The 144,179-nt window shown below is 38.3% G+C and overlaps 2 protein-coding genes and 1 non-coding gene across 5 annotated transcripts; 2 read left to right on the forward strand and 1 right to left on the reverse strand.

Annotated features, from left to right (window-relative positions):
* Positions 1-7,087: 7,087 nt before the first annotated feature.
* LOC136158157 (large ribosomal subunit protein P1-like) lies at positions 7,088-7,518 on the forward strand. 2 transcript variants are annotated; one of them, XM_065919923.1, is made up of 2 exons: positions 7,088-7,283; positions 7,359-7,518. In XM_065919923.1, exons 1-2 carry the CDS (start codon positions 7,213-7,215, stop codon positions 7,516-7,518), a joined length of 231 nt encoding a protein of 76 aa, XP_065775995.1. In that variant the 5' UTR covers positions 7,088-7,212. The 2 variants fall into 2 exon arrangements, with proteins under 2 accessions (XP_065775995.1, XP_065775994.1); XM_065919922.1 differs by having other exon boundaries at positions 7,136-7,518.
* A 30,107-nt stretch (positions 7,519-37,625) lies between these two features.
* WAPL (WAPL cohesin release factor) lies at positions 37,626-113,595 on the reverse strand. 2 transcript variants are annotated; one of them, XM_065922738.1, is made up of 19 exons: positions 113,123-113,595; positions 109,872-110,386; positions 85,809-86,849; positions 83,735-83,835; positions 59,572-59,667; positions 58,374-58,526; positions 57,967-58,103; positions 57,131-57,242; positions 55,092-55,319; positions 52,036-52,147; positions 51,590-51,687; positions 50,825-50,901; positions 48,104-48,279; positions 47,654-47,769; positions 47,251-47,415; positions 44,653-44,860; positions 43,791-43,879; positions 40,474-40,569; positions 37,626-39,959 (listed from the first exon to the last, which is right to left on the reverse strand). In XM_065922738.1, exons 2-19 carry the CDS (start codon positions 110,362-110,364, stop codon positions 39,894-39,896), a joined length of 3,564 nt encoding a protein of 1,187 aa, XP_065778810.1. In that variant the 5' UTR covers positions 110,365-110,386; positions 113,123-113,595; the 3' UTR covers positions 37,626-39,893. The 2 variants fall into 2 exon arrangements, with proteins under 2 accessions (XP_065778810.1, XP_065778809.1); XM_065922737.1 differs by having other exon boundaries at positions 83,735-83,853; positions 113,123-113,594.
* On the forward strand, positions 90,785-90,888 carry LOC136162135 (U6 spliceosomal RNA). The gene has a single exon (XR_010661977.1). It is a non-coding gene; the product is annotated as a U6 spliceosomal RNA (small nuclear RNA).
* Positions 113,596-144,179: the final 30,584 nt, after the last annotated feature.

Consider the following 144,179-nt stretch of genomic DNA (forward strand, 5'->3'; position numbering starts at 1 on the left):
AATGAGATATTTAAACCAAAATCTAGCAGCAGTATTCACAAGACTAGATGCTAGAGTATCCCCCTGGTTCCACAAAATACAAGTGGGGGCACAACAGCCATGAACCTCCCCAGCATCACCATGAGTGTGGGCAAAGTTGAAGGAAGCAGCAGTGTACCTGGACACCTGAGGCCCTGCGCATGCTCAGTACAGGAGGAGAGCGAGCCCGCACCACCCCTTTCCAGCAGAGTCCCACGCATGCGCGGGACAGGAGCCAAATGAGGACTTTCGGCAGAGCCTAGAACTTGTGCTGCGCAGGATCCTGGCCAGGACTTGCAGCTGAACCTGGAGGATTCTGCAAACTCCACCCTGAGTGAGGCAGAGTCTAAGGTAAGGCATGAAAATTTCCGAATTCTCACTGAGCCTTTAGGGCTTTATTGAGACTGAACCCCACAGTAGACATGAACTATAAGGAGTGGAATCAAAATTAAGTAGGATGGGAACAGTCAAGATTAAGGACCTGCAGAAGCTCCTACTCCGGGTTAGAACCTGGAGAGGCAGGAAGGGCATTGGCCTGCCGCACAAAATTTCATGGGCACCAAACCACTCCGTTATCAAGATAAATGAGATTTTAATGGAATAAGTTTTCAAAAAGCAAAATTAATGCCAAAAACCTTGATAAGCAAAATATCAAATTTTTAGATAAAGGTAGAGTTAATAACAGTTTGATGCTAAACCAACCTGGAGCCTTGAGGCAAAAGAAAAAAAAATAGTGATCCTATCTTTATTACTGTGTTTTGGTAGAGTGTTCCAGAACCCTCGAATCTACTAAAGAACCAGCTTCAGAAACCAAAGTAACTAAAGAGACATTGCAGTAAGGATTAGTGTGTGCAGTAAATGTATAGTTATTCATAGAACTAAGATTAAAAGAGGGTTAAAAAGAGATTATACTATGCAATTGATAGTGTTTTGGGTCCTTGAACTCATCAATCAACAGAAATTGGTAAAGCACCACAGAAGGAATTCAGGCAAGGCTTTATTGGGACTCGTGCTATAGGATGAAGGAGCAAAAACAAGTAACAGGTGCTCTTGTTTGCTCTTTGAGGAGGGCAGACTGATTCTCTAAATGGGGTAAGGGTGGGGTGCATCGGTGGGGCAGGCCAGAGGGCTGGCCCAGGGAGTCTGCCCACCACCTTGGCGTTGCTATGTGCAGGGACCATACACAGTTCCCAGCTTTTGCTCCTGATACCTCAGAAGTGGCAGTTGGCTTGCAACCTTTTTGTATTTTCCTGTTCATAATTGCACATGCATGCAGTTATTTTTCTCCCTTGGAGGTTTTTTGCGTTCTGTTGCTCCAGGAGATGTTTGTTACGGTGCAAGTGCTCAAGTAGTGGGACCCGGGTCCTAGCCTCTCCTGATGTCCTGAGAATGTAGATAATTGTGCAAACAAACAATTGGAAAGGGAGAAGAGAATTGAAATGCCACCCAGAAAAAGTTTTGCCTGTTTTCAGAAGTCACAGCTAGTTCTGATATCATATTTTTCCTAGGATATCATAGGGTTGTTGTTTTTTTTTAAGGTATAGTGACATATAACATTGTTAGTTTCAGATGTACAAACATAAGGATCCCATATTTGTATATATTGTGAAATAATCACCAAAATAAGTCTCGGTAATATTGTCACCATATATAGGTATGAAAACTTTTGTGATAACTTTTAAGGTCAGAAAATCAATTTTCACCCCAGAATAAATTAACATTGAATGTTATCCCGGCTAACATCTCAGAAAAAAGAAAAAACACTTGACATTATGTTCACCTCAATGAAAGTGCACTTCAATACCTAAAATTTCTAAGATACCTAAAATGCTAAAAATTTCTTCAAAATTTTTGATCCTGAGCCTGATGAAGCCTCTGAATAGAGTTGAAAATCTGCAGGAAGTGTAGAATCCTAATCTACAGAGTCTAAGGGTCACACTTGGGGGGCAGAAACAATGAAGAAACTCAAGGAGCATAAGGAGTGTAATAATCAGGACAGTGAGTCCTTTTGGAAGTAGAGAGGCAGGTGAGGTTTGGAAGAGGCACCAGGAGGGCATTCTGGTGTGGATGGAAAAGTACAATTTCTTGGCCTGGATGGTAGTTACAAGGGTAGTCTTTTTTTTTTTTTTAAGTATAGTTGATTTACAACTCATTTCTGGTATAAAATATAGTGATTTGAAATTTTATATGTAAAGCAATTATCCTCTAATTAAAAATAAATTATTTAAAATGTGATAGATTATGCTCCATTTAAAGTTATTTAAAATATTGTCTATATTCCCTGGCTTGTAAAATGTATCCTTGTAGTTTATTATTTCAATCTCAAAATATGTATACTGAGAGGAAGCAGCCAGATACAGAAATGTTATTCATATGAAATATACACACTGCTATATTGAAAATGGATAACCAACAAGGACCTACTTATAGCACATGGAAAAATGAATACAGTTTAACCTTAGGACAAAAAAAAAATTTTTTTTAATGCAGTGTTATTTTCAGTGGAAGAAAGCAGGTTAGTGGTTGCCTGGGAATGGGAGGGGAGGAGGGAAGCATGGATTACAAAGGGGCATGAGGAAATTTTGGGGGGTGATGAATATGTTTATCTTAATTAGGTTGATGCTTTTCTGGATATATACATATGTCAAACCTCATTGAATTGTACACTTTCAACATGTGCAGGGTTTTCTACCTCATTTGTATATCCATGAATCTGTGAATTAAGAAGCACAGAGTGAACAATTATAATCAGTATTTTCCAGTCTGATAGTAAGAAGCCCTGGGGTACTATGGAGTGTATATCCTCCTGGTCTCGCTGCTGAGTCCTCCATGAAGCACTAGGTAAGCTGTGCTCAGGAATGTAGGGAAACCGTGGTATGAAGTGAGTGGTAGCTGGCAAAGAGCCTTCCCTCCTCTTAACCAAACCATCATCAGATGAAGCCAAATGAAACTCCTATCAATAACAACCAGCGGAACACAACTCTGTGATATCCTGGTTTCATACAAGGACGTGATGGTTAAGTAATATATAACAAGGTTTTGTCATCAATCTCTCCTTAAAGAAGCTTTCTCAGCCCCCCAATATTTTATATCATTGGATTAATTGTGAGAAAGCTAGGCTGGTGAGTGAAATGACTCTCCATAGCATCCATATGATTCCATTTATCCAATCAAGATTCTGTCTCCTATTAAAGAAACACAAAGGATCTGTGCTTAGCATTTCATCTTGAAGAGTATTTGCTGGTTCCCCTTGTGAAACAGATATTTAATGCCAGGTAAAGCATGCTGGCATTTTTAGATATTTGTATAAAAGTAGTGGTGTGATTGGCACTCACTAAAATGCTCTTTTTGTTATGATTAGGTAATGTCAGGGATGCCTTTTGAGATTTGCTGAGCATTGCAATCCCTCAGATTGAGTTTTCTGTCATCCCTGAGTTGGGTTTTCTATTTTTCTTAATTTGTGGTATTCTTTGTATGTTAATGATTTTAACTCTTACTGTGTTATCTATGTCAAAAATATATTCTTCCACTTATCACTTACTATAACCTGGTTTATAGTGTCTTTTGGTGTCATTTCTGGTGTTTTTCCCTTTATGGTAGCTGTGCTTCCCATTTTAGAGTAAAAACTTGAACTTCTTTTCTTTATTTAGCAAGACTGAAACAGGACAAAGAATTGAAAGTAAAGTTTTAAACATTAGAAATGGAGGAGGAATTTAATATGGAAAACCTAAATAGCTAAATGGAAGGCAAATGCTGTGCTTAATAGATACAACTAATAGCTACTGTTTGGAAAGGGAAAGTATTATCTTTCTGTTTGGAAATACATGAAATCTGTCAAGCAATAAGAAATTAGTTCTTAAGTAAGATAAGAAATACCGTTCCAAAAACATATTATAAAAATAATGAACAGCTTCCTGCCCATATACTTAACATGTTAGGCTACATGAATAATATTCTGGCCAACAAAGGTAAACAAAATTCAATCTATCAATAGAACAGAAACTCCAAACAGACCACTTTCTTAAAAGAATTTTTAAAGTTGGTCACGCATTCACCTAGGGATGGCCTGAAATGCTGATTCCTTGGAGCTCTCAGAAGGTTTGCAATTGTTTGACAAAGGCAACCTTACCCTAGCCCCAGCATCCATAAAAATTCCCACAACAATACAAGGGCCTTAAGTCTAAAGCATACACGTGAAATTCCTAACACATACTAATTTTATACATAGTAGTTTGTGTCTCTTAATCCTTTACCCCACCCTGTCCCCTATATCCCTCTCCCCACTACAAACAACCAGTTTATTCTCTATATCTGTGAGTCTGTTTCTGTTTTGTCATATACTTTTGTTTATTTTTTAGATTCCACATACAAATGATAGCATACAGTATTTGTCTTTCTGTGAGTTCACTGAGCGTAACATCCTTCAGGTTCATCCATGTTGTTCCAAGTGGCAAAATTTAATTCTTTTTATGGCTGAATAGTATTCCCTTATGTGTATAAATATATCTATTTTATCGATTCATTGTTGCTGTACACTTAGGTTGCTGCCCTATTTTGGCTAGCGTAAATAATGCGGCTGTGAACATTGGGGTGCATGTATCTTTTTGAATTTGTGTTTTCTTTGAATATATACCCAGGAGTTTAGTTTATGGCGAATGACCAAACAGCTCCCCAGATTTCAGCAGCATGTTGCAATATACTCCCCACATGGTAGTGCTACCTGGGTGGTCCCACTGGGAAGGATCATGTGATCATGTGATCATTCTTCATGTGATCATTCAAGAACCCAGAGTCTCCCATCCTGGGTCTCTTCTATCCCTAGGACCTCATGCACATCTATGTCCATCAGCAGAAGGGGCAAGAGTGTGAAGAAATGCTTGTGGGAGGTGATAACGGGCCCAGTCTAGAAGGACACACATCAGCTCCTCTCCTGCTCCATTGGCAGCGACATGGCCCTACGGCCACAAAAGAGGCTGGGAAGTCTTTCAGCTATGCTCCAAGAAGGGGAACGGATTTTCATGGACAATTAACATTATCAGTGCTAAAGTATCATCTCCTAGGAAAAATAAAAATGAGAGAAATCCCCTAGGGAAAGTACATAAAAAATGGACCTGGTGTGACTAACAGAGAACAAAAACAAAGTGGAACCAAGCAGTGATGACAGACCTGGGGCTAAGTGATGTGCTCTGAGTTTTTAGAAAACCACAAACAAAAGCTCTGACTCTTGATTCTGCTAAGGGTCCCACCTGGAAAAGCCCCAGAGGTGAAGCTACAATGACAGCTAATCATCAAAAACTGCAGTCCAGCTGCAAGGACTTGTGGTCAGGCTGCAGGGGCCATGCAGCCCTCTTACAAGTCTCCCAACTGTGTATTCTGTGGATTTTGCTTTTTAAAATGCCTCACTCCCATCACCTTCTGGGAAACTACTTTCAGTTACAGGCAAAAGATGTGTACCCCCAGATTGCAAACCTGCCAACAATAAACCGGTCTTTTGCCTCAAGACAACCTTGATGTTTTCTGAGATTTATTTCTAATTTTAGGAGGAGATCAGCAATAGTGAGTAACTCATTTAGATCTCTTTGTGTTTTCAAATCTTTACAGACTATTTGCCATATACCACTCACTGTGTGGAGAAAAGACAGAACTGACTGAGCAGCATCTTGGTCTGGGAGAAACTCTGAGGGGGCTGTTCTCCAGTTGCAGTGCACAGGCTTCTCATTGCAGTGACGTCTCTTGTGGTGGAGCATGGGCTCTAGGCTCTCGGGCTTCAGTAGTTGCAGCTCCCGGGCTCTGGTTCAGTAGCTGAGGTGCACAGGCTTAGTTGCTCCTCAGTGTGTGGGATCTTCCCGGACCAGGGATGGAACCCATGTCTCCTGCATGAGCAGACAGTTTCTTTACCTCTGAGCCATCACGGAAGCCCCCAGTTATTATTGAATATTTACCATATGCAAAGTGCTGTGCTGAGAGTGGCCTGAGAATTGATTGCGCAGCATTTTGGTCCGGGAGAAGCTCTGAATCCACAGAAGGAGAGAAGACATAGAATGCAGTGCCTAGTCATCCTAGGAGAAAAGGATGATGAGAACCTTCTCTGCAAGTTCAGGGAATGAGTCGAGATTGGGCAGCTTCCTGAGGATGATAGGATTTGGACTCTATTTGCAGACATGAACAAGATACAGCTGTGGAGGAAGCTGGCCGCAGGCACTGTAGAAGCGGGTCCTTTAAGTACAGGAGATCATAAGGAAAATTATGGAGCCATTAAATTCATAAATTCTAAAACTTTAAATGGGATAATTACTCATATTAAGTGATTGTTAGCATGAAGTAATCCCATTTTTTAAACTCTATAAATTTGGGTGAATTTACACAGATATGTTGAGTTACCATTTTTTAATTTTCTAAAATCTCTTATTGTAAATATAATCAGAGAAGTGCCATCAACTTCTTTAGTTGGATAAACTAATTTCTCCTCACCAGACACACACCAGCTGGGATGCAGACAAGGGAACCCAGCACGTTCCTACCCTCCCACTGCAGGGCCCCTGAGACTGCAGCCTCCTGTCTGTCCTCTGCTGTGGACCCAGGGTCTGACTCAGGGCCTCAGTCAACATTCCCTGAAACAATGCACTTGGGAAGTGGCCTACTGTGTTACAGTAAAGACAATGAGTTTCACCGGAAGGCACCCCAAACATTGAATCTTGCAGAATTTGGTTTGCTCTAACAGCAGAACTGTGAAAATGTGTAAGTTTAAAAGTTGGTTTCTTTGGGGGACGATGCAACGGAGCCCTGAAGCGCTCATGCCATATCTCACATGGCCATCAGAGGGCAGTGTGTAGCTGCTTATGACCAACACACGGCTCTATTCCAAAAGGGATCCTTTTCAAGCTAGCCTTCCTCAGAACATGTTTTATAAACTGACAGGATTTCTTATATTTACTTGCTTTTCTTCTCCAGTCTCCTTTGGAAACTCGTGAAAATCCACTACAAGTAATAACTATAAGTAGAGCCACTGACTGGACGTTGTTCCTTATGATAACATTGTGGGCATTTAAAACTCTGTGTCCCGTCTTTCCTCCGCTGCCGCTAAGGTGCTCGGTTCTTCCGAGGAAGCTAAGGCCGTTTTGGGGTGAGGCCCTCACTTCATCCGGCGACTAGCACCGCGCCCGGCAGCCCCCCCACCTAGCACTCGCCCGCACCATGGCCTCCGTCTCGGAGCTCGCTTGCATCTACTCTGCCCTCATTCTGCACGACGATGAGGTGACGGTCACGGAGGATAAGATCAATGCCCTCATTAAAGCAGCCGGTGTAAATGTTGAGCCTTTCTGGCCAGGTTTGTTTGCAAAGGCTTTGGCCAATATCAACATCGGGAGCCTCATCTGCAATGTGGGGGCTGGTGGACCTGCCCCCGCAGGAGGTCCTGCCCCAGCTGAGAAGAAAGTAGAAGCAAAGAAAGAAGAATCTGAAGAGTCTGATGATGACATGAGCTTTGGTCTTTTTGACTAAACCTCTTTAAAAGTAACACATTCAAAAAAAAAGCTGAGCTGTTAAAAATAAATAAATAAAACGGTGCGTCCAAACCACACCCCCATCTATGTGTATAAAACATCTATTGACAAACTAAGTGATGTATTAGAGGTATTTTTCAATCACGTTGCTCCTTCTTTGTGATGTGAATCCTTGGGTGACAAGTGGTCTGCTCATAAGATAGTGGGAATGTCCCTGATGCCCTAGGAGACAAAATGGAGGCCCTTTTGTTAGTAGGTCTCAGTGGGAGTTGGTAAAGGGGAAGATCTCCTGCTCAGCACAGCCAAGGTCAGGTCCACACTGTCTCCTGTTCCCAAAACACTGAGTCTGCTCCCACCCCCAGGAACTTTGCTAAAATCCTATATATTATGAAGGAGCATCAGGGCCAGAATCATGAACAATGGTTATAATAATTTGGGGAGAGAGAGAAGGTTATATATTTTCAGTTCTTTGCGTTAACGTTTGTAAACAGTATTTGCAGAGGTCCAGCCTCATTCCTCTCAACGTGGATGTTATGTTCCCCCAGCACGTTTTGTGGACCATTCTGTCTTTCCCCCAATTATCTGCCACTCTTGTCTAAAATCATTGACCACCTACATGAAGTCTTGTTTCTGGGTTCTGAATTCTATTCCACTGAGCGATAATTCTGTCTTTATGCCAGTACCAAACTATTTTGATTATTGTAGCTGTGCAATGTTTTGAAACCAGGAAGTGTGCGTCCTCCCAACATGATTTTTCTTGCTTAAAATTATGTGACTATTTGGGGGTCTATTAGGCGTAAAGTATTTTAGGCTAGGCTTTTTGATTTAGGATGGAGTTTTGAAGGGATTGGATCGAATTGTAAATTACAATGGGTAGTATTGAGATCTTAGCAGTAAATTGTCTAAACCACGAAAATGAGATTGATCTCATATAATCTCTTAGCAAGTTTGGCAAGTTTGTTTTGTAGTCCTCACCTCCTTGGTTAAGTTAATTACTAAGTAGTTTATTCTTTCTGACATATTTGTAAATAAAATTGTCTTAATTTCCTTTTCAAGTTTATCATATTTGTATACAGAAATTCAAATGATATCCAGTGTTGACTTTCATATTATTTGCTGAATTATTATTTATGACATTATTTTTGTGGCATCCTTATGATTTCTAAATAGGAGATCATGTCATGTGTGAACAGAGATAATTATACTACTTTTAAAATTTGAATGTAAGTGATTTATTCATTGATTCTGTTATTGATGTGTTTCCTAACTGCAGTGGCTAAAACTACCACTTTTATGTTGCTTAAAAGTGGTAAAACACAGCATGCTTACATGTTTCCTGGTCTCAAAAGAAAAGTTTTCAGTCTTTCACCGCTGACTGTGAGGTTGACTGTGCATATTATATACATGGCATTAATTACATTGTGGTGATTACCTTCAAACCTAATGTGTTGAGTGTTCTTTTTTTAATCATGAAAGTATTCTTTAATTTCAATTGCTTTCTCAGCATTAATTGTGGCGATCCTGATTTTTTTTTCCTTCATTCCATTAATATGATGTATTACACCAATGCGTTTTCCTAGGTTGATGCATCCTCTCATTCCAGGAATAAATTTCACTTGTTCATTATTCTAATTCTTATTATATAAATAGATTCAAGTGATTAATGTCTAAATAAATATATGTGTACTCCCAGCCTCAGCTCAGGCTGTCTGAACCCTGGTGGCAGACAGTTGCCAGGATTCAACACTGAATCACAGGGGTTTATGTCTAATTCCTGATGGCTGTTTTACACAGTCAATGACTGTCTGACTTAGACCAGCATTCACCCATTTCATGCCTCTGTGTCTCTCACGCTCCATTCCTCCCTTCTGGGATTCATTCACTTCTTCCTTAAATACACCCTCCTCACTCTCAGTGAAAGCCTGAGAGATACAAACTCTCATAATCTTTTTTATCTGAAAAAGTTCGTATTATGCTTTTATTCTTGAATGAGAGTTTAGAATGAAATCTACACAGACATTTTTGTGATGTTTCCCTTAGCATCTGAAGATGTCATTCCTTGTGTCCTGCCCTGAATTGTGACTGCCAGCAGGTCTGCTATTTGCTTTTACTGTCGTCTGACTTCCTTCCTCTGTAATGAAGCCCTCAGTTGTCTTTAATTGATTTAATTGACTGTCTTCAATTAAATCAGGAAAGGAGTACGTCAAGGCTGTACATTGTCACTCTGCTTTTTTAATTTATATGCAGAGTACATCATGCAAAATGCCAGACTGGATGAACCACAAGCTGGAATCAAGATTGTCAGGAGAAATATCAATAACCTCAGATATGCAGATGACACCACCCTTATGGCAGAAAGTGAAGAAAAACTAAAGAGCCTCTTGATGAAAGTGAAAGAGGAGAGTGAAAAATTTGGCTTAAAGCTCAACATTCAGAAAACTAAGATTATGGCATCTGGTCCCATCACTTCAGGGCAAATAGATGGGGAAACAGTAGCAGACTTTATTTTTGGGGGCTCCAAAATCACTGCAGATGGTGACTGCAGCCATAAAATTAAAAGACGCTTACTCCTTGGAAAGAAAGCTATGACCAACCTAGGCAGCATATTAAAAAGCAGAGATATTACTTTGCCAACAAAGGTCCTTCTAGTCAAGGCTATGGTTTTTCCAGTGGTCATGTATGGATGTGAGAGTTGGACTATAAAGAAAGCTGAGTGCTGAAGAATTGATGCTTTGGAACTGTGGTATTGGAAAAGACTCTTGAGAGTCCCTTGGACTGCAAGGAGATCCAACCAGTCCATCCTAAAGGAGATCAGTTCTGGGTGTTGATTGGAAGGACTGATGCTGAAGCTGAAACTCCAATATTCTGGCCACCTGATGCCAAGAGCTGACTCATTTGAAAAGACCCTGATGCTGGGGAAGATTGAGGGCAGGAGGAGAAGGGTACGACAGAGGATGAGATGGTTGGATGGCATCACCAACTCGATGGACATGAGTTTGAGTAAACTCTGGGAGTTGGTGATGGACAGAGAAGCCCGACGCGCTGCAATCCACGGAGTAGCAAAGAGTCGGATACGACTGAGCAACTGAACTGAACTATCTTCTACAGTCCCTTACTGTAGGGCAAGGCTCGAATTTATTTTTATGTTTCCTGCACAAGACTGGGATCTGCAGACTCATGTTTCCAGAAATTCTAAAAATATAAAATCTGTTCCTTCACCAGTCCTCCCCTTTCTCATCCTTCAGTCCCGCTTGCATTAGACTCTCTTTCTCTGTGTATGTGTGTGTGTGTGTGTGTATATGTATGTGTGTGTGTATAAGTATGTGTGTGTGTATATGTGTGTATGTGTGTGTGTGTGTGTGTGTGTGTTTCATGTGTCTCATTGCCCTCGCCCTCTTTATTTTCTATCACTTTGTGTCTCTGCAGTATCCTAGGTCACTAATTCTGTCTTCAACCCTGGTAATCTGCTATCTGATCCATCCAACAGAGCTCTAAGTTCTCTGGCACTTTTTGTTTGTTTTAGAAGTTATTTTTATCTTGTTTTATTTTTCTAAATTTCCTTTTATTTTTTCATAGTGTCTTATTTAGTTATGGTACCAATATAATCTTTTAGGCCTTTAACCAATATACACGAGTTTTTTTTTTTTATAGTTTTATCAACTGTTCTATTTCATGAAGTTCTTGGGGTTCTAATCCCCCCATTTGTAGCATCTCCTGATTCTTGTTCATGGTGAGATCAGGGCACATTTTTTTGATAGTGGATCCTTGCTAGCTTTAGAATATGTGTGTGTGTGTGTGTGTGTGTGTGGGTGTGTGTGGTCATGTTCAGGACATTTCTACTTATCAGCATTTTTGTAAAGTATTATTTTGGGGTTTTATTGTTTTTGTGTATTTTTTGGTTTTTAATCAGGAAAGGATATTAAATTTTCTCCAATGTATTTTCAGACCCTATGGAGATGAACATACAGAATTCTTCTTAAATATCACTTCCTTCATTTTCCTCCCAACACAGAGACTTCACTTATCACCCCGGTTAAAACTGTCCACCTCAACCCCCTTCCTCTGTTTACTAATATCAATAGCACTTAGAATCAGGCACTGGCTGCCTGAATCACAGTCTGTCTTAATCTGTTTGGGCAGCAGTAACAAACCACACACTGGGTGGCATATAAACAACAGAAATTTATTTCTCACAGCTGTAGATGCTGGAAAGTCCAAGACAAGGTGCCTGGAGATCCCCGTCTGGTGAGGCCCACTTTCTGGTTCATGGGTTCAAACTTCTGGTGTGTCCTCCCCTGCCAGAAGGGACAAGAGGACCCTCTCAGGCCTCTTTTACAAGGACACTCATCCCTTCATGACGCCTCTGCCTTCCGACCCTATCACCTCCCAAAGGCTCACCTCCTAATACCATCACCTCAGGGGTTAAGATGTCAGCATAGGAATTTGGGGGACATAAATATTCAGTCCACAGCACAGGCCTAGTGACTATCCCCTCAGAGGCGTCTCTTTCCTCCTCACCCAGAACCTAGATAACAGTTTCCTCATCTACTCAACCTTCTGTTAGGGGCACAATCCACCAGTAGACTTGGCTTTATATGTGTATGTTAGGAGAAGGGGCGTCTCTCCCCTCCCCTTCCTGATCTTTGCCTCCTCTTTCATCAAAAAGCCGTGAAGCTCAGTCACTCACTTTGTTCCGTGGACCAGTGGCAGGACCTCACCCTGGCAGCTGGATCACAAACTTGCACCTGGTTTTCCCTTCCCCTCTTCACTCCCAGGGCCTTTTCCATCCTCTCCTCTGAGGTCGGCCAGGCCTTCACACATCTGGGTGTTTGTAGCATAAGGGTGTTTAGACTGCCTGGTCTACATCCTGCGGGGACCAGGAGCTGTCACCTCCCTAACAGTTACAATCTCCCTTGCTAGCAGACAGCATACCTAGACCTTGAGCCAACAGTACTCTTTTGTGGTTTTTAATGTATTTTTGAAATGCTTTCTGTACACACACACACACAAAAATTTTATGGTTTTCCATTGTTTTCTTTTAAAATATTCTTAAATTCTGGAAAGATGGCAGTGTTCATGGAAATATAGCTTTTGTCGCCCAGAATCTCCACATAAACACAGATGGATCAGTCAGATATTAAAACCAAAACCCATGGACAATATTCACAAGACTAGATGACAAGGTATTCCCCTGGGACCACAAAATACAAGTGGGTGGACAACAGCCATGACCCTGCCCAGCATCACCATGAGCGTGGGGCACGTGGAAGCAAGCAAGAGCGGACGCCTGAGAGGCCTGCGCATGCTCAGTACAGGAGTGGCGGGAGCCGGCACGGCGTTCTTCCTCGGACAGCCCGAGGCATGCGCCGTGCAGGAACTAAACGACCCACCGCACTGCCTGGAGCTTGTGCAGTGCGGGAGCCTGGCCAGGACCTGCTGCTGAGCAGGAGCGGGACTCGGCCAACTCCACACTGAGTGAAGCGGAGTCTAAGGTAAGGCATGAAAGTCTTTGAATTTTCACACGCATGCTAAGTCGCTTCAATCGTGTCCAACTCTTTGCGACCCCTTGGACCATAACCATCCAGGGTTCTCTGTCCTTAGGATTCTCCAGGCAAGAATACTGGAGTGGGTTGCCATGTGCTTCTCCAAGGGATCTTCCCAACACAGGGATCAAACCCGTGTCTCTTAGTCTCCTGCATTGGCAGGCGGGCTCTTTACCACTAGTACTATCTTGGAAACCAGGTGCCAGAAATCCACTGGGACTGGGTTCCCACAAGGGACATCAGCTATAAGAAGTGGAATCAATATGAGAAAAAAAAAAGAAGTGGAATCAAAATTAAGTAGGATAGGAGCAGTAAAGGTAAAGGACAGCATAACTCCTACTCAGGGCTAGAAGTGGGAGAGACAGGAAAGGCACTGGCAGCCTGCACAGGATTTTAGGAACACCAAACAACTCAGATATCAAGGTAAATGAGATTTTAATGTAACAACTTTAAAAAAAAAATTTAATGCTCAAAATCCTTGATAAGTCACATATCAAACTTTTAGATAAAGGCAGAATTAGTAACAGTCTGAGGCTGAACCACCCTGGAGTCTTGAGGCAAAAAGAGAAATCTGTAATACTGATCCCTGTCTTTATTACAAAAGAGTGTTCCAGAGCCCTCCTTGAGGAATCTAGGAAAGAACCAGCTTCAAAAACCAAAATAATTAAAGAGACATTGCAGTAAGGATTAGTGTATGTAGTAAACATATAGGTATTTGTAAATTAAGATTGAATGAGAGTCAAAAGAGATTATACTATATAACTGATAAGATAAGTCCTTGGATAAGATAACTGATAACTGATAAGTCCTTGGACTTGTTAATCAACAGAAATTGATAAGATGCCGGGTAGGAGAAATGCAGAGGAGGCTTTATAGGGATTTTAGTTTGCTGCAGCACAAGGGAGCAAATACAAGTAACACGTGCCCTTGCTCACTCTCACAGGAGGGTGGGCTGGTTCCTTAAATGGGACAAGGGTGGGGGCGGATTGTTGACTCAGGCCACAGGTCTGGCTCCGGGAGTCTGTCCACCGCCTTGGTGGTGCTGTGTGCCGGGATCATGTGCAGGTCCCTGCTTCTGCTCCTGACACTGCAGAAGTGGCAGTTGGTCTGGGGCCTTTTGTATCTTGTTCCTAATTGCATGTCAATGCAGCTATTTCAGTCCCTTGGAGGTTTTTTTGTGTTGTGTTGCTCCAGAAGATGTTTGTCCAGATGCAAGTGCTTAGGTTGAGGGTCCAGGTACCAGCATTTCATAATGGCTTCATGTTCAGAGAATGTAACCATAGCACAAAGGAATAATGAGGGAGAGGGAGGAAAGAATTGAAATAGCATGCAAAAAGTGTTCACTGTTTTCAGAAGCCACGACTAGTTCTGATAAATTTTTCTAGGATATCACAATGGGTTTTTTGAGGTAAGTTGACTTCTAACATGATTAGTTTTAGATGTACAACATAATATTTTGTTACTTGCATATATTGTGAAATAATCACCACAGTAAGTCTAGATAGATCTGTCACCATGCCTGGGTATGAAAACTTTTCTCTTGTGAGAACTTTTAAGGTCTCTTAGCAACTTTCAAATATGCAACATAGTATTATTGACTATAGTCACCATACTGTCTTACATCTCCATGATTTATTTATATTAAAACTATGTTAGTACCTTTTTGCCTTCACTCATTTTGGCATTTCACCTCCTGTCTCTGGCAACACCAATCTGTTCTCTGTATCTCTGAGCTTGGTTTTTGTTGTTGTTGGGGTTTTTTGTTTTTTTTTTTGGAGGGGGGAGGGATGTTGTTTTGTTTTTAAGATTTCACATATAAGTGAGATTATGCAGTATTTACCTTTCTCTGAGTTATTTCACTTAGCATAATGCCCTCAAGGTCCTTCCATGTTGTCACATGGTGTGATTTCATTCTTTCATTTGGCTGAGTAATATTTAATTGTATACCTATATCAAAATTTCTTTATCCATTCATCTCTCATTGGACACTTGGATTGGTTCCATAGCTTGGCTATTGCAAATAATGCTGCAGTGAGCATAGGTGTGCTTATATCTTTTCTAAGTTAATGTTTTCCTTTTCTTCAGATAAATACCAGAAGTGGAATTGCTATGTCTTGTGGTAGTTCTGTTTTTAATTTTCTGGGTAAACTCCATACTGTTTTCCATAGTGGCTGCACCAATTTACATTCCCATCAACAATGCACAAGGGTTCCTTTGTCTCAACATTCTTTCCAACAGTTGTTATTTGTTGTCCTTTTTGATAATAACCTTTCTGATAGGTGTGAATTGGTGTCTCATTATGGCTTTGATTAGCATTTCCCAGATGATTAGTGATGTTGAGCATGCTTTCATGTACCTTTTGACCATATGGATATCTTCTTCATAAAAATATTTATTCAGACCCTCTGCCCATTTTTTAATTGGAGTGTTCATTTGTTTGTATGCTATTGAGTTGTATGAGTTCTTTATATGTTTTGTCTATTAGCCACTTATCAGATACATGATTTGCAAATTTTTTCTCCCATTCCAAGGGGGCCTTTTTGTATTATTGATTGTTTCCTTTGCTATGCAGAAACTTTGTAGTTTGATATAGTCGCATTTGTTTATTTTTGCTTTTGTTTCCTTTCATTTTGGAGTAAGACCCAAAAAATCATCACCAAGACTGAGGTCAAGGGGCTTACTATCTGTTTTTTTTCTAGGAGTTTTATAGTTTTAGGTCTTACATTCAAGACTTTAATCCATTTTGAGTTAACTCTTGTGTATGGTGTAAGACAGTCGTCCAGCTTCATTCTTTTACATGTGGATGTCCAGTTTCCCCATTACCACTTCCTGAAGAGACTGTCCTTTCCCCATGCTGTATTCTTCACTGTTTGTCATAAATTAACTGACCATATATGCATGAATTTATTTATAGGCTCTCTGTTCCATTCACTGGTGTGTTTGTTTTTATGACAGTATCATACTGTTTTCATATTTATAGTTTTGTAATATAGTTTGAAATTAGGAAGTGCCTCCCTATTTATCCTTCTTGTTCAAGATTGCTTTGGTTATTGAGTGTCTTTTGTGTTTCCATGCCAATTTTAGGATTGTTTGTTCAATTTCTGTGAAAAATGCCATTGGAATTTTGACAAGGATTGCATTCAGTCTGTAAATTGCTTTGGGTAGCTTGGATATTTTACCTAATTCTTCCAATTTATGAGGATGGAATATATTCCCATTTAGTCCTGTCTTCAATTTCTTTCATCAGTGTTGACTTTTTTTTTCTTTTGGTTGCATAGTTTTACTTATTTATTTTTTAATTGAAGGATAATAGCTTTACAGAATTTTGTTGTTTTCTGTCAAACCTCAACATGAATCAGCTATAGGTATACATATATCCCCTCCCTTTTGAACCTCCCTCCCATCTTACCCCTCTAGTTTGATACAGAGACCCTGTTTGAGTTTCCTGAGACATACAGCAAATCATCAGTGTTTTTAATGGCATTATAGATGTTGTTAATCTGAACTTATGTGTGCATCAGTTGAGAGGAAAAAAATGACTGATTGGGTATTCTAATTCAGTTATTCCCTGTGTCCTTGAGAACACAGTGTGGAAGAAAGGAGATATAGATGTCACAAAAGAGATAAAGTAAAAATCTTACAGTTCTCAATTTGAATTGGATGTATCTTTATAAACTATTAGAGTGTTTTATCCTATGTGTAATATCTAGCTCTCCCCCTGAAAAGACCTAGAAACAATGGCCAAACTAGAGGCAAGGAGCACCCCTAACCTTTCAGTGTTCAGTATTTAATATTCAGTATTATTTTCCACTAAAAGTAACCAAGGCTTCTTGGCAAAATTACTGATTCTAGTCCTGGGCAGGAAATATACAAGATGAACTTAAAACATCTGGCTAAACCAGATATCAAAAAGCATTCAGACTATTAGGGTCAGTTCAGAATGACTTAAGAGTAACATGAAGAGGTTCCAACTGGTGAAAGATGGGACAGTTTGAATATCAATATATGTAATAACTGTAATGTATTAAAATCCATCATATATGTTTTAATCCTTGACTTTATCATTTTTAATTAATTTATCATCTTTGAAGGATGACAGGGTAGCAAGTCATTCTCTTGATAATGGATAAAGGAAAAGTAGGAAACATCTATCCTGCCCTTCCTCTGTAAGCTGTTCTACCAGGTGACCAAATAGTAGATAAAGAGAAGTATGTCTTTATAAAATTAATCCAGGTGATAAATGAAAAAAATGATGTAATTAGACTATCATTTTTCACCCCAAGTGGATTAATGAATGTAAGTATTGGACATCATCTCTGGCAGTATCTTAAAAAAAAAAAAAAAAAAAAGACACCTTGAAATATGTGCCCCTTGATAAAAGAGCACATCAATACCTAAAGTGTCATCAAAAACCTTGATTCTGAGCTTGATCAAGCCTCTGAATACACTTGAAAAGTTGCGGGAAACATAGAGAACAGAGGGATGTGTTGAACTGCATCTTAGAATACAGTCTGTAAAATCATACTGAAAAATTCCGTAGGGGGAAGGGCTCAGGTTTTTCCATGGATACAGTGTAAAGAAAGAGAAAGGGTTGGAGGAGGAACTTACAGACTAAAAGAGATTTAAAAGACATCAACAAAATGGGCAAGTCTAAGCTATTGGTCTAGAGAGCATGATTTGTTGATAAAAACTATAAACTCAAGGAAAATAATGAGTATAAAAATCAGGATAGAGAATATTTTTGAAAATAGGGAGGTAGTTGGTACAGGGAGGGTGTTCTGGGGTGGGTGGAAAAGTACGATTTCTTGGTCTGGGTGATAGTTACAAGGGTGTTCTTTTTTATTGAGATATGTGCTCAGGATTTCATCTTGAAGGTTTGCTGGTTTCTATTGTCAAAGAGATGCATTTAATGCCAGGTAAAGCATGCTACAAATTTTTAATATTTATACAAAAGTACTTGTGTGGTTGGAACTCACTAAAATGCTCCTTTTCTTACGAATTGGTAAGGTCAAGGATATCTTTTGAGATTTAGTGAGCTTTGCAGTTCCTCAGGTGTGAGTTTTTGTTATCCCTTTGTCAGTTTTTCTATTTTTTTCCCTTAATTTGTGGTATTCTTTGTATGTTATTGATTTTAGCTCTTTGTTTTATTTATGTTGAAAATATATTCTTCCACCTGTCTCTCACTATTGCCTTGTTTCTGGTGTCTTTTTTCTTTTAGGGCAGCTGTGCTTCATTTTTTTTTTTTTTTTTTTTAGTAAAAACTTGCACTTTTTCTTTATTTAGCAAGATTGAAATTACATAAAGCATGCATTCAACCTAGGAGTTGAAGACAAAAATTTAAACATTTAGGGAGGAGGAATTTAATATGGAAAACCTAAAACAACCTTTGCTCCTTGGAAGAAAAGTTATGGCCAACTTAAACAGCATATTAAAAAGCAGAGACATTTCTTTGTCAACAAAGGTCTGCCTAGTCAAAGCTATGGTTTTTCCAGAAGTCACGTATGGATGTGAGAGTTGGGCTATAAAGAAAACTGAACACCGAAGAATTGATACTTTTGAACTGTGATGTTGGAGAAGACTCTTGAGAGTCCCTTGGACAGCAAGGAGATCCAACCAGTCCATCCTAAAGGAAATCAGTCCTGAATATTCATTGGAAGGACTGATGCTGAAGCTGAAGTACGTTGGCCACCTGATGTGAAGAACTGACTTATTTGAAAAGACCCTGGTCCTGGGTAAGATTGAAGGCAGGAGGAGAAGGGGTCAACAGAGAATGAGATGATTGGATGGCATCACCAACTCAGAGGATGAGATGGTTGGATGGCATCACCGACTCAATGGACATGAGTTTGAATAAACTCCGGGAGTTGGCGATGGACGGGGAGGCCTGGCGTGCTGCAATCCATGGGGTCGCAAAGAGTTGGACACAACTGAGCGACTGAACTGAACTGAAAACAACCTTTCCAACTGAAAACAGTTGGAAAGCATACATTATGCTTGATGGATACAACTAAATCCTGGTTTTTGGAAAAGGAAAGTAATGTTTCTATTTGGAAATAGATGAACCCTGTCAAGTCAATTTAAAAAAAATAGTTTACTAGGAGTAAGACAAATACTGTACAAAAAAATAATCATAAATAAGATAATGAACAACTTGATACCTATGTCATTGACATGACACATTAGGCTTCATGAATGAAAGAGAAAGTCACTCTTTGCGACCCCATGGACTTATAGAGTCTGTGATTTTCTCCAGGGCAGAATACTAGACTGAGTAGTCTTTCCCTTCTGCAGGGGATCTTCCCAACCCAGGGATCAAACCCAGGCCTCTGGCATTGCAGACAGATTCTTTACCAGCTGAGTCACAAGGGAAGCCCAGGCTTCCTGAATAATTTTCTGGAAAACAAAAGTTACTAAAATTGAAAAAGAACCAAAACTTTGAACAGACCACTTTCTTAAAAGAATTTTAAAATGGCTCAGATAGTAAAGAATCTGTCTGCAATGCAGGAAACCTGGGTTCAATCCCTGAGTGGGAAAGAGCTCCTGGAGAAAGTATGGCTACCTATTCCAGTATTCTTGCCTAGAGAATCCCATGGACAGAGGAGCCTGGCAGGCTACTATCCACGAGGTCGCAAAAAGTCAGACATGACTGAGAAACTAACACACACACACACACGTATATATACATACATACATACACACATATGTAGTTTACATATATATTTTATTTATTTATCTGTTGCTGGACACTTAAATTGCCTCCATAGCTTGGCTATTGTAAATAATGCTGCTATGAACACTGGAGTGCATATATCTTTTCAAGTTGATATTTTTGTATTCTACAAGAGTTTCTTTTTCCCCATATCTTCAAGGACATTTGTTATTTGTTGTCTTTTTGATGATAATCATTCTTGCAGGTGGGAGGTAATATCTCATTGTGGTTTTGATTTGCGTTTCTTTGATATATTGTTGAGCATCTTTTCATGTGCCTGTTGGCCATCTGTGTGTCTCTTTGGGAAGATATCTATTCAGGTCTTATGCATATTTTTAATCAGGTTGTTTGGGTTCTTGATGTTGACTTGTATGAGCTGTTTATGTATTTTGGATATTAACCCCTTATCGATCATATTGTTTGCAAATATTTTCTCCAGTTCAGTAGTTTGTCTTTTTGTTTTGTAGGTGGTTTCCTTGGCTGTGCAAAAGCTTTTAAGTTTAAGTAGCTCCCATTTGTTTATTTTTTGTTGTACTTCCCTCCTCTTAGGAGAGAAATTATTTTAAAATTGCTACAATTTATGTCAAATTTATGTGTTCTGTTTGCTTTCTTCTAGAAGTTTTATGGTTTCTGGTCTAACAATTAGGTCTTTAATTCACATTGAGTTTATTTTTTTATATAGTGTGAGAAAATGTTCTAATCATTCTTTTACATGTAGCTGTCCAGTTTTTCCCAGCACATTTATGAAGAGCCCTCTCTTTTCCCCATTGTATATTCTTGCCTCTTTTGTTGTAGATTAACTGACCATTTATTTATGGGTTTTATTTCTGAGGACACTCTGTTCTTTTTCTATTGATCTGTTTGTCTGTTTTTGTGACAGCATCACACTGGTTTGATTACTGTAGTTTTGTTGTATAAAGTCCAGGAGCATGATACCTCCATATCTGTTCTTTTCTCTTAAGGTTGCTTTGGTTAGTTGGAGTCTTTGTTTCCATACAAATTTTAGAAATATTTGTTCTAGTTCTCTGAAAAATGCTGTTGGTGTTTTGACATGGATTGGATAGAACCTGTAGTTTGCCTTGGTAGAATGGTCATTGTAACAACATTAATCCTTCCAATCCATGAACACAGTATCTCTCTCCATCTTTTGATATGATCTTCAGTTTCTTTCATCAGTGTCTTGTTCTTTTTGATGTGATAGCAACTGTGATTGTTTTCTTAATTTCTCTTTCTGATAGTTCTTAGTGTATAGAAATGTCACAGATTTGTGTATGTTAATTTTGTATCTTGCAACTTTACTGAATTGATTGATAATCTGTAGTAGTTTTTTGATGATGGCTTTATGATTTTCTATGTATGGTATCATACCATCTGTGAACAGTAACAGATTTACTTCTTCCTTTCCGTTTTGGATTCCTTTTATTTTTTTGTTTTGTTTTGTTTTTTGTCTGACTGCTGTAGCTAGGATTTCCAACACTGTGTTGAATAATAGTGGCAAGAGTGAGCATCCTTGCCTTGTTCCTGATCTTAAAGGAAACGCTTTCAGTTTTTAACTGTTGAATACAATATTAGCTTGGGCTTATCATATGTGGCCTTTATTGTGTTTAGGTATGTTCCCTTTATACTTACTTTCTGGAGAATTTTTATCATAAATGTATTTTGAATTTTGCGAGAAGTTTTTTCTGCATCTACTGAGTTGAACATATGATTTTAATTCTTCAGTTTGTTAATGTGGTATATATCACATTGACTTGAAGATACTGAACCATACAAGGTTATTCTTTTTGTAATAATTCACTAAGCTTCACATTTGTTTTTGTGTCATTTTCTATATATTGGATATTTGATACAGACTAAGAACTTCTAACTCCATCACCCGAGGATACGCCCACAGAAGCCAAGTCTGTCAGGTAGAAGAAAAAAAAAGGCTCCAGGGACCTCTAGCCAAGGCAAGGTTGCGAAATGGCTACCGTGCTGGAAACTCACTGCAGGGGGTGCTGTAATCAAGGAAAAGACTGTATTTCTTGGACCTGACCCCTGCGGAGCCTAGAGGCCTCTCCAGTCCAGCCCAGAAGTGGAGAGGAGACATGGAGGAGGGCTTTGGAGATCTGAGCCCCACAGTTGGTTGGCAAGCCCCGGGGTCACACCAGCAGGCCTTGGCGCATGGCCCTGAGCAATTGGAGAACCGGCCCGGCCTGCAGCCCGACGCAAAAGGGTAGAGGCCTGCAGTCCCCTGAGCCGCAGGCAACAATCTGGACCTGGGAGGAGGCGGCGCATTCCGCGTGGCTTGTCCCGGGGGCTCCTAATGGCCAACTCCCGTGTCTCTCTGGGCGTCCCCTTGCAGTTGCCCACATTGCGGACTTGCCCAGTGCCCCCGCTCACGTGGACCCCAGCCTGACTTGGGCTCTGGAGCTGTTTGCACTGGTTTGGGGTTAGCCTCCCCACCCACCAAATCACTCCTTCCAGGCCCAGAAGGAGTTGATCCAGGGCAGTCAATCCAGAGACGATGGGCTTCCCTAGGGACTGCGGGGAATGAGTGAGGCAGATTGGCCCTCCATCCCTTCTCTGAAGGCTGGGAGTGGGCTTGAATCTGGGCACCAGCCGCCTCTTAAGGCGCGCCCAGGTGGTGGCCAGGGAAGGAGCACGCAGGAAGAGGTTTCCGGAGGCAGTGCCTATGCCAGGGCGTGTCACCCTGCACACCTACTTACCCCAGTGGTGACGCCCGCAAACCCTGGCCCCGCGCCCGCTGGGCTTGGCATGCTGGTGAGAGCCCAGGGAGAGGTCAGACAAGGACAGGCAGACGCAGGAGCCTAAGACAGCCCTTAGAACCCGCCTGTATCAGATTCCTCTCCAGGTGGTCCTTGGGCAGCGTACTCCTCCTGGGACCTCCAGTGCCCCTGCTGGGTGATGGGAGCTAAGTGGAGCGAACTTCCACCTGGTTGGGCTCAGGGATGAGGTTTCCTCCACCATCCGCTCAGAGGTGCAGGCAGGGACTGGAGCCCTGGATTTGGAGTCCGCCAAGGGCGATCTCCCACCCTCCTTACTGCTACTTGTCAGTTTAGAGCGGGCCTTGTGGGCAGAGGTTGAGTCAGCCTGCTCGGCAGCCCTCAGAAGTTCCAGTGCTGGGTCTGCGGATGAGAGGGGAGGACACACCAGTATCTGAAGTAAGAACAGAGGAAGCAAGGGCTGGAGCAGGGGATGAAATGCCGGGGGTCCTTGAATGCCGTGGGGAGGTGTTCAGACTCCACAGGGGATGGGCCACCATGGCCGGTTGGCGGGTGGGAGCGGGGGAAGTTTCAGAGCTAGGCTGCACACTGATGTGTCTGGAAGCTGGGGAAGATAGTTTACCTAAGGGTGAACCTAAAGACTGGTTTGGCACCAGCACAAGAGCCCTAGGGGGACATATATTTCTAAACAAAACCACATTAGGGTCCTGTGAGGAAAGTGACAGGCAGATTCTGAAATTTATCTGGAAAAGCAAAGGCCTAAGAAGAGTAAGTAGCCAAGACATAGGGAGGAGGAGGATGAAGGAGGAGGGTACTTTACCAGGATAAATAGTTAAGCTACTGTAATTAACAGGTGGCGCTAGTGGTAAAGAACCCACTTGCCAGTGCCCGAGATGTAAGGGATGGGGGTTTAATCCCTGGGTCACAACGATCCCCTGGAGGAGGGCACGGCAATCCACTTCAGTACTCTTGCCTGGAGAATCCCATGGATGGAGGAGCCTGCTAGGCTGCAGTCCACAGGGTCGGACATGACAGCTACTTCACTTTCACTTTCAGTGGAGCAGACTAGAGAGCCTAGAAAGCCTCAGAATAATATGAAACCTTGATATATGACAAAGGTGATGAGGAAAACTATATTAGTTCCCATTGGCTGCTGCAACAAATTAGCAAAGGCTATGTGGCTTAAAGCAACACAGATTGATTATCACATAGCTCCGGAGGTCAGAATTCTAAAGTGTGTCCACGGGGTTTTGTTCCTTTTAGAAGTTCTAGATAAGAATGTGCTGTTAGTCCTTTTCCACTTTCTGAAGACTGCCTACAGACCTCTGCATCTGTCCTAGTATTTCTCTGACTATATGTCTATTCCCCCCTCTTACGAAGATCCTTCTGATTGCATTGGATTCACCCACATAATCCAAGATAATCTCCCATTCTTAAGATCCTTAATCAGCACTTGCAAATTCCCTTATGCCATAAAAGATACCACATTCTCAGGTTCCAAGAATTAGGAAGTGGACGTCTTTGAGGAACCATTATTCAGCCTACTACAAAGACCCAATAGAGAAGGAAGACCTGTCAAGCTAGGACAATTGGTTATTCATATGGAAAAAAAATGAAGTTGACATTTGAAGCACAGAATCAAACACTTCCAAATCAAACACTTAAAATATGAAAGCAAAGTTTAATACTTTTAGAAGGTAATACAGATGAATGTTTTTATCAATTTGAGTAGAGAATTGTTTACTAAATAACATTTTAGAATTCTGGGAGCTCCCTGGCTGTCCAGTGGTTAGGACTCAGTGCTTTCAACGGCTGCAGCCCCTTGTTCTGTCCCCAGTTGGGAAACTAAGATCCTGCAAGCACGTGGTACAACCAAAAGGAAAAAACTCTAATCATGAAAAAGACTAATAAAGCAACTACTTTAAAATCAAGGACTTCTTTTTGTTAAAAGACAGTGAAGAAAGTGAAGAGTCAGTCTACAGGCTGCGGGAACATTTTCATAACATATCTAACAAACAAAGGAATACTATTGAGAATAAATAATTATAACAATAAATAAGGAAAAGATAACCCCAAAATGGACGAAAGACCAGTGGTCCATAAATATGCTCCAGCTCATTAGTAATGAAGAAAATGGAAGTTAAGATGACAATGAGATATCATTTTATACCCATTAAATTAGAAAAAAAATTTAATACTTCAGTGTTAGGGGAAGTATGGAGCAATGGGAGTACCTTTAATGCAGGTGGGAGTATAAATTGGTACAACCACTTTGGAAAACAATTTGACAGTGTTTTGCAAAACTGAATGTGACCACATCCTACGAGCTGTATATTCCACTCTTTTATATGTACCCTAGAGAAACCCTTGAACAGGTGCACAAGAAGATATTTGCAAGATGGATCCTAACAGCATTCTTTGAAATAAGTACTGAGAACAACCTGTATTTCCATGGGTGAGATAATGCATAAATAAATTGTGAAAAAAGATCACGTAGCAGAATGTTATCCAGCTGTGAAAAATGGATGACCTACAACTATATGCAGAAATAAAGATGAATCTTGGAAACATAAAGTGAGTAGGAGGAAAGAAAAAGAAAGCCTAAGAAGACACACAGTATGAGACTGTTTTTATAAATCTCAAAAGCAAGCAAGTGGAGCAACAGGTTGCTTAGAGATATATCCGTATTAGGTAACATTATTTTTAAAAGTATGAGAGTGATAAACACAAAATTCAAGGCAGGAATTACCTCTGAGGGAGAGGCAGGGAGGGAGTAGTTGACTTCAAGGGTAAGCTGCTCCAAAGTAGGAATCATGTTCTAGATCTGAAATTTGGGGTGGGTTTGCATGTATCCCTTTCATTATTATTGTAGTTTATGTATACATCATATTTTTAAAAAATAACTCTTGGATGATTAAAAATAAATATTAATGTCAAGCAAAAGATTTCATTAAGAGGCAAGCCAGAAACTAGGAAAATAAATTTGTAACACATCAATCTGACAAAAGAACACCTACATAAGAAAAAGTACAAACAACTCAATTAAAAAATGGGCAAAAAACTTGAACAGGCACTTCGTAGGGCTGCCCTGGTGGTCCAGTGGTTAAGAATCTGCCTTGCAATGCAGGGGATACCAGTTCTACCCTGGTTTGGGAGGACCCCCACATGCCTTGGGGCAACTAAGCCTGTGCTCTGGAGCCCGTGAGCCACAGCTACTGAAGCTTGCGTGCCCTAGAGCCTGTGCTTCACAACAAGAGAAGCCATTGCAATGAGAAGCCCATGCACCCCAACCAGAGAGTAGTGCCAGCTCACCGCAACTAGAGAAACCCTGAGCACAGCAACAAGGACCCAGTGCAGCCAAAAATAATTTAAAAAAAAAAAAAAAAAGGCCTTGAACAGGCACTTCATAAAGAGACTTCCAAATGGTAAATAAGCATTGAAAAAGTGCTTAACCTCATCACTCATGTGGGAAATGCAAATTAAAACCTCAGTGAGATACCAATTATGTACCAGACAAGACAGCTAAGACATAGAAGTCTGACCATATTAAGTGCTGAAAAGGATACAGAGCACCTTTCATTTTCAGAGTGAGAGTAGATCATCTTATTCTCTTCTGAAAACTGTTGGACTTTATCTACTAAAGCTAAATATATGCTCAACCCTATCATTCAGTAATTTCATTACTAGGTATTCACCCAAGAGAAATAAAAGCATATGTCTACAAAAGACATGGATGAAAATGTTCATGGCAACCTTATTTGTAATAGCCCCGAACTGGAAATGACCTACATGTTCATCAACAATGTATGTAAGTGTTAATATATTTGCATAATAAAAAGAACAAATTACTGATACAACATGGACAAATCTTTGACATTGTGTGGAGAAAAAGTCAAATACACACATGCTGCATATTTCCTTATGTATGAAATTCAAGAGCAGGTTAGTTAATCTATGATAAGTCAAGAGTAGTGGTTGCCTCGTGGTACCTAAGAAAATACACGAGGAAACCTTTGGAATGATAGAAATGTTCTGGATATTGATCTGAGTGGTGATTGTATGGTGTATACATGTGTATGTTATTACATACACATTTTATATTGTTGAACAATTAAGATATGTCTATTTACCATATGTAGGTGATACAATTTAAAAAAATTCTTCATGTCCCCTTTCAACCCAGTTTCTCCTCCCCAGAATGCCCTGTATAAGAATTCTGGAACCCTTGACATTTTGCCTGGGGAAAGCCACTTGAATCGCAGTGAGCAAACACAGCAAATAAATTGAGTATTATTAGGGACACATATGGCTCATAGATAAACAAGAAACCAGCTGAACATTCCTCTCAACCAGTTGAAAGGAATGTATTTTTCTGATGGAATAGAGATAAGTAGAACGGGAATGCTGACTGCCTCATGAATTCATTTGTTTATTCAACAAATACTTTTTGAACTTCTGCCATGTGCAGACGTGGTAGGAAGTTCTCCTCTAAGGATCAGGCCATCTTATTTATCCCTCAGCAACAGAACTAACTTCATCCTACCCTAGTTTGTTTCCCCCTGTACTTGCCTCATTCCTTCACCTTTTCACCCACTTCTCTGTGGATCTTTTGTGTCTCTTGACTTTAGGTTGCTTGGATTCAACCTTGGCCTATGACTATTTCCAACTTAGGCTCTTCCTAATAAAGTTCTGTCTCAGTCAGCTATAGCTGTGTAACAAAGTATACTAAAACTTAGTAGCTTAAAACAACAGTCCTTTGTCAGTTATAATTCTGTGGGCCAGAAATTTGAGCAGGGCTCAGTAGGCATGTCTTCTCCATGTTACCGGTATCATCTATGAGTGAAAATCAGTCATGTCCAACTCTTTGCGACCCCATGGACTATACAGTCCATGGAATTCTCCAGGCCAGAATACTGGAGTGGGTAGCCTTTCATTTCTCCAGGGGATCTTCCCAACCCAGGGATTGAACCCAGATCTCCTGCATTGCAGGTGGATTCTTTACCAACTGAGCTACAAGGGAAGACCAAGAATACTGGAGTGGGGAGCCTATCCCTTCTCCAGCTGATCTTCCCAACCCAGGAATAGAACTGGGGTGTCCTGCATTGAAGTCAGATTCTTTACCAACTGAGCTATGAGGGAAGCCCAATATCACCTGGGGCATCTCAAATAAGGGCTTCCTCTTCTTAACATGCCTGCAGGCATTACTTTAATACATCCTTTCCTTTCCCATTGAGCTCTTGTGAAAGTTGCAGATAATGGCTGCCACTGTCCCTAAAACAAACATAAAAACATGTTAAACCACAGCCTTGGGCTTTGCACCAGTATGAGGTGTCCTCTGTGTGTCTAAGAAAACTTGCTTAAGGAAATACACAGAGGTATCATCCATTCTATAATTGGGAGATTAAGATTTTTTATTTCTTTTACGAAAGAAAACTTTATTTGGGGGTAAACCCATATCTGGACAATTACGTCAGTCCTCTCTCTTGAAACTGTTCCCCACTACACCTAGCTTTCTCCTGGATATCTCATTCTGGCTACATCTTCAAAAAACCAAAGTATATAAAAAATGTAGATGGAGCAAAACAGAAATAAATTGTGAAAGGCTGCACATAAAATATGTCAATCAGTCTGCTAAACCAGTAGATAATTTCAGAAAACACCCATGGAGCTCAAGCAGGGCATAACTTCCCTTCAGAGCTTGCAGACTCAGGGAGCATCGCTGATACAGGACAGGCTTAGAGAATTGGGTTACAGTACTGACTTAGTCATTATCTGCTAACTGTGATCCTGGCCTTCTCCAGGCTGCAGTTCCTCCTAGTGTGATGATTAATGAGGCACTGCATAAAGCCCCTAGCACCATACAGAGCAACTTGTAGATACACAATAGATGATTGGCTTCTACTGGGACTGCTGGAGCATCTCAGTCCTGTAGTCGGCTGTGCCCAACCACTTTATCAACTGTCACGGAACCATTCCCTGGTAGGCTGTCCCCACTTGACACTGCCTCTTCCAAAAGAATTATTCATTTTTCTACTACATGAGGCTGTACACTCTTGTGGTCCAACACTGGTGGGTCATTTGACCACATAGAAGATTTGATGAAAACATCATCATATATTAACTTGATGTACAGGAGAGGGCTACATACTGTTAAATACATCATAAATAATTCATTAACTTCCAAGCAAGGCTGAAAGTAAGCCTCCAATAGCTTTTTACCTTCACACTGCCTAAAAATTTAGTTAAAAATTAGCTTGTTTACACTTTGTAAATTCTTCAAGGATAGATTTAGGACCCCAGAACTGAAACATCAGCTCTTGTGGAAGTATCTGAACATTGAACACTGTGCCAGACACATCCTAGATGCTCAGTAAAGGTTAGCAGTTTATATTAAAACATCACTCAAAATGTCATCCTAGGTTGGAGAGGCAAGATGAGGTAGTCAGTAGAAAATTAACAGGTGCTTTAAAAAGATGGTTTACTTTATTCCATTTTAGTTTCTCTTGTATGATTTTGCCCAGTCACTTACTCCTAAAACCCTAAAAGTAAATGTTGTATTTAATATTAGCCCACTTAAGCTATTTCTGGCTGGTCGCGGTAGGTTGTGCAGTCATTCATGCTTAGCGTTTCAGAAACTGTTCAGTGATCCAAAGGTTAAAGGCAGGAAGTGGTTTATTCAGGGTCTGGCACAGATACAGTGAGTGTTCAGTATAGGTGAGTTCTTTTTATGAAAATTGTGCTTACATTTTCATCTTGAATGACAGCAGCAAAAAACAGAAAAAGTTGGAGTAGCAGTATGTGCTTAAGTAATATTTGATTTGTGTTGTTTTATTTTCCATGATGTGCTGTATGGCGAGAGTACTAATAACCTCAGTACTGTAACCCCAAACACTTATTTTTGTTTCAGTTTAGTCACCAAAAATTATTTGATGCTCCACATGGCTAATCATGTAGGAATTCATGCTCAAGTACTTCAGAAACTGTTCCATGGTCTAAAGGTTCAACTCAGGATGTGGGTTACACCCTGAAGACAGTGCCAGCTACCACTCACTTTATAATTTAAGTTTTATCTCTATCAAAGTAATATATGTATGTACCTTGAAAGTCAGAAGTTTTATAATGGAAAAGTTTACAGTGAAATATATCAGTTCCTTTGGCTCTCCTCCAACGCACCCCAACCAGTTCCCTAGAAGCACCCACTTCCTGTTCTTTGAGCTGTTTCTTCTGCCCGTTACCTCCTTATTTCTAAACAATATTCTTGTACTGCTATTTCTGATTTTTTTTCATCAACTGGCCACCCTGGAAGACTGGGATTCCCTCTCCTATGGCCCCCACCCCACACTTAGCCTTCCAACCTACCGATATCACAAGTTTTGGTGAAATCAATATTCAGTATTCAATATTCCTAACTATTATGTAAATATTATTCCCAGATGAGTTGTATATAATATACCTTTATTTCAATTTTTGTAATCAAGTTCCTGCACAAGAACTTTGGTAACCAAGCTAATAATAATAATTTGCTTGGTTTTCTAAATACCTATCTCTAACTCATCCCAAATTGCCAACTGAAATGTAAATTGCTTCTCAGCGCATTCAAACTAATGAAGTATCCAGCAGCCTGATTTTTTTCTTAACTATATCCCTCCTAGAGTCCTACTGCTTCTAATTACTGTCTTCCTTAGAACTTTAAATGGTTTCTTCTTTGCTCTAAGAAATCAGAATTTATTTTAGAAATTGGTTGAGATATAAATAGTTATTTTAAGCTAGTTTCATCAGGACCTTGAGCATTCAAACTTAAGTAAGTCGTAGTTCATGCTCTCAATAAACTCAGTCTGAATGAGGAAACCCATGAAACAGAAAGATGGAGACACTTGCAGGGAATAAAAACAAGAAGTCATCCCAGGTAGAACTGGGTGGGTGCTTACCTTTGGGATCAGGCAGATGTGGGTTTGAATCCTGATTCTGCCCCTTGTGGGACCTCTGGTAACCAACTTAACCTCCCAGAGCCTCAATTTATTTCTCAATGAAATACAGATACCATTCACCTTTCCAGGATGTTGGAGAAATTATATCAGAGAAGAGACATGGGAAAGCACCTCTTACTACTTCGGACCATAGCAGTCACAGAAAAACTCTCCAAATAAAATACAAGGTTCACATACCTTAGGGTTTGTGCCAACATTAATTTCATATTGCAATCATTCTCCCCCAAACCACCATACAAACTTTGGGCTCTTACAGTTTTGTAGCTAGTAGAATGAAAAGCTCAGTTAAAAAAATTTTTTTTGGCCTGTGCCTCGAGGCATGTAGGATCTTAGTTCCCTGACTAAGTATTGAACCTGTACCACCTGCATTGGAAGCATGGAGTTTTAACCACTGAATTGCCAAGGAAGTCCCAAATGCTCAGTTTTACTGGATGATAAACCCTCTGTTGTAATTCATCCCCATTTCAGAGCTCAACTCAAGTCTTGCATGTCAGAAATTCCTTGCAGTGGTTATGAGAAAAATTGCCCCAGTAAAAATTCTGACCTTTCATATTCTAAAAGAATTCTTGCCTGGAGAATTCCATGGACAGAGGAGCCTGGCAGGCTACAGCCCATGGGGTTGCAAAGAGTCAAACATGACTGAGCAGCTAAAAAAATTATCAGGTTTCAAATCAGCCATCAGGTAGTATTTGTTGTTGTTCAGTCGCTCAGTCATGTCCAACTCTTTGTGACCCCATGGACTGTAGCACACTGGCCTTCCCTGTCCATCACTATCTCCTGGATTTTGCTCAGATTCATGTCCATTGAGTTGATGATATCATCCATATCACCATTAAGTCTCTTCGCATCCTCTGCAGACAGTGACTAGGTAGCAGTGGCAAAAATACCAACTTTGTGTCTGTTAATTTGATTTTTCTAGCCTTTCAAATCTATTTTTTAATTTATATGAAATGAATAAATGTTATTTTTTTAAAAACCCAAATGAATACCGATTAAACAAAATTCACCTTGACATATTCCTTCATCTCATCTTCCCATGGAAAAATCATTTTTATGTGTTTGATTAGTAGCCTTCTAGAGTTTTTCTGTCTATGCGTTCTTTTTTTTTTTTTCTTTTTTTTTTTTATTAGTTGGAGGCTAATTACTTCACAACATTTCAGTGGGTTTTGTCATACATTGACATGAATCAGCCATGGAGTTACACGTATTCCCCATCCTGATCCCCCCTCCCACCTCCCTCTCCACCCGATTCCTCTGGGTCTTTCCAGTGCACCAGACCCGAGCACTTGTCTCGTGCATCCCACCTGGGCTGGTGATCTGATTCACCATAGATAACATACATGCTGTTCTTTCGAAACATCCCACCCTCACCTTCTCCCACAGAGTCCAAAATTCTGTTCTGTACGTCTGTGTCTCTTTTTCTGTTTTGCATATAGGGTTATCATTACCATCTTTCTAAATTCCATATATATGTGTTAGTATGCTGTAATGTTCTTTATCTTTCTGGCTTACTTCACTCTGTATAATGGGCTCCAGTTTCATCCATCTCATTAGAACTGATTCAAATGAATTCCTTTTAACGGCTGAGTAATATTCCATGGTGTATATGTACCACAGCTTCCTTATCCATTCATCTGCTGATGGGCATCTAGGTTGCTTCCGTGTCCTGGCTATTATAAACAGTGCTGTGATGAACATTGGGGTGCACGTGTCTCTTTCAGATCTGGATTCCTCAGTGTGTATGCCCAGAAGTGGTATTGCTGGGTCATATGGTAGTTCTATTTCCAGTTTTTTAAGAAATCTCCACACTGTTTTCCATAGTGGCTGTACTAGTTTGCATTCCCACCAACAGTGTAAGAGGGTTCCCTTTTCTCCACACCCTCTCCAGCATTTATTGCTTGTAGACTTTTGGATAGCACCCATCCTGACTGGTGTGTAATGGTACCTCATTGTGGTTTTGATTTGCATTTCTCTGATAAAGAGTGATGTTGAGCATCTTTTCATGTGTTTGTTAGCCATCTGTATGTCTTCTTTGGAGAAATGTCTGTTTAGTTCTTTGGCCCATTTTTTGACTGGGTCATTTATTTTTCTGGAATTGAGCTTCAGGAGTTGCTTGTATATTTTTGAGATTAATCTTTTGTCTGTTTCTTCATTTGCTATTATTTTCTCCCAACCTGAGGGCTGTCTTTTCACCTTACTTATAGTTTCCTTTGTTGTGCAAAAGCTTTTAAGTTTCATTAGGCCCCATGTGTTTATTTTTGCTTTTATTTCCAATATTCTGGGAGGTGGGTCATACAGGATCTTGCTGTGATTTATGTCGGAGAGTGTTTTGCCTGTGTTCTCCTCTAGGAGTTTTATAGTTTCTGTTCTTACATTTAGGTCTTTAATCCATTTGAGTTTATTTTTGTGTATGGTGTTAGAAAGTGTTCTAGTTTCATTCTTTTACAAGTGGTTGACCAGTTTTCCCAGCACCACTTGTTAAAGAGGTTGTCTTTTTTCCATTGTATATCCTTGCCTCCTTTGTCAAAGATAAGGTGTCCATAGGTTCATGGATTTACCTCTGGGCTTTCTATTCTGTTCCATTGATCTATATTTCTGTCTTTGTGCCAGTACCATACTGTCTTGGTGACTGTGGCTTTGTAGTAGAATCTGAAGTCAGGCAGGTTGATTCCTCCAGTTCCATTCTTCTTTCTCAAGATTACTTTGGCTATTCGAGGTTTTTTGTATTTCCATACAAATTGTGAAAAATTATTTGTTCTGGTTCTGTGAAAAATACCGTTGGTAGCTTGATAGGGATTGCATTGAATCTATAGATTGCTTTGGGTAGAATAGCCATTTTGACAATATTGATTCTTCCAATCCATGAACATGGTATGTTTCTCCATCTGTTTGTGTCCTCTTTGATTTCTTTCATCAGTGTTTTATAGTTTTCTGTCTATGCGTTCTTAAGCATGATTGGGCTTCCCTGGTGGCTCAGATGGTAAAGACTCCACCTGAAATGCAGGAGCCCTGGGTTCAATATGTATATATTGATATATTATATATATATATATATTCCTGGATTCAATTTACTTACATGTTTTAAAGGAATTTAGTGTCAATAGTTTTCAGTGGGGTAATCCTGCAATTTTCCTTTTCCTTGTTGTCCTTATTTTGTTACCAATGTCATACGTACTTCATCAGGTGTTTATAGGGGTGTTCCCTTTTTCAGTGCTCCAGAAGAATTTGTGTAAAATTAGATTTCTTGAAAGCTTAGTGGAAATAACTTTCAATATATATGTTATGGAATTTTTAAATGTTTTTTTAGAAGTTATAAAGCTCTTTTGTTTTCCATTTCTTTTTTATTCACTTCATTTTTCTAATTTGATAACTTCATTTACATTATCAATTTCATTAACATATCTATTCAGAGTATTCAATTAATGTCTTTTAAATTTCTATATCTGTACTTTTTTAATAGTTAATTTTAAATATGTACTTTTTCCTTCTTGGTCAGTGTCCCCAAAGTTAATTTCCCTTTTCAAAGTCTATTTTAGGCCAATTAAAAGTTTTTTCTATTACCTTCTTTCTCCTTATCAAAGGTTTATTGTATTGCTCTTGTTCTATTTTTTAAATGGAGACTTGTCTTTTAGAATTTTCAGCCATTGTTTTTCATATACTAACATTTAAAGTCAAACATTTATCCTTAGTATGGTTTTGATACATCATAAGACTTTTGTTGTTAGTCCTAATTTTTAAACATTTTCCACCATAACTTCCCTAACCCTTATCAGATTAGCTTTTAATTTTCTAAACATAAAATAATTTTTCACTTAACTTTTTGTTATTGTCTTCTAAGTGAACAGTTGTGAATGTTTTCACCTTAGTTTTCTATAAATTTGTGTCAGTTGATTCATGCTATATGTAAGTTTATTTGGCTTCTTCTACTCAGCATTAAATATGAGATTTATCCACATTTCTGATTGAATCAGTAGGTCATCCCTTTATTGCTAAATTCTATTGCATAAATACATATAGTTTATCCACTGCCTGCTGATGGACAAACATTTGTGCTTCCAGTGTTTGGCTACTATTAATAAAATGGCTATGAACATTTTTTTTCACAAATTTGTTGTGAAAATTTTTTCACAACCATCTGTTGAATGCTTTAATTTTTCCTGCACAAAAAGCAAATGCTGAGTTGAAGGAGAAATGTATCTTTACGTTTACAAGCAACTCCCAAAACTTTGTTCCAAAGTGGTGTTTTGATTTTACATTCTCACCAGCAACATTGACAAAGTTCCAACTGCTCATTTTTGCAGCATTTAGTGTTATTGGTTAAATTTTGGCTGTTTTGCTGAATAGGTATTATCTTGTAATTTTTCTTTTTTTTTCAGTATCTTTTAATTTAAAAGTGCATTTCCATGATCACTAATGATGTAGAGTGTTTTTTAAATGTGTTTATTAGTTACTCATGTATCATCCTTTGCTAAGTACCTATTCAAGTCCATTTAAAAACTGAGCTGTTCTTTATTGAGTTGTAAGTTCTATGTTCTGGATAAAGTCCTTTGTCAAGCAAATTATTTGTGAACATTTTCTCCCAGTCAGAATGCTTTTTCACTTTCTTATGATGTATCTTTATGAACACGCATTTTTTATTTTGATAATCAGTTTTAGTTTCTGTAGCTTGTCAAAAAAATGGCCACTCCTCAAATGATGTTCTTTGATGCTTTTAAAAGTTTTATAGTTTCAGCCTTTACACCTAGATCTATGATTCATCTGGAATTTTTGTGTTTGATTAAGAGGTAGGGTCATTTTTTAAAAATGGGTATCTAGTTGTTTCAGAACATTTTGTTAAAAAAGTACTTCCACATTAAAAATCGCTCTGGTGCCTCTGCCAAGAATTATTTGGTGATGTATCATATGTGCATGTTTCTAGACTGCTGTACTCATCTGTTTGCCCTTATGCTATTATCCCATGGTTTTAACTACTGTAGTTTTGTAGCAGAACTTGAAGTTCAAAAGTGTATGTGAAAGTCGCTCAGTGACTCTTTGTGACCCCACGGATTCTAACTTGCTAGGCTCCTCTTGTCTGTAGCGTATACCCTTCTTCAAGATTGTCTTGCTCCTTCAGGTCCTTTGCGGTTCCATGTGACTTTTAGGTCATTTTTGCCAAGTTTCCTTAAAAATGTTTGCTATTGTAGGAAGTAAGGTATTGTGGACTTAGGCAGCACCTCAGATAGCTCTGAAAAACTGCTCCAAAGAGGTTGGGTGGGGAAAGGACAGTATATATGTGATTTTGGTAAATGGTGAGTACATGCAGTCAGGCACACATTTTTCCAGGTTTCTGCTAGTCTCATGAAGCTTTCTGCTAGTCAAGATGAACGGTTATCGGGTGGAGAGGGAGGGGGGAGGGGGAATCGGGATGGGGAATACATGTTAACTCCGTGGCTGATTCGTGTCAATGTATGACAAGACCCACTGCAGTGTTGTGAAGTGATTAGCCTCCAACTAGTGAAAATAAATGAAAAAAAAAAAAAAAGGAAAAAAAAATTTCAGGTTAAAAAAAAAAAGATGAACGGTTATCACTGTGAAGGATTTTAGTGCTTTTCTCCATATGAGGAGATACAATTAGGCTAATAAAATCAGCTACTTAAATATCTATCTGAAGACCTGTTCTGCTAATGCCCCCAGTACCCCCCACACCAGCACAGAGTGCCTCATTTCTGTTCACCCTGAATTCCTTTTAGTGGGTGTTGAAAATCAGCAGCTACAACAGCACATGACTTAATCCTTGTAGAGGTAGATTCAAGTGCCAATTTGTAGTTGACATTCTATTTACCCATACCCTCTGTTATACAACTCTGGCTAGCAGACAGGTCCCTTTAATCTAGGTGGTATACAGGTATGGTTTTCCATTTTTGTTCCTTAAGTCAGTGCATGACCTTTGTAGTATTCAAATTGCAGACATATAAGCAAAGGAAATAGAGGTTTGATCAAAACATTTAACAGTATTCAATTTTTTCTTCAGTTTAAAGACTTTCTATATCAAATTATTTATCTATGCATCCTGTATGAGATCATTAACTGACAGTGAACTGTGCGAACCTCTTCTGGTCCTTCTTTCTAGTGTATAAAAACTTGTTTGGAACATTTTAATGATCACTTATTTCATTTCCCCCTGCTTTGTTAGTTACTACCAAGACATTAATTAGAGATTTCCTGTTAAAGTAATTCAAACCCAATTCAAACCCAATGCCCTCAGTGATATGAAAAGCTATTATCTCAGGTGTTTAAGTAAAATTATCACACTATTCTCCTCTGTTCTTTACATTTTAATTTCCTGATGGAGTGAAAATTGTTTGATAAAAGCTACTATTTACCAAGACCTGTTTGAAACACTGCTAATACTTTATGTGTACCATCTTGATCTTCACAGCACTGAGGTTAAGTACTTACTGGGTTGGCAAAAAAAACCCCATAAAAACCAGAACAAATTTTTTGGCCAACCCAGTACCATCCCCTATTTCTGGTTGAATAAACAGAAAAAAAGTTCAGGAATTTGCTCAAAGTCCATAAACATCAGCAGTAATATTCAAAATTTACACATGTGATTTAAGATATTTCTACCTCTTTAGCCTGCAATCTTAAACATGGTTATATACTTGCCTCTATGTGTATAAGAGGGAAAAGCAGACAGAAGCTCCCAGGACAGATCATTTCATCTGGGTTTATAGTTAAAAGCATTCAGTAGAGGTTGAGGAACCCACTTGAAAAAGTACAGGAAACGTAAAGGCTGACAACTAACGAAAACCTGAAAAACTAAAAAGCAGCTCTCAAAACGCAAATGCAAAGGTCATATTCAGAGGTGCAAAAGAACTGAAGCAACTTAATAACATACCAAGGGCACAACCACTCAGCCAGAAAACCGCCATCCCTCATGTGTGAGTTGCTGAGTTGCCATTACATTCAGATGAGTGTTATTAAAAACACAGGGATATGCATAGTGTCTAACAAAAACTGGTTAAATTTTTATGTGCATTTTCAAAGTGTGAGATTCACTTAAGTGACACATCGTGTTTCCCATTAGTCAGCTGTATCAAGTTTGTGAGTCTTCTTCCTCCAAAATAGTTCAATAGATTTATGTTAAAGACAACATGTGTATTGAAAGTAGCAATTTTATTTGAGTTAAAATTATTTACAAAAACCCAAAGACATACTTCATGAAACTGGTACAAACTATTTTTTTTCCTGCCGTTGGCTTTTGCTCCAAAGATCACAGCTGAGAAATACTGTATAAAATAAAAATAGGATTGGATTCAGAAAAGTACTCTACCTTCTAGTTTCCAATTGGTAGTATTTACAGAAATATTTACAATGGAAAAAAAGGTTACTTTAAAACTTTAGTTAATTTGCAAGTCAGCCTCAAGTACCCTAAAATGCAGAGTTCTCTGAGGGTTAAAAACACACAAATGCACTGCGTTTGGTGAGGTGATTTCTCCCCCACCACTCCCCACCAAAATCTGCATCTCTATCAGTGCTTGACAATTAGTTATTATTTAAAAAACAAAACAAAACAAAAAACTGTTAAACACTGAGGTAAATCAATTCTCAAATGATTACCAGTGTAACAGAAAAATGTAGTTCGCCCTGATTGTTCTTATCCAAATGTTTTATAATATCCCTTACCATTCAACAAGTCAGTTTTACTAAGAATCTCCTCCTTTTCCTAAATCCAATGATTAATAAATATCAATGTATTTTAAAATAATTTAACTAATTCAATTTTATGGATATCATTTACCAATAAGCATTTAAAATTGTTTGCTAAGCTAGCTTGTATACTCAGGGCAAATACAACCTCAATCATTCCCAAGTTACACTGGCATACTATGCTCTTAAAAGGTGATGGGTGGGGGGCTGGGGTGGGTAGGAGAAGAAGAAAACAATTTGACTGGAATCAGTTACTTCCTTATAGATTTCCCAACAATCTGCATTATCAAAAATAGGAAGACAATAAAAGGCAGCCACTGCATTAAAAAACATTACAGCTGGCACTGATCCAAGAGCCCCGATTTGTCACTTTATACAAGGAAATAACAAAGTCTAAATGGGTAAAAATTAGACTTTTAGCTATTTTCCCCAATACACACCAAACTAATATTTTTATGGCTTCAAGTTTTACAAATCCAATGAAGAAACATGATATAACTACCTGAAAGGTATTTTAAAGTATTAAATGAAATCTCTGGAAAGCCTGTATTCAGGCCCAATCAGTAAAAAAGAAAAAATGTATAACCAGTGGTTTGAACAATAATACAATAAAAATTTGCAATGTTGTAAAATTAAATATATAAAATATGTTACTGTGTGCTCCAGACAACACAATGTTCTATGAACTAAAAGAATCTGGATGAAGAAAAAGGATCTTCTCTAAACCAACAATTTAAGGCTTTGCGTTTATGCATTTGATCCTGTCACTCTTATAGAAGAATATATATGTTATCTGGAAACATGAATTCCACATTGGTGTTTTAGCTTCCTTATATTTACTGTATTGAACATTAGAAAATATATCTAGAGAGTTCTCCCTCAAAACTTAATCATGTTTCAAGAGTCTTCCCTAACTTTAAGGGTAAACTACCCTGGGTTTGTCTATTTTGCTTCATCCTTTAACAGGGCACATCATCTTATATTCCCTCAAACTGTTATTTGTTTTCTTGTGTCTATAGCTATGAATTACTATGGTATGATAATGAATATGGTCATGGTCTCAAAGGTGAAAAATACTTCAACAACCCAAACCAAATCAAGAATAAAAAAATATACTAATCCCTTGTGTCTTTGGATTCCATCTAATTTTAAATATAGACAGTAGTTCAGGGAACAACAACAAAAAAAAATTCACAAAATTATTAAAAGCTTTATTTACGATTGGAATCATTCAACAAAAAAGCAAAAGCAAATGAGCCTGAAAAAGGAACTAAGCTGTTGTCCAGAATGTCCTCAGAACATTCAATACCTCAGTAGCTAAGCTGCCTCTGCACCTGGCTGGCATGACAACAGTGGCTCAACATACACAGCAGTTGCACTAACAGCAGCACAAGGTTCCCCTTAAAACTTGCCCAGAGTGAAGCAAGAGGACGAGGGGAGCGTATAAATTCTGCCAAGGTGTGTTTAAATACTGCGTGGAACTGTTAACAGCCTGAACCTTTTCCCTCATTTTTGATAGTTGCAGATTGATGTAGTAACTGTCATTTAGCAAATGCAGAATGCATGACGAAGAAGAAATCAGGTGGCCTTAAAAATCCAAATATGAATGATACTGATGAATGTTCTTGGTATATCTTCAAGGACTTCTCTCGTGACTTTTCTTTGTCTAAGTATAGCTCCAGCATTACCGAGCACCTGAAGCAAAGGTAAAGCAGCTAGCAGTGTTCCAAGTATTCAATCACTCTAGAGATAGACTTCTGGCCTGTGGTTCCAACAGCACACTGGAAAGGGAGGAGTGGAGGTGGGAGACGAGAGGGGGTGGGAGTGGAGAGGGAGTAACAGTTAATTTTCCAAAGCACTGAATCAGAGCTTAAACTATTTAGCCTTATTAAACCAAACATTATGAATCAAAACAAGGTGAGATTAAACTATGGCTTTCATAATACTATCAATATATTTGGCCCTAATAATTCAGTTACCTTAAAGAAACCACACAACTATTAAAACAAAATCATTTTTTTTGCTTCTATTCATGATGGTCATAGTACTTGTATTTCTACCGTCATTTCTTAAAAAGTATTTATTGAAATTTTCTTTTAATTACAGTATTGTTTATGTTTTGGTTTTTTGGTTGCAAATCATGTGGGATCTTAGTTCCCTGCCCAGGGATTGAACTTGCACGCCCTACACTGAAGGTGCCGTCTTAATCACTGGACTGCCAGAGAAGTCCTGTGCTTCTACTGTCATTAATGTGTCATATGTAAAACCACAGAAGCTGCAATGGAAGTTACTTACGGTAAGATTCATGAAGCTCAGGAATTTTTTGAGCATCTCTGTCATTATTGAAAAGTCCCCTTCTGGCAGATACTCCCGCACAGTGGTCACATTGATCTAAGGAAACAAATCAAAGGAACACTGGTCAGGTGGCAGAAAACATGAGTTTGAACCTTGCACTGTGTTGTTGGTTTTGGCACACATCCTATTTCAAACTTCTACAAGGTCCTTAAACTCCTTGGTTAATATGCAATTTCCCGTTCTACACTCTAACTTTTGTGACCCTGTGAATCCATTCCCTACCCCACCCTATCCCATCCTAAGAAAGGAAAAAGATAAAGCTGCCAAAGACTACAAAGAAACATTTATGTGCATATTTGCTTTTGTAAATGCACAGAAAAATGCCTGAAATAACAAAATGCATTGTTGGGGGGTGGGGCGGGGTGGGTGAGGATAAGAATAGCAAGGAAATGCAGACTGAGAATGTATCCAAAAAGCTGATTAGGAATATAAAGAAAAAATCAAGGAAATTCTTCATGTAGGCTAGGAATTAACTGTATCTTTCCAAAGGAAATCTTAGTATCATCTATAGAAAGAAAATGTAGGCAATGTCAGGACAGAAGATTAGGATGTTTCCCTCCATTATTAGCAAGAAGCAGCTAAACTGTATATAAACCAGTTTATTGTAAGAAAAATACATGGCCTGCTTAAAATGTTGTTCTATTTCAATATGTATTTAAAATGCTTTAAAGATTCATAAAGAATAAAAGGAAAACCTCTTCTTAGGAGGCTCACCTATAATAAAAAGCACATACCAAATTAAAAAAAAAAAAAACAGCACAGGAAGAGGGACGCTTTTGGTTTCATTTTTGTTACCCTCTTAGGAAATTTGCAACCAATCCCCTCTCTCCCACCTTTATGGCTACTCAGTAAAACCTTGCAGCTAAAATCCTGAGAGATTTTACAAACTTTAAATACTTGTATTTTAAAAATATACTGAGAAAATACTGAAGAATACATCGTGAGGGCAACAGCTATGGTAACTAACTGCAGAGGTAAAGGAATGCTGGATTTAAAAACATCTTTAACCAACTGCAAGGAAAAGGGCATTATAGCATAGTGGTGGGAAGAACAGTATGTTGTCTACATGTGTACTTCTCTCATTCAGAATAATTAGATCCTAGGTTTCAGGTGAAAGCTTCTCAACAACCCAAATCAAATCCTTTTCTATCAACACATTACAGAGAACAACAAAATAAGGAGCTGAGGCATGGGAAGGAGGGTCAGAGCATTTATTTTAAAACAGTGTGCAATAAATGGTAATGTACAGGAGGTAAGAAAAGGTGTGAAATGGCATGGCCTATTTCAGAAATTTAGAAAAGTAACCAAGGGGTATGACAGATTTTAATACTGGATCAACTATACTTCAATAAAATAAAATATTGGAGAAGCATTTAAGTTGGGAGTCGTACAGCAGTAAACAAAGCTATAATTTCCTAAATGACAGTGAGTCAAGAAAGATTGGCCAGAGTGAGATTGGAGAGTTAACATGACCAGATGTGCTCTCAAGGAAGTTAGCTATGGTGTGGTATGCAGGATTTCAGGAATGGAGAGTTAAGAGCAGCAAGAACAGAAAGACCAGAGAGAAGACTGACCATTAAAATGCACCAGATGTATCCTGGGTAATGGAAAATAACACGAGTCGCCTGGGCTTCCTAAACATGCTGCACTTTACCTTAAAATAGCCCTTACTGCATATCCACCTGCTTTCCTGTCCTTCCTCCACTTAAACACTGGGCAAACCAATTTCTTTTACATTCTGTGGAATCAGCTAGCTTTTTAGGGTTAATCATAATGATCCCTAAGGTAAGAAAGACATCCTGGGCTCTATAAATTCACAATATTTTCTACAACCTAACCTCTCTTTAGACACGAGAGAGAAATAATTCACATCTGAAAAAAACTCAATTTTAAGATTCATTATCTAAGAACATAACTGAAACCAGGGTGTATGCAAAATATGTAAAAATCTTTAAATAGCATACCCACTCTTTTTTTTGGGGGGGTGGGAGGGGCGTGCTTTCCTCCTCCTTTTTGCTTGGTGCTTCCCATTTGCCCTTAAAATCTCTCAATTTAAAGGAAATAAGGACAAGGGCTGAGCTTGAAGAGAGTCCAGGAAAGGAAATAAAGATTTGTAGGGCCTCCAGCGCCACAGTAAGAACTCTGGTCTCGATCCTGAAAGCAGTTGTGCCAGCAAGGGGCACAACGAAGTGGGCCAGTGTGCGGATCAGAGCCTGTCTACAATATGGAATACATGAACAAGAAAGATCCAGAAAAATACACAGGACTTAAGACAAATAAGGTACACAGGAAGAACAAAAATGACAATGCAGAAAACTCGATGGCAAAAATGAGGAAATGTGGGTGGGTTGATAGAAGCCCTTCATATCATGATTATGTTCTTTTCTTCTAGCCCTCTAGTCTTAAGAAAACAGAAACTAGCCATCCCACTATACAACAGATCTCCATTCTTTCTTGCATCCTGAACGCCCTTGCTTGTAGAGGGAAAAAATCCATCTCTCTTCTATTTTAAAAGTTGGCTCTTCTACTGGGCCTCTCTGTTAAAAATAAATAAATAAATAAATCCTATGTGTCCTCCATTTTAAAGCAGACTGTTCAAATAGCCAGAAATGTCCACTTCTGTGCTGATTCAGCCCAATTGTGTACACATTCACATCCTTTTCGTAGTTAAATCATGATCTAAATCTCACACAGTAATCCCATCTTCCCAGCCAATGAGTAGATCAAACAAAGGCATGTGAGCCAATGTTGGCCAAGGTGAAGGAAGTCTGCTTTTTGCGTTGGGTGTGGAGAAGTCCTAGGGAAAAGAAACCATTGCTGTTTCAGAGAAACAAAAAGGCCACATTCTTCTGCTGGGCATTATTTAACTAGGTGAGACACAGAGTCAGCATAGGTGCATGAAGAAAGCTAGCAAAAGACAACACAAAGAGGACAGCAGAGTTTAAAAGTAGAAATTATGAGTCCTTGGTATCACTGAGGCTAAACTTTTCCACCTTAAGCCAGGTGAGCACAGGTCTCATATGATGCTCTTTTACTTCAACCAAAGACATGTGAATTGATTCCTCTATCAATCTGGAACTTTCTCATCAAAACCAATATACTCTTACTTTGAAATGTACTTTCTAAAGTTCACCAAATATTTAAAAGTTTTTAACAGGAGGGAAAAATAAAGTAACAAGTTAATTAAGTAATGATGTGAAGTGGCTGCAATGAAATTCTTTCAGGATAACATAAAACACCACAGAACTCTTACTTACTGGACTCTCCTGGCAGAGACACCCAAGAAGCAGTGCTGTGTATGAGGCCACAATGCAATCCTCCATGTGTTTGCCAGCATGTTGAAGGGCTGAAAGTATTAAAACAGAAAACTAATAGTATGCATGTGCATATATATATAAACACCAAAAACTACAACAAACAAAAGCACCCAGGAAACCAGCAACTGTGTCATCTTTACTTCAAAACCACTAAACATGGATAATGGTGCTAGGAAGATGTAATATCCACACAAATTAACCAAATTAAAAAAAAAAAAAGACAACCCACAAATGGTAGAGGGACCTTAATATAAAAGCTAAAACCATAAAACCCTTAGAAGAAAACACAGGACTAAGTATTTGTGACCTTGGGTTAGGAAATGGTTTCTTAGATACAACACCAGGACCACAAAAGACAATATAAAAAATAGGTAAGCTAGACTTTATCAAATTTAAAGCTTCACCATCAAGAAGACAACTCATAGAATTTATCTGCAAACCAGGTACTTGATAATAAATCAAGGCTCTAAAAATTCTTACTCAATAACAACAAAAAAAGACAACCCAATTTAAAATATGCAAAATATCAAAACTGTAAAAACCCTTAGTGTCATATTATTTGGCTGCTTCTCTTTACAGATGAGTAAAGAAAGGCCCAGGGAGGAAAAGCAGATCTTTCCAACAATGCACATACACCATTCTCACTGGCAGGTGAAGCACTCCTACAAAATAGCAAAGCTTGTGTGCACTGAACTAGAGAGGCCACAAAATAGCAAGATTATGACAACACATGAATTAAAAATGTTTCACAGGGGGGAAAAACCCCACATCTTTAAAAATAAACCAGTCAAAATAAATATACCTTTATTGAGGTCAAGTTCTTCATCGTCCTCCTCCTTCTTATTTTTCTCTTCTGTACCATCAGTCCTCTCAGTTGATACCCACTGTATTTCTCCACTTGTTTCTTGCCACTCTCCACTCTTATCATGCTGAGTGGTGGGAGCATCTTTGATCAATTCATCTGTTTTACTTTCTGCCAACTGTGCTGCTCGTTCTCGCTCAAGGAATAGCTGATAAACATTTTTGAAGATCATTAAAAAGGGATCACCAACATTAAAGTACCCAAATATAAGACTCTATTTGCTTTTAAACATCAGTAACCCTAAGAAGCATACTATCTGGTAAAAAGGCTAAGTATCAGTAAAAGCTCTAGCTCTACATCCAACTGAAAGACAAAACAAAAATATAAATGCTGCTGGGATTCAATTAAGTATATTATCTACCAATGATGTATGCAGTCTATTTTTAAGAATGAAAATCCCAACATTTTCCTTTAATTTTGGATAATAACGAGCAGGAAGTTCAAGCAAAAAATACAAATTAAAGTTAAAATTAAAACAGTTAAAAATTCTTTAAATCCAAGCAGCCTGGATAAATTAACTGGAAGGAAGAAAGGACACTGAATAAAGTTTCATAATATTGGGGGAAAACAAATGGTTTCTTTAAAAGAAATTTAAAGAAATAAAAACCAAAGAAAGTAGAAAACAAGTTCTCAGAGAAAGACAGAACTAAATCTCAACTGCTATATTAACAATAAAAGTATAGTGCTCACTTCAGCAACACATATAATAGAGAATTATCAGCATGGTCCCTGCGCAAAGATGACACCAAATTCATGAAGTGTTCCGTATTTTTTTTTTTTCACAACCAGAGATTATCACACTAAATGAAGTCAGTCACAAAGAGAAAGACAAACGCCATATGATATTATTTTTATGTGAAATCTAAAACATGACACAAATGAACCGATCTACAAACTGGAAACAGACTCACAGATACAAGACTTGTTGCCTACAGGGAGGGGGATGGGAGAGGGAAGAACTAGGAGTTTGGGGTTAACAGATACAAATTATTACATACAGAATGGATGGACACAAGGTCCTACTCCATAGCACAGGGAACTATATTCACTGTGATGGGATAAGCCATAAGGGAAAAGAATATGAAAAAGAAAGCTATGTATAACTGAGTCACTTTGCTGTGCAGCAGACATTAACACTGTAAATCAACTATATTTCAATTAAAAAAAAAAAATTGCAAGTACAATTGTCAGTGGAAGTATACACCAAAAAGTCTAAAAAGGAAACAAACTCTTGCCTTCACTTACTTATTTCCCTGTGCTGGCACAATGTTGAATGTACACAAAACATTTCATATATTTGCTGATATGATCTGGAGAAACCCTAAATTACTGATGACAGCTACCAGAAAACTAAATGCCAAGTAGATCTCAAAAAACTTGCTGAAATATACAGAAGAATGGTATGTAAACTTTAATACCCTTAAGAAAGTAAAATGTAAGTTTTATATTAAGCAGTATTTCTTAAAATTAGCTTCAAGGGGAACCCAAGATTCTTTCAGGGAGTATGTGAAGTCAAAACTGCATTCATAAGAATATTAAAAGGTCAACTGACTTCTTTCATTCTCTCATTACTGTATGGTGGAGTTTTCCAGAATCTACACACTATGTAATTATGCTATTGTTTCAATGGCTAATAGAATGTGTGCCTGTATTTTATAATGTTCTCAGTTTTGACTTCTAATTTAGTAAATATCAACAGATAAAGCACACATTAATAAAGCTCTTTTGAGTCCCCAATAATTGTTAAGAGTATAAAGAAGTCTGAGATCAAAATGTTTGAAAAGAGAATGATGGGCATCTAGTTGCAGATTATTACCTGAAAACACAGTTCAAGCACTTCTAGATTCAAAAAGACCAAAAGGATTAAAGGTTAGCAAAGACTTTAGAAAAACATAAAAAGGATGGTTCATTATTACTGTCACTTAAGGAAATGACAAAAGTAGCTTGCAAAAGGATAAAAATTGTAATGCCAGCACTGTCAAGAAAAAAAAAAACCCCAAAACTCACATGTCGTTTTGGGAGGAAGTATAAACAAGAGGAAAGGGAGTGTTTGGGGTGGGGTGAGTTGGGGACATCAGTTTTAACATATTAGTACATATTCTGACAATTTCTAAGTTAGGAGATTACTCCAAAGATAAACAAACTTTGCAAAGTATATCCCAGTATTCAGGTGCACACAGTTCTGGGCACAGATCAGACCACTAAATGCTGAAGGAACTGAACCAGATGGGCTAAGTCCTCTACCCCACATGGGATAGAGGACTAGGGCTAGAAGTTAACTCCTAATTTGTTGTTAATAATCTATCTTTGATTCATAAACAAATGGGCCTTGTTTCTGCTTTTTGCTAACAGTGTCTAATGAGTGACTGTCATAGCTGAAAACAGCAGAGTAAATGAAGTAATGGTACACATTCTAACCTCTCACTGAACTGGTGTAAACAGAAAAAGAGAGAGGAGGTTGAAGGGAGACAGAAGATGCAAGTGATCAAGAATTTGGACAGATGCAACAAAGGGTTATGGTTTTAAGTTGTTGCTTACCTGCACTAAAGCCTGAACTGCATGAACTTCTCCAGCTATCCTTAAACTATCATCTCCTTCTCCACTATAGAAGGAAGAATCAAAAGAACATGATGTTTCCATATTGACAAGACAGTGCCGATTTCGAGCACTATATTCCACTAGATTTATCAGTAGACCTAAACCCTACAAAAATGAAAACATGCAAGTTACCACAGGTGAGGATTAAAAGCAAATGAATACAATATACATAACTCTTAATGGCAGCCAGAAAACTAGCCAGTGCTCTACCATCTACAAAATGGTTAAAAACCAGTATATAAAATAATGATCTTCCCAAACAAAGATGTTGTTTTCATCTAGATCAAAGATGTTATTTTACTATATCAAGCACGCATTTATGAAACAAGTCACTTAAACTCACCAGCACTCGAATATCAAATCTCTGCTCCTGAGGTAGGTACTTTGGAACCTGAAGCACACAGTTCATGGCTGTGCCAATCAAGCCATCCTGTTCTCCTGTTTTGGTGCTGCCCCATTCTGAAATGGGGAATGGGAAGAGTATGAAAATTGTAACTGACTGTTATTTATGACAAACTATTAACATGAATATTAAAAACATATAGCTTAAAAAAGAATAGTTATTTCTTTATTAAAAGATACTGTTGACTGTAATATTTCTAAGCCAAGCCACAAGGCAGGTTCTAAAAATATCAGCTCTTAAAAGCAGTTAAATCTATATATGAATAAGTGAGTTACATGACAGCTATTTAAAAATCACTACATTGAGAGAAGAAACAAGGAAATTAACTTATTTTTACATGTAATATTGTACAATCTATCAGTGAGAATATATGTAGGAAATATGACTTACCATTATCATTAGTTAAATTGAGCAACACCCCTATGATGGCCCTCATGCAGTCTTCCACTGCTTTGCCCACGTGATTAGTTACATTCTGGTGAGGCAGAGGCTTACTGTCAGGTAAGCATATACTGTTCTCAGCACGGTTATATTGCTTAATCAGCTCTTCACAATGTTGTAATGCTCTTAAGAGAAGACAAAATACAGACTATTATGCTCAACAAAAAGTTATATTAAGAACTTCTACTGACTTGGACCTTAATGCTTTAAATCTGTCATAAAGGCTGCCAAATTAATCTTTTTCTACTCCAGAAGTTATGTGAACTATCTAGTCATGTATCAAACATGTCTGATATCACACTAGGTGCTAAATTTTATTTTGGGAAACTTGATAATATAAATTTTCCTAAGCAAAGTGAAAATTATAAACTTGATGCAAAAGTTTAACTACCAACAGCTGTCCCCAATTTTCCCAATCTCTCCAACATAACAAACCTACTACCCCACCTCACCCAAGGTAAAACCATTAAAAACCAGCACTAGACACTTCTGAATTTCATTTAGAGGTCTGTCCTTTAGAATGTAAACTCTCAGCAGGTAGAGAATATTATTTATATTAATATTGCATAATAACCTTGTATAAACAGATACTAAATACTTCATAAACATTAGAACATTTTTAAAAACATGAGGTCATTTAATTGACATGTTTGTCTCCTGGCAGTCATGCAAGGGTATCTATCAGCTACATCTAAGGAGTCACAAGATACTACCCAAAGTAACAAGGAAATGTAATCTTTACATGGTTCTAGTATTTCTGAGACTCTAATTCACTGAGTCCATTAACTTAATATCTATGAGATAATGATGAAATCCGTGAACTGTGAGTTGATTCTTCATGTATTATATACTATGCAAAACCCTTAAAACTATGTCTAATTCCCCTCTAGCTGCTTTTTAAAAAACACTCTCTAGTTAGGAAGGTATTCGTGTCTAACCTAAAATAATGTGTTCACATGTTTGGGGATGTTTGCCAGGATTACCATGCTGTTACTGTTAACTGCCTAAGTAGCACTGAACTAAATCTGTTGGGAGGTGAGAAGAGAGTAAGGGTATATTGTTTAATCATTCAATATACTATCCTTGCATTTATCAGCATTCTACTGAAAGCTTCAGAAAGTCTGAGAAGTGGTCTTTCACAAACATCCAATTCTAATGTCTACTGACATTTCTAAGACATTTGACACAAGTTCCTAATCACAAAGGTTCCTAACGTTGTTTTAGAAGGCATCTGTCAGGAGTCACTAAGTATACAGGAGACATTTTAAAAATAAGATACAGATTTAACTTGCACAAATACTCTTTGGTGAGAGAGTAAAACATAGTAATAAAACAACTAGAACACATACCTTAAAGGTATTAAGTATGACACAGAACTCACAAATACAAGATGGAGGGAAAACCTACAGACTAAAAACAAGAATACTGGGAACTAGAGACTATTAGAAATTTGGGATCATGGGAGAACTGAATACTGATTGGACTTATATTAAGCAATTACCAATTTTTAAGGGTTGAAAATGCTATTGTGGTTCTATTTTTAAAAGAGTCCTCTTTTACAGATTATATACTCAAGTATTTATGGATGAAACTATATGACATCTGTAATCTGCTTCAAAATAATGTAGAGGGCAGAATGGATAAGGTTATATATACATGGTAACAAGACTGGCCAATGTTTGATGATCACATTCAAGCCGCATGAGGTGTACATTGGGGCTTATCATATTATTGTCTACTCTTATCTCTGTGTGAAATTCTCCAAAATAAGAAGTTAAAAAACAGATAAACTTCAGTCAGGCTATAGTGGGCCTTTGATACTAAGGACTTTGGGCATACATCCAAAGACAAGAAATCACATAGATTTGGAATTTGGGATTATTTTTACAAAACAAAAACCTGAGGAAGGTTAACCCACTGTGGTGTAACGCTGGACAGGCTACAGGCCAGAGTACCAGGGCAGAGATATCAACAACTAAACAGACATATTAGTAAGAAGCTACTGTTAATAAGCTAGAACCAAGACTGGAGACATACTTGGAAACTATACACACCGAGGTGATATCATTAGCCCAATGTCAAGAAAGCTGGGTAGAGAGTGTGAAATGAAGGAAGCTACATATAGATCTGGGAAAATAGGTGTAAATAAAAAGCAGAAAGCAGCTAGTAAAATTCACTTACAATAAAAATAAGGACTAATGCTTACTATATGCCAAGCATTGTTTTAGGCTTTACATATGTATATTAACTCCTTATATATATTGCACATAATCTATATTATATACAATATACAAATGATATTTTAAAATCTTTTTTAGAATTATTATTTAAAATACACATTTAAAATATGTATCACATATAACTTAAAATACATTAACATATATACTAATTCTTTTACTGCAACAACCTTGGGTAGGTATACACAATTATTACCCCCCTTCTGTAAGAACATGTAAGTTCAGAGCTATAGGGCTGATGTTCTGAAGTTAAGATCCAAACTCAAGTCATTCTGGCTTCAGAATCTGTACTCCTAACATTTGTACCTTACTGCACTGCTTCTTGTTCACAAAATTTGACAGACAGAAGTACTTTATGGAGAAAGGTGACAATGGCACTTCCTTTAGAGTCAATCCAAATGCTTTAACAGCATGACATTTCAGAAAAACTTACTTAGCTGATGAAACAATGAGTTGTGAATCTTTATAGGCAATCAGGTAGCTTTGATTCTCTGGATTATGCACTGTTACCTAAAAGGGAAAATTTTGAAATTTTGTGGCAATCCATAACATTCATTCATTCACACACAACACAAAGCCTCTAAAAGACATAAAGATGAGGAAGAATTAGCCCTTGTTGTCTAAAGGGAGTAACAACCGACATGTTCTAAATTTAAAATAACAGAGCTACTGCTTTATTACAAAATCAAAACATCACTGTTATAACTGCTTGCTCACCGTTAATATATTCTGTACTATACATTCATTGTAATGAACTACCAAGCACTTTAAATGTCAGAAAAGTGCTGTTACTAACTTAATAAACTAATATTTTAAAGTTCTTAAGTAGACTCATTTAGACTTAAAAACTTAGATGTTTAATGTACTTGACACTCCAGAAGAAAAAAGGAACAATGTGAATTTCATCTGTGCCAAGAACTTTTCATTCACACTAAATTGTTTTCCCATAGATGTCTCATAAAGTACTCAGCTAATCCAATCTGATCAACACAGTCTATGCATCCTGAAATTCACTGGCAGCATAAATTCTAATCTACATTGAACTAAGTCATTCATAAAAGTCAAAAAACAAACAGGCTGCACTACAATCTCAATTTGGATTAACCAAAGTGAAACTCTAGAGATATATAAATTATGACAGTCTCACATAGCACATTTAAGATTAAATCATTTTCTTCAAATAGCTGTCCATACTTACGCTTTCTAAAACTCGTAAACATCTCTCTGCTCCCCATAATGAGGCTACTAGTTTCTCTTCATCCTCATCTTTACTTAAATGATCCACACATTCTTTCACTAGGAGAAAGGAAATGGACACAGATTAATACGTCTCATCACTTTAATACTTACCTCCTTTACTAACATTAAAAGTCATCTGTATACATGCTATCAATGTGTTGGAACCTCTCTGAACATTGATTTTAAGTTTTATACAGTGAGATGCTGAAATGTATAAGACTCTAATTTATAATAATTAACTTTCCAATATCAAACTGTTAATGGCCTTTTCTATAAAAGCTAGGATTTTTAAGATGCTACTAAAAGGAAGAGATCTTTTCAAACTGATGCAATTATTCTTTGAAATATATAAACAGAATATTCAGGTTTTAAATTTAAAAATGTTGTATGTGTAATATGTCATACCTTTATCTACAATATGATCCAGACCACCCAAAAGCCGTAGTTCTTCTTTAAACCAATCTCCTGCTCGTTTAGAAGTAAGGGACAGTAAAGTCTCCATAGCTAAATGCCCAGTCTGAAAATCAAAAGCACCATTAACGAATATTGACTCTGAGTAGTAATTCTGAGGCAACACTTTTAGAGATTGCTTTTTAAAAAAAGGAAATTGCATGCTACCAGCCCACAGTATTTTTTTTAATACAGTAAATGCTTTTTAAAAGTAAAACTAGTTTAAAACTGGTATCAGAATAGTCTTAAGCTGAAGAAGTGTTTTTATCCATTGGCTTGTTTTCAGAGAAGATCCATTAATTAAAGTAGTCTATCAGTCTATCAGTTCTGCCAGTTCGATAAAATATATACTGGTACCATCATATAGGCAGGCTCAAGGGCGAATCAAAGGGTATATTTAACTGTAGATCAATACAATGGACTAATTTACCACAAAGGTTGTAGCAAGAAATACTCCAGAAACAAGGTGTGGGTGTGTCAAAATTTTTGTCCACTGGTAAAAACTGGTATCTTATTGCTTTGCTTTATGTTTTCTAACTATAGCAAATGAGCTTATTTTCACATATTTTATCAGTTACCTGTAAATTCTTTTACTGTAAGTCCCCTGTCAAATATTCTTCCCTTTATATTCATGTAAAGTAGCTTCTTTTTCTTACTGTTCTATATATTTTCTTATCTATTCTGAACAAAATTCCTTCTTTAGGGTTTCATATTCACCAATTTCAAACTTTATACTACAGGGTTATTAGCAGCTTGGATACTTTGGCCTCTATGGCAAAATGATATATAAACAATGATTTAGGACTACTACTGGAGGAAGCAAAGAACACTCAGAGCCATCTTTATAAACCACGTTAGGTTTATTCCATCCCTTCATTTGCCTTCAATTGTTAATTTTACTTTTTACTGCATTTCTTTTAAAAAGGGCAACTTGGTTCCTATGACAATAAAGGAACTTTAGTATAACAAAAGAAATGCTTTAATGTAACAAAGCTGAAAAGACCTGGTTATCTTCCCAAAGCTTACGCTTTGAAAGATGCAAGTTTACAGTAAGTCCTGCTGGGCTATTTTGAACTGAATATAAATTAGATTTAGAAATGCAAAAAACACATCAGCAAAAATCTTAATATTACTGATTTAGAAGAGATTTTATTTTATACCTTACAGATTTTACTCTGTACTTTAAAAAGAACAAGGTTGATGTCCAAGGTGACAAATACAGATCTAGAATTCAACACCACAATAAGTGATTTAATTTTGCTCAATTCTCATTCTGAGTCCTTGAAAGAGTAATAAGATCAGTTTGGGCAGGGTTAGCTCATGAGTCACAGCAGTGAAAATGAAGACTAATGAGGCTTTCTTTGCTTAGGAAGAAAGGGGCATAGTAATTTGATGTTAATACAACAAACATTCGTTAAGATCTGATGCAAAAAAGCAATTTTATTGTTTGTTTCTATAGGCATAAAAAGGACTGTTTGGTATTTTAGGGTACATTCAGTATATGTTAGTATTTTAAAATAGCTTACAATTCAAACACTTTATTTGAAACTGGAATAGTTCTCAAAGAGTTAAAACACAACCAAATCACTAATCAGAATACTATTCAGCAACTGTGAGCTCAGTTATCTGAATTATATTTTAATATTATAATATTAATATTTAAAAATATCTTTCCATGGTACATTAAGAATAGCAACATATTTCAAGGAACAGGTTGAATAATGAATAAAACAAATGATGTGCAGGAGACAGTCACTGTACAAAACAATGCCTACTGTTAAAATTTAAAACAAACACAATACCCAGGATTAGCTGAAGGGGGGGGGGCCCCACATCCTAATATTAGCAACTGTGTGTTCTGGTTTTAATCATGTGAGTTAACTACTTAACATAGCACAGTTATTATACTGGTATTTACCATCCTAGTAAATTCAATAAATGATGGGAAAAAATTCAACAAGCAAGTTTATCATCTTTATTTAAGAGCAAATGCCTGCAAAGAATCTAAATGTTCAACAATATGTGAGACAAAATGATGATGATGATAGTAACAATTTTTAAAAGCTGTATTTATTCAATTATGCAGCAAATAAAAATTATAGGCTCAAACTTATGCCTTTATAGCATTAAAAAAAACAGTATATGTTCTAAAAGTGTTAAAATTAGAAGTATGAATGAATTTTATTTTTTTATGAATGTATTTTAAAATTAGGATACAAATAGCTTGGTGAGGTAGAACAACTGTTTATTCACTTTGAGCATAATAGCTCTTTTCTAATCTTAATATTAGTGAAAGTACTAAATAGACATCAATTTTGTATCCTGTCTTTTAATGTTAACTTGCTTTCCCCCTCAACTCCCACTCTATCTGAATCTATTCCTTACTCTACCTTAACTAAGAAGATTAACAATCCTAATTCATTATATGGCTAGCACAAAGCATTCTGTAATTTTTGAAAGCAAATATTGCAGTCTTCAGTTTAGTGGAGAGTAGAAAAACCAATAATTATATAATGTTGCAACTGTCTGAAAGTCAGGTATATATAAATAAATAATCCTATTTTTTTCAAAATGACAAGGCCAGTTATCTTCCACTAGCCTACTAATCTTTGGGGATATTCTAGATTCTACAAGTTTTAAAAAAAAGCCAAAGGAAAGTGAAACTTAAAATCAACCAAAAGCAACATAATCATCTTAAATGACGAGTTGTACTGAGCATAAGCATAGCCATGGCCATGACCCTGAGTATGAAGGACACTGCTCTACGGAGCAGTTCATGCCTAGGAATCCTCTTTTTGAGTCTTGGTCCCTTGCAACAGTAAATCAGACATCCTGAGATACTCTGAAATAAATGAATGCTCATTGAATATGGCTCTTTCTGAAGATCCTTTAAATCTTTATTCCTAAAACCCATATAGTGTTAAGAATTCAAGTTCCTAATAGCCTAAATGTAATTCCTACATTTTAAAAAAACTGACATTTTCATTTTACAACCAAAGGAAGGAACTCACCGTTATATTTTCTAGATCAAGGTGCTTATTGTGTACAGTCTCACAAAGCCTTCGAATTTTTTCTTTGATTTTGTTCATGTCTTTCTCATTCAGCAGTTTAGCTGAAGAAGCATCTTGTTCCAGTTCTAGAAGTCGAATCATCAGATCTAGACTAGCTCTATCAAGATCCATGTTTAAACGATCTCTACTCAGTATGTACATGAGGGCAGCTGTACAAAGGGACAGATTCTTCAACAGACCCAAAAAGGGGAAAAAAAGTTAATGTAAGCAATTAGTGACAATTTCAGGCAACAAAAGACTATTGTGACATTTGTTTACATTTAGAAACCTTGAAAATGTTTTATTTAGTGAAAATCTCCCTCTTAAAATATTCTAGGGAAATGTGATTTCAATAAATACATAAAGCACCACTGCTTAAAATTTTCCTTTCTACAGACATTCCCTATACGAATGTCTCAGAGCTAGAAATGTTTAAGTGGGATTATATTTTTTCTGGCCATTCTGTGCTAAATGAAGATTTTACAAGACATTTTTCAGTTATCTAATTCTACTTTATAATATACTTCACTCTTTGTTCTTTATGATATAGTGAAGTCAAATTTCCATTTAAAATCAATAATGTAAATGTGTTTTAAAAAATAAACACAGCTGGGTTTGTGTTAATACATAAACTCAGGATGCTCAAAGAAACATATTAGACTCATTTCTTTAAAATAAACCTATCAGGTCTGGTTGAACCAAGTAGTTTTTTAAAAAAATCATTAATATCATGAGCTCTCAAAATCATTCAGATCAGGTAGTTAACACATTCAGCTTATAAAATCTACAAGTACCGAAGGTGATATAGATAAGCATTAATAGAACATAAAGGTCTATGTTAGAATAATTCCCAACATTTGGGATATTTTGTACTTAAAACATTTTTTCTATATATCTATTTTAATTGAAGTGTACTCGATCTTACATGAATTTCAATGCACAGAAACACAATTAACTATCTAAAGATTTAAACTTTAAATCCCCAAAATTCAAACTAGGTTTCTAATTAACTGCTTACAGAGCAAAATATGTTTGGAAATAAGGCTTTGGAGATCCACTGCCACTAAGAATATACATTAGTGCCTTGGTCCTCTCATAACTTCGTAAAAAAGCACATTAATTCTTATTTCTCTTCTCCCTCATTGTTTTGAACCTGCTACAACTTGGTAACTGACTTATCTTCACTTGGACTTAAGTGTATTGCTTTCAGTTTCAGAAGACTCAGTATTAGATTCTGTCACCTAATCTATACTTTGAATATAATTTTCCTGAACAAAAATATTATAAAGCCATTTCAAATTACCACCACTGATGATTAGTAATGATTTTTTTCTAACTTTGAAAATGTTAAACCTAACCTTTATATGTAAATATGCTCTATTTTTTAAGAGAAAGTGTCAAGTCATAATGAAACTGAGGATATGATTCCTTTTCACAATGGGATTCAACATCCAAGCAAAATATTTAAAATTTTAATATCCAAAGTTTTTATTCATGCTATTAGTATCACAAAGTACTAAAAGTTGCACGCCCCCCCAACAGTACTTTCTGATTTGAGGTAATCAATGCTTACAGAACTAAATATCCAGTACGGTAGGTATGTCATGTCATACAGTGGTTAACAGTATAAACTGACAAGGAGGAAAAAATGTTGAGCAAATAGTCTGAAATGATTCATCAAGCAAAAAATTCTGGCATTAAGTTTTTCTAAACATTTAGCAAATATGGGGCTTCACTGGTGGAGGTGAAGAATCTGCCTGCCAATTCAGGAGATGCAGGTTCAATCCCCAAGTGGGGAAGATCCCCTAGAGAAGGAAATGGCAACCCACTTCAGTTATTTTTGCCTGGAAAATCCTATCGAAAGGAGACTGACAGGCTACAGTCCTTGGGGTTGCAAAAAGAGGTGGGACACAACTTAGCTACTAAACAACAAAAACAAATTTAGTAAATATAAACTAGAATTCTGAAATAATGCTTCTCAACCCCAGAAACTTAAATACCTGATGATGCTGGGAATCATCCAAGGTTTTAAAGACCATTGCTACCATTCCGTGTGCTCTCAGGTGCATTCGAAAACTGGGCATGGCACATTTAGTAGCCAAACTAATAACACTAGAAGAAAACAGACTAGGTTAAGGGGACTGAAAATAGCTAGTGTGTTTTTTAAATCTGCATAATACCTAAATAAACAACAGAGTGCTCGGGGGTGGGGGGTTTATGTGTGTCAAAGCATTGCCCATGCAAATCACAATATAAAGACATGGGCAAACCAAATTTATTAAATACTTACTGATGCACAGTATGTGATTAGGTAGGCTATATTAAAAAAACACAAATAATACATGATTGTCCTCAGTGTACTCTTTATATTACTGCTACCATGAAAAGCAAAAAAATCTCAGGTGTCTTCCATGTCTCTGATCCATAAAAATTATAAATATATAATTGGACATACTCCAAATGACTGGATAATTCAATCAAACCAAGATATTCAAACCATTATATATGCAAAAGATGACCCAAACCAAAACATGCTTAAATCATTTATCACTTGCATGTATAAAATCTGGTGCTAAAAAAGAAAAGATTCTTTGGCATAACACTTTTAAGCATCTGGAAACTGAAGCCTATGCTATGCTAAAATGCTGTATCATCCAACTTTCTTTAGTCCCTGTAGGATCAAGTCCCTTAAAAGAAATCAATCACATTTTAACATCACTGGCTATAACCTACACCTATGATAAGACAAATTGCAAATGTTTGGCTCCACTGAGCTAAAAAATTTTAATGAGAAGGAGCATGTATACAATTTTCAAATACAAAAATAAGATCTTACCTAAGGCAACGTGTGTTTAGAGGCTGAGTGCTCTTTAAGCCACTTAACAAGTACTCAATGTCATCAGTGAACTCTTGGTTTTCACCAAATTCCACCACATCATTGAAGTGCTTCACGTGCTGAACAACAGTATACAACTGCCAAGAAAAAATAAGTCCACCTCTTTTGTAACTATGAAGTAGCATATTTAAATCTATGAACTTGCTCTGCTTTATTTAAAAGTGTATAAAGTAAGTTTATTAGATAGCAACCAACAAGTGTTTTAAAAACATTGGTAGCAGTAGGACAAGGTAAGTTCGTGGTTCAAAACTCAGTATCAGTTTACTGATATGTGCTCAAGACATCAAAAGGCTAAATTACATACAAAATTCTATCCACATGCAGTAAAACTGTATATGGATGCTTACTTCTTTGTCTTCTTTTCTGCATTTCAGTGCAGTAACTATATCTTGGTAGGGCTGAGTAGGTATTGTCACAGTTTTTATCACTTTGGGTGGTGGTGCAGGAGCCTTAAAAACTCCATCATCTTTTTGATTTTGCTCCTTTGAAGACAGCCTCACCTATTAATAAAGGTATTAAATTAGTTGCTCTAAATAAATATATAAAAATAGTAACATCTCATCTACTTGGTAAATTTAGTTTAAGAGTAATAAAACCCCAATTCTCCCCCTCAAAGGTAGGGGGAGACCTCTGAAAGGTCATAAGGGATACTTCAAAACTTTCATGCACTATAAGGTAAGACTTCTATGTGTTTTACTCACAAAGAACCACTCAGGAGCTTATTCTGGTCTTTTCAACCTAACATTTCATACAATTAGTTATCCATCTCCAGAATCATTAGAAGGAATACAGAACCAAAATGACATACATAAATAGCATTAACAAACAACAACAGATAGACAAAAGAACTTTTAAAGTATAGGAGTCCATAGTTCATGGTAGGAAAAGTCAGCCATAAGAGCATGCACAATAATACCTAATATGCACAATAATGGCTTAATACTAGTAAAAGGAGCTTAATTAATATATCAAGAAAACAGAGAACTGTACATTACATTTTAGAATGATCTCTATCCCTGTTTTTTATTGTCTATAAAGAACTCATTCTTTGACAGCTCCATATGACTGAGGTGTCACTATTACTCTGTAAGTATTAATGCATGATCCTACCAGTTATTCTGGAGCAAATAATTTGCTAAAAATCTTTTTCAAATGTGTTTTGAATTGAAAGGTATTACTATAATGCAAGAAAAAAGTTCTGCTCTGAAAAACAAATTAATCACTCAAAGCCACTTTAAGATCAGTGTAGGATATGCTGATATAGCTCTCAATCATTTAAAAATTCCATAAAATGTGGATCAAGAATTGTCCAGTATTTTTAAGGCTTTCATTCATAACCTAGTTAACACCAGAATTTCTGTTGTCCTGCCCACAATCCTTACTTTGCCAGTGAATTAAACTAAAATCACTAAATTTCAGTGAAGAAGTTGAAAATAAACTATTAAACAGAAAAGCTAGAGATTTTCAAATTATAAATGAAGATAGCAACTGCTTAATTTAATATTCTTCATACAAACATGAAATTAAAAAGCATATTTCACTTACTGTGACACTCTGAGGCTTTACTACTGGTGGCGCAGGTAGTTCTTCCGAGTCTGGATGATTCCAATGTCTAGCATTATATACAGCTTTTGTAGGAGACTAGAGGAAAGAGAAAAAGATCAACTATTTCCATCTTACTCTGCATCCTTATAAGATTATCACATTTTAAAACTAAAAATCACAAAGAATAATTTATATAAATTGGATTCTTTACCATTAGCACCAACTGGGAAACCAAGATACACAATATCTGATTTATATTACCACTATGCTCCTACCATGCCAATGGAAGATATGGAGCCACTGTCCTATTTTGATACAAAATCAACAATCAGTGTTCTGGGCAACTCTTACCAACCAAGAAAAGAAATTAAACCTCTTGTTTGGCTTATATTAACTTATTAATCCATACAGTTAATTCAACCTGTTCTTTATTCCTCATACTACTGATTCATGCCCTACATTCTTCCAACAATGAAAATCAGGCAGCTTACAACAAGGGATAAAAGTCCTTATTCATTTAGGTGAAACTGGTGAGTTTTCAGATGAGTGTCATTATTCAAGTTTTCAGGTTTTATATGAAGGTAAATACTGTATGTATACCAAATATTACATAACATAGTGGAATCTAATTCAGTACTACACACTAAAATATATGCAAAATGTATAAAAATGCATACGGGGTGGGATAAAGATGTAAATCACCCCACCCCAGTACAAGTTAGTTTACTGCCAAATCAATATACTATAAACTTTATGAAAAAGACCTTTCGGCTTTAACACTCTGAATTTAAAAACTGAGGATAAATGACTATGAGCTTGCATAATCAAATCCACAAAATTAAATCTGTATTAAAAGGAACAAATCTTCATTTTCAAAAGGAACTGATTAAACAGACTGATAACATTTTCTCCATCATTTACAAAAGTGATGTTAAATTATGTCCTTTAAACTTCAAATAATCTCATTAGAGATTTTTTGTTTGTAAGAGTATAATTAATAATCTTTGTATTTTCAGTATTACATATAAAAAACAGGAGTACAAGAAAAGAAACATACTTCAAGGCTGGTCAAAAATCCACATAAAAAATTAACCATCTTCCTTTACTAGCCTCAATGAAGTAACATTATTGGAATTAAGCATCATTCAAAGTTATCTTTTTATATAAATATCTTCTTCAAAATAACCATGCTGTGACAAAAACAACTGTTTAAGCTCCAGAAGAACTGGTTTTTCAAAAGACAGAGCTTAAACTAATTCACATACTAATTTTAGTAGAAAATCTTAATGTGAAAAGGAATCTACTGTGAAACTTACATAAAGCAGAAGGTCTCACTTGTACTGTGTATACAAAGACATTAGTATTCTTGTATATTAGCATAAAGTAATGCAGTATTAGTAAACTAAAGCAGTTTATGCAATGACTTGATCAGGCCTTGTGAGGCACAACCACATAGAGCAGACTCAACATAAATTTTTAAACCTCTATTCCTCACTATTTTTCTCTCAATATCTATATAATTTACATGCCTGCTAGTTGTTAGATCCCTCATTTCAGCAACCTCAAATACCCAAAGCACAGCCATAAGCCCAGGAAGATAACAGACTTTTTAAAAGAACAGGTGCCTCAAACCTGAAGCACTTATTTTTAAAAAGCACTGATTTCAAGTAAGAATATTTTGGATAATATAAAGGTTATCTGGTTCCACCAGTAACAAAATAGCAGAAGCCAACGTTCTAAATTAAACAGATTCTGGAGATAGGGACTACTACATATAAAACATACACACTACTACACATTAAACAAATAACTTAAAAAAAAAAAAAAAAACTAGTTAAGAGCTTACTGTGTAGCACTGGGAAGTCTACTCGATACTCTGTAATGGCCTATATGGGAAAAGAATCTAAAAAAGAGTGGATCTATGTATATGTATAACTGATTCACTTTGCTCTGCACCTGAAATTAACACAATGCTGTAAGTCAACTATACGCCAATAAAATGTTTTTAATTAATAGCAAAATATAGATATATATTAAACAGACCCCCTTCTAGTTAACTGCAAGTGGCAATACACCTAACAGTTACAAAGAAGAGACAGCAACCAGATGGTGTGGATTAAAATCCAGATAAACAGTAAGTTCTACTACTACTTGTTACTAAATATTTTTCTCATCTATAAAATAGTATTCATAACAGTATCTACTGCAAAAGGGTTGTTGTGAGGATTAAATGAATATATGTAATACACATATTAGAGTGCCTGAAACAGTATGTACTATACAAGTATTATCACTGATGGTACTAATTATAATAACTATTATGTGATGATGTGCAAGTCTGAGTTCAGCATCTATATAAGAAAACTGGAATGTGTATTTACATATATATGTGTATATATATACACAGACATCTACTCACATAACAGAGGACTGAAATAAAAGGGATAACTGCCATAAACATACTCTGTTAACAAACATTATTATAAAAAGCAGACTGGGATATACTGTTCTAATTCATCTCAAAATTCAACAATATCCCTGATAAATACAGAGGCAAAAATCCTCAACAAAACACTAGAAAACTAAATTCAACAGCACATTAAAAGGATTATACATCCTAACTATATATAGGATTTATTCCTGGGGTGCAAGGTTAGTTCAACACATGAAAACCAACCAATGTGATACACCACCTTTATGGTGAAGGACAAATATCACATAATCATCTCAATTGGTGCAGAAAAACCACTAAACAAAATCCAACTCTCTTTAATGAAAAATATTCAACAGAAACTGAAGGAAATTATCTCAACAGAGGTCATATTTTAAAAGGCCCACAGCTAACATCATACTCAACAGTGAAAAAAATGAAAAGCTTTTCCTCTGAGGTCAGTAACAAGGTAAGGATGTCCACTCTCACTGATTAAACACAATACTGAACATATAACAAAAGTAATCAGGCAAGAAAAAGAAATAAAAGGCATCCAAATAGAAAAAATTTTTCTCTGTTCACAAATGACATAATCTTGTATAAAGAAAACCATAAAGATTTCACACACACCCCAAAAAAAAACCACCGTTAAAACAAATAAAAATGTATTCAATAAAGTTGTATTTGAGCAAACTCTGGGAGATAGTGGAGGACAAAGAGAGGAGCCTGGCATGCTGCAGTCCATGCAGTCACAGAGTCAGACACGACTTAGCGACCGAACAACATGATACAGAACTTATTTGCATTTATACACACCAACAAAGAACATCAAAAGAGGAAGTGGAAGAAAATTAAATTCACAATAATATCAAAAAGAATAAAATGCTTAGGAATAAATTTAACCAAAGATGCAAAAGATCTGTTTGCACCGAGGACTACAAAACACTGAAATTAAAAGACACAAAGAAATGGAAAAACACCCTTTGTTCATGGATTAGATGACTTAGTAGTTAAAATGGCCATACTACTCAAAGTGATCTACAGCTTCAATGGAATTCCTGTTAAAATCCTAGTGGTAATTTCTATAGAAACAGACCAAACCTAACACTTATATGGAATCTCTAAAGACCCAGAATAGTCAAACAATCTTGAGAAGTAACAAAAAACCCATAGGCCCCACATTTCCTGATTTCAAAACATTACAAAGCTACAGTAATCAAAAGAGTAGGGTACTGATGCAAAGACAAATATATAGACCAAGTGTACAGAATATAACACCCAGGAATAAATCCACATATATATGGTCAAATTATCTTTACCAGTGGAGACAGTCTCTCCAACAAATGGTGCTTGAAAAACTAGATATCCACATGCAAAATAATGAAACTTGACCTTCATCTTATACCATACACAAAAATATTTTTAAAACTTAAAAGTAAGACCTGAAGCTAAAACTCCCAGAAAACATGGGGGTGGAGGGAATACTTAACAGTGGTTGTAGCAATGACTTCTTGAAGCACAAGGAACAAAAGCAAGCATAAACAGCTAGGACTACATCGTGAAAAGCTTCTGCACAGCAAAGAAAACAAGAGTGAAAAAGGCAACCTACAGAATAGAAGAAAAACCTTCAAACCATTTGTCTGATAAGAGATTACTATCCAAAATATACAGGGAACTCCTATAAGTCAATAGCAAAAAAAGAAAAAGAAAAACAGGCAACGGACTTGAACAGAACACTGAGCACCAAAGAATTGATCCTTTCAAATTGCGGTGAAGACTCTTGCGAGTCCCTTAGACAGCAAGGAGATCAAAACAGTCAAGCCCTAAAGGAAATCAACCCTGAATAGTCATTGAAAGGACTGATGCTGAAGCTGAAGTTCCAATATTTTGGCCACCTGATGCGCAGAGCTGACTCATTAGAAAGGACCCTGATTATGGGCAAGACTGAGGGCAAGAGGAGAAGGGGACAAGAGGATGAAACGGCTGGATGGCATCATCGACTCAATGGACATGAATTTGGCCAATCCCGGGGAGACGGTGAAAGACGGGAGGCCTGGCGCGCTGCAGTCCACGGGATCAGAGAGCTGGACACGACTGAGCAGCTGAACACCAAGTATGACCCTGCAATCCCACGCTGAAGTCCTCATTCAAAAGAATTACGAACAGGATCTCAAAGAAATACTTGTACATCCATGTTCAATGCAGTATTTTTCAAAATGGCCAAAAGGTAGAAATAACCTAACTATCCATCAACAGAGAATAAAGAAAATGTTATATATCCATACAACAGAATATTACTCAGCCATAAAAAAAAAAAAAGAAAAAAAGGAAATCCTATCACATGCTATAATATGAACCTTCAGGATGTTACCCTAAATGAAACAAGCCAGTCACAGAAGGACTTGATACTGCATGATTCCACTTATAAGAATTCTAGTCAAACTCATAAAAATAGAAATGGTGGTTGCCAGGGGCTGGAGAGAGGCCAAAATGGGGAGTTGCTATTCAATGGGTATAAAGTTTCAGTCAGGCAAGATGAAAAAATTCTAGAGAACCATGGTACAATATTGTGCTTACAGTTAACAATAATATACACTTAACAATTTCCTATGAGGTAGACCTCATGTTGTAGTTTTTATCACAATAAAAAAAAGAATTTTGAAAAGCATTTGAAGCTTAACAGTATACAGAATAAACACTCAAGTTATATTCAAAAGATACACATGAACACTTTGTTTACTCTGTTGAATAAGGTGACTTAGTAAACACTATTATTTTAAAAGTTTTGACAAGGTTTTGCCATTTTATTTTTTTTCCATTTATTTTTATTAGTTGGAGGCTAACTAATTACTTTACAATATTGTCATGGTTTTTGCCATACATTGACATGAATCAGCCACGGATTTACATGTGTTCCCCATCCCGATCTCCCCTCCCAGGTTTTGCCATTTTAATGCTAAAGACTAATCTAAAAGAGTGAATCCAATGAGAACTGTTGTTCCCTACTGTTAATTATTTCAAACTTTTACAAAGTTAATATAGGGTTTATTACAGGGCGCAGGATGATTTGAGGATACACCCTACTATTTAAAAATTAAAATAAAAAAACATATGCATGTGGTTAATACACACACACTGGGGCATGGGTCAGAGGTAAGATATGACCAACACTGGCTCTGAGCGCTTCACATCATTCCAAATGGTCTAACAATTTCACATGCACCTAAGTGCATGTCACACAGTGAAAGTGACTGTGCACAGTATCTACAAAAATACCTGACAGCAATCAACTTTTCATGGAAAACAAAAATCACTCTTATCATTTAGCAACCTAGCTAAATTTTAACTGGGTCATTTCTACCAAGCTTATCTTAAATCTTGTTCATTTTTTTTTCTGGTTTAAAAAGTAGATGTATCAAATTAACTAGATTCCTTAACTTTTCAGTGTTAAAGTTATTTGTTGATTCTATTTCTTCTGAAATCTACTCCAAAGAATACTTAAAAACAAAGCTCTTAAGACTATTTAACATCCCAAAGATTTGGAATCATTTTAGTATATGTCAATCCTAGTAATCTTAAACATACTAACATACCATACTATTCCTTTGTTTCAATTCTCCAGGTGCATGACAAATAAGAACTTCAAACGTAACACTGTGTTATATAGCTAAGGAAAAAATATGCCAGTGACAGACGCAGGGAGCGTTTATCTATGAGAGAGAATTCAATTTCTACAAAAACAACGGACAAAAATTGGTTTTTACAATTATAATGCAAGGCTATGGTTAACAGATTGGCTTGCTGAATCACAATTAGAAAAAAGAGGTAAGAAGAGTTCCTTCATGAAAAGCTAAGAAGAAATGACAATATTACTGTATTCTTTATTGAGCTGGCACTCAAAGGGGGAAAAAAATTGGAATAACTGCTTTTAAGCCATGTAAATTTTTTAGCAGTACCAAACTTATTTCTGAGTTTTAATGAGTACTGTGTACTAGATGAGGACAAATACAGTAAGCTGATTAGAATTCATCCAGCCCTACCCACACAAGGATATCATAGCACAATTGCATTCTCACCAGTAATTCTATCAGCATGCGCTACAACTAAATGATTTTGAAAAAGCCAAGTGCCACAATGCACAACTGTGCATGTGTAGCACTTTAGTGACAATTCAGAAAGGGAGAAAATTAATCTGGATTTTACTTTTTTTTCATTCTTAAGGTTTCTTTTTGTTTAAGATGGACAGTAGAGACAGAGAGTATTTGAGGAAGAAAAGTTCCACAAAGATTAGGGTACCTTTTAGCTCTTTAGAACTTTGTTTTAAACATAATGATATAATCTCAGATTGTCTTAAACTATGACCAAAACAGCCTTAGAGTAAAATTTCCTTATTTGTTTAAATATTCAGGACATAATTTGAGGAAAAACTGTACCTATCCCTAAACTAAAACCAAAAATGTCTCTACTGCTAAGAACTAGACATTAAGAAGTGTTAAGATGGAGCACTAAGCAAAGGTATAATCTACCCGTACATAGGATAAGTAGAGCTGAAAATTTTTCCTGATTCAATTAAGCCCTACAGATAAAACTTTCAAGATACAGTTACTTTTATGAATAAATTGTCAACTCCTATCCACAAGAACAATTTATCTGCTACTCAGTTGTTTTAACTTCAAAAGGATTTGTAACAATTTTATAAAACTTTATAACAGGTATTGCCACATCAAAATATCATCTTAAAATAGCATAATTTGAGCATAAGCTCTAAAAATTTTAGTAAAACTTTATAAAACAGGTACTTGCACATCAGAATATCACCCTCAAATAGCATAACCTAAGCATAAGCTCTAAAAAGTCCAAATAACAAAACATAAAATAAAATACTTGACACTCTGAAAACTACTACTGTTAAGCCTACAGCTCAACAATTATTAAAATAAAAGATACTAGGATGAGCCACGATTCAAAAAAAAAAAAAATCAGCTGAAATAACCACCAGTTTTACAACTAAAACTATCACTAAATATAGAATGAACCAGTTGTATTAGGGAGATGACTTATCCAATTTAGAAACACAAAAAGAGAAGCTGAAAATATCTTGAAATATGGCTAGATAATATTCAATCTCCCCTTCATTTTCCTTTTAAGAATATTTAGCTGGACACATGCTTGCCCTGATTTTCCAACATCTCTTGCTACCTGTGTGGGCATATGACCAGGTTCTAGTCAATGATACATGAACAGAAGTGCAGTACACCTTCTGGATCCTCGCCTTCTAGAGATGCTGAATGCCTCCCCTTCCCATTCTTACTATTCGTATTCTTCAATACTCTATAGAGATGGTAGAATACTACAACAGAGGAAGATGGGTCCCTGACAATATAGCAATTTGAAAACAGTCCAGAGATAAACAGCCAAGGACTGGTAAGCCAAAGAAAAATAAGCTAGCTACTGAAAACTAATTTGAGATTTCTTTTACATTAGCTGAGTCAAGTGCTATTGAAATTAGTTAGGACTAAATAATGATAGGAATCTAATACATACATAAAATTTTGCCAACACCAGACTTGTATATATGTATCCTACACACATATAGTCTTAAAAAGAAACAATCTGAAGGATATAAAGAACATCTGCTAGAATAGAACAAGGAAAAAACACAATCTAAAGTTGACTTTTCTTTAAAAAAAAACTGTTAATATATATACTCTAAGGAAGATCTCTATGAACTTACATGGTGTGATTTCTAAGAATTACTTCTAAACAAAAATTTTAAAAGAAAGCTAAGTGCAAAAGTACACATATAGATGCTACCTTTAACTATGTAAGAAAGGGGGGAAATAAGAAAATGCATGCTTTTTTTTTTTTCTTAATGCTTGTGTTTATACAAAGAAATAGAGAAAGGATAAAGCAGAGAACAATGAACAGTTTCTGACCAGGGGTGGGAGACAGGCTAGAACACTGCTCAACGAAGTGACTCTTCATTGAATTTACCTTTCTGTATTGACTTTTGGAAGCATGTTAATGTTGTGCATAATCAGTCAAATAAATTAAATAAATACAAATGAAAGGGAGAAAAAAACCTAAAAGTGAAAGCAAACCAGAACAAACAAACCTACTCACCATTCAAATGAACGGCAAATACAAGGAAGGGAACACAGAAAGCCCAAGAGACAGGCAAACAGAACTAATCTCAGTAATTTATGAGCACAGTATTCTTCTTTACACCTCGAGACGGGGAATGTAGGGTAGGACAACTGCAGGATTACAAATAAATTCTAAACACATTAGTAGAGTTATTTATTGTATTTATTTATTGTATTTATTGAACAAAGCAACTCTGTACCTGTTTTAGACCTATTACAGGTTTGAGTAAACGCGCTGATACTGCTGCGAGTCAAGACAGAAGGCAGGAGAGAACCCTGTCAGTCGGTCAGTTCAGTCGCTCAGTCATGTCCGACTTTTTGCGACCCCATGAATCGCAGCACGCCAGGCCTCCCTGTCCATCACCAACTCCTGGAGTTTACTCAAACTCATGTCCATCGAGTCGTAGGGACGGGCTATTGTTGAAGTTAGTGTGAACTCATGATTTCTAGAACAGATATGTGCAGGAAATCTATATGCATATGCATACATATGTAGGAATCTATATGCGTTTAGATGCGTATTTCCTATCTCCATCTCCAAAAAGGGCCAAGACGTGAAGACCATGTCTATTGTCCCAATCTTAGTCTCTACTCCTCACTAAAGCGAATAGAACTCCTCAGAGAATGGGCCTGATTCCAGGGCTGGAGCAGAGCACATATGAGATGAATCTCGAACACTGTGTTATGCCAAAAAGTAAGAAAGTGCTCCCAGAATGATGGGGGTATGTCACAGTGACAGAAGAGCCACACTAGCCACATCATGACAAATGTACTTATAAAATAATGAATTATGAACCATTTTTTTAAAAAAGGTAGTGATTCATGAGTCCATAATGATAGAAATAAAACAACCAACTGAATAAAAGTAAGTAAATAAAACAAATGGGGAAAGGGGTGGGTTGATGCTTACAGCAGTGTTGAGAACTGACTAAATGATTATTTTACAAGCAGCACAGTTAAACACTGAATCAGAAAGGCATGATCATGCATATTAAATCTAAGAGTATGAAGAACAAGGTAGCTGAACAGTCTCTTCAAAGACTGCATTTTAGTTACAAGAGGAAGAAAATAGTTACACAGCAATTATGTAAGGGCTGACCCCTTGAACTGGGTGATTATAATTAACCTCCATCCAGAGGTGGTACACTGAACAGAATGCATCATCGCTTACACAGTAGTTCAGCCCAGAGTGAATAACCTGAATCTAATCATGAGGAGACTTCAGATTAAACCAAAATGAGAAATTACTTTTTAAAGGGAGGATCAGGGAAATGTCAATGTCATAAAAAACAGACTATAGAAATGTTCCTAGTTAAAAGAGACTAAAGACACAGTTAAACAGCTAAATAAAATACCTCACGCAGACTGGATCCTGTACCACAGAGGGGGAAATGCTACAAAGCACATTACTGCGTCAACTGACAAAACTGAAGCACAGATTAGGTAAAAGTACTGGAACAATGTTAAATTTACTAAAGATGATTACTATGATGTGGACATTAACTAGAAAATAGACACTGTATTTAGGAGTAAAGGGCTAATGATACATAGGTACATACACAAACTCACCCTTAAATATTCAGGACAAATGAAAAAGCAAATATTAAGATAATCAGGGTAAGGAATGTTCATTGTACTATATTATTTTTGTGACTCTTCTGTAATTTTTAAATTATTTCCAAATATAAACTATTTTAAAAATTATTTCCAAATAAGAATATTAAAAAATTTTTAAAAACTTCCTCAGAAAACTTGTAAAATAGAAAAGGTATAAATCATCATTCTATCAGTTAATATTTCAATTTCTATGAAACAACTAAATCAAATTCAGACAAGAGTAAAAGAAAGAAATCAAAGAGTAATAAAAAGAATAATTCAACTTCAATATAGGCCATCGCTACAAAATGGGAAGGAATAGATATCCTTTATTTATGTTCTTAAATAAAATGTTAAACAGTTCATCATAACAAATGAAAGTTCAACAGCAATACTTCTCACGTGAAGCACAGAAAAAGATGAGAACATAACCTATACCTTGCCCAAAGTTGGTAAGAGTCTTCTATTTTTAATGGTTTTTCCCTAAAAAGCCAATGGGCCACTGACAGTCTTCTTTGCCCTGGCTTCTAAGAAGCTCATAGTTGTATTTGTGGTAGGTCCCTAGGAAATCCATCAAGACCAAAGGGCTTGAATTTTGGCTTCAACTCATCTAATCTTTGGGACTTCCCTGGTGGCTCAGACAGTAAAGAATCTGCCTGCAATACAGGAGACTTGATTCGATCCCTGGGTTGGGAAGATCCCTGGAGAAGGGACTGGCTACCCACTCCAGTATTCTTGCCTGGAACATCCCATGGACAGAGGAGCTTGGAGGGTGCAGTCCATGGGGTCACAGAGTCGGACACAACTGAGTGACTAACGCATCTATACTTTTTCTTAGCACATGTTCCCCCTGGTTATTTTTCAACCTGGTTCTACCAAATTCACCTCTTTCCACTATACAAACAGATCTAGAAACAACACAGATGACAGAATTAGGTGACAAAAGACACTGAAAATAACTGTGACCATATCCCACACAGGTACAAAGGTAAGGGAGACAACTATGTTAAGTAGACGAGGAAGATATACAAAGACCCAAACTAAACTTTCAGCAATGAAAATTACTAGTAAGTGGGATTAATAGCTAACTAGACAGTGGGTAGCTCAAACAGTAAAGAATCTGCCTGTGATGAGGGAGACCTGGGTTCAATCCCCGGGTTGTGAGCATCCCCTGGAGAAGAGCATGGCAACCCACTCCAGTATTCTTGCCTGGAGAATTCCATGGACAAAGAAACCTGGTGGAGCCTACAGTCCATGGATTCACAAAGAGTCAGACATGAGTTAGCGACTAACACACATAGACACTGTTGAAGAACCTGAAAATGGTCAACAGAAAACTATCTAAACTATCTAACCAAATGAAACCAAGACTGAAAAAATTAAAAAGATGGATAGAATGGCAGCACACACTGGGAAAAGTTTCATCAAGCCCAGTAAATAAATGAGAAGGTAAAAATTAACTCCCTTCACAGACAGCACCACTTTGCGCTGAACTTCTCAAATACTATTTAAATTTCACCTAAACTCCCCAGTTTCCCCAAAATTCTATGAAAATTTTTCTTTGGTAAGATCTCCTGTGAGTGCAGTATCCTTTACTGCAATAAGTCAATAAGCCTGATTCTGTTAAGACTACAGGCTATCTCTGCTGATTTTAGGCTGATTCAAAGTAAGACCAGTCCCCAGAGGGGGAAAAAGAGCCAAAAACTATTAGAAGAAAATTGGCTAAAATTTCCCCAAATTTGATGCTGACCAATTGTCAAATATAAAAAAGCAAATATTTAGTACTATACACATACTTTGGATTCCCTGATAGCTCAGTTGATTAAAAATCTCCCTACAATGCAGGTGACCCTGGTTCAATCCCTGGGTTGGGAAGAGCCCTTGAAGAAGGGAAAGGCTACCCACTCCAGCATTCTGGTCTGGAGAATTTGGACTGTATAGTCGATGGCGTTACAAAGAGTAGGACACGACTAAGCAACTTTCACTTCACTTCACTATACACATTCTTTGCAGAAAGATACTTCCAAAAATCTTAGAAATAAACATTTATGAACACTTTCTGTAGCTCAGACACTAGGAACTTAATGCTAGGGGAAAAAAAAAATATATGGTCACCATCCTCAAAAAACTCCCAGTGTTATACATCTGATGCTAATTTATGGTCATCATTATAAAGTCACAGGAGTATCAGTAAGTTCAGCAAAGAGTTTTCTAGATGTCAGAAGCACAATGAACTCTAAAGAAAATATATTACAAATTGGAAAAACAAATTCCAAACTATAAACACCCTAAAACACACACACACACACTCTCACTCTCTCTCTCTCTCTCTGTGTATGCTTAAGTGTCAAATGTATGACAGAATTCCCATGCTCCTGATTAACTCATGGCTACATTTTCTCAATTTGAACTTCATTTTCTGGGAAATAAGCTAGAGTGAAATATTTTGAATTTTCCAATCTTAAAGGAACTTGAACTAAAGAAAACAAAAAGATGCCTTATTAAAATCCTCCCAGAATAAAATATTAAAGGGAAAAAAACACCAGAATTAGATCACATAGAGAAAATAACTTACATTTTCCTACATCTTTATAGAATGCAGATCAATGATTTAAGTACATGGCTTAATGTTTAAGTACGTGGTTTAATGGTATGTAAATACTACCTATATAAAAGTAAGAGAGATATGCTTGCTTTGGAATAAATATGAAATACTAAGACTACTCAAAAGTTTCCATGGGGAAAAACATTCTATTAATACCTCACTTTCTAAGACATTTATCTTTCTCCTTTTAATACCCCCAATACCTAGCACTGTGAAATGCATGTAGTTATGTGCTGAATTAAAACAATGACAAAGAAAAGCAAACTAAAACTGACCCTCTTCCATACCCAGGTTCAACCAGAACACACTCAGCTTCAACAACTCTTTGACTCACCAACCTGGGAACAGTGGCTTTTTTATTTTTATGCTCTGGCCAACAATCCTCTCATCAGCAGACCAACGGCTAGAGTCTCTTTTTCAGACTTCACATTCATCTATATCTCAGATCTCTAGTCCATGAGAATATAGTAAATCTCATACTGTTTTGATGACTGAATCCCAGGATGGTCAATGAATCCCCAGACACAGAACAAAGGTAACCAACAATGTGAAGGAAAAATAAGCTGCTTCATCAGAGTTCTGTTAGAGAATAATACTATAAATGAACATCTGTTCTTCAGTAAGAGGTGTCCTTTGAAATCACTTCAACTTTTAAGATTCTGGTTTTAAGTTGATTGACAACCTATATGAACTCATTTTATAAAACAACAAAAAAAATGAGTTTACAAAATTATAAAAACTACACTTTAAAACCGCAGCTTTACACAATTTTAACTTTCAAATACAGTTAAGTTTATTAATAAGCTGATAATCAAGTTTTAATTTACTTACCCAAAAACCTACTATCCTGTGTCATATTGAAAAACAGAAGGGAATTTTTAAAAAAAAGTCCAAAATGTTCCTTTGAGAGTCAAACAAAAGACACTACCAGATGGGCCCAGCATAAAACCACAGGGAAATGATGAAAGTGAAGGTATAAATATTTGAGAATTGAAACTAAGACTGACATTATGGTTAGTTTCATCAATGACCCAGCAATAATCTTAACTGGCAAAATAAGATAGCCGAAGCCTAAGGTAAAATATAAGCACTGAAGGTTAGTTAGGATGATTATATGGATAATCCCTTAGAAAGAGACCAAACTGGCAACAGCTGAATGGAAAGGTATCAAAATCAAACAAAGAACAAATAAGGCAAAAGAAATGATCTAAGTTTCTCAGGACATATATGGCAACAACAAATAATGGAATTTAGGGAAACTGTAACCAGTGATCAGAAATAAGAGCACTGAAAAAAAAAAATTTGAATTACCAAATGATCAAATAAAACCATACAAAGAAAAAACAGGTACTTAAAACCAGATTTATTTTGACTTAATCCCTCAAACCGTGTCTTTACTTTTTCTGCCTTCCAAGCGACAACTTTTCTGAATAATCATTTTAAATATGTTCTTACCAGAAATTTTCTTTACGTTCCTCATCTTTCTGACACATTTTTCACCCAGCCAGCTCTCAATTCTGTTATAATCAACCTTTCTTTACATTCCTGGTGAAGTTGGGGAAAGTTCTCACTGCCAGCAAGCTTACAGAAAGTTAGTGTTTTCTAACATGGGAAGATAGGTAGAGGAAAGTGGGACCTCTCAGCTAGTGGCACTAAAGCTGAGGACATGGCCTGTGTGGTCAGGAAACTGGCCATATACAAAAGGACGGTATTAAGGATACTGGTAACCAGATTCCTCAATACCAGAAAAAAGAAGTAAAATTCGGAAAGTGGGAAGGCTAGAATAAAACATGGTGTTGCACTAGAATTGGAGGTATCTAGTGTGAACTCATGTTTCTAAAAATACACAGATATGAAATAAATATGTGTCTGTGTGTTGGGTGCTAGGGGTGAGAGAGAGGAAGAAAATGCATATATTCACATGTTTCCTTGCTCTGCTGACTTAAAGTAGGTCTAGAAGCAATGACACCCCAGAAGAAATGACCATACCTTGGGATCAGATTTTATTTTTACAGATCATTCTCCACTAAGAAAACAGGGGTCCCTAGAGAAATGGCTGCTTCCAGGTCTGGGAATGTATCACAAGCCCAGAACATTTAGTGTGTCATTAGTAAGGAAACGCAAAACGGTGGGTCACGTTAAAAGTCAGTCTGAAAAAACACCCACAGGCCAAATCTAAGAAAACCTGAGTACTGAAATAATGATAGCACTACTATTTAAATAAACAGCAGTAACAAGTGACTGAATAAAACAGAAATCCATGTTCATATTGACATAAAGAAATTAATATATAAATGAATATGTAATAATGAATACATAATGTATATATTATGTAAGAATATATAAATACATATATTCTTTATATACAAGAGGGGGAAAAAAAAAAATCTACCTTACAGTATAAGGCCAACTAATAACAACTATGGAAGAAACAATACAATTAAAAGAAAAAAACACTCAACAACAATCAGAGTAAAAATTGATTCATGAAAAACTCAATGCTAAAGCTAGTGGGCAGGGTTTCCCTAGTGGCTCAGTGGTAAAGAATCTGCCCGCCAATTCAGGAGACACTTGTTTGATCCCTGACCCAGGAAGATACCACATGCTGTAGAGCAACTAAGCCATGAGACACAACTACTGAGCCTGTGCTTTGAGCCCAGGAGCCTCAAGTACCGAGCCCACATGCTGCAACTATTGAAGCCCATGCACCCCTAGAGTCCATGCTCAGCAGTAAGAGAAACCACCGCAATGTGAAGCCTATGCACTGCAATGAAGAGCACCCCTGCTTACCCCAACTAGAGAAGAGTCCACACAGAAACGACCCAGCACAACCAAAAATAAATTAAATTAAAAAAAAAAAAAAAACTAGTGGGTAAAAGCTTGATAAAGAGTTGAAGAACCTGATGGACTTCAGGGGATAGTTAACATATATAGTTATGATACAGACTGATGTTGTGTGCTACCTGGTATGATGCAGTTAAAACAGAGCATCTCTTCTGAGGTATTTCCACCAAATACACATAACCTAAATGAAAGGTCAGGTATGTTGAGGCATGCCCCGGGAAAAGTGCCGCAGACAAGTTCCGGAGGCTGGCTAAACTTCCGGGGACCGACCCCCCCCCTTGCAGCCTGGTCCGTTCAGGAACCGACACAGAGCCCGTGGACACCCACCGCCGCTGTAGCCCGCGCTTTCTTCCTTATATAGAAAGACCTGGCCTGGGCGCTGGCCCTGTCTATAAAACCTCTCCCCACCTCTCCTTCCTCGCAGACTCCCTTTCTTTGTCTCCTCACTCACCCGCCCCTCCCCGGGAGATCTGCCTGAGAGCGCCCGCCCAATAAAGGCCTTTTACCACCGGTCCTTAGAGGTGGCTCTTTCTTCCCGCAGCGTTTTCTAACACTAAATCTAACCACAAGAAAACAAAAGATAAGCACAAATTGAGGGACACGCAACAAATAACTGATTTTAACTCTTCAAAAATGTCAAAGCCATGGGAAGGCTAGGAAAAACACAGATATTCCAGACTGAAGAAGGATGGAGATTTGTGACAACTAAATACAACATGCGATTCAGGACTGGATCATGGGAGATTGGGGAGGGGTGGGATTTGTTCTGCTATAAAGGCCATTAGTCAGACAATTGGGAAAACTGAACAGGATATGTGGATTGCACTGAATTACTGTATCAGTGTTATTAACTACATGGTTTTGATGGGTATACTATAGCTATACAGTAAAGCACTCTCATTTCTATAAACTAAGGTATTGTGTTGGCCAATGCAATACCTGATGCAGGGAAAAAATTGAAGGCAGGAGGAGAAGGGGACGACAGAGGATGAGATGGTTGGATGGCATCACCGACTCAATGGACATGAGTTTGAGCAAGCTCCGGGAGTTAGTGATGGACAGGGAAGCCTGGCATGCTGCAGTCCATGGGGTCGCAAAGAGTCAGACATGACTGAGCGACTGAACTGAACCCAGTATTTGGGAGTAATCAGCATTAAGTCTGCAACTTATTCTCAAGCCATACATGACAGGGGGGCCCATTTAGAACCCTACAGGACATTTAGTAGTGTCCAAGACAGTTTTGGTTGAAAACAGGGGCATGGGGGTAGGGGAGGAATGGGACCAGTCATCTGTTGGACAGAGGCCAGAAATGCTGCTAAATATTCTCCAATGTACAGGGCTACCCTCCATAACAAAGATTTACTCAATCCAGAACAGCCAAGAAAGCCTGATAGGTAAGGAGGAAATTTTGCCACTGCAAGACATGAGCCACCTTTGCACCACTCAGAAATGAGGTCATTAGTGCCTTTAATCAGATTAGAGAAGACCCAGATACTCTCATTGACCTATCAGTCATGCCAGTGAATACCAGGGGGTATTCCTCTTATAAGAGAGAAATGGAGCAACTGCTGAGGACACCTCCTACACCCACTACCTAGTGACCCCTCCTTTCCTTTTTCTCTGGAGATCTGGGGGGTAACCTACATAAAAACTCCTTGAAGAACTGAGCTTGGCTTTTTTACATCAAAAACATGAATCATAATTTCTTATATAGGAAACAAATCTATTCTTTCCACTCAATTTATAAATGCTTAAAACTTTGACCCCATTTATTTGCTCTATTCCTTTATGCTCATCGAAACTCAACAGGTTAGATTTCAGTTTTTTCTGTTTCTCAATGGTTCTCTCCTTTTAAACAATTCAAGTAGTTCTTTAGCTGTCTTGAACACAAATGGATGACCTATTTCTTATTAAGACCTAAGGATTTTATACTGCTTAGCTTCTTGTTGCTCTCTTGCTGACGTAGGCTTCTAAATTCTTTAGATATTTCATAAGGATACATAACTTCCATGGGATCTAAAGCATTGTTATTACTTTTCATTAATGTACTATAACACTCAGGATCAAAGTCTCATTTTTGAAGCTTACTGACCCACCTAAACAGTAGTAATGTCTAAGTGAAAAAATTCTGACACAATTCCACTTAAAAAGGGTTTGGGGCAAATCTTTCAATAGGAGGTTAAAATGAAATTAAAAGTTTACCTAAAAAAAAAAGTCTACTTAAGCCTCTGGGGATTAAATCAGCACTACTGTTTTAAGGCAGGGTTTTACCTATATTACATCTTTCAAATGAGTTCAAACTCATAGCTCTTTTGGTTTCATAAACTAATAACGATTGTTTTAATTTTCTTCTGACATTATCCATCAACAGTAAATAGGTCTTCTGCCTACTTGGTTCCATGACCTGATTTACTTTAGGCCGGAGAGATACCTTCATAATCGGGTCAAGTACATGTACACTGCTGCCTCCTAAGTCATGCTAGTAGCAAAGAAATGAATCCAATATAAAGTTTAAAACTAAGTTAAAGAAATGAAAGTAAGTACAAATGAACTCGAATACTTAATTAAAATATACAAGATAAAAATTACTTCAAAACTTTCGAACACTACAGCAGAAACACAACACTATAAAACAACTCCAGTAAAAATTAATTTTAAAAAAACACCTTTTGAACACATTACTATCACTTCATCCTTCAAGAAATAGTTTAAAGACAAAAGGAACTAGAAAGAAATCATAAACTTCTTTCAGTGTATTTGCTGTTCATAGTAATACTGGTATTATAATTTAAAAAGTAATGTGTGCTATAGAACAAACCAAGAAAGCTAAGTACAAAATTCTGAAATGTTAAATCTGAAATGAGACTATCAATATGAACTCAGTTTATTTTCAATATATTTCATAGCTCTATCCAATGAACGAGTCTAGAGGCAATGAATACACACAGCACTTAGTTCTGGGTTTCTAAGTACTAATCCCCACAGAAAGAACTGATCTTTAGATGAATGAATGATTCCATGACTGAAAGTAAACTATGGGTCATCATCTGTGCAGAAAGCAGAAAAAGTGCTCAAAGATGATGGGGCTATATTGAAAGGATACAAGAAATAGCTTGAAATGGTTGTGTTGGCCAAATCTAATGCAGAATAGAATATTCACATGGCACCAAAGTAACACCCAGAAGTTTACTAACTAAATTATAAAAGGAAAAATACACTTTTATTTTTGAGGATCCAGTGATCACAACTGCATAGTTGTGTAGGTAGTCATCTATCCAGTAGTTCAGTAGGTAGTCAATATTAAGTAGAATAACCAGGTGTTACACAGCTTCCAATGTGATACAACATACACAATATTACTTTTGAGGTATTCTTGACAGAACATGTTTAACCTCAGCCTAATCAAACATACAGACTTAATTCCAGTGTTCTATGATACTATACCATTTTAATACAGTGGGGTAATGATTTCTATCATCAGGAAACAATCATATAAATTCTGAATGTGAAAACACTCTACAAGACAGATATCCTGGGCTCTTTAAAAAAAAAAATCACTGTTATGGGGAATTTTAAGAAGATGAAGAGACTGCTCAATATTAAAGAGACATAACAAGTAAATCAGTTCAGTTTGGGGGAAAAACATATGTCTCATTTTAGAGACAGTTGAGAAAAAACTGAATATGGACTGAACATCAGGTTATATCAAAGAATTATTAATCATATAAACACAGTTAAGTAAGAAGACTGTCCTCTTTCTTGAGAAATGCATGTGATCTACAGCTTCACAATTTACTTTCAAATAGACAGGGTAAAATGTTATGTAATACACATATGCATATGCACGCACGCACACACACACATGAAAAGAGGGAACAGGAAGGTGACTGTGTGTAGTTATAACAACTGGAGGGGTCAATCTAGGTAGAGGAACATGGTATTCATCACACTGCTTCTTTCACATCTTGTGTAAATTTTAAGTTTTTCATAATAAAAAGTTGAGGGAGAGGGAAATAAGGTAGAATATTATAAATCAGAAGTTTTCAAACTGTGGTTCATGGACCTCTAGGGATCCAGGAAACTTTCAGAGTGTCTACAAAGAAAAATCCACTTTCAGAAAAATAGTATGTTGTCTGCCCTTTTCACTGTCTTGATATCTGTAGGGATGGTGCAAAAGCAATGCTGGGTAAAGCTGTTGATGTCTTAGCATGAATCAACGTAGGGGCTCTGAACTGTATATAAGTAGTTATATTCTTCAATGGTACATACTCCACAGTTATAAAATGCCAGTTTCAAACTAACATACATTATAAAGCAAGTACATCCCAAAGAAAAAAAAACAATCAAAATAAAATACCACTGTCACGTAAGAAAAAAGCCCTTGATGAATTAGGTAAAATTACTGATTAAACTGTAGCCCTTAAGTGCACTAATGATCTATGTGAGAAAAATCAGTGTACCTAAAACACTTCTGTTGCATACAAACTGTGGTTGTATCAAAGAAAAAACACTATTTACTGCTCAAGTTTCAAGCTGAACTAGCTATTTGTTTTCTGAACACCATTCTTTATTTGAAAGACTAACAAACTGCTTACGTAGACCTGGGTGTTAGGCAGACATTTTCTCAAAAATGAACAAAGTAGGCCTGTCACTGCCAGTTGTTTTCCCTGAAGTATTTTCTGCCAATGAAAAAAATTTCAACTTTTAAGCAAAAACTAAAATTTTGGAGAACTTTGATCTACTATTTTGAACTTGACAGCTTCAGTCTGGCAGTGATATTTTTGATACTGTATAATACAGTGTGTCATCATATGAAAGCTGGGATAAACCAGTGTAAACAGTATTTTCCAAAAGATCAGTGTATGATGTTATAAAGCACTTGTGTGTAAAAGATTCATTCAAAAGCAGGACAGACCAATAGATTTTGATCTAACAGTATGAAAAGTTCACTGGCATGGTTTTAGGTTCCAAGCTTCAATTAATCTTTAAGTAACTCCTGCTTGTTGCGTTTTGATGTAGCATCAAAGCAGAATGTCCACGATTACCTGAAAAGGCTACTTAAAATACTGCTAGGCTAGAATTTCTTCATACTTTTCAACTAAAACAATATAATAAAAAGTACTGAATGTAGAGGATATGAGAATCTAGCTGTTTCTTTAAAAATTTTTATGGATGTAAAGTTGATTTACAATGCTGTTATTTTCTGTTGTACAACAAAGTGACTCAGTTATACATATACATTCTTTTTCATATTCTTTTCCATTATCGTTTATCATGGGATACTGAATATAGTCTCCTGTGCTAAAGAGTAGAACCTTGCTGTTTATCCATCCTAAATAGATTAGTGTGCATCTGCTAATCCCAAAGAACCAGAGATCAAACTGCTAACATCTGTCAGATCTTAGAAAAAGCAAGGGAATTCCAGAAAAACATATACCTCTGCCTCACTGACTATGCTAAAGCCTTTGTGTGAATCACAACAAACTGTGGAAAATCCTTAAGAGAGATGGGAATATCACACCACCTACCACCTGTCTTCTGAGAAGCCTGTATGCATGTCAAGAAGCAACAGTTACAACTGGACATGGAACAATGGACTGGTTCCCATGAGAAAGGAGTACATCAAGGCTGTATACTGTCACCCTACTTATTTAACTTACAATACAGAGTACATCATGCAAAATACCAGGCTGGTTGAGTCAAAAACTGGCATCAAGATTTCTGGGAGCATTATCAACAACCTCAGATATACAGATGACACAACTCTAATCACAGAAAGCGAAGAGGAACTAAAGAGCCTCTTGGCGAAGGTGAAATAAATAGAAAGTGAAAAAGTTGGCTTAAAGCTCAACATTCAAAAACTGAAGATCATGGCATCCAATCCCATCACTTCATGGCAAATAGATGGGGAAACAATGGAAACAGACTTTATTTTCTTGGGGTCCAAAATTATTGCAGATAGTGGCTGTAGCCATGAAATTAAAAGACACTTGCTCCTTGAAAGAAAAGCTGTGACAAACCTAGACAGCCTATTAAAAAGCAGAGACATTACTTTGCCAACAAATATCTGAATAATCCAAGCTATGTTTTTTCCAGTGTCAATGTACGGATGTGAGAGCTGGACCATAAAGACGACTGAGTGGCAAAAATTGATGCTTCCGAATTTTAGTGCTGGAGAAGATTCTTTAGAGTCCCTTGGACAGCAAAGAGATCAAACCAGTCAATATTAATAGAAATCAACCCTGAATATTAATTGGAAGAACTGATGCTGAAGCTCCAATACTTTAGCCACCTGATACAAACAGCCGACTCATTAGACTGAGGGCAGGAATGAGAAGGGGGTGAAGGAAAATAGATGGTTGAATGGCATCACTGATTCAATGGACATGAGATGAGCAAACTTCAGGAGAGAGTGAACGACAGGGAATCCTGGCATGCTGCAGCATGGGGTCACAAAATGTCAGACACAACTTAGTGACTGAATAACAACAATCCTGAAGAATCTAGCTCTCTTTTATTAAGTCAAACTTTATAAAGAGATTTGCAAAAAAATGTAAAACACTGCTACTCATCTATCTCATTTCTTGTTTTAAGAAAATAATTCTCACTAAAATGCTATATTAATAATGGATTATTATTTTAAGCAAATTTTAAGTATCTTTGATATGCATTTTCATTTTCTATTTGGTAAATATAACATATATAATCAAAATCACTTTGGGATTCTCAGTAAAATTTTTAAAACTGTAAAGTAGTCCTGAGACCAAAAAATGTGGTAACTTTCACACTAGAAATCAACACATACCATACACAATTTTAGAAATCAAACTCTCACCTAAGAATTAAGGACCACAGTCCTTAATACCATAGCCCCTGGCTCCAGAACAAGTTAGCTCCATTGAAATTAGCATTAAGTACTTTTTTCCCCCTGCTGGGAGGTGGATACATGGGGGGTACAAAAGTATATTTTAACATAATCACTCTAAAAAGATTCCTAACTGGCTCTTCAGAGGTAAAAGAATTAAAAATAAAATGAGGCCAGATAATATAGACACACTCATTTTTTAGTTGCTTAAAAGTAGTTCAATCTACAATAACAAAACTACATAACATTATACAAGCTATTTAAGTAAAGGAATTTTTAAATACACAGGTAAAGTCAAGCAAATTATTCTCAATACCTATGCAGGACCATGTTTAAAAGACTTATAAAATGCATAAGAATGAACTTACCCTTAACACTATATACAAAAATTAACTCAAAATGAAATCAATGACCTAAATGTAAAACTTAAAACTATAAAACATAGAAGAAAACATACGTGAAAAGGTACATGACATCTAATTTCACAATGATTTTAAATATGACACCGAAAGTGCGGGTAACAAAAGATAAGTACATGAAAAGATGCTCAACATCATTAATTAGTAAAATATAAATCAAACCACAATGAGATACTATTTCCCACACATTAGGATCCCTATTATCAGAAAACTCAGACAATAACATGGTGAGGATGTGGAAAAATTGGAAACCTTATGCACTACTAGGAATATAAAAATGGTACAGTCAAGGTGGAAAAGTCTGGTAGTAAAACATAGACCTGGGCTTCCCTTGTGGCTCAGTGGTAAAGAATCTGCCTGCCAGTGCCAGGAGGCACAAATTCAATACCTGGTCTATGAAGATCCCACATGCTGCGGGACAACTACTTGTGGTCCAAGTGCCACAACTAAGCCCACATGACACAACTACTGAAGCCTGAGCATTTAAAACCATGTGCTCCACAAGAAAAGCTGCTTCAATGAGAAACGTGTACACTGCAACTAGGCAGTAGCCCCTGCTTGCCACAACTAAAGTTCACACAGCAATACAGGACCCAGCACAGCCCGATAAATAAATATTTAAAAAAAAAAAAGACACAGACCTACAATATGTCCTAAAAATTCCATTCCTAAATATCCAAATCAATTGAAAGCAGGGACTCAAAACAGCCAAAAAGTGAGAGCCACCCAAGTGTCCATCTATAGATGAGTAAATAAACAAAATGTGGTATACACATACAATGTAATATTATTCAGCCATAAGAAACAAACAACATCCTGATATATGATATATCCCTACAACAGGGATGGAACACCTTGACGACAAATGCTTAGTGAAATAAGCCAGACACAAATAGACAAACATTGTGTGACTCCACTTACATGAGCTACCTAGAAAAGGGGAACTTATAGAGACAGAAAGAAAAATAGTATTTACCAGGGGTTGGGCAGGTCAAGGTGGAGTTATCATTTAATAGAGCTATTTGTTAATGGTTAATGTCACTGAATTGTATACTTGCATATAATAAAGAGTATGTTATGTGTGTTTTATCACACTTAAAAACATGGTTACAATGCTTTTACAAAATGACTTCCAAATAGCCTTTGAAAGACAAAATTATATTGCCATGATGTTTGTTGGTAATTTTTAAATTAGAAAATTAAGAGTTAAGCCCTCCAACAACAAATAATACAAATCACTGATAGGGCTTTACTTACCCGTTTGGGGCCACTAAAAATCTTTCTGGTATTTTCCTTTGATTTATCTCCTTGTTTATTTGGAGGCTTCTTCACACTTTCAGGCACACCAGGCAAGTCCTCTGTAAAATCCAAGTTTTCTGAAATGGTAATCAAAACTAGCTAGCTTTGTATTATTTCAAATCATCTACCAGACAACTTATGAACATTATGGGGAGAAAAAAGCATACTGTGGGGAGGAAAAGATAAAAACAACACATAGCTGACGAAATACTCCAATGATGATATTCTCACTCTCTCATACTCACTCCCTGCTTGTACCCTACTCTAGAAGAAAATCAGAAACTTAGTTGCAGTGTATGTGCTCCAATTTTATCAGCAAAATCAATTCTTTTCCAGAATAATTTATTCTTCAATGTTCATATAACTGCTCATTTCCTATCAACATTAAAACCGGCAGTCTAGTTTAAAATACACACATGCGCACACCAACAGGTGGTATGTACCTGTAACATTTTTCTAGAATTAAAGTACACTGAATCATGTTGGCCTTCAAGGAATGCCTAACATCTACAGAAGCCACATTAAAAAAAAAAAAAAAAAGGATATAGCTATCCTTGGCAAAAGATACAGAACGACCTAGTACAATGTAGTTCAATGGTCTGTGGAGTTCTCACGAAAACCAACCAAAGGATTAGATTCCAAATGGTTGTATTTTTTCCCTACCCTAAACAAAAAAAAAAAGAGGGGGAAAAAAGATGGGACACTTTTCTCTATCCTAACTCTTAAAACTGTTTGCTGTTTCAAACACTGTATGAAGACTTAGATTCCAATTTTGAATGTATCAATCAAATGGTCTCTAATTTTTAAACGTTATTTGGTATCAACCTGACGTTTCTAAAAGGTAGTCTAATGATTTAGGATAACTTGCCATCAAGGTTAGCACAGAAGCTAACAGGTCAGGAGTACAGATTTCAGTATGCAGTTACTAATCATCCTCCTGAGAAAGCAAACGTAAAAGCTGTCTGCCCAGTCATAGCTCACGTGACTAGCAAAAATGCAGCAGACTTCATTTCTTCAGAAGCGATTCAAGACAACATGAGATGAATTCTGAAAATAGTCTTTATTTTTTCCAGTGGGGAGTAAGGCAGGCTGCTAGGGGGTACTCCTGTTTAATTCTAGTTTTGAAAATAAGAATGATTTTAATCTAGCAAAATTATTTTTAGGTCAACCGAAGCAAAATGGTAAGTAGTCTCAAGTATGACATACTCTATGAGAGAATCTATACATAGAAACACTATGATAGCTCTAACTCACCATGATTCTTGTTCCATGACCCTAAAAGGGCAAAAGCTTTAACAAGTAAACCAACATAAGAAAAATGTACTTGGTTAAATAAAAATAAATATAAGCCCCTGTATCGCAAAGGCTTTCACATACTCTTTCTTCCTCACTCAACAGTCAATTCACATCATAATGTTCTTGACAAGTAGTGACTTACTCATAGCAAGGCTAACCTATTTCTTTTGTCTTTCAGTGGATACTATCAACTCCTCAAGTCATTACGAATCCTACTATCCTAAGGGACAAATTAATTTCACTGATAAGAATGTAAAAACATTTAGCTAGCATCTTTCAATTTTATTAAGTCAACTTACGAGGGTGATCCTTAAGATTAAGATCTTAACTTTATAAATTTAAAGTATTTCCCTCATTTCAACCATCTAGTATCAATACAATTCTAAATGACCAAAGTCTATCCTTCTCTCTCCATTGGGTTTAGTTTTTCAAACCTAAAACATCAAGATGTTTGGTATCTCTGTGTACACACAAATATACACAATTTTTAAATTCTCAAGTGCTAATGGCAGAATTAAAACACAAATATGAAGACTCCTCAATTTACAAATTGGTTCCTTACAAGGTGGGACTTTATTTACATTTAAAATGCTGTACCTTTAGATAAGGTAATCTTTGGCACTGAATAGGTATTTCTGTTAAAATTAAATGTAGTAACAAGTTACAAGCTATCCAGGAGAAAACTAAGTAGCTATTATTTAAGCCTGAAAAATACATTTAATTTTTTAAGTCTTACCTGCATTATTAGTACTAGACTGACTGTCCTGGGAATTATCATTGCTTTCTGGAGGAGGCTGCAAGGAGGGTGATGGAGCTGTTTTAGTTCTTTTTTTGCTTGTCTTTCTTTCCACTTGACAGTCATCATCTTCATCATCTTCACTTTCACTGAGATCATCAAAGCCAAAATACTTAATTTTGTAGTTAGAACTCCCAGAACCTCCCTCATCACCTCCTGTCTCATCATGATCTTCAAAACCAAAAAATTCAAGTTTAACATCCTTTTTAGATTTAGTATTACTAGGTCGAAATCTAGTAGTGGTCTTAGATGTTGCAATATCTGCTTTTTTTCTTAGCCGGCCAGCTTCTCCCAAATCTGCAGGAGTTGAAGCAGTGAACTCATCCATGCTGCGTTCCATAGTATCCTGTATGGTAACATTACAAACTGACAAGCAAGATGGATGTAAAACAGTATAATCTCTAGTCCGTCCAACCGTCCCTCTAAAACTGGTCCCACAACTTACACTGCCTTTCTTTGCCTGATTCAGGCCATCTTTACTTGATTCACTGTTTGCTTTGGCTAAGGCCTGACTGGTGCCGTCCATTAGCTTATCAAAATTTGATGCTCCTTGTGAGGATTTTGCTTTATTGGCCCTACAGTACGTCCTACAGTTGCTTGGCCTAAGAACACTTTGCATCATGTCTTCCTCAATGGCTTCATTTAGATTTTCCAACCGATTTTTAAAATCCTCATCCTTCATCTCCAAAAGAGGATCACTATCCAGATTTAAAATACAATCTTCGGATCTGCTATCTTCAAAATCATTATCCCATTCATATAAACCAGTTCTTACAGATCCCTTGATTGACGATGTTTCTGATGGCGATTCTGACCTTTTTCCAAGTTGGGAATTCCAAGTATCATTTTCCTTGATTTCATCAGCTTTGTATCCAGAAGCCACTGTAGTTTCTGCATTGTGTTTCTTAGTACTGTCTTCAGCATTTTTGTAAATATGATGACTATTCTTTTCATGTTCTTCACTAAAGTTCTCCACTTTATCTATAAAAATGAAAAATAGGTCAAAGGATAAAAATATGAGTGGTATCAATGTAAAAGTTAATAAAAGGGACATTTGGTTAATTAATAGAAGTCATTTAATTCTGAAATAATTGCAGTAATTTTAAATTGTGGAAAAAATAAATGTTTATGTATCTGACAATTTATCCTTCTACCTTTTCAGTATATAGCTCTCATGTCTTCTAGTGACCTCTCCCTAGGCATCCAAGTCCCTTAAAATTGTTACCCTCAACTTAAGAGATTTCAGCAGTGTTAAACAACAAAATCAATTCAGAATGACATACACATAGTCAAACCTTCTCAGAGGTACAAAGGATTTTTCAAACAAAAATGCATAAACTAAAAATTATTTAGTAGAATCTAAACAATGTAACACAATTAATAAAGACATTCTGGCAGTGCCTATTTCTCTGGAGTAGAGTTGACCATATGGCATGTCAGTTCTGTCTAGAAACCTGTTCCAGATTCAGGTTTCTGTAGTCAACTCTGCTTTTCATTCCTTCTTCTAATCGTAAAAGCCATATAATTTCAACGCTTTTTTTTAAACAATGCCTCTGATGCCTAAGTTTCATGACTACAGTGGTTATTTATCCATATCCTGTTGCAGGCTCAGTCACTTCAGTCGTATCCGACTCGTACCCTATGGACTGTAACCTGTCAGGCTCCTCTGTCCATGGGATTCTTCAGGCAAGAATACTGCAGTGGACTGCCATGCAATCTTTCAGGGGAATCATCCCGACCCAGAGATCGAACCCAGGGCCTCCTGTGTCTTCTGCACTACAGGCAGATTCTTTACCACTGAGCCACCAAGGAAGCCATTATTTATCCATATCAGCCAGTGGTAAATCATGAATTGCCTATTCATTTTATAGCTGGAGAATCCATTTTTGTTGTCTTTAATTTTGACATTAGAAATATTTTTTTAATCTTTCTAAATAAGAGATGGAAATGTGATTCAAACTGGTATTACAATTAATTCTCCAAGCACTTGTTGGCAGAAAAACCCAGGTTCAATATTTATGATAAATTAATGATGTTACAAAACAAAAAAACCTACATTTATAAAAGTCCTTTACAAATCTCAATTAACAAACCATCAAATACAAGCAAAGGGATGCTTTACATGAATTCACTATACAATTTTTAATGCTACTCAATAACTGTAAATGTAATTTATATTTACTTACTTCTAGAAGGCATCTAATTTACAGGTATACGTGCTTTATTCTTAGATATTTCCCAGTCAAAGGCAAGGAACTATAGTTTTCATAATCTCAGAAGTATCATATCACTAAGCATAAAATATTGAAAAGCTAACAATTAATAGCTGACTCTGACATCTGATACATTCTTAAAAGGGGCTGAAACAAAGCCAAGTTTAAAACCAAACCTTAAAAAAAAAAAAAAAAACAAACCTTAAGAAATGATACCACTGCTTTTGTAACAAGTGGAAAGAGCACTAGTAGCTGAATCTGGAGACTTGTGTAGGGCTCAGAGAAGACCCTTAACTTAGGGATTTTCCTGAGGGTTTCAATATCTTCCTCTGTCCAAACGGGAAGCAACTGACCCATACTACTTTAGAGCATTATTAATGGAATTATTTGCCAACAGTGCCTACGGGAATGCTTTGTATGCTTAGCTACAAAGAGATGTCATCAAATATCATACCACACCATTTTTATAGCTGCACAGCATTGTCTTAATGTCACAAAATTTATTTAAGCTATTTCTAATTGTTCTATGTAAAAACATCCTTTTGACAAAAAAAAGTTTTTTAACAATATACTTTATTATTCATGTTTTTAAAAATTACTACTTCAAGTTTTACTTACCACTCCCATTTCCCCTAAAATCAGAGTATTCTCACGGGCTGCCTTTCACATGTAAATCTAACTCTGCTGTGAGAATACCTTTATATATTCAAGTGCAAAGAGTAATAAAGAGCCCTATAGAATGAAGTACTGTCACTAAAAGTTATGTCACTAGCAAATATAATTTATTCATGTATTCAATTACATGGCATAATCTTACAGATGAATTATAAAAGTATACTATGTAATTTTTAAATTTATGAAATACATTACATAGATAAAAGCTAAGTAAATCAGCAAAGAGTTCTGCACAAGAAAAGCTATCTAAGTTTCCTACAACAGTATTCTAATATATAAACTGAATACTTTCTACAGTCCTTCACCATTTAGGTCTTCAACAAATATTCTCAACTATACCTTCAGAAGAGAGAGCAAGGCTATCCTGTCCTAAAATGCATAAGAGCAATTACTTTCAACTATCCTTCCTCCTCAAACAGACCCCAGCTTCCCTGTCAGATAAATTCAAGTTATATATCAAAACATCAAGGCAGGGAGAAAGGGAGTAAAAATTGGGCTGTTTTTCTTTTTTCTTTCTTTTAAAACGGCTTGTACTGAGACAATTTTAGGGCTTCTGTAACATTTCTATTTGGAAATCTTCCTTATTTCCAGTTCTCATATGGCTAAACTCTTTTGCATATGACAACAGGGTTCACCCACACCACCTCAACAAGAAGGCATATTCATCTATCTTTGTTCAAATGTCCAACCTAGTACACACCCTCAACTCTTTTTTTTTTTTTAAACAGAGAAGGCAAGTATTAACTCTCTTTTAAGCTAAACCAGCTATGTAAACAGAAATGCATTTCTAGCAAAGATAAAGTTTAGGAGTTAAATGGGTAAGTGCCAGCTCTGCCACTTACTGGCTAAAATGACCTTGGGTAAGTCACCCTAAGAAGTGGGGACAATTTCTTCATCTGAAAAAATGAGCTAATAAAGTCTGTCTCGAGGACAATTTGAACAGATAAAAGATGATAATGTAACTAAGGATACTTGCAGGTTAAAAAGCACCACACAAATGCAAACTATTATTAACTATTGTAACAACTCTGCCAAAATATATTTTTAACAACCTTTTAGTGAGACATTTCTTAGTGGAATTTAACCTCTATGTTCATCAATATTTCCTTAGGACCCTGTGTCTATCAGCTTCAAGGAAGGAATCCAAAACTACATTCTAAGGCCTACTGTTCTTCCTTAACCTAGAGGGTGAAGACTGGATTATGGAGAAAGTTTTCAGAAGAAGACTTAGCCTACGACCATCTTTGAAGATACTTAATAAATGCCTTTTAGTATCAATAGATTTTAGCATCACTATGTAGGTACCCAGTCTTTTATATATTAGGTAGCATATGAGGGAGGGAATTTAGCATAGTAACACAGACTACATGGAATTTGGAATTTGATAAAGATGGTATTGAACCACACACCTAAGACAGTAATTAGATGTGTAAAAATTTGGCAACTCATATTTCCTCTCTAAGCTTCATTCTGCTTATCTAAAAGACAGTTAGCAAACTTACACAGAAGTTTAATTAAATGTCTACTATTTCCTTAAGATTCTTAATTTTGAAAGGAAACAGAGATTTCTTTTAAAATAAAAACACACCAGTCCTTCCAATAATGTGAGTATACATGGTTTTATAAAGGAAAATACTCAAGGGGGATAATTTAAGGCTTCCATGGATGAAGTGAATGCTGGAATACTTAAAAAAGCAGGAAGGGAGGTTTGATTAGAGGTTTATGAATGATCTCATGGTTTCCGCATATCTTGTGAAACTGTGTGAAAATATTGTCTGTGCACATAGTTTTCAGGGAGAGTATCTATAATTTTAGCAAGTTTTCAGACATTCCGAAATATAATTTTTAACTGATAAAGGACAAGGAAAGGAGCAAAATATCTTTGGGAAATCAGTATATGTTAATTGTAGAACTTCATATGTCTATGGGAAAGATTATTCAATAGCACATTCTGAAACATCATTTATCTTCAACCATAAAGCAAAAGAAATTTCACCAAAATTAAATGTCCATTAAAAAACCACTAACGTGCTCACTTTGGCAGCACATATACTAAAACTGGAGTGATAGAGAGATTGGCATGGCCTCTGCACAAGGATGACATGCAAATTTGTGAAGTGCCCCACATTTTAAAATTTCTACAAAGAAGATGCACCATCATCAAACACGTGAAAAGATGCCCCACATCACTCATTATAAGAGAAATGCACATCAAAACCATAATGACCAGAATGGGCATCATCAAAAAATTTACAAAGAATAAATGCTGGAGAAGATGTGGATAAAAGGGAACTCTCTTGCACAGTAGGTGGGAATATAACTGATAACAGCCACTATGGAGAACAGTATGCTGCTGCTGCTGCTAAGTCACTTCAGTCGTGTCCAACTCTGTGCGACCCCATAGACAGCAGCCCACCAGGCTCCTCCATCCCTGGGATTCTCCAGGCAAGAACGCTGGAGTGGGTTGCCATTTCCTTCTCCAATGCATGAAAGTGAAAGTGAACGTGAAGTCACTCAGTTGTGTCTGACTCTTCACAACCCATGGACTGCAGCCTACCAGGCTCCTCTGTCCATGGGATTTTCCAGGCAAGAAGTACTGGAGTGAGGTGCCATTGCCTTCTCCGGGAGAATCGTATGGAGGTTCCTTAAAAAATGAAAAATAAAACTACCATATGATGCAGCAATCCCACTACTGGGCATATACTTTGAGAGTACCATAATTCAGAAAGATACATATACCGTAAAGTCAGTCATAAAGAGTAGTCAGAAAGAGAAAAATACATAATTAATGCATATATGTGGAATCTAGACAAATGGCAGAAATAGAGGGCAAACATGGTAGAAACTGCTGGGCAGACATGGAGAACAGCCGTGTGGACACAGAACGGGGAGGGGAGGCGGGACACACTGAGGGAGTAGCGCTCACACACACCACCTGTGATACAGACGCCTAGGGTGAGGCTGCTGGACAGCACAGGGCCTCAGCTCAGAGCTCTGGGACGACCTAGAGGGTGACACACAGGGTCGGGTGGGAGCTTCAGGAGGGAGCGGGTGGATGTATACACACGGCTGATTCCCTTTGTTGTACAGCAGAAACTAACACAACACTGTAAGGCAATTACACTCCAATTAAAAAAAATAAAAATAAAAAAACACTGTTTAGGGAATTTCCTCCCAGTCCAGGATCCTGGATGCTGCCATGTGCCCCCCCGCCCCCGCCACCACAAAAAAAGAGAAGATTAAAAACTACAATGCTTTTTAAAAGAACTACCCAGACCAGTGGGGCAGGGGAATTACAATGCTACAACTCAACAATAAGATATTAAATAAAAATAAAAAACAGAAAAATGATCAAGCAATTTGATCAGCCCCTTGATTTTAAAAAAGAATATTCAACAAACATATAAAATACATTAAAAGACATTTAATTCATTACTTATTAGGAAGATGCAAATTAAAACCATAATGAGATGCTACTGCACAACCACCAAGAGTTAAAATTCACAATGCCAAGTATTGTGGAGAATGTAAAGCAACTTCAACTGGTCATAGCAAAACAGGGAACAACCACTCTGGCATTAGCTACAAAAGCTAAATTTTAACAGTTATCCGCAGTTAATTCAGTTCAGTTGCTCAGTAGTTTCCGACTCTGCGATCCATGGACTGCAGCACACCAGACTTCCCTGTCCATCACCAAATCCTGGAGTTTACTCAAACTCATGCCCATTGAGTCGGTGATGGCATCCAGTCATCTCATCCTCTGTCGTCCCCAATCCCCCCCAGCATAAGGGTCTTTTCCAACAAGTCAAGTCTTCTCATGAGGTGGCCAAAGTATTGTAGTTTCAGCTTCAACATCAGTCCTTCCAATGAATATTCAGGACTGATTTCCTTTAGGATGGACTGGTTTGATCTCCTTGCCGTCCAAGGGACTCTCAAATCTTCTCCAACACCACAGTTCAAAAGCATCAATTCTTCGGTGCTCAGCTTTCTTTACGGTCCAACTCTCACATGCGTACATGACTACTGGAAAAACCATAACCTTGACTAGACGGAATTTTGTTGGCAAAGTAATGTCTCTACTTTTTAATATGCTGTCTAGGTTGGTCATAATTTTTCTTCCAAGGAGCAAGCAATCTTTTAATTTCACGACTGCAGGCACCATCTGCAGTGATTTTGGAGCCCCAAAAAATAAAGTCTGACACTGTTTCACCATCTATTTCCCATGAAGTGATAGGACCAGATGCCATGATCTTATTAGCTTTCTGAATGTGGAGCTTTAAGCCAACTTTTTCACTCTCCTATTTCACTTTCATCAAGAGGCTCTTTAGTTCTTCTTCGTTTTCTGCCCTAAGGGTGGTGTCATCTGCGTATCTGAGGCTATTGATATTTCTCCCAGCAATCTTGATTCCAGCTTGTGCTTCATCCAGTCCAGTGTTTCTCTTGATGTACTCTGCACATAAGTTAAATAAGCAGGGTGACAATATACAGCCTTGACGTACTCCTTTCCTTATTTGGAACCAGTCTATTGTTCCATGTCCAGTTCTAACTGTTGCTTCCTGACCTGCATAGAGATTTCTCAAGAGGCAGGTCAGGTGGTGTGGTATTTGAATCTCTTTGAGAATTTTCCACAGTTTGTTGTGATCCACACAGTCAAAGGTTTTAGCATAGTCAATAAAGCAGTAGTAGATGTTTCTCTGGAACTCCCTTGCTTTTTCGATGATCCAACGGATGCTGGCTATTTGATCTCTGGTTCCTCTGCCTTTTCTAAAACCAGTTTAAACATCTGGAACAGTTCAAGCACTGTTGAAGCCTGGCTTGGAGAATTTTGAGCAATACTTTACTAGCGTGTCAAATGAGTGCAATTGTGCAGTAGTCTGAGCATTCTTTGGCATTGCCTTTCTTTGGGATTGGAATGAAAACTGACCTTTTCTAGTTCTGTGGCCACTGCTGAGTTTTCCAATTTTGCTGGCATTTGAGTGCAGCACTTTCACAGCATCATCTTTCAGGGTTTGAAATAACTCAACTGGAATTCCACCACCTCCACTAGCTTTGTTAATAGTGATGCTTCCTAAGGCCCACCTGACTTCACATCCCAAGATGTGAGCTCTAGGTCATACCACTGTGATTATCTGGTTATGAAGATCTTTTTTGTATAGTTCTTCTGTGTATTCTTGCCACCTCTGCTTAATATCTTCTGCTTCTGTTAGGTCCACACCATTTCTGTCCTTTGTTGAGCCCATCTTTGCATGAAATGTTCCCTTGGTATCGCTAATATTCTTGAAGAGCTCGCTAGTCTTTCTCATTCTATTGTTTTCCTCTATTTCTTTGCACTGATCACTGAGGAAGGCTTTCTTATCTCTCCTTGCTATTTTTTGGATCTCTGCATTCAAATGGGTATATCTTTCCTTTTCTCCTCTGCTTTTCCCTTCTCTTCTTTTCACAGCTATTTGTAAGGCCATCTCAGAAAACCACTTTGCTTTTTTGCATTTCTTTTTCTTGGAGATGGTCTTGATCCCTGTCTCCTGTACAATGTCACAAACCTCTGTCCATAGTTCATCAGGTACTCTATCAGACCTAATCCCTTAAATCTATAAGGGAATTTATTTAGGTCATACCTGAATGGTCTAGTGGTTTTCCCTACTTTCTTCAATTTAAGTCTGAATTTGGCAATAAGGAATTCATGATCTGAGCCACAGTCAGCTCCCAGTCTTGTTTTTGCTGACTGTATAGAGCTTCTCCATCTTTGGCTGCAAAGAATATAATCAATCTGATATTGGTGCTGACCGTCTGGTGATGTCCATGTGTAGAGTCTTCTCTTGTGTTGGTGGAAGAGGGTGTTTGCTATGACCAGTGTGTTCTCTTGGCAAAACTCTATTAGTCTTTCTCCTGCTTCATTCTGTACTCCACGGCCAAATTTGCCTGTTACTCCAGGTGTTTCCTGACTTCCTACTTTTGTTCCAGTCCCCTATAATGAAAAGGACATCTTTTTTGGGTGTTTGTTCTCGAAGGTCTTATAGGTCTTCACAGAAGTGTTCAACTTCAGCTTCTTCAGCGTTACTGGTCGGGGAATACACTTGGATTACGGTGATATTGGGTTCGCCTTGGAAACAAACAGAGATCATTCTGTCGTTTTTGCGATTGCATCCAAGTACTACATTTTGGACTCTCATTGACTATGATGGCTACTCCGTTTCTTCTAAGGGATTCTTGCCCACAGTAATAGATATAATAATTATCTGAGTTAAATTCACTCATTCCAGTCCATTTTAGTTCACTGATTCCTAAAATGTCAACGTTCACTCTTGCCATCTCCTGTTTGACCACTTCCAATTTGCCTTGATTCACGAACCTAACATTCCAGGTTCCTATGCAATATTGCTCTTTACAGCATCGGACCTTGCTTCCATCACCAGTCACATCCACAACTGAATGCTGTTTTTGCTTTCGCTCCTTCTCTTCATTCTGGAGTTATTTCTCCACTGATCTCCAGTAGCATATTGGGCACCTACCAACTTGGGGAGTTCATCTTTCAGTGTCCTATCTTTTCGTTTTTTCATACTATTCATGGGGTTCTCAAGGCAAGAATACTGAAGTGGTTTGCCATTGCTTTTTCCAGTGGACCACATTTTATCAGTGGTCCTATTATCCTATGACCCAGCAATTCCATTTCAAAGTACTTATCTAACAGGAATATAGGTATACATGCACTGAACAGCTTATTAAACTTAACCACATGAAACTTCCACTTTTAAATCAAGTATTAGCAATTCCACATGGTTCAACATAATAGAAATACACTTAAAACATCAATCCAAAACCAGGAAATATAAATATACATTAACAGTACAACCAACAGAGTGATCTATTAAAACAAAGAAATACTGCAGAGCAATAAAAATATTAAAACTACATTTCTGTAGGAGTGTATTAGTACAATGATTACAGAGAGCAATTTGGCAATACTTTCTAAAATTAAAAATGTACATGTGAGAAATAAACTGACTCTGAAGCACACAGTTTTATTTACTCTACAAGTAACTTTCCATGAGTATGAATAACATAAGTAACAAGGAAACTCACTACAATGTTGTTTCCTGATGGCATACGGCCACATATCTGAATACTGTGTAGCTGTTAAAAATAATGAGGCAAATCTATATTATGTACAGATAAGGCTGATCTTAGGAAAAAAGGATGAACGAAGGGTAAGGGGGAAGTGATCCACACCGCTTGAATTTTACACTGTCTACAGTCTATTTAAAAGCCTTAAAAGTAAAAATTAACAAAGGCACATATTAATTACCTTAAACTGTAACAATGATATTACAGCTATCTTTTTTGGAGTGCTGAGCTGTTAAAGAATTATATTTACGTATGAAATTCAGTGTCAGTTTGCTTCAACATAATCCACTGGTGAAAGGGAGTAGGTGGTGATAAAAATGGAGACTAGCTATGAACTTATGTTACTGAAGCTGGATATACACACACACATCTGTGTTAACTGTATGCTAGTCTCTATACAAACAGCATATATACTACCTTCACCCTTATTAGAAGAAAGTGAAGATATCTCCTTTCACTGTTCACCAAATCCAGCATTATACAGATGAAGAAAAGGCAGCCCAGAAAGGCCAATGACAACAAAGGTTGTCACCTGAAGCAATGACCAATTGACCTTACAAAAATAACCATACCAGATTCTAATGTATTACACTACCTCTAGTGGTGGCTGCTGAAAATGTAAATACTAGATAAACCATCTTAACCCATATTAATAGAAGTCCAGATGAGACGAAGCTAAAAATCTTAATGCTGGACAGACTGCAATGAGTATCATATGATATGCAGATGTCTATATTTAAACAAAACCTTTGACTTCTAAGGAGACTGTACAGATCACAGAGAAGTGGCTTTGGAGACCATTACCCATGACATGCAGTTGAGGTAACCAGAAAAGTTTAACCTGGGGGCAGGGGGAGAGGTGTGTCACTGTTACATGGGAAACTGCCTCTTAATATCTGCATGACTGTCATGCAAAGAGGAACAAACTTATTAAATCTATAGACATCATTCAATTCACAGAAACTATAAGGACTGATAAGCAACAGCACTAAAGATTAACTAGAGTTGTCCAACGAAGGGGATGCCTAGGAAGGAGAGTGTACTCTGTTGTCATAAAAGAATTACTTGATAAAATGGGACTTGATCAAAACAACTAACTTCTGCCCTGCAAAAAACACTGTTAAGAGAAAGCAAAAACAAATCACACGCAGAAAATCTATCTGCAATAAATGTCTGATACAATACTTGTTATCGGAAATAAAGAACTCTTAAAGTTCAATGAGAAAATAAGCAACTCAATTAAAAATGAGCAAAGAAATGTGACGGTACATCAAAGAAACTATATTGATACCAAAAGCATGGAAAATGATCATCATCAATCATTAAGGAAATAGAAAAGGCTTATTTCCTTAAAATAGTGGTGTCATAAGAATTCTTGTGCATCAGTAAGTCAGTCAATGTTCCAGCAGAAAAAGCAGGTATAGACAGAGATCAATAGAAAAAGAAATAGAATGAATTAATAGCTTATGAAAAGATACTCATTTTCATTCACAATTAAAAATCAAGAGTAAACAACATTATATATTAATTATATCTCAATAAAGCTGGAAAAAGAAAGTAAAACAAAGCTGAACTATATTTATACTTACTAAGCCCTCAGTATGTGCCTGGTACTGTCCCAAATACTTTCCATCTATTAATTCATTTGATCTCATAGCAACCATCTAATGTAGGTACTATTACAAGTTCACAAGCCTTTATCCACAGTTGGAACATCCAAAAACCTCTGAAAACAAAAGTTTTCTGATAATGTGTTTTGAAGCAAAACCTGACCTCATCTAAGTAAGGCTATTGATAGTATTTTCTTTTTCTGAATAAACACTTGTCTTTGAATAGAGTGCTGCCGAGCACCTGACGGGGGTTCATATTAAAAAAAAAATACTTTACAATTCCAAACTAACCCCAATTCCAAGACAGATCTGGCCTCAAATGTTTCAGATAAGGAAATGTGAACCTGTCTCCCATTCTGCACATGAGGGACAGTAGATTTCAGCTGCTAGACAGTTAACAGCCACACAGTTATTAAGTGCTGTTTACTGTCTAAAAAATAAAGCAACTTTTTAAAGACAACAAAAACACTGGAAACCCAAAGTCTCACATCTACAAGGAACTGGCTAAGAAGTTACAAAAAAAAACATAGGGGGAATTGACATACCACGAATGCAACAGTATTTTTAAATAAAAAAGAAAAGGAGGCCAGAAAAGAAAACCTCCATATATTGATATAGACTTATTCCCAAAACATATTAAGTATAAAAGCAAGGTATAAAACAGTATGTCATCATTTTGTAGATCTAATATACACACGAATTTGTAACTGCTTGAACTTCTTGTAGATACACAACATATGTCAGAAAGGGTAACAAAAGTAATTATAAATGGTCAATCACTCCAACAACAACTGGCACAACTGGAAAAAGGAGGTAGAAAGCTTTTAACCACTATAATTTTGTACCATGTGCAGATAATTTTATTTACATTAAAAAAAAAAAACTGCATATATTCTAAAGTAGAAAAAATTAAACCCCCAAATAAAGAAGACATTTTTTTCTATCTTTCAGCTAGACAAACTCCAAAGTTCAACAGAATGATGCTAGGGGAAAAAAGCCAATGTCAGTGGGAAATACTGCAATATCAGCTGAATATTTAAATATTTATGCTCTTTCAATTCCACTTCTAGAAACATCTTCTACCACTATATGTAAGAACATGATGTTCAAACATGAAAGTAGAATGATGCTCCACATAGCACTTCTTTGTTAACAGCAAATGACTAGAAACAGCCAAACTATTACTAAGTCTCCTAAGAGACTTAAGTATGGTATATTCATATAATAGAAAACCATGAAGAACAAGGTAGATTTTATAAATACTGATGTGTATGTCTTAATGACTTTTCTGTACACACATACATACACAGTATACACATGTACATACCACACTGTCATTTATGCACTTGTATTTTAGGGATATATAGATTTACATGCTGTGCATATTAAAGATTATGAAAATATACATAAGAAACTGTCAACAGCATGCTTCTATGAATGGAAACTGATTTTTCACTGTCAACAAAGGTGTGTGGCTATTTATAAGGGGCACCTAAGAAAAATATGGCACATCTTCCTCAGTGGATCAGTTTTACTCAAAGATTTGGAAGGTAAAAAGTACTTGAAAAAAATGCTAAGTATTTCAAGTGATAATTTCAATTATATTTTATAATTTTTTAATTATTTATAAAACATACCTATAAAACACAAAGTCTATATGTAATGTTAGAGATAAAACAACTCCAAAAGAACCATTCGGCTAGGCCCACTACACACAACAGTCCAACTCAATTCTCATTCCCTATCAACAGCTGCCTATGGAGAACCATATGGCCCACTGCCATTGCCCACCCACATGCCAAGAAACTTGTTTGTTCCCATGGCCTCCTGCTCAAGCTGCCTATTTCTGCCCACCCTTGCAGAAGAACAGGGAACACACCCACATACCCAAGTCAATCCTCAACCAATGAGCCACACAGAAAACTAACTCTTCCAACTATATACACAGACTCCTGGAGTTATAGAAAGGCATTCCAAAACATACAAAGGCACAACTAAATTTCAGGGACATTCATTTCTAAATCCCCATCTTCCTTATATACATGTGCGCTCAGTCACTTCAGTTGTGTCCAACTCTGAGAACCCATGAACTGTAGCCCACCAGGCTCCTCTGTCCATGGGATGATCCAGGCAAGAATACAGGAGTGGGTTGCCATATCCTCCTTCAGGGAATCTTCCCAACCCAGGGATCAATCAAACCAGTGGCTCCCGTGTTGGCAGGCAGATTCTTTACCACTGAGTCACAAGGGAAGCCCAAGTTTTAGGGACATTCATTTCTAAATCCCCACCTTTCCCATACACTGTGGTCTAAAAACTGATGTACCAACCCACCTGGGATTAATAATTATTCTCCCACATTACAAATAATGGCATATCACTCACTTCTCCCTAATCTTACTATGAATATTGCTCCTACTCTGGCATGACAGTAAAGAAATAATATGATACATTATTGGCATCCATGCTTAATACCTGAGTTACACTAATGTCCTGGAAACAAATCCACTGCATGTCAGGTGGTTCTGATTATTTATTGCTTTCCAAATAGAAACTACTATAGCAAAAATCTTTCCACTCTTATTTATTATCAATGTAGTATGTCCATATTTACATGTATTAAAAAATAGGAACAGACTGATGTCAGAGCTTTTTCTTAATTCCAGCAATAATATTTATCCATATATACATGAAATAACTGAAAACAGCTATACCCATAACATTAAGAGGTACATTTCCAATAAACTTTGCCTTTAAAATGCAGTTGACTAATTATACACTAATAATTAGACTTCCCTGGTGTCTCAGATGGTAAAGTGTCTGCCTACAATGTGGGAGACATGGGTTCGATCCCTAGGTCAGGAAGATCTGGAGAAGGAAACAGCAACCCACTCCAGTACTCTTGCCTGGAGAATCCCATGGATGGAGGAGCCTGGTGGGCTACAGTCCATGGGGTTGCAAAGAGTTGGACACGACTGAGCGACTTCACTGTCATGCTATTAATCAATTTAACACTAATTTGATCAATTATACACTAAGAATTGTGGTGATAACAATCTAGAAGAACTTTCAAATACTCTGAACATTAGAATCACAGAAAATTCTTAAAAGTTTACATTTAAACTTATATATGGGCCTTCCCAAGTGGCGCTAGTGAAAAAGAAGTCACTTGCCAATGCAGGAGACATAAGAGATGCAGTTCCATCCCTAGGTGAAGATCTCCTTCACCTAGGGATGGGGCACAGCAACCTACTTCAGTATTCTTGCCTGGAGAACCCCACGGACAAAAGAACCTGGTTGGAGGACATGGAAGCAATCTAGATGCCCATCAGCAGATGAATGGATAAGGAAGCTGTGGTACATATACACCATGGAATATTACTCAGCCGTTAAAAAGAATTCATTTGAATCAATTCTAATGAGATGGATGAAACTGGAGCCCATTATTCAGAGTGAGGTGAGCCAGAAAGATAAAGAACATTACAGTATACTAACACATATATACGGAATTTAGAAAGATGGTAACGATGGCCCTATATGCAGGGCAGAAGAAGAGACGCAGAAGTACAGAACAGACTTTTGAACTCTGTGGGAGAAGGGGAGGGTGGGATGTTTTGAAAGAACAGCATGTATATTATCTGTGGTGAAACAGACCACCAGCCCAGGTGGGAGGCATGAGTCAAGTGCTCGGGCCTGTTGGGCTGGGAAGACCCAGAGGAATCGGGTGGAGAGGGAGGCGGGATGGGAGACCGGGATGGGGAATTCGTGTAACTCTATGGCTGATTCATATCAATGTATGACAAAACCCACTGAAAAATAAAAAAAAAAATTAAAAAAAAAAAAAAAAAAGAACCTGGTTGGCTACGGCCCACAGGGTCACAAAGAGTGAGATGCAAATGAAGTGACTGAGCACACAAACTTATACACAAAAAAAGTATGTATTTTGTACTACAAAATTATGAAGAGATGACCATTAACAGACATGTTCATTAGGGTAAAATCCTAAAGGGGAAGTGGCACAGAAATACAATTTCAAGGGATTTCCCTGGCAGTCCAGCAGTTAAGATGCTACACTTCCAAGGCACAGAGGTCAGGTTTGATCCCTGGTCAGGGAACTAGGATCCCACATGCCACGTGGCAAAACAAGAAAAAATACAATTTCAAAAAAGAAAAGAGGTGCTGTAAATCTTCTGGTTGTTAAAGAAAAACTTCCTCTCATTTTTTTTTTTATCTCATTTTTTTAATGTGACTCCATGCTTCCAATGCAGGGGTCACAGGTTGGATCCGTGGCTGGGGAACTAAGATCCTGCATGCCACAGGTGCAACCAAAAAACAAATGAAAATAAATATTTTTAAAAATCAAAATATATAAATAAATATAATAAAATCCCAATATTTATAGGAAATTATTTTATTATTTTGCAGAAATTTTATATCCTTTGCAACCATTTAAATTTAGGATCAATATTTTCTTTTTTTTTTTTTTAATATTATTTTATTAGTTGGAGGCCAATCACTTCACAACATTTCAGTGGGTTTTGTCATACATTGACATGAATCAGCCATAGAGTTACACGTATTCCCCATCCCGATCCCCCCTCCCACCTCCCTCTCCACCCGACTCCTCAGGGTCCTCCCAGTGCACCAGGCCCGAGCACTTAACTCATGCACCCCACCTGGGCTGGTGGTCTGTTTCACCATAGATAATATACATGCTGTTCTTTCAAAACATCCCACCCTCACGTTCTCCCCCAGAATTCAAAAGTCTGTTCTGTACTTCTGTGTCTCTTTTTCTGTTTTGCATATAGGGTTATCGCTACCATCTATCTAAATTCCACATATATGTGTTAGTATGCTGTAATGTTCTTTATCTTTCTGGCTTACTTCACTCTGTATAATGGGCTCCAGTTTCATCCATCTCATTAGAACTGATTCAAATGAATTCTTTTTAACGGCTGAGTAATATTCCATGGTGTATATGTACCACAGCTTCCTTATCCATTCATCTGCTGATGGGCATCTAGGTTGCTTCCATGTCCTGGCTATTATAAACAGTGCTGCGATGAACATTGGGGTGCACGTGTCTCTTTCAGATCTGGTTTCCTCAGTGTGTATGCCCAGAAGTGGTATTGCTGGGTCATATGGCAGTTCTATTTCCAGTTTTTTAAGAAATCTCCACACTGTTTTCCATAGTGGCTGTACTAGTTTGCATTCCCACCAACAGTGTAAGAGGGTTCCCTTTTCTCCACACCCTCTCCAGCATTTATTGCTTGTAGACTTTTGGATAGCAGCCAACCTTACTGGCGTGTAATGGTACCTCATTGTGGTTTTGATTTGCATTTCTCTGATAATGAGTGATGTTGAGCATCTTTTCATGTGTTTGTTAGCCATCTGTATGTCTTCTTTGGAGAAATGTCTGTTTAGTTCTTTGGCCCATTTTTTGATTGGGTCGTTTATTTTTCTGGAATTGAGCTCCAGGAGTTGCTTGTATATTTTTGAGATTAATCCTTTGTCTGTTTCCTCATTTGCTATTATTTTCTCCCAATCTGAGGGCTGTCTTTTCACCTTGCTTATCGTTTCCTTTGTTGTGCAAAAGCTTTTAAGTTTCATTAGATCCCATTTGTTTATTTTTGCTTTTATTTCCAATATTCTGGGAGGTGGGTCATAGAAGATCTTGCTGTGATTTATGTCGGAGAGTGTTTTGCCTATGTTCTCCTCTAGGAGTTTTATAGTTTCTGGTCTTACATTTAGATCTTTAATCCATTTTGAGTTTATTTTTGTGTATGGTGTTAAGAAGTGTTCTAGTTTCATTCTTTTACAAGTGGTTGACCAGTTTTCCCAGCACCACTTGTTAAAGAGGTTGTCTTTTTTCCATTGTACATAGGATCAATATTTTCATGATCAGCAACCCACACCTAGATGGAACTGGAAGAAACTTCATTCATAATCGCCAAAATCTGAAAACTCAAATGTCTTTCAAATAGTGAATAGATTATGGCACATACAATGGAATACTACTCAACGATAAAAATACTGATTCATACAATATGGAATACTCTTTAAAAGTATTATGCTAAATGAAAAGCCAGGCTGAAATTGCTACGTACTGAATGACCCTTTGTATAGGAAATACTGGAAAAAACAACAAAGCTACAGGGGCAGAAGACTGATCAGTAGATGCCAGGGTTGGAGTTGGGAAGAATGACCCAGCACAGAAGAGCTTCAGTGCAGCTAACCCAGGCTAGGCTTTCCCTAACACTCCTTACTCCCCTTTCTAATTAGCCATTATAAAAATAAATCTGTTAAGAGCCTAACGGGGGCATGCCATGTTTCCAGTTGGGACCTTGACTGATAAATCAAAATGCAAACTTGCCATCTACCTCCTCCTGTACTATAACACTCAAAATGTACCTATACTTCTTTCCCATCTTCTATTCAACAACCCACTGCCTCCTGACCACCCCACAGCTTTTAAGTCCAGAGTATCCAAGCCTCAGTGATCAGCACATTCACATACACCTGGGGCTCATGCCCTCTACCACTTCCCTGCCCTAACTGAAACAAGTGAAGTGAAGTCGGTCAGTTGTGTCTGACTCTTTGCAACCCCATGGACTGTAGCCTACCTAGCTCCTCTGTCCATGGAATTTTCCAGGCAGAGTACTGGAGTGCGTTGCCATTTCCTTCTCCAGGGGATCTTCCCAACCCAGGGATCGAACCCAGGTCTCCGGCATTGCAAGCAGACGCTGTACCATCTGAGCCACCAGGGAAACCCTAACTGAAACCTGACTAAGAATGCCACTTCTCTTGCAGCCCCTTCCAGTATCTCAGAGAAGGATGGTTTGCAGTTACGCATATATTGGCTCTCCAGAGCCTTTTATGAAACTACTACTATCCCCTCTCTTATAAAAAGTCCATTCCTTTGAGGCATCTGCCACCTATCTAGACACCCTATAATATTCCTCTTACCTGTCATCTAACAACCTCTTATTCTTCATTTATTTAAGGGTTTTAAACAAGATCTATAATCTACCCTTCCATGCCACTTCTGCTATCACCCTGAATCCCACCAAATTCTAACTCCTTGAACTCCCAGCTCCTTATTCTCCCATCAAGTCTTCTACATTCGATCTTAGTCACCAGTTCACAATTTCATCCAGGAACTTGTCATATTCTAAAATGCTTCAACTCTTAAATATCAGAGTAAAACAATCCATAATTACTACCAACTACCCAACGTGCTTGTCTCAGGAATCCTAGTCTCAACTTTTAAGACTCTCAGTATACTGACTCTCTTCTCTTTCTCCTATCCACCCACCCCTGTCCAGTTAGTAAAGTTTAAAGTGCACAGTTAATCATTTCAATCACTCTTTGGTCAATAACCTATATTCTCTTTCTTCTCTATCTGTTCATTCCATATCTAGTCAGACAAAATGCCAATCCAGCATAATTCTCATTATTCTAGCCAATATTCTATATTTTGTACAGATTCTGGCTAATAGGGCCTACTAAAGGAGAGGGGAAAACACACTTAAGTTTTCGGTGATAACAAACTTCAACTAAGGCATCAATAATGTCCAGAAATTCTACCCTCTCTAAACAGCTCCTTCCTTTTCCACCTTCTCCAAAAGCTTTTCGAACACTTGCCTCTCCCCTCCAGCCACCACACACATCCTTTTTTCTTTCTCCCTTTCAGAGATGACCTCCTTTGTCACTTTATAAAAAGAAATGATGGGGGGGAGCAATTTTGGTTCATAAACAATCTTATCTTCCATCCTCCCATTAAACTCACATTTTCACCCCCCTTTCCTCCCAGCCAAGAAATGCAGCATCCCTTCTCCCAAGATCACTCTCCCCCTCTGGGCTTTGGATCCTATGCTTCAAGACTCAGGCAGTCAAACTTTCCAGAACCCCTCATATATCTCTAGCTGCCCCTTTTCTTCTCTCCTTCAAACATCTTTAACAAGTTGTGTACACCTGCCAAGCTCATTTCCCACTGTGTACACACTGCTCACTGTGTGCTCACTGTGTACTCACTTCTATTCAAGCTATATTAGTGATTATCTGCACTTGTGCTATTACTCAAACCCTGAGACTGAAACTCCTTTCACTAAGAAAATCTTTTACAAGAAACTAAAGTTCTACTTTAAACAAATCTATTTACTTGAAATTACAGTGTTTCTTTGAGAACTTGCATATTGTTAAATTTCCATACAGAATTTTTAAAAATTAGCAAACAGAGGGTACCTATCAGCAAAAATTAAGGTCAGCTTTCTTCAGTATTTATAAATGGTTTGGCCGCGATTCTTACTAAAAAGAAAATCATTTAAACAGAGGCAAGAGGTAACACATAATTTGTTATTTGTCCAAGTTATTTCCAACTTCAAGAGAAAACTCGTACAGTGACAGCCTGTTATTTTAAATATAAAGCTTTAAATATGATCAAATTAAGTTCATTCACATCAGAATACAGCAGCACTGTATGAAAAGAACACTTTAAGTGTTTCTCAGATCTTCAAGTTATTCAGCTTCTTTGAAATATGCTCTACCTCCTCTAAAACGGGAATAAAGCCTGCCTTAAATAGTTGCGATTAAAGATCAACTGATATAAAGGGCTTAGCACAAAGTAACAACGGGCATCTTAGCCTCTTCCCTTATGAGAAGCTGATTTTAGGAATGACAAGTATATTCTACATACACATTCAAGATCTAAATGAAGGCAGGTAACTCTTACCAAGGCTATACTTGCAGAATTCCTTAATCCTCATTAATCACCTGTACTTTATCCAATGAGTAGATGACAATCTCCTCTCAGGTCACAAGTCCCTGGCCTACTTTAAGCTTTCAGGAATAGAACAATTCATTTCCCTTTCTAAAAATGATCTTCAGTTCTAAATCAAAGTTCCTAATTTCCTGACAGTAACAGCCTTCTAACTTATACAAATACTCAGTACAGTTTTAAGCAAATGGAAAAAAAAATTGGCTACAAAGTCAGGCATGCAAATTAAGAGCCTATGCCATAGTTATCTCAATATTTGGCAGGATATGTAGACTGAATCCCAGCTGGCTAGCAAGAAAAGTGTGCCAAGTAGAAATACAAGTCTTTGCACACTTTATTCTAGAACCCAGATTAAAAACCTGTAGCAGAACGCACAAAGATGGAAAACAGGAGTAGCTGTATATAAAAGGCAAGAGAAGCTTTCTTCTACCCCTAATGCACAGAGCTCTGGATGCCAAACTTTATAAGAATACGCCAAGATCTCTCAAAAGGCCAAGTTTTTAGGTCCTGTTAAGTCATTTTTAAGTTTCACACTTGTTTGAGATTTCACTGGTTTTAATGAAAACTGCAATTAAAGTGTCTACAGATAAAGTAAGATATCCTAAATCTGCTTTAAAATAATCCAGGAGACACAACAGTGTATACAATAGATGGAACAAGATTTGCCATATATTGACAACTGCTGAAGCTAGAAAACAGGCACATGAGGTTCTTTCAATGTTCTATTTTTGTGTGTCTAAAAGTTCCACACTAAAAGTGTGTGGTTTTTTTTAATTAAGATTAGGATGTTTTAGCAACTCAATCCTTCCCTGCAGTTCTCGTTTAGTTTGTACTCTTGCGTGGGTAGTATTCCTGATGGGTTCCCTTGCCCATCAAGCATTTGGAAAACAGCAACCACTATATTCTATCATGACCTCACTCTGGATTTCCTCTTTAAATAAGCCACAATCTTAAAAAGCACTATCTGGTATAAAACATTTAAAACAAAGAATTTTAGTAATACCTAAAAGTTAACCATATACTACCCTCCAAAGAGATCCACTTTAAAACTTAAGGCCAGGAAAAATGATATAAGCTTGAGCTTGGATAAGTCCTTTTCACTGATGTGATATAATTCTGCATCAAAAAATGGTATGAATGAGCAAGAACATCCCACTGGAAGGATACTAAAGAACCTAACTTGTGCACTTCGAACAGAATGATCATAACATTTCTAACAGAAATAAAATGCCTGTAAATGACCTACAAAGAATTTCTGAGACCTAAATGGGTACACTTTAATCTCAAGTCCAAAATTTCATCATTCTCAAAAGACCTCTAATTCAAAAAAAAGTTTTGGAACTACTTTAGATTTATACAGATCCCTTTTATCCAAACCTTAGGTCTGAATCTCTAAACTTCCAACTAAAATCGGAAGGCTTTCTGAATACTAGTAAAAGCAATGACAAATTGACAGACCTAATGCAAAAAAAAAAAAAATCTAGGCACAGAGAGATGCCCAAATTTTAAAGGCAAAAAAGAAAGGTCATAAAGTTCCGAAGTATTCCCTGAACTTATTAACATAAACTTATAAAAAGTTTATCTTTTACAAGTTAGGGATAGGGTACGACCATCAGAATTTACTCCCTCAAAGTTCCCTTCTTATCCTACAGCAAGCTACCAGGGGTGCTGTGGCTCTGGATGGTCACCGGAGAGGAGAAAGTAAATATTCACATTGCTACACCATTCCCTTCCGACTAAGGCTGCCTAGTGAAGAAAGAAGAGCAAGATGTTCTTGAACATCTACTTTCTGTACTTTAGTATACACTTTCCCCTCACAAACACGTTATAATGGAGTTTGGATTCCCAGTCAGTCCAAAGGATCAGCACCAAAACTACAATTTAGCTACATTAGACTGGCAAGCTAAAACCTCATTTTCACAACAAAAGTTGTTTCCAGTTCTCACTGAACAACTTCAAATGGCAGTCTGGACATGTGTAGGTTTAACAATAGCAAGACTACATAAGCAATTGCTGCCTCTGAATATTTCACTTCCAAGTTCCAGTTCCCCCATACCTAAACATTTATCCTATTGATACCCTCTGCCTGCCAGTGATGCCCTTCTTTTTTTCAAACATGGTGCTTGAGAAATTTGTGTCCGTGTACCTTAACCCACCTCACCACTTTTCCATCCTCATCTTTCTCTCTCCAGCCTATCTGCCTCATACTGAGGACTGAAACACTAGATAACTGACATGGAATAGCATTTCCAGAGCCTAACACAATGGAGAACACAGAGTAGGTGGTCAAAGTTTGGAAAAATCAATAAATGAATCTCATTCCAATTTTGCCACTACCCAAAGTGAACTGTTACTTAACCTCTTTGAATTTCATCTATGAAGCTAAGAGAGCTGAATTCAAGTTAATTTTGGCTCAGTGGTTCTATGATTAGAAAACATTTTAAGAGCTGATCTGGGAAACTGCTTTTCTGCTCATTTTTAATAAAAATTGAACTTAACTTTAAGTTATGAACAATAGCTCAGGAGAAATGTGGGCAAAGGAAAAGAAGAGCCAAATAAGAATTAACCAGGAGATCAAGGGAATGACAGTAACAGCTGGCTCATCCTCTCATCCAAGGGTGAAAAAGAATGAAAAATGTTCAGCATTTTTTTGTGGAACTATGCTAGGCAAAGTATTTGAGGTGCCTTATAGAAAGACAGTGCCTTATAGAAAGACCCCAAAGGACAAATTCCTCTCAAGAAAACTAGGCAGTTTTGTCTTTACATCTTTTTAAAATATGAACACTATGTAACCTTTTATTATCACTAAATTTTTCCAAGAAGTCAAGAACTAAGGTTTGCTTTAGACCAAAGTGTGAGCCTTATTGCTCAGCCCTATACTGATAAAGTCCACAAGCTATCTCCCTTGCCATCTCCAATCTAAGCTCTACAGTCTTTTAATTGCACTTTTTTATCATTTATTACTCTTAAGTCTCAAATCCAGTACAAAAACAAGTAAAATATATTGTTTTAGGAATAAACACTAGATGGCCAGATTTACAGGCTAACATTTTAAAACTACAACTGGTTTTGTAGATGAAAATCTATTAATACAAATTACTACTGGCACCAAACCCCCAACTAACTTCAAATTGCAGTCAAGTTCAATTCTACATTTCCACTTAATACTTCTTTAATCTTTCTAGTTTTGGAAGAAAGTCTAACACCCCTAAACTTAAACCTTATTGTAAATGCCTATCTCATTTTCATTATCAGTAACCATCCAAATCCTCCACAGTAATAGAAGTGAGATTTTGTGCAATCCTAACACAACAAAAAGAGATGTTTCTTAACAAGAACTGGAGTAAGGACAAATCAAAGATCATTCTCAAAATGTACAGTCTGGAAACTCCCAAGTAAAATTTCAACTAATTGGTTTCTTTAATTTCTTAAATCTCTTCTACAAAATTATCTTTGGTCCCCATTAATTATAAATGCAGAAAGAAAATTTTAGAGGTGTAATATTTCCAAATCTAAGTCAAAATCATTTGACTAAATTACACAAAACTCTCCTGGCTCAGAATAAAGAAAATCATTATGAAGAAGAGAAAAGAAGAAAACCAAAACTTACCTGAAGTCATTAACCTAGCACAGCTACTTCTGCTTGCGTCATCTTCTAAGACACGATTTGTGCTCTTCTCTTTCCCAAGCAAAGTATCCTCCAAACGTAAGCATTTATCAGATACAACACTGTCTTCACCCATCACATGACTAATTTTGCTATTAGCTTCAAGTACAGAAGTGACGTCTTCCAACTGAGCAGCTTCACTAGATTCTGTATAAGAGGAACCTTTAGCTAAATTCTTTGAAGAAACTGGTAGAGATTCATCATCACTATCAAATCCAAAAGGATCTCCAGTATTTTCTTCTTCTATCTTAGGTTTCTTCGGAACTTCTTGGATATCTGGTTTGAAATTGGGCCTCTTCTGTCCTAATTTGGCCATAAATGTGGTTTCTCCCCACTTTGTGCTAAGGGTGGTCCGTTTGTTGGAAAAGACTTCATCAAACTTTGAACTTCCATTTCCTCCTTTCCTACTGTATGTTTTCCCAAATCTGGATGTCATTTTGACACCTGTTTCATATTCTCTGTGGGGAAAAAAAGAAAATATATAATCATCAAATATTTAACAAATGTTAATACTGAATACAAAAATAAGAAAATAGGGATTCTCCCCATACAGCTTTTCCACATTCAAGATACAAATCTTTAAAAAGTTAAATAAGGGGAGGGAGTATAGAGAGGCTCATTTTTTATCCTATATACGTATATCAATCTTTTTCACAAGTACATATTCACAGGCTATTTTCAGAACAAGAAAGTCTAACAACTAACCAACTTATAACGGAACATCGCTTTTTTAAAAAAAAGTTTCAAATGAATCTACTTACTATTCTATCAATTTTACCATAAAAAATAATCTGAATAGGCTAATTACCCTTAATATAAAATATTAAGCACAAAATGTTAATTTTTTTCAGAATCTTAGAGATGTCAAATAACTAAATATAGTTCTTTGAAATTTCAGAGCACTTACTCATATGAGGGGTGAAAAGTCAGAAAACTGGTGCTATTTTCTAACATAATGAACCTGCTACTTTTAATCCAACCTCAAAGATCCTGAGTTTTGGTCTAACATAATATAAACTATGACTTGAAAAATATTCCATACTCGGTCATTTCCCTTAGTGCAAGAAACCATGCTCATTCTCCCTCCCTTGTCCTCAAAGTACTGTGCTCATTTGCTGAACTACATTTTCTGAAGCTACTGAACTCCAGCATATTACACTGACTGGACCAGGGATTATTAAAAGAAAAAAAAAAAGTCTTTACTTTCCTCTCTGATTTAAGACAGGATAAAATGATTTATCTACATGCTAAGTACTAGGGCAAAAAAGTATTTCAGGACAGTAAATAGAGAGTCAAACAAGTTAAGGTACTTTTTAAACATTATCAGTCCTTATCCATTACTCACACTTTGACCTTCTAAAGTTTAAATATCAATAAATTAAATACAACCAGGAAAAAAAGTGAACAATTGCCTAAGGGCTTAAAAAAAAAAACTTCATACTCTTGAAATTTGCAACAATCAGAATGATATTCTGACCTATATTTTTGAATGTTTTTATCTATTAGTTTATATGTTTCCCTTTATTAACTTAATCCTCCCAGTTTATAGGGAATCCCTACATATTCAGCAGAGGAATTTGCCCTCCCGTATTTTGGTTAGAAGCCAATTCTAATTGAACAAAATAACACTTAATTTAGTCATTATGCCCATCTACTTTAAGAGAAAACTGTTTCTAATTTGTCTGGAGACCTTCTAAGATGTCAAAAAAACTTTTTCCTGAAGGATATCTATTTCCCCTCTTACTGTAGATTTACACTGAAGAATCCTTTCTTGTTAAGCATAACCTAAAAAAACTAAGTGTATTTGGCAGCTACAAGAAACACAAAATAAGTCATTTATTTTCATTCCACCTTGAATGTACAGCCCTAATCTACAGACCTACATTTACACATACACCAACAAAGCTAAAATGTTTTGGATACACTAACATGGTAATTACCTAAAAATGCTGACTAAAGGCCAAACCAAAAACCTAGACTTGGACTACTTTAGGTCCACACCAAAAAAACTCAAGGTAAAAATGATCCTAGAACCATAAAGCACTCACTGTGACAAGCTGAATGTCTGCCGATGAATACCTGATAGCAAGAAGTTAATTATTTTAACTGATAAATTATGCTTTTTTTTTTTAAAGAACCTATGCCTTCGACAAATATATATTGAAATACTGATGCAATAATGTCAGTGATTCTCCAACTTTAAGGTGTGTGAAATGGAAAGTGCAGACATGAGAAAAATTTGGTTAAGATTTAATAACTGTTGAGTCTGAAAGATGAATTACATGGGAGTTCATTATATAATATCCCCTTTGCTGGTCTTTATAGCTTTCCATGCCTTTTTTTTTTTTAAAGTCACTAGACAGACAATTGTAATGGTATTACCTAAGTAAGACTAGAGTGTAAAGTATGTAGAAATTCAAAAATAAGTGTATAGACGTATTTGACTTGAAATATTGACATATTTCAAGTATATTTAAGTTAAGAACACAGGCTATCTTGCTCAGGCTTCAAACTCCAAAGATTACCTTACCAAAAAGGAAAGAATGATTCACAACTAAGTCTTCTTGGTCGTTGGGCCTTTGCCTCAGCCCAAAGCTTGTCGAATTTTCGGGCAAGTGCGCTGGAATAAAGAAGTCCTCACACTTAACCCCCAACCAAATCCAGCGTCTTTCAGATCTCCACGGACTTAGGGGCTTCCCTGAAGGAATGAAAGCCGGAAAGGCCAAACCTCACCACCCAGAAATCCTCACCTGGGGGCGGCGGTGCGCTAGGAGGTGGCGGGGAGAAGCGGCCCCCTCCCCAGGGCCGCTCACGCAACTTTTCTCCTCCCCACCCCCACCTCCCAGGAAAGGGATGTTGCTTCCGACGCCCCGGAAGCCTCTGCCACCGAATCCCCAGGGTAATGGAAGGCCTCAGTGGCGGCCAGAGGCGGAGGAAAGAGAGCAAAAGATTTCGGCCTGAAACCAACACACTTGACCGCGTCTGGGGAGGGAAGTAAATCAGCCGTCGCCCAGAAAAAACTCAGAATAAAGGGGAAAAGAGGAAAAAAGAGTTCTTCAGACCGTTCCGCTGCCCGACTTCCTCAGAGACCGGGTGGGTGAGATAGAAGGACTTCCATCACCCCCTCCCGGACCCCTGCCTCCTCCACCCTCGGCAAGCTCCGGGCCTAGGCAGCCGCCCAAGACCTCACTTACCCTCGGCGCCTGGCGGGTGCTTTAGCCTCGGGCCGCCTCCGCTTCTCCCGCTCCCAACGGCCCACGGGCGGGCGCCGGAGCCCCGCGCGGGAGAACGGGGCCGGCTGGTGAGCGAAGAGAGGCAAGGGGCTCCGCCACCGTCAGAACCCGCGACTCCGCTCTCTGTAAATAGGAAACCCGGTGGAGGGGGGGGAGGAGCGGCGGCACCGCAACTTCCCTCCCCGCCTCGCGCGCCGCCGGCCGGACCCGGGCCTAGGCCTCCCTGGCTGCCGCCGCCGCTGGAGCTGGTACCGGAGCCTGCTACGTGCCCCCGATGGGCCGCCGTCGCCTCCTGCGCCGCCGCTTCCGTCGGTGAATGGTCAGCGCTAGAGTTTGAACAGGGCCCTGAACCATCTCAACGCCATTTGCGCTCCCGGCCCCCACCTCCTTCCTCCAACAGCCGCTCGCTCCGTCACTCCGCTTCCCACAGGCCCCGCGCGGCCGCCCGACCCCGCAGCCAATCGCGCGGCTGCTTACTCAAACCGCCGCGCAGGCGCCTCGCCCCGCATGCTCCGGCGCCCGCCATTGGTCCGGCCGTGGGGCCCGACGGGAGTTGTAGTCCCGGTCCAAGAGGTCTAGGTGCTGAGAGCCCCGCGCGGGAGCGGGCAGCGGGCGGAGCGGTTGTGGCTGGCCGGGCGGCCTAGGCTCGCGAGCGAGCGAGCTCCAGCTCCTGGCCCCTCTGGGAGACGCAGGTGCCGCGGGGGAGGACTCGGGGCTCAGTGCAGGCAGCTGTGTCAATCGTTTCCCCTCCAGGGACTCGCCGGTGTCTGGGGACGGTGGGTTGTGCAGCTGCGCCGGGCCTGCTGGAGTCGCCGCCTGAGGGCCGGGAGACCGGGAGCTCGCGGCTCGGAGCGGCTCTTGACCCAGACTGGCTGGTGCTGACCGGGCGCAGTTAATGACGGCGGGAACTGGAAGGCCCGGGTAGCAGGGCACCCGATCAATGACCGCACCCCGAAGTGAGGTCGGTCTGGCTTTTTAATGCGCTTCTAGCATCCCCTCGATTCTTACCTTCGTCGTTCTTTTCTCCCTCAGTCTGTCCCGAAGCCATTAAAAGTGACCCCTGAGAATATTGGATGGTGTTAAGGAATTATCCAACCTTGTTGGATGTGATCACGGTAATGTACTTAGATTAAGGAGAGAAAGTGGGGGAGAATGGCAGAATACTAAAAGTTTTGACAGATAAAATGATCAAGTGTCTGGGAAAATAACTCCTACAAACACTGGTGAAGGGAAAATAAAACAAGCCAGTGGGGTGTTTTTCATTGCTGATGCTGTGTTATTCATGAGCTTATTCCAATTTTTCTGCTTGTATATCTGAAATTTTTCATAATAAAAAATTTTATGAACCAGTGATTTGTCTCTGGGGAAGGCAAGGAGGTAGATGATGGGAAGGAAGAAAATTTATTTTTCTCTATACACCATTTTGTGCTGTTCGAAGTGTTTTCCTTGTCAATGTATTACCTATTCAGAAAATTGTAAAGTCTTGTGGTGATGGTGTTCTAAGACTACGGTGGGAAAACAGCCTTTTAAAGAGTAACACAATTGGTTTCCTCCTAAGAGAGTTGCATGATTATTTGGGCTCTGATGTCCCTGCTGTTTGGTGAGGGGGTTGAATGATGATCCACTTGGGAAAGTAGAAAACTACTAATTGTTTTCAGTGAAAAACCCACCTCTTCTTCCACAAAAGGTAATTTGCTTTGAGTGCACCCAGAAGTTACCAAAATCCTTCAATATATTGGCAAAATCCAAACAGACAAAAAATAGTTCAGACATCCTGTAGCCCTTCCCAACAGAAATTTAAGGTGGATTTTAACTTGACTGAGCTGTTTTACTTTTGCACAACTGCTTGCAAAATTTACATTCTGACATTTACAGTTTCTGAAATACATCAATACTTGATTGTTTCAAAACCAACTCTTAAATAACTTTATTCTAATGGAAGTTATAACAGGTCTGTGTGTACCACAGCATGTGACTTTTATTTGGGTCAGTTTTGTCTTTTTAAAAAATTGGCATAGCATCTTGTTTTATCAGTTGGTTTGAAGACTCCCAGCAGAGGTGCAAGCTGCACTTACTATAATTATTTAGATGACATGGTGGTGGGTGCTAATTAAGGGGTAATTATCATCAGAGGCAAAGGCTAAGATCAAAAAGCTGAAAGTGGTGAGGAGACAATTGCAGGATCTTTCTGTTAAAGAGTACTGTGAACCCTCTGGGACCAAATGATGCCCTCACACAGCTCATTACACCCTGGCCTCGCGGGCGCTTGGCACTTAGCTGGGTCAGTGACTTTGCACAAAGCTTAAGTGGAAAAGTAAAATTTTTAAAGAAATAGCTAGTCTGTGAAACTCCTTTTGAGAACTTTTGGTGCAATAGTCGTGTTAAATAATGGAACTCAATGTTAAATTCTTGCTACTTTAAAGAGTGACCCCCAGCAGCATAGTCAGAACCTGGAAGTTTATTGGGAAAAGCAAGAATTTCTGTCCCTACCCCAGCTCCCCCAAAAGCAGAACCTGCACTTTAACAGGATTCCCCCAGGTGACTGGTCCACAGATTAAAGGTTAACAGTATTAGTTGCTCAGTCATGTCTGACTCTGCTACCCCATGGGCTGTAGCCCTCCAGGCTCCTCTGTCCCTGGGATTTTCCAGCCAAGAATACTGGAGTGGGTAGCCATTCCCTTCTCCAGGAGGTCTTCCCGACCCAGGGATCAAACCTGGCTCTCCTGCACTGCAGGCAGATTCTTTACCATCTGAACCACCCGGGAAGCCCCAAAGGTTAATAAGTATTGTTTTAAAAGTATATCCATAGCATTTGACAACAATCTAATTTATTTCTGTTAGGATGGGGGAGAACATTAAGAACCTACTATGCATTGGATACAATACCAGTCTCTTGAGGAAGTCTTTTACATCTATACCTGTCATCCCTCTTTTACAAGTGAGATAATGGAGGTATTGGCATTTGCTCGAGGTATTGGAACTAATGAGGGAATCAAACTTTTTCTTAGGCATTCGATTCACATTATTACTTACAGACCTTCTTAAATCTGATATTGCTGAAGCCCAGCTGAAGAATTGATGCTTTTGAATTGTTGTGCTGGAGAAGCCTCTTGAGAGTCCCTTGGACAGCAAAGAGATCAAACCAGTCAATCCTAAAAGAAATCAACCCTGCATATTTGTTGGAAGGACTGATGTGGAAACTTCAATACGTTGGCCACCTGATGTGAAGAGCCAACTCATTGGAAAAGAGTCTGATTCTGGGAAAGATTCAGGGCAGGAGGAGAAGGGGGTGACAGAGGATGAGGTGGTAGGATGACATCGCTGACTCAATAGACCTTGAGTTTGAGCAAACTCCAGGAGATAGTGAAAGACAGAGAAGCCTGGTGTGCTGCAGTTCACGGGGTCACAAAGAGTTGGACATGACTTCAGTTTAGTTGCTCAGTCGTGTTCAACTCTGCCCCCATGGACTGCAGCACACCAAGCTTCCCTGTCCATCACCAACTCCTGGAGCCTACTCAAATTCATGTCCATTGCGTCAGTGATGCCATCCAACCATCTCATCCTCTGTCGTCCCCTTCTCCTCCCGCCTTCACCCCATGGACTGTAGACCACCAAGCTCCTCTATCCATGGGATTCTCCTGGCAAGAACACTGGAGTGTGTTGCCATGCCCTTCTCTGGGGGATCTTTCCAACCCAGGGATCAAACCCAGGTCTCCTGCATTGCAGGCAGATTCTTTACCATATGAGCCACCAGAGAAGCTCTTCTGGACATGTCTTAGGGAATGAATAACAAATCTGGTACCTGATTTGAAAAAATTGTATGTGTGTGCATTGAGTCTGTGGAAGTTTGCTATACGAATACTGAAAAGAGCCGTGCTAGGGCTCTCCACCCTCATATGACCCATACTAAAGACAGGTGGAGAGTTTGCTCACTCCAGGGCCCCTCCTGGGGGCAGGTCAGACTCTGGATGTGCAGGCTGTACCACCACTTTACCCGTTCCCTCCCTGGTTCCACTGAGGCGAACAAACTTGGCCATGGCCCAGAGTTCCATGCCAAAGAGAGTGAACTGGACTGCAGTGTGGATAACAAAAAGACAAGCAGCTTTTTTTTTTTTTTTTTTTTTTTTGCTTTTGGTTTCTTAGTTCCCTCAGCTTATCCTGCCCATCCCCATCCCCTGGGTTGGTTCTCTTCACTTCATTTGAATCTGCTCACATACACACCCAGTAGGTGTTTTTTTCTTCGCTATTATGCTTCTATGCAAAGCTCTTAGATGTCTGCTTTTTGGTTTCCATTCAATCTCATATTTTTTCCAGAAACCGAAATGGACCTGAGCTAAGTGTTACCCTTTGATGCTGCAGGCTGTCCCTTGTGCCGCCTATAGTGGAGGACAGCATCCCTGCTACCTTGAGATCCACTCAGATGGACTCTAGCTGAAAAGAGGAAATCCCACAAAGAAAACTAATAGAAGAATCTATTCTGCCACTGTTGTGCCTTTGTTTCAGCCCTGGCACGGGAACTGTCCAAACTGGAGTTGCTAATAGAGCTGTGCTGTCTTTTTCTGATAATGTGTAGTAAAATGTATTACAATTTATATAATTCAATTCAGAGAACTACACATATTGGCTGGAGGAAATTTTTCCTTTTCACAAAATGTGGAATAAAATTATCTTAATAAATCGTACACTTAACATATCAGTGGTTGTGTCACAACAACCTGCAAGCTGTGGGACCAACCCTGCCTTTATCACTGATCCTCCCCAACACTTCTCTCTGTTCTGTGAATACTGGGCTGATAGGCCTTTTCAACTAATCTCCCCCTGACCAGCCTATTTTAAATTGTGACACACCTATTCTCAAATGTTCCCTGCTGCTGCTACTGCTGCTAAGTCGCTTCAGTCGTGTCCGACTCTGTGTGACCCCATGGACAGCAGCCCACCAGGCTCCCCCATCCCTGGGATTCTCCAGGCAAGAACACTGGAGTGGGTTGCCATTTCCTTCTCCAATGCATGAAAGTGAAAAGTGAAAGTGAAGTTGCTCAGTCTTGTCTGACTCTTAGCGACCCCGTGGACTGCAGCCTACCAGGCTCCTCCATCCATGGGATTTTGCAGGCAAGAATACTGGAGTGGGGTGCCATTACCTTCTCCAAAATGTTCCCTATTTCCCCCTTATTTTTCTTTAGGGCATTTATCTCCTCATCCAACATATCACATATTTTGTATGTTTGTTTTCTCTATGAGGGCATGGATCTTTGCTGAGTAAATAGCCCCATTTCTTTCTTTCTTTTGTGCAAGATTATATCCTGAAAGGAAAGTGATGAAACTAAGTTTCACATAAACTGACTCTGTAAGTTGTTGACTGTGTTTTCCCAAGGGGAAGGGGGGTTGCTTTCTGGAGCTACCTTTGTTCTTGCTTTGGATAGGTTTTCATTTTGAGAATTGAGATGATGAATACTACTATAATCCCAATTACCTTATTTTCTGGGATAATTGGAATATGTTCTCAGGAGGTGGTGACATCCTTTGGGGAATAAACTGCTGTCTAGGTAATTGAAAGACAAAGCAAGGGAAATTCTTAGGGGACAGGCTGCCTGATGAGGATTGGTATCCAGCCATCTCTAAAGGACTGGCTATTTGACCCTTGTCTAGAAACAGCCCTCTTCTCCCCAGGATCCTCTCCCCAAATGCTCTATGATACCCCTCCCCTCAAAAAAAAGCCTCCTGGTGCTTTCCATCATCAAAACTAAAATCCAACATCCTTACCATGGCTTGTAAGGCCCTGCATGATCTGGCCCCTGAGTACTCCTATCCCTTCCCACATTGCCAAGCCTGCCTCTGTCTACAACTAGAACCTGCCAAACCAGCTCCTGCCTCAGGGTCTTTGTACAGCTCTTTCCTCCACTGGTCCTGGAGATAAGCACCGGACTCCCTCCCTCGCCTCTGCCTCTCTCAGGTCTTGGCTCCCGTGTCTCCTCAGTAGGACCTACCTTGTACATACTGTTTGGTTTAAACCCCTCACCCTGCCATCCCACACTCCTTATCCTTTCCCTCTTGTCTTTCTCTGTAGTAGTCATGTTTGTTTTACATATTAACTTGTTTATTCATTTCCTTCCACTAGAATATAAACTCTATGAGGATAGGGATTGTTGACTTTTGTTCACTGTTATATCCCCAGCACACCTACAATAATACCTCACACAGAGAAAGCATGCCAAAAATATCTGTGGACTAAATACCTCATAAATTATGTTGAAGTCTTCTATATCTTTACTTATTATTTTGTGTACTTGACCTATCAATAATTGCAAAAGTTACTTTAAAATCTCTCATGGTAAGAGGAAATTTTGTCAAGTTTTTTCTACAATTCTACTTTTGTTTTTATATTTTGAGGATATTTTATTGGGCACAGACAAATTCAGCATTGTTATAACTTCCTGGTGGTGTTGAAAGCTTTAAGTAATATGGGAGATGTATTGCCAAAATCGCCTGAATTTTCCATCCCTCCCTATACACACACCTCTCTCAATGTGACTTTGCAGCTCCTCCCAGAATCTGGGCTGGGCTTGTAACTTGCCTCTGCCAAAAGAATGTGGCAGAAGTGATAAATAGTTCTGAGCCTGAGCCTTTAGAAACCTTGAATGCTTCCACATTTTCTCTTGGATCCCTGCCTTCACCATGAGAACAGGCCTGGGCTAGCCGGCTAGAGGATGAGAAGACATATGGAAAAGAGCTGAGCTCATCCTACACCAGTCGATAGCTAGCAGATCCCAAACAGGCAAGCCCAATCAGAATCAGCATAGCCACCCACCTGACCTGCAACTACTCACAGTTGCATATGTGAGCCCACCTAGGACAAGACAAACTGCCCAGCTGACTTACAGACTCGTGAGCAATAATAACTAGTTATTATATTAAGCCTGTGAATTTTGAAGTGGTTTGTTACACAGTATTATTGTGTCAATAGGTAATTGATGGTTAATGCCTCCTCATTTGGGTCTCAGCCCCCGAACAGTTTTTTCGACTACCCCGGCAATCTAAATCTGCTTCCCAGTCTCTGTATGATACGTATTCAGACTCCTAGTTGTGTTCAACTCTTTGCGACCCCACGGACTTTAGCTTGCAAGGCTCCTCTGTCCATTAGATTTCCAGGCAAGAATACAGGAGTGGGGTGCCATTTCCTCCTCCAGGGGATCTTCCCAACCCAGGGATGGAACCAGTCTTTTACTGCTCCTGCATTGGTGGGCAGATTCTTTACTACTAGTGCCACCTGGGAACCCCCAGTATAATAGAGGTGTGTTATTTTCTCAATAACACTTGCTGCTCTCCAGAATGATCTGTGGACTTCTTTACTATCTGTTTCCCACACTAGACTGTCAATGGTGTGATGTCAGAGACCTTGTCCACTCTATTTCTCTGCTCCATCTTCAGCACCCGAGCATAGTACTTCACTGTCCATCTGTGTGTGTCCACTGAACACTGGAAACATGGCTAGTCCAACCTGAAATGTGCTGGAAATATAAAACACTGGGTTTTGGAGGCTTAGTACAAAAAACATATATAAAGTATCCCAATTTTTATATCGATAAAATGTTGAAAATATTTTAAATATACCGTGTTAGGTAAAATTTGTTATTAAAATTAATTTCATTTCCTTTTTACCTTTTTTAATATAGCTGTTAGAAAAAGTAAATTTGTGACTTGCACTGTATTTCTTTTGGATAGACAGAATCCATAGAAGTTGCCATAAAAGTTCAGTAAATATTTATTGAAGAAAAAGGTAAAAAAATATATTTATGAAAAGAAATGAGCTATCAAGCAACAAAAAGACATGGAAGAACCTTAAATACATATTACAAAGAGAAAGAAGCCAGTTTGAAAAGTCCATATACCACTTGACTCCAACTATATGACATTCTGGAAAAGCAAGATGAGTTGAGATAGAGTGACTGCCAAGAGATTTACAGGGAGGGAGGAGGAGTAATGAGTAAGTGAAGCAAGAGGTTTTTTTAGGTTAGTGAAAATTATTCTCTATATGATACTGTAATGGTGTGTACATGATATTATGCATGTGTCAAAACCCATGGAACTATAAAACACAGTGAACACTAATGTAAACTTGAGACTTTAGTTAACAATGTATCAATATTGGTCCATTAATTGTAACAAATACACCATGCTAATGCAAGACAATAATAAACTGGGGGTGGGAAGAGAAGTATATAGGAATTCTCTGTATTATATGCTCAATTTTTCTGTGAACCTAAAACTGTTCTAAAAAAATTTTATTTAAAAAAATGAATTCACACACAGTCACTGGAATGATAATTTGTAAAACATAAATATAATAAACCATTTATCTCTTTTTACAAACCTTTGGTGGCTCCCTACTGTCTACCAGAAGTGAGTTCACATCCATTGGTATTTGCAATGACATTGACTGCACCTCCCATTCTGCTTCCTCTTCTCTTTACCTGTATCAGACTACTCAAGGATCTCAAGCCTTCACTGCAAAACTCATTCAGTCCCCTCTGCCTGAAAAGTCTTTCTTCCTCTCCATTTGTGAAACCTTATCATGAATCATACACTGTCTCATATAAGTCAGTCATTCTCTATTTCGTGTTTCCATAGTTCTAAATAAAAAGTAGATACAGTAAACCAGGCATGTGGAGTTTGGGCAGTTTCGAAGTTTTGTGCCTCTTTCTAGTTAGTTTGGAAAATGGGTATGATGGGTGTATGTATTAATCTTGGAAGTGTTGAAAAAGAATTCTGATAGCCACAGGTGGACTAGAGATTAATATCCTTGAGATGGAAACAGTGGAAGCAGAACAGGGCTATTGAATGTCAGTAAAGATCTGCTTGGGCTCACCTCCTAGGCAGGAGGCAGTGGGATATCCTGTTGGGAGTAGGATCCATCCCAAACAGTGAGGTGGTGGTGTTAGCTGACTGCCTGGCTACAGTGACAGGAGACAGGCCTTTGGGTTGTCACCTGCTCTGAAAGTCAATCTGCCTCTGACTGCTACTCACCCAAGCTAGGATGCCAGGGTGATTGGATTTCATGTATTTCACTTGCAGGGCAGATGATAGCATAGTAGCGACATTACCATCTCTACTATCATACAGTAGAGCTTCAGTAGAGTGTGTGAGAAAACAAGTGAGCAGGCTTCCAGGTGCACCGTTTACAATGCAGATTTCCCTACCTCTCCTTTTCAGGGATTTTGGTCCTATTATCCAACCACTATGCTGATGGGAAACTTACTGATGTGCCCCAGGTCATCCAGCTACTTAGGTGTCTTTCTCCAAAGGTCACAGGCATGAAGCATGTACTATCCTGGGCCCTTAATATCAGGCCACAAAGAGGAATGCTATTCCTTTGCTGTCATTTTAAACCAGAGGTCCAGGCCTACCTGGAGAAGTAAGAATCTGGTTGAGATTTTGGAGGTGTTTAGAGGAAGAGGCCAGGTTGAAGTCAGGAAAGGACTAGTCCTTGAAGGAAGATATAACAAATCTAGGCGACCCTAGGAGATATGTATCTGTGAATCCTGAGGGTCAAGGGGCAGACAGGTGTCTATAAGACCAGGCTTATTCACTAGTTTGGGGCCTACAATGCCTAATGTTAAGCAGGTGATATACAGTCTCTTCCCACCCTGTCCACTGGATCCTCTGAGAGCATCCAAAAGCTATTGCTGGGATAGAGAGTGGGCTCCTCTGTTCTACACTGTTCCTCTTCCCTTCCCTGAGTCCCTCAGCTGGCCAGGGAATCCACAGCTTTGAGGCAGAAGAAATGCAGGAATTGGGGTTTCTAGGAAATGCTTATGAATAACTTGGACCAGGATTTCTTCTGGTGACGAACTCCAACTCTTGGGTGGGAGCCCTCCTACTCCCTATATACCCTAACCTGGCCCATAGTTTGGGCAGCTCTGAGAGTCTCTGGGCTGAGCAGCCTCCCAGGAGAGTGGGAGGTAATTCTTTCTTTTGTATGACTTGCTTCATTATGGATGAGTGTTGTCGGCTCCCATAGTTGAAAAATGGATCATTCCTATGGTGGATTTTCCCAGCTTGAGGGAAAAGCAAAGCCTTTAAAAGACCGGGTAGCGCTTGCTTTGGAGGACTTGATGGATTAAAGAATGTTGAAGTTAGGGAACTGTGGGGGCCTGGCAGCGTTCCAGGTCCACAGCAGCGCCCCGGTGACCTCTACAGCCCCTCTCCAGCACACACGAGCCCCCAGCCCTTGGAGTCATACCTGCACAATTGTAACCCCCATTTCCTATGCACCTGCCCCAATTTGCTCTCACCTGGAGAGGACGAGCGGGAGTAAGTGATGTACCCGTTCTAGAAAGAAGTGCGTCGATGACTTGAGTCACCTCATCACAAATTAATCCATGAGAAAGGCTACGAACAGTGACTGGCAGAGTGTCGGCGCGGCCAGTGTTCGCGGGTACCATTATCATCGCTAGCAGCTGGGCTGAGCAAAGAATCCAATTTGATTGGCAATACTTTGGCAATAACCCGATAACTATCGAATGTGAGGAGGGAGACACAGGCCAAGCACCGGTTGTGACAACCCTCTGTGTCCTCCCGGTGCGAAGGCCGGACTTGTTAGGCTCAGACATACGGGACAAAGGCACACACCCTCGCGGTGATCCGGTGTTACCCGACAGCCGGATTTCCAGCGGCCGCTCAGCAGCGGAGCCTCGGGAGCGGATCCTGCCGGGCAACACGTGGGCGGGGGCTAGGCTTGGCTCCGCCCTAGCACGGCCCCGCCCCGCCCCGCCCCGCCCCGCCCTCTACCTGTGGCCTGGATTCCTCCCCGCTCCGCTGGGGCCCTCAGCCCGAAGGGTGCAAATAAGGGTCTGTAGATAGGGGAAACGTCTCTCTCCTGGAATCGGTGCACAAAGGAGTCTTTCTAAAGCGACTGGCGAGGCTGTGTAATAATCTACCGGCGTTTGTCCTCGTACACCTGCCTCTCTCTGAGACCAACAAATGTTTACCCGGTTCCCACCCAAGTCTTACGCTGGTTGGTTTGTTTGTGAAGCCCAGAGGCTTCACCCTTCTTTTAAGGAGACCGATCCAGTCCAAGAGGGAAGCTTCAAAACATTAACATTTCAAATGAATGCGCTCCGGAGTTGTGGGGGAGGGATGCGGAGTGGGGGCGGGGTTTCTCGGGCAGCTTCTCTCCCGGGGCTCCGCTTCGCCAGGGACAAGGCCTGGTATTTACAAGACAGAAGGCACGGCTTGGAGCCGCCTTTGTTGTGCAGATGACCTTGCGGGCACTTCCTGGACTGATCGATGGCCCAGCGAGGACGAGGGGCTACTCGGCAGTGGCCTGGGGAACGAATGGGGGCGGGCGTGATGAACCAAGGGGGGTCCTTGGGCTCCTGTGGGCCTTCGCTCTAGCACACCGGCTCTGCTGACCCAAGCCCTGCTCGGGAGCCGCTGGGGACCGGCTAGCAGCGGCAGGATTGGCCCCTCCACCCCCACCTGGGCTTTGATCTCCTTATCTGAGGTTTTTGAGTCCAAAAGGGCTTAGCAAAGACGGGCACCGTGCCAGCTCGGATGAAGTGGACACCCGCGCCTCCGTGCCTACCACCCGCAGCGTCCTATCGAGGTGCGGCCTGTGAGCCTCAAGATGGAAGTGTGGGAGCGAACTCGCGGTCTGCAGCAGGTCCTAGGAGTCAAAAGGCAACGCGTGGTGCCCCTCACTTTTCTCCCAGACTCACAGCTGCATTGCTTTCTCAGTCCTCCCGAAACTGACACAAAAAATCTGAGGCCTTTGGCCCGTGGTCTCTTCTCTGCCCCCAAACCCTTCGGTGACCCCGACTGCATTCCACAAACTTGTATTGGCAATTATAATTAGCTGTGTGTCCCTTGGGCTTCCCCAGGCCTTGTCTTCCCTTGGGACCAGGTCTCCCCTGGATAATGAATCAGGGTCTACTGTACTCACCTTAAGTTGTGTACCTCATTCTCTGGAATCAGGGAGATACCTCCAAGAGGACCCCCGGGGTTGTAGAAAAGTAATAAATTGTCAGTTTCAATCAAATGAAACCGATAATACAGTCCCCTTTCCCCCTCCAGGAAGGGTTTTAGGAGGCCCCAGTGAGTTAGAGGCCACTCGACTTGAGGCCAGGTTGATAAACTGTAAGTTCCCATCCCAGGCCACTTGAGTTTTAACTCGCTCTGCCCAGAAACAGCAGTGGGCCTCAACGTTTGAGAAAAGGATATATGCTCTGTTAACTGTGTCCTGGAAAATACACATGATCTCTCAGCTTTGCACCCAGTTTCAGGGTCCAGACCACAAAATGTGTTGGGGCCCAGGTGTAAGAATCTCATTCCAAAACCTTCCCAGACACCACTTCCTTATTTATTTCCTTTCTCCTGTCAAGATGGCACCCTTGTTATTCCCTAGCATGTACCTGGGCTGTCTAGCTTCAGTATCTTTGTTAGCAGTGAGCTGCCCACAGGAAAGCCACCCCTTGCAACTTTCCCACCCCTCCCACCCTCCATCAGAGCCAGGGGTCATCACCTCATAACTGCTACACAACTGCTTGAACCTTCTGACCTAGAGCCAGCTGCCTCCTAGCCCTTCTCTTCATTGGGTTTTTCTCCCCATGACCAGCACACACCTGGAACCAGGCCTTTACTTTGCTCTTTTCTGTCCCCTCTCCTCTCACCTTAGACCAGAGCTGAATGGAGGACCCCTTTGATAGCTTCACCTTTAGAGGTAATCTCCCAAATGCTGCTTTTGGTGGAGATGTCACCAAGGATGGTTCAGAAGTCTCCAAAAAACACAGAGAATAATGTCAGACACTTGGCAGGATTCTTCTGCGTAGGACAAGCAGAAGGGCTGGAGAACTACTTTGGGGCTTCCCAAACTGAGGCTCTGTTAATATTCTGTGGGCTTCTCAGAGCTCAGTGGGGTGGGACCATCTGCAGGATGCTGATGGAGGACTGCTGTGTGTCAGGCAGCAAGCTGGTTTAGGTTGAAAGTGAAAGTCACTCAGTCATGTCCAACTCTTTGTGACCCCACGGACTATACAGTTCATGGAATTCTCCAGTCAGAATACTGGAGTGGGTAGCCGTTCCCTTCTGCAGGGGTTCTTCCCAACCTAGAGATCAAACCTAGGTCTCTTGCATTGTGGGCAGATTCTTTACTAGCTGTGCTACCAGAGAAACCCAAAAGCATGGGGTCTAAATGATGACAGCCATCGAGTCTGCACTCAAGCGACACTCCGTGAGCTGCTCTCAAAGCTTGAAATTTCTTCCAGCTCCTCCCCACTATATTAATTTCTCCTTCTTGTGTGCACCTTTACTTTCCTCTCCTTGAGTACTTACTATTGTCAAATGTTAGTTTTATCAATGCCCAGCTGAGCCAGGCTGGTGCTCACCTGCAAGGAAGTCACCAAAGAGATGATGATCAGGATGACATCCAACCCAACTCTCAAACGATGCCTGGAAAGGGATTCCAAGGTTGACCCTAGGAACCCAGAGTTTTTAAAAAATTTAATTTGGGGGTTTTATTTGTTTTATTGTAGCAGGATATAAAAATTACAACTGGTTCTCAGCTCTTTGTTTCAAATACTATTCTCCAATAAAAGGAGCCAGAGTCCCTTAGAGAAATAACTAATTCTAGGACTGTGGCAACAAATGTATTAATACAAGAAAAGTCTGGAGCATCTTGTAGCACCAGAAAGTAAGAAAGTGCTGAAAACCAAAGCCCCGCAATTCTGGAGTGTCAAGGGGACACAGAAGCCAAGTGATAGAGCTCCCATTGACTAAAGCTGGAGCAATTTAAACAGTAAAAGCAGTGTTGGATAACAACCAAATAATTTATTTTATTTATATATTTTATTAAACATAAAATAAATATCCATGACTCCATGCTGATATATGTGATTGAATAAATAAGTGGGAAAGAAAAATCTCATATGTAAATCTCTCAGTAACTCCAAATAACACATGGTGCTGATGTGAATCAGCTAAATCTTGAAATTTTTTTTTTTTTGCATAAAAGGCTATTCCTGGGTTTTATGTTGTAATCTGACCTGGGGACATCCTGGCTCTGATCTCTATAGTTCAGTAGTTCTCAGTCTTGACTGCAAGTTAGATGCTCTGGTAGTTGCTAAAACCCAAGTAAATTGAACCCCAGAAAATTAAATCAAAATTTCTGGACATGAAAGTCAGAGACAGTGTTTTCTAAGATTACAGCTTTCCCTAGTGACTCAGACAGTAAAGAATCCCCCTTCAAGGCAGGAGACCTGGGTTCAATCCCTGGGGTGAGAAGATTGCCAGGCAACCTCCAGATTGCCCTCCTGAAGGAGAGCATGGAAACCCACTCCAGGATTCTTGCCTAGAGAATCCCCACAGACAGAGGAGGCTGGCAGGCTTCGTGGGGCTGCAAAGAGTTAGACAAGACTGAGCAATTAAGCACAACACAGGTGATTCCATTGTGAAGCCAGGATTGAGAATCATAGTTCTCATAGTAGGTCTAGATACAGCACCAGATTGGATTCATCTCCTCTTGGCAGGTAACTCACTTTAGAGTCTCTAAGGGGTCTTCAAGCAAAGCGACTCCTCAGACAAACAAGGGTGAGCATAGTTAGAAATAGTGTGAGCCACATTTCACTTTTGAGAATCCTCATCACTGCCTTTACTTTCAGCATAGAAACAGTGAGGTTATGATTTTAACTGATCATGTAATTTATCAAACTACCACTCAGACTTTGGGTCTGACTTTTGGCTATCTCAGCCATGTGGCTACAAAAGGTGAGACATTTTTTAAGCACAAATCCATGTTATATGATTTTATTTCTCAAAGAATTCTCAGTCACTTTGAGCAAGTGGTCTTCCTACTGTATTCTCTTAATGGAAGCAATCCTTTTCCCTGATTTCATTTTTATTATTTTTTAATACTTATTTATTTGGCTACACCGGGTCTTAGTTGTAGCACATGGGATCTTCGATCTTCATTGCAGCAGGCGAACGATTAGTTGCAGCATGTGGGAGTGCAGAGCCATAGCCACTGGACCACCAGGGAAGTCCTTGATTTTATTAAATAAATGACTTCACCATTAGGTGAGGAGGGTAGAAAACTATAGTTAACTTGAAATTTCTGAGCTAGCTATTAATTCCTTGTGGAAGAAAAACAGTGGACAGAAGGTTCAAGGGAAATTTAATGTGGCTCTTCTCCCTCAATCTATTTCCCCTGACCCTCTTGTAATAGTTTTAACTGGTTTTGATTTTCTGGGTGTCACCAATTTCTTGATTTTTTTCATGCTTTTCCAAATCCTTTTCTCTGTATATATATTTTAAGGAATAGAATATTTGTAAATAAAGGTTTTCAGCCTAACATAAAAAAAAAAAAAATGACAATTTCTTTCCTTTAACTTTGGAAAGGAAACCTCTGAGATTTCCTTTAACAATTTCAGAATTTCTTTATTTTCCCCAGAATAATTTGAGAGTAAGTTGCTGCCATGATCACCCTATAATACTAAAGTGCAGCGTTTTTCAACCAGCATTCCTCAACTGAATGACAGAAGAGGAGAAAATTATTCGAGAGACTATTTATTCTAGTTCTCCCAAGGATGGCACATAATTGGTATCATTATGTTTTAGTTCAGTTCAGTTGCTCAGTCACGTTCGACTCTTTGCAACCCCATGAACCGCACGCCAGGCTTCCCTGTCCATCACCAACTCCCGGAGTCCACCCAAACCCACGTCCATTGAGTCAGTGATGCCATCCAACCATCTCATCCTCTGTCGTCCCCTTCTCCTTGTGCCCTCAATCTTTCCCAGCATCAAGGTCTTTTCAGCTCTTCACATCAGGTGGCCAAAGTATTGGAGTTTAAACTTCAATATCACAAAAATCAACAAAGCTAAAAGCTGGTTTTTTGAAAAAATAAACAAAATTGACAAACAATTAGCAGGACTCATTAAGAAACAAAGAGAGAAGAACCAAATTAACAAAATTAGAAATGGAAATGGAGAGATCACAACAGATAACACTGAAATACAAAGGATCATAAGAGACTACTACTAGCAGCTCTATGCCAATAAAATGGACAACTTGGAAGAACTGGACAAATTCTTAGAAAAGTATTACTTGCCAAACTGAACCAGGAAGAAATAGAAGATCTTAACAGATCCATCACAAGCAAGGAAATCAAGACTGTAATCAGAACTCTTCCAGCAAACAAAAGCCCAGGACCAGATGGCTTCACAGCTGAATTCTACCAAAAATTTAGAGAAGAGCTAACACCTATCTTACTCAAACTCTTTCAGAAAATTGCAGAAGAAGGTGAACTTCCAAACTCATTCTATGAGGCCACCATCACCCTAATTCCAAAACCAGACAAAGATGCCACAAGAAAAGAAAACTACAGGCCAATATCACTGATGAACATAGATGCAAAAATCCTTAACAAAATCCTAGCAAACAGAATCCAACAACATATTAAAAAAATCATACACCATGACCAAGTGGGCTTTATCCCAGGAATGCAAGGATTCTTTAATATCTGCAAATCAATCAATGTAATACACCACATCAACAAATTGAAAGATAAAAACCATATGATTATCTCAATAGATGCAGAGAAAGTCTTTGACAAAATTTAACACCCATTTATGATTAAAACTCTCCAGAAAGCAGGAATAGAAGGAACATACCTCAACATAATAAAAGCTATATATGACAAACCCACAGCAAGCATTACCCTCAATGGTGAAAAATTGAAAGCATTTCCCCTGAAATCAGGAACAAGACAAGGGTGCCCACTCTCACCACTACTATTCAACATAGTTTTGGAAGTTTTGGCCACAGCAATCAGAGCAGAAAAAGAAGTAAAAGGAATCCAGATAGGAAAAGAAGAAGTGAAACTCTCACTGTTTGCAGATGACATGATCCTCTACATAGAAAACCCTAAAGACTCTACCAGAAAATTACTATAGCTAATCAATGAATATAGTAAAGTTGCAGGATATAAAATTAACACACAGAAATCCCTTGCATTCCTATACACTAACAATGAGAAAACAGAAAGAGAAATTAAGGAAACAATACCATTCACCATCGCAACAAAAAGAATAAAATACTTAGGAGTATATCTACCTAAAGAAACAAAAGACCTATACATAGAAAACTATAAAACACTAATGAAAGAAATCAAAGAGGACACAAACAGATGGAGAAACATACCGTGTTCATGGATTGGAAGAATCAATATTGTGAAAATGAGTATACTACCTAAAGCAATCTATAGATTCAATGCAATCCCTATCAAGCTACCAACGGTATTTTTCACAGAACTAGAACAAATAATTTCTCAATTTGTATGGAAATACAAAAAACCTCTAATAGCCAAAGTAATCTTGAGAAAGAAGAATGGAACTGGAGGAATCAACCTGCCTGACTTCAGACTCTACTACAAAGCCACAGTCATCAAGACAGTATGGTACTGGCACAAAGACAGAAATATAGATCAATGGAACAGAATAGAAAGCCCAGAGATAAATCCACGAACCTATGGACACCTTATCTTCGACAAAGGAGGCAAGAATATACAATGGAAGAAAGACAACCTCTTTAACAAGTGGTGCTGGGAAAACTAGTCAACCACTTGTAAAAGAATGAAACTAGAACACTTTCTAACACCATACACAAAAATAAACTCAAAATGGATTAAAGATCTAAATGTAAGAACAGAAACTATAAAACTCCTAGAGGAGAACATAGGCAAAACACTCTACCACATGAATCACAGCAGGATCCTCTATGACCCACCTCCCAGAATATTGGAAATAAAAGCAAAAATAAACAAATGGGATCTAATGAAACTTAAAAGCTTTTGCACAACAAAGGAAACGATAAGCAAGGTGAAAAGACAGCCCTCAGATTGGGAGAAAATAATAGCAAATGAAGAAACAGACAAAGGATTAATCTCAAAAATATACAAGCAATTCCTGAAGCTCAATTCCAGAAAAATAAATGACCCAGTCAAAAAATGGGCCAAAGAACTAAATAGACATTTCTCCAAAGAAGACATACAGATGGCTAACAAACACATGAAAAGATGTTCAACATCACTCATTATCAGAGAAATGCAAATCAAAACCACAATGAGGTACCATTACACGCCAGCCAGGATGGCTGCTATCCAAAAGTCTACAAGCAATAAATGCTGGAGAGGGTGTGGAGAAAAGGGAACCCTCTTACACTGTTGGTGGGAATGCAAACTAGTACAGCCACTATGGAGAACAGTGTGGAGATTTCTTAAAAAACTGGAAATAGAACTGCCATATGACCCAGCAATACCACTTCTGGGCATACACACTGAGGAAACCGGATCTGAAAGAGACACGTGCACCCCAATGTTCATCGCAGCACTGTTTATAATAGCCAGGACATGGAAGCAACCTAGATGCCCATCAGCAGACGAATGGATAAGGAAGCTGTGGTACATATACACCATGGAATATTACTCAGCCATTAAAAAGAATTCATTTGAATCAGTTCTAATGAGATGGATGAAACTGGAGCCCATTATACAGAGTGAAGTAAGCCAGAAAGATAAAAAACATTACAGCATACTAACACATATATATGGAATTTAGAAAGATGGTAATGATAACCCTATATGCAAAACAGAAAAAGAGATACAGAAGTACAGAACAGACTTTTGGACTCTGTGGGAGAAGGCGAGGGTGGGATGTTTCGAGAGAACAGCATCGAAACATGTATATTATCTATGGTGAAACAGATCACCAGCCCAGGTGGGATGCATGAGACAAGTGCTCGGGCCTGGTGCACTGGGAAGACCCAGAAGAATCAGGTGGAGAGGGAGGTGAGAGGGGGGATCAGGATGGGGAATACATGTAACTCCATGGCTGATTCATGTCAATGTATGACAAAAACCACTACAATATTGTAAAGTACTTAGCCTCCAACTAATAAAAATAAATGGAAAAAAAAAAACTTCATTATCAGTCCTTCCAATGAACACTCAGGACTGATCTCCTCTAGGACGGACTGGTTGGATCTCCTTGCAGTCCAAGGGACTCTCAAGAGTCTTCTCCAACACCACAGTCCAAGAGCATCAATTTTTCGGCACTCAGCTTTCTTTATAGTCCAACTCTCACATCCATGCATGACTACTGGAAAAACCATAGCCTTGACTAGATGGACCTTTGTTTGCAAAGTAATGTCTCTGTTTTTTAATATGCTGTCTAGGTTGGTCATAACTTTCCTTCCAAGGAGTAAGCGTCTTTTAATTTCATGGCTGCAATCACCATCTTCAGTGATTTTGGAGCCCCCCCAAATAAAGCCAGCTACTGTTTCCACTGTTTCCCCATCTATTTGCCATGAAGTGATGGAACCAGATGCCATGATCTTAGTTTTCTGAATGTTGAGCTTTAAGCCAACTTTTTCACTTTCTTTTTCCACTTCATCAAGAGGCTCTTTAGTTCTTCTTCACTTTCTGCCATAAGGATGGTGTCATCTGCATATCTGAGGTTACTGATATTTCTCCCAGCAATCTTGATTCCAGCTTGTGCTTCTTCCAGCCCAGCATTTCTCATGATGTACTCTGCATATAAGTTAAATAAGCAAGGTGACACTATACAGCCTTGATGTACTCCTTTTCCTATTTGGAACCAGTCTGTTGTTCCATGTCCAGTTCTAACTGTTGCTTCCTGACCTGCATACAGGTTTCTCAAGAGGCAGGTCAGGTGGTCTGGTATTCCCATCTCTTTCAGAATTTTCTACAGTTTATTGTGATCCACACAGTCAAAGGCTTTGGCATAGTCAATAAAGCAGAAATAGATATTTTTCTGGAACTCTCTTGCTTTTTCAATGATCCAGTGGATGTTGGCAATTTGATCTCTGGTTCCTCTGCCTTTTCTAAAACCAGCTTGAACATCTGGAAGTTCACGGTTCATGTATTGCTGAAGCCTGGCTTGGAGAATTCTGAGCATTGCTTTACTAGCATGTGAGATGAGTGCAATTTTGCAGTAGTTTGAGCATTCTTTGGCATTGCCTTTGGCATCATTATGTTTAGGAGAGAGTTAATTCATACTTTATTATGGGTGCTTAGGATATTAGAGCTTACTCCTTTGAAAGAACCCTAAGTTAGGATCTAGTTCCTATGATAAGGCAAACTTTATCAAAGTCAGGAAATTAACATCACTACCATCTAATCCTCAGACCCCATTTAAGTTTTGCCAGATGTCTTAGTAAAATCATTTAGAACAATAGGATCCAGTGAAAATTGGCACATTGCTTTTAGTCTTCATTTCATTTTAATCTCCTTCACTCTGAAACAGTTCTTCAGTCTTTTCCTCACTTTTATGCCCTTTACATCTTAGGAGATTATAACTCAGTTATTTTTTTGTAGCTCCCAGTTTGGGTCTGCTATTTCCTCATGATTAAGTTTTGGGTTATCACCAAAGTGATACTGTTTTGTGTCCAGTCAGATGGTGCATTATTTTGATTTGTCACATTGCTGGTGATGTCCACTTTGCCCACTTAAGTTAGTGTCTGCCAGGCCTCATCACTGTAAAGTCACCTTTTTCTACTTGAAATTAACAAATATTTTGTGGATACTTTGTGAATATCCCATTCCTAATTAATTTATTTGATTATTAATACATACAAACTCATGCTTTCCTATTTTATTTTAATTAGTTGTACTTTCTTAATGTCATTTCTTTTGACTAGCTCAAACTGTCCCAGATTTGGCCAGCAGGAACCCACTTGTGCTGGCTCACAGGTCCTTTTGACACGTCTCCAACATACTTTGAGCAAATCCCTGCCTTCTGGTGCAAAAATATGTTTTGAGCTCATCTTGTATATTTCCTGCTCTAAGCCTGGAATCTGGCATTTCTGTAAGGAACATTGGTTCTTTTTTAGGGGAAATGGTATTTCTGGGTGCTAGGAATGCTCATTGCTATTAGGATTCTGCTCTTCGAAGCCTCCTAGACAGCAAATAGGAAGTGCGCGCGCACACACACACACACACACACACACACACACACACACACACATCTACCTATCCATCTATCTAGAAAACCAAGAGTTAACACTCCTACATTCAATAACATAACATTTATGTTATTTTTCTCCCTTTCCATATTTGTAACTCACTCTTCTGACAGTGAGAAGCTCCAGTTACCCTTACTATACTTACTTATATGATCAATCTCCTGTATGTAAACTATCTTCCACCACTCCTTCCACCCCCACAAAGCACAGATGCCTTCCTCGAATCACTTCTCCTCTAACTCCCCACACCAATCTGTCTCTCCACGTATCTTCATCATCCTTCTTGGGCTCTGGAAACTCATGCCAGCTTCCCCTTCGTGTGCATGCCCTTCTCACCCTGCTCAGACTGTGAGACCCCACTGGGGTGGGTACAGCATAGAGGCTGTACCTCTATGCCTTCTATGGTGGTTTTGAAATATGTCTGTGAATTCCCTGATATGCTTCCCTTCAAAAGGCAGAAACAAATTCTTTGACTGTGGCCTGGACTTAGTGACTTGCTTCTGTTGAATGAAATGTGAAGGAAATGATGCCATATGACTTTCTCAGTTAGGTCATAAAAAGGATCACTTCTTCCTGACTCACTCTCTAGGATCACTGACTCTTGGGAAGCTAGTTGCCACATTGTGAGGACCCTCGAAGACCTGTGGAGGGGGTCACCTCTGGGTGGCCCCACATGGGAAGAAAAAAAAATTGTTAGCACTGGCTTTCCAAGTCTGAAATGAACCACCTTAGAAGCAGATCCCCCAGCCTTAGCTGAGACTTCAGACTCTGCCCATCGAGTTTGCCAGCCAGGACTCCAGATGTCAAGGGACAGAAACAAGCCATTCCTACTGTGCCCTGTCTCAATTCTTGACCCGCGGAAACTGTGAGATAGTAAAAGATCATTGCCCTAATGTATTAAATTTGGGGGTGATTTCTTACGGAGCAAAAGATAACTTGTCAGTGTCACACCCAGGCTATGATGCTCTCACTGAGTGACCTCTGCAGGGCTGTCCTTTCTACCCTTCTTGGGCTCTAACACCTATGCAAGGCCACCTTCCTGTGGTAACACCCTCTTCAGCCAACTCAAGTTCTAGCTCTTTATGCCAGGCAACCCTCCTATAAAAGTTCTCTCCTTACCCAATTCAGACATCAATATCCACTTTGAGTGTCCATAGTTCCTTAAAATCCAGGCACAAATGCCTTCCCTGCTTTGTCCTACCTAATGCCTTTAGGATTGAATTTTTCAGGAAGGTAAGGGAAAAGAAGAAAGAGGAAAAGCAAAAAGAAGTGGAAGAGGAATAAGAAGTTATGATCTTGTGCTTATCGATCTCTTTCCTTAAATTATCCAGCAGAGTTCAAAGCAATGGCATCACCCATAGTCCTTAAATTCCTAGTTTCCTATATGCTGGATTTTGGTGTCAGCCACTGGGCCTACCAGAGCCTTGCCTCAATGGATACTTCATTACAGGCAACCTTAAGCAATAGTTAAATAACTTATATCATCACTACATGACATAGCTTGCAAGTTCCCATCCCTAAATAATTACTATTAGCTATCCATTGGTACATAACAAATTACTCTGCAATTTAGGGGCTTAAAACAACATATACTTATTATTTACAGCATCTGTGGGTCAGGAATCTGGGCACAGTCTATATGCATCTTCTATGTCAAGTTTTCTCACAAGGTGGCAATCAAGGTATCGGCTGAGACCGTGATCCTGTCTTGACGGAGAAAGATCCATATTCAAACTCTCTTACATGGTTGTTGACAAGATTCAGTTCCTCATGAACTACTGGTCAGAAATACCCCTCATTTCTTTGCCATTTGGATCTCTCCAGCATATTCATTTACTTCATTATAAAGTGCAAATATATGGTGGAAGTGAAAATTGGTGCAACCACTACAGAAGTATGGAGGTTCCTCAAAAAACTAAAAATAGAGTTATCATTTGATCCAGCAATCCCACTCCTGGGTATATACCTGGAATAGATGAAAACTTAATTCAAAAAGATATGTGCACCCCAATGTTCATAGCATCACTGTTAACAATAGCCAAGACATGGAAAAAACCTAAATGTCCATTGACAGGTGAATGGATAAAGATGTGGTACATATATACAATGAAATAGAACTCTGTCATAAAAAGAACAAAATAATGCCATTTTCAGCAACATGGGTGGACCTAGAGATGATCATACTAAGTGAAGTAACTCAGACAAAGACAAATATGATATCACATGTTAATATGCAGAATCTTAAAAATGATACAAATGAACTTATTTGAAAAACAGAAAAAAACCTCACAGATATAGAAAACAAACTTACAGCTATAATCCAAAGAGGACAGTGGGGTGGGAGTGGGGAGATAAATTAAGAGTTTGAGCTTAACATATACACTCTATTATATATAATATTAACAAGGATTTACCATATATCACAGGTAACTATATTCAATATCTTAACATATAATGGGAAAGAATCTAAAAATGAAAAGAAAATATGTATATATATATATGACTCACTTTATTGTACACCTGAAACACTGTAAATCAACTATATTTCATTTTTTTTAAAGTGCAAACATAGAAGGCAACAGAACAAGATGGAAATCATAGTCGTTTGTAACTTGATCATGGAAGTGATAACCCATCACTTTTGCCATATTCTATTTGTTAGAAGGAAGTCATTAAGTCCAGATTACAAAATAGCATGGATAGCAGGAGGCAGGGGTCTTTGGTAACCATCTTAAAGGCTACCTAACACCATTAGCTTAACCCCAACTGAGGGAAGATGACCACCCTCAGATTCTTTCCACTTCCCTGAGAGTCTATTGCTTACACCTCACACCTCATATGAACTGCTATTCTATTCTGGGTTCTCTGTGGCAAAATAAAAAACCAACTCTAGTTAACTTAAGTAAAAATGGCCTCTATAAAATTAGGCTTAGGCTTCTAAAAAAGTTCTTGATATTCTCAAAACTATCATTAGGTATGTAGTTTATGTTTTTTTGAATGAATGAGAAAATGAAGGTATAAACGAAGGTATAAATGAATGAATTAAAAATTCTTCAGTAGTAGGCAGATGTGATCTGGTGACATTCAGCTTGGGAAAAACTCTTCAAAAACTTTATTAATATGAAGTTAGTTTCTAAAAAGCAGGATATCTATACTCACTTGGGAAGTAATCTACAATACATTACTTGATGAAAAAAGCAAGTCCTAGAACATGAACTTGTTCTCAATGAAATCTGGCTACACTGAATCCCCAAAAGTGGTGGCTTAGTAGTAAAGAATCTGCCAGTGCAGGAGACATGGGTTCACTCCCTGATCGGAGAAAATCCCACATGCCACAGAGCAGCTGGGCCCGTGTGCCAGAACTATTGAGCCTGTGCTCTGGTGCCCAGGAACCCCAAGTGCTGAGCCCACGTGCTGCAATTGCTGTAGTCCCTGCACCCTAGAGCCTGTGCTCTGGAATGAAAGAAGCCACAGTAATGAGAGGCCCAGGCACTGCAACCAAGAGTAGCCCCCGTTCCATGCACAGCAACGAAGACCCGGAGCAGCCAAAAACAAATTAAAAGTTCTAAAAACGAAAACAGATTAACCCAAGAAGTTATCCAGAAGCAAACTCCAGGACAGTCATGGTGAAACTAAAATTTGGAGATTTGGAGATTTTTTAAAGAGAATTAGAGAAGGGGAGCCTCCCAGAATATCCACAAAGTCAATGCAGGAAGCAGGTTGTAAATTTTTTATTGCATTTCCTCATCATCCCAAAACTTAGTGACTTAAAACAATGGCAATCATTATTTTATTTTTCCTGGTCACTGCCTAACTCAGCTCAGCAGTTCTCGATGGCATCTCTCATATAGTTGTAGTCAAACCATGGTGGGGACCTGAAGGCTTTCTCATGGTCAGAACTTCAGCTGGGGTTTCAACTGGATCACCTGCCTGTTGCCTCTCTATGTGGCCTAGGTCTCCTCACAGCTGTATTCCATGAAGCAGTGTCCCAGGAGGACAGAGGCAGACAGAAGCTTGATCTGCTTTTATGACCTAGCATTGAAAGTTCCATGTCACTTCTTTTGTATTCTATTTATTAGAAGCAAATTACTAGGGACAACCCAGATGTAAGGGAAGGGAAATAGACTCCACTCCTATTGGAGAGAATCTCTAAGAATTTGTGGCCATGTATTCAAAACCACCATAGGAACCATTAGGGAGACTGCTCTGGGCTCTGCAAGCAAAGGCTTCCTGGGCAAACGCAGTGTTTGAATCATGAAATGGGCACACATCTTCAGGAAATACAGAGGGGGAATGGGCTCAGGATATGCAGCAGCCTAGGGTGTGGAGCAGGAGAAGAGTCCATTCTCTGTGCCCAGTGCGGGACCTCAACCCTTGTGCCCAGCTTGCCCACTCCTCAAGTTGGCTCCTTCCTGGGCAGTGCAGTCTGACCTGGCAAAGGATGCAGAGAGACCTGTTTCCCAGCATGATTCTGCCACCTACGAACTCTTAAACTTGGGTGAGTTACTCCTTATCTCTTTAGGTCTTTTATCGGTCAAGGGCCCTGGCAGAAAACAGATGACACACTCGACGGGGTAATTTGAGGAGAGTTTAATAAAGGAACTATTTACAAAGGTGTGAATAAGGTTTAGAATAAACACTAGGGATAGTGTGGTCCTCCGGGAGTAGACCTGAGACTAGGAACAAGAAGGCTGTCATCTCACTTGGGCCTGAAGGACAAAACCTGGAGACAGAGAGGCTGTGAGGAGGTCCACCCTGTGGGGGGTGGGGCCCTTCAGTAAAAAATGGGGAACAAACACCTCTCTCCTCTGTGGGTCCCCTCCTGTTGGTGCTCCCCATTAGCCAAACCCAAAGGGAAGCTGGAGGAGGAAGGAGCTGACTGACGCTGTCTCAACAGCTCAGCCTCTGGGGACACAGAGTGGGTGGACAGGGGTGGAGAGCAGATCTGGATGGGGGTGGTGCAGAGATTAAATGGAAAATGGATGAAGAGTACCTGGCCTAGAGAAGACAATCAGTAGACCTTAGTTCCAACTCACTGCTCAAAAGATGTAGAAAAGGTGATGCTTCCAATTCACCAGGCTATACTTGGCATAAAAATGCATACAGGTGTATCTTAACACAAAGCATTTAAATACACTTCTGTCCTTTCCCCACAGGAAGGAGAAAAGAAAAACAATGCCTCTCTGGGAAGTATATCAAAGCTGATAGCAGCATCTAGTGGTTGTTTAATACATGGGGAAATGTGAGGATCAACATATACCCCTCAAACCGACTGTCATAAACCTTAGATGGTTTATGGTTTATTTGGATGGTTTCCATCCAAATGTGACCAATTTGTCTAGGCCTCCTAGAGTCTGGACACCATGGTTTTAATCACACCTTTCTTGGAACTCATCTAAAGATACAACTAGGCAGAAGGTGCCATCAGAGGATTCAAAACAAATTTCAAAATCATAATAAGATGGGCTGCCTAACAAAAATGAAAACTGATATTAAAGAGTATAGGCATGCCCATGTTCATTGCAACACTATTCACAACAGTTAAGATATGGAAACAAAATGTCAACAGTTGAATGGGTAAAGAAGATATCATATATAATAATATATAACATGCACAATTCTATCATATATAGAATGTGATTCTATTTTATTCCATGCGGGTTCAATCCCTGGGTCCAGGAAGATGCTCTGGAGAAGGAAATGGCAACCCACTCCAGTATTCTTACCTGGAAAATGCCATGGATGGAGGAGCCTGGCGGGCTACAGTCCCTGGGTTTGCAAAAGAATCAGACACAACTTAGTAACTAAACAACAATTCTAGTATATGTAAATATATACATACATGTATATATGTGTATTCATATTATTTATATATATATACACATAAATATATATTAGAATACTGTTCAGCCATAGGATAAAAGGAAATCCTCCTATTTGCCTGAACATGGATGGACTTTGAGGATATTATATTAGGTCAGACAGAGAAGGACAAATACTTTATGATATCTCTTATAGGTGGAATCTAAAAAGCCAACTTTGAAGAAATAGAGTTGAATGTGGTTACCAGGGGCTCAGGGGTGGAGGAATCAGGAGAGATGTTATATAAGGGTACATATGACTGGTAGATAAGTCCTGAAGGCTCACTTGTACAGGGATTATAGGCAACATTATCATATTATAATCATGTACAGAGTAAAGTGATTACAGACAACATAATCTGTGATTATAAAGTCAAACTTACTGATACTAAATCTTTAATTGTTCCCATCACTTTGAAGAAATTGTACTTATGTGATGTGACAGTGTGTTAATGCTACATCGACAATTGTATTGCAGTGTAAATGTATCGAATCAACACATTGTACCCCTTAAACTCACACAATGTCTTATGTCAACTCTATCTCAATTTTAGAAAGGGGAGAACTGATACTGGTTGTCTCTCATCAGCCAACACAGTGAAGTGTCCAGTTCACTTTGTCCTCCCTTTTCTTACTAGAAATACAATAAAAAGACACAAGTGATTGTGTTTTAAAAAAGAAAATCACCTATAATCCCATACCCTCTGATAGCAATTTTCTTTTGAAGTGTGTTTTCTGGTCTTTGTTAATGTAAAGTCATATTACTTTACTACACCTATCAATCATTTTCTCCACTTAAGTGTTTTTCAGTGGTGCAATGGTTCAACAAAGACCTTATAATTACCATTCTTTAATAACTGCATAATATCTAATTGAAAAGAAATGCTGTAGTTTATATGATGTATACCTGTTGTGCATTTATGTTATTCTAGTTTTTTCTTTTTCTAAATAAGAGAATGCTATCACTGACACTTTTATACATCAAAGTTAGTCCTTCTTGAGGCTTATTTTTCCCACAACTCTTGAAACAAGATTCCAAGGTGTAGGCTTAAAGATGAGATACAAACGCCAAACGTTGCATATTTAAGCTAAGTCCTACAATATTGGGAAAGCTTCTGCTTTGTTAAACAAATGTGCCTGGGCCTCAGAAGGGCCAAGATGTGGACCGGAAATATCTGTCAGACAGGACTGGGTGTACATCCCTGCCTTTGTGAGGTTATGCATTGAAAAACAATACACCATGCTGAGATATCACTTGGAGATGACTGTTTTTTTAAAATGAAAAAAAAGTGTTGGCAAGGATGTGAAGAACTTGGAACCCTCATATTCCTGGTAGGAATATAAAATAATGCTGTCACAATGGAAAATAGCTTGGCAGTTCCTCAAAAAGTGAGATATAGAATTAGCATATGATCCAGACTTCAGGGCATATGCAAAAAGAACTGAGAGAACTGAGAGCAGGAACTTGAACACATATCTGTACACAAATGTTCACCGCAGCATTATTCACAACAGCCAAAAGGTGGAAACATCTAGGTGTCCATCAATGAATGATGAGTGACTACAGTGGTATGTCTATACAATGGAATATTATTTGGCCTTAAAAAGGAAGGCAATTGACACATGCTACAACATGGTTGAACCTTGAAAACATTATGCTAAGTTAAATGAGCCAGACACAAAAGGACAAATATTGTATGATGCCATTTTATGAGGTACAAAGAATAGGCAAATTCATAGAGATGGAAAATAGAATAGAAATACCAGGGCTGGGTGGAGGAAAGAACATGTAGTTACTGTGTAATGGCTGTGGGGTTTTCATTTGGAAAGATGAAGTGGATACTGATGACAGCTGAACACCATTAGAAATGTACTTAATGCCACTGAATTGTATGCTTGAAAATTGTTAAAATTATAAAATTTATATTATGTATACTTTACCACAATAAAAAAGATAGATAAATCCAAATGAAGAAAAGAGTAATTATAAATTCCATTATTGTAGTTTTATCAAAGTTTCCAGAGTAATGAAATTAGATGCACATGTTTAATGCACCTTTTTATCTGCTTAGTGAATATGTATTACATGAATAAATGAATCAGATCTAATGGAAGTGTTACTGGATATATACAGAGGAGCAGTCACACAATCCTTCATGGCTGAATCCCTTTTTCCCATCTGTCTTTTAAATTTCAAAAGGAACATATGAACTCATGGTTGTCATTAAAAATTATACATGCTCCAACTGCAACTATGTGACAGTTCACTTTCATTTCTCTATCCTAATCCCACTCTCAAGCTTTTACTTCTAATGATAACTGGCTGAAATTGTCAGCTGTGTGAACCTGCCAACACTTCCCTCCCAGCATAGGCCAGGATCCTGGTCCAGCAGCCTCTTCTTAGGAAAGCCTCTTAAGTTCTCATGTCTGACTCTAACTCCTACTGGGGTCCTGTGAGACACACACACATACACACACACACACAATTTTACGATTTATGGGGCTTCTGTAGCCTCTTTTTCTTTTCTACCGGCAGTGCAGGCTTAAAGAGCCCTGCTAGGTTGTGGGTTCCCTTATTTGCTTTGATTTCTATCTAGATTCTGTAGATAGATAAAATTCCTGATAAAATTTTTATTCCCTGATAAAATCCAGATGCCTGAATCAGGATTATTAGTTGGAAACAACTGAAGCCAATTCTGAAAGATTTCAGGAAAATGGAAGGTACAGAGTGAATATGGTGAGACTTGGAGACGGAGGCCTGGAAAATAAGGTCCAGGGGAAGCTATGCAGCCAGAGCCACAGCAAATATTATGCTGAAAAATGAAACCAGTGATATAAAAGGAGGCCACTGCAGCATCCACTTGGTCTGTCCACATGGAATCTGGGACATCACCACTGGACCCACCGTCAGCCCTGGACTCTCTACTACCACTGTTTCTGGGATACTTGCACTGTCCCAGGACCTGGCTGGTACCCTTGTTGCAGCTGATTATCCTAAGAGAGGATTCTCCACACCACTGGCTCTCAGTTCAGGTTCTAGGGAGGATGCAGCTGACTGACTAAGCCTATGTTGTATGTGCATGTGCATATGCCCTGTTTGCAAAGGAAACTGGAAAAGTGGGTGATCAGCCTCTATGACATTCACTGTGGAAAATGATCTCTGCCTCTGACCGACAGACATAGATATGTTCATGCTTGGCAGCTTTAAAAAAAAAATCAAAGCTACATTCTACCCATCTTCAGCTAGATTCTTCTGGCCTCCTGTGTCACTGTGCTAATTACTGCTCAGAACATAGGATCCTGGCCTACATTGGGAGGGAAGCGTTGGCAGGTTCACACAGCTGACAGTTTCAGCCAGTTATCATCAGACGTAGAAGTTTGAGGGTAGGATTAGGATAGAGAATCTGTGAAAGTGAACTGTCACATTATTGCAGTTGGAGAGTGTATAATTTTTAATAACAACCATGAGTTCATATGTTCCACATTACTCTGTAGTCTATATTGGCATTACTGAAGAGTCAAAGAAAAATAGAGATTTCCCTAGGAGTCCAGTGGTTAAGCTTTTGCACTTTCACTGCCAAGGGCCTGGTTGGATCCTTGGTCGGGGAACTAAGAACCCACAAGCCACATGACATGGCCAGAAAAAAAAAAAATCAAGTGAAAACTGGTCTCTGACTCTGGCAATGAATGACATTTGTTAGGATGCAGATGGGGCTTGTGTGTGTGCATAGGCGTGATATGTGAAATCATTTTATTACATTCTTATTAGATTTGATGTTATCTTTCTTATTGGGTTTTTCTCAAATTTTTAAAAATATAGGTTATACATTTACCTGGTTCAAATATAAAGAGTATAAAAATATCCATGCTTAAAAGTGTAGCTTGCACTCACATCCCCATCTGCCCATTACCTCCCTATCTGCTCTCTGGAGAGATCCATATTTATTCATTTGTTGTGGATTCTTCCAGTGTTTATTTATTGCAAATAAAAGAAAATATAGATAAGTGTCTACTATTCATGAAGTTGTTTCATTGAATATGTACAGCTTTTTGTATGTCAATCACACCTCAATAAAGTGGTTTATTTTGTATTTTTTTTATTTCCTTCTTACAAAAACAGGTAGTATGT

This window comes from Muntiacus reevesi, chromosome 2 (assembly GCF_963930625.1).
Source record: "Muntiacus reevesi chromosome 2, mMunRee1.1, whole genome shotgun sequence".
In the NCBI taxonomy this organism is placed as follows: domain Eukaryota; kingdom Metazoa; phylum Chordata; class Mammalia; order Artiodactyla; family Cervidae; genus Muntiacus; species Muntiacus reevesi.

Bases quoted from the DNA above. Each gene is read 5' to 3' on its own strand.
- WAPL (XM_065922737.1), bottom strand. From the start codon at position 110,364: ATGACATCCAGATTTGGGAAAACATACAGTAGGAAAGGAGGAAATGGA. The intron at 55,320-57,130 runs GTATTTAAGTTT...GGTCTGTTGAAG, and splicing joins ATGATTCCCAGCATCATCAG to AATCTGTCCCTTTGTACAGC. The intron at 48,280-50,824 runs GTAAGTTTTTCT...TCTTCTCTTAAG, and splicing joins CTCATTGTTTCATCAGCTAA to AGCATTACAACATTGTGAAG.
- LOC136158157 (XM_065919922.1), top strand. From the start codon at position 7,213: ATGGCCTCCGTCTCGGAGCTCGCTTGCATCTACTCTGCCCTCATTCTG.